Raw genomic sequence first — 104,286 nt, 5'->3', positions numbered from 1 at the left:
CGCTGCCGCCGCCGGCTTCGGCAGCGGGGCCGGCGGGGAGGTGGGCGCCGGTGCCGCCCGGCGCCCGCGTTGCCCTTGGGGAGGTGGAGGCAGGAGGGAGTTTTCCGAGTCCTTTCGGCAGGGCGGGGGAAAAGCGGCACAGTGGGAGGCAGGTCCCGTTATTCTGCGGCCCGGGCTCGCTTGGGTGAATCCCCCCGGCAGGGCGGGCAGAACCGGCCCCACGGACGCGCAGGGAGCCGAGCAAAGGGGAGCGGGAGCAGGGTTCGGCTTCTGCCGGCTGCCGGGCAGCCGAGCGAGCCCAGAGCTGCCCTCCCCAGCTCTTCGCGGGGGGACGACGGCGGCCTTAAAGTTTGTCTTGGCGTATTTACTTTACATGACATGGTGCAACCGTCCGGGTACACAAGCGATAGGGAGTCTCGCTGCACTGCGCTGCGCTGCGCTGACCGTACGTAAGGCGATCCAGAAGGCGAGGGAGATACGTGCGTGGAAACATGGAATCCGCGTGTTTTTAGAATGGCGGGGTTAAGTTTGGGAAGGAAGACTGAATCTTGATGTCCGTTTTAATTAAAGACACCCACCTTGGGAATCAAACTTATATTTTCACTCTCTTACTCCCACATTTACCTGTCTACAAGCTGGTGATTCATCCCCAGAATAAAGGACATTAATTTAAAACAAAACATATAATTAAAGGAAGTAGGAGTGTCCTTCGCCTCAGTAAAGAAGACCTAGCACTGCAGGGAAAATGACACTGCCTCTTAGAATAATGTGAAGCAATCCTGCGGTGTGGGAAATATTGTAACGTTAAGCCAGAGGAACAGGTATTGCATTATACCATTCAAACAGTCAACTGTTCATAATGTTCAAACCTCAGAACTTTGAAAAGAGGAAGAATTCAAGAATCGGTCAGTGGATCATAGGACGTTTTCGTTCTTTTCTTTTTTTTCGTTTGCTTTTTCTTTTCACGTTTTAAAAGGATTTTTTCGTTCCAGAACAAAGTACCCTAACAGGTTTTCAGGCTTCAGATATTTCCAGTTCCATCTTTATCTACCAAGTAAATCTTTGGTGAATGCACCAGAGATTAAATTGGAGCTGGGCCTGGCCAGAGCGCTGGGTCCGGAGGTTGCAGTTGGAGCCCATACCTTCATAAATACAAACATCTGTATTGGGTGCAAATACTGGCAAGTTGCAGTGAGCCAGGGCTTGTTCTTCTGGCTGTTTACTCCCTCGTTCCGCATCTTTATCCTGCATTCTGATCTGGCAGTTACATCCAGCGGCTGCCCTAACTGGCCCTTGCAGCCGAACTCTTAAAATCGGTCTCATGTGCTTCCTGCCTCCAAAATGTCTCAGGGACCCACAGGCAGGAGGTCTCCTGCCGTGGTGACCTGCTGAAATGCGTGGTTGGTCTTTCTTGGCATTACCCTGACGGGTCTCCAGCTTGCCACGGCCGTTGGCTAAAATTGAACGCTAAAGCTGCTTGGTAAATTTCCTGGGCAGTTTTTCAGGATATTTTGGGAGATCTAAATTTGCCCTCTTCAAATTTCTGCCCTATTCTCTGCCGCTCGGCAGCAGAAAGTTGTACTCCTGCCCGGGCTGATCTTCCCTAACAAAATAAAACGTCTGTGCAACTGTCATGTGAAACAGATTATATCAGGGATGGTGTGGCCCACACCTTCTTTCCAGGCCAGTGCTGAGTAATCCCATAGTCACCGAGATCACACGTCAGCCAGGGTGGTAATTGAGGTTGGATGCCCAGCTTGTCCCCTCCTTCCCTTCTCCCCCCCTCACCTCCCTGCTGTGCCTGCATCTCTTTAAACTTCCTCCAGCTCACCTCAAATCCCAACAGCCACTCTCAGGGAGCCGACATCCGTTCTCAGCTTCTCATGGGAACCTTGTTGGCGGGACTAACCACTTATCCAAAACCCTAGCATTCGGCAAGCAGGTTTTGAGCTAACTCTGGTCTCTTTTAAATTGTTTCTGCACTTGTCATAACAAATGCATGGCCAGAAATGGGGTTTTTGAAATGGGAACAGGTGCAGAGCGAGGCTCGCACCACAGAGGACTGGGTGGAGGTCTGGGCTCACCGAGCTCTGTCCCTGCAAAGGGCCATGGCTTGGCCGGGGCAGATATGGAGAGGCTGCTAATGATCGTCCTGGAAAACCTCTTCAGAGAGATGCTTTAGATAGGAAAAGAGATGCAGACATTCCTGGTGAAGTGATCCAGGCACTGGTCTCTCACTCTGTGAAGAACCCAAGGGCAGCAGCCCTTCCGCAGCATGTCTCCCAACAGAGGAATTTGCAGCAGAAAGGCAACACTTCTGTGAAAAGCACCTTTTTTCTAGTGATTTCATGATTTCTTTTTTTCAGAAGTAGTCAGCTGAGGAAGGAGACAGCACAACTCACAAATTACTTAGTAAGAACATCAACATTTTTGAGCAAGAAAAAAAAAAAATTCTGATGCAATAGAGTCCAGATTCCTCTACATTCATGTGTGAAACAATATAGGTACCGGGAGGGTAGCAGAAGGATACCAGAATGGTGAAAAGCTGGAGGGAGGAATCTCATTCTCGCTGCTCATTTCTGTCGTGAATTAAATTCTGCTCTCCAGTTTCCCTTTTGTACTGTAGAAGCCACAACTTTCCAGCTCCAGGCTCAGACCTACAATAAAGCATTGCAGAGGCATTTTCTTCCTGGAAATTGTCTTCTTTTCCAGGATTGCTTGCAAGCTCTCCAGTTCATGCGCTCCAGGTCTACAGCAGCTGTCCCTGGAAGGACACCAGCTTTGGGGAGATGCTGTTAGTTTAATGGTGACGGCTCAAACGCTGAAGTGTTTGTAAGAAGGTCTGTGGACTGAGGATCATAGTCTAGAACAAGGCTGTCTGTAATTTCTGATGCTTCTTGCTGCAGACCTGTCTCTTGTATTATCTCTCTTGCAGTAGCTCTTAGCAGATCAGTAAGATCAGAGCTGCATCACGCTAAACCCAGTGTGAACACAGCTGCTCACCCATCGACCTGCAGTCTTGAAACAGCATGGAGGGGCAGAAGAGGGGCAAAGAGGAAAGAAGTTAATGCCAGAAGCTGACAGTTGCATCAACGAACAAGATGCTGTAGGTAGGATGTTGGAGGTGAGCTAAAGAGGAGAATGTGAGGGGTTCTGGAGCGGAGTAGTATCCATGTAAGCAGGCAGGCCGGGAGAGAGCACAGAGGTAGTGTGGGAAGGTCTCGGGGGGGTAAGAGGGGACCTTGCCTGAAAGACTGCCTTAAGTAGAGCAATGTTGCAATAAAGGCTGAAAAATAGAGAAGTAAAATCGAAATTTATTTCTGAGCGTGTTGTGCGCTCTGTTTTTTCTTCTTCCTAGCCCCAGGTCCCTCTTTATACAGCCGCAGACCTTAGCCAACAACAACTCGTAAGTTGTACCTGGCAGAGGCCAGATTTCAATCTATTGCTTTCCACTTGCCGTTCTCCACTGTAAAAAAACAGCACTTACGAGATGTCAGACAGGGACAGTGTCTCAACTCAGAGAGAGGTTGGCTCTCCTTCCGTCTCCCCCAGCTCTTAGGCCAGGCTCGAGACTTTGCCTCATTTTAACATGAAAAACGATTGCCACATGCTTGCTTCTCTTCTGAAACTGCAGCTGCGATACTCTGCCTTGCAGTCCCCAGTGGCAGGCAGCTCCCCAGGCGGTTGCAGGCCATGTCTCCTGGCCTCCTTCAGTTCTTTTGTTACAGACCAGAGTCCTCCCCCTCCCTAAGTGCTCCCTCACCCCTTGTTCCCATGTGACATGGTGATGCTCAGGTATTTGTTGGTCTTCTGCTGATTTTCTGCTCACCTCTGACCTAGCATGCTTGGCCTTTGCAGTGCTGGGTTGCTCAATCCCCGCTTTATCTTCATGTTGCTCTTTGCCCTACCGAGTGCTGCAGAGATGACACCTGGGGATTGGCACCACTGCCTCCAGCCGGTGGGACAACATGAGCGAAATACCTTCCCCTACCAGACTGAAAATTTTCCAGAGCAAATTGGAGGTCAGAGCACCCCCTCTGTGGCTCTGCGAAAGAAAGGAAAGGAGGGAGAGCCAGAGTGCACACAAATGCCCGTGGAAGGGAGCAGTGACAAAGCAGAAGCTCCAGTCTCCAGTCCTGTGTTGCAGAGAAAGTCCGTGCTGAAGCCATTTGGCTGGCAAGACGTGGGCTGTCTTTCTGAGCAGGGACAGTAAGAGGGCACTTTGTATTTTATGAGTAGCCTGTTCCCTTGTATTCCCCCCAAAATGGCAGAGAAGTTGCTGTCCACTAACTCTCCAGAAGTTCTCCATAGTTGTCTGACATTTCCTAGGTAATTGTAGCATCTGACTTTGATGAATTTGTTACAGACCACGTATTAATGTTTTTTTCTAGCATATCCAAGCTTTCGAAAGACCCATCAAGGGAAAAGGAATCCTATCGTTCCAGGATACCCTGCCAAGAGTCGGAAGTTCCCAGTAACAGAACTTGGTAATTCATTTAGGAAATTTCTAAAAGAGGAGAACAATTCAGAGGTCCTGAGGCTACAGGCCAGGTAGCTAGAATGCCATGGTGTGTATTGCCAGGAGCAATATAAACCGAGGCAAGTCATAGAGAGGGTGACAGGAGAGCGGGCTTAAGCGAAGAACTGAAAGGTTTTTCTTCATTAAAAGCCTTAAAGGTTTGTGCCCTAGATTGTACAAACACTTTTTTTTTTTTTTTTTTTTTAATCTGTTCTCATCTTGTGTCGAGCACCACGGGGAAAGCGGGGCTGCCAGGGAATGAGTTAGGACTTGTTGGTTGTGAGTGCTGGCATCTAAGAACAGCCCCTGGGCTGGTCTGTGTCATCTGGCAGCTGGCCTCGGTGGACTTGGGTACCGGGGGGAATCGCCGCAGCGTGCCGTCCTCCGCGTACCTCGCTTCTCGGTCCCTGTCGCTATCTTCTCTTGGCGTTTATGGCTTTGGACGGGAGCCGTAGGAGTGGCTATTCCAGCTCTCCCACCCACTGCCGCTTTCCCATGCCAGAGAGAGTCCAGCAAGGGAGCTGCAGCCGGTTTCTGCTCCCTTCGTGCCTTGTGGCTCGGGGAAGAGACCAGAATTGCGTAAGCGAGGGCAGCAGGCGAGGGAACGGAGCCCGAGCGCGGCCCTGGGCGAGCCGACCTTGTGGGTGGGCAGCCCTCGGGTACAGAGGTGTAAGGGGGGGACGTGCAGAGAACTGGAGGTGACCCGGCTGCTCCGAATTCGCAGCGGGGGGGGGGGGACAGCGCCAGGTGAAACCACCGGCCGCCCTTCGGCCGCCGCTGGGGCTGCAGCCGGCGGTGGCGGGAGGCGGGCGGAGGACCAGGGGATGAGTTTCCACGAGGAACGTTACAAAACCTCGTTCTTCGGCTCACGCCTCTAACAACTCATCGGCAACCGGGCTGCGCAGCTCGAAGCGCGGAAGGTTTTCCCGCGGCTGCCGCCGCCGCCGCCCCGTGCCCCCCGTCCCCGGGATGGCTGGCCAGGGCGGGGCGGAGGCGAAGCACGGCGGTGTCGGCAGGGGACGGGCCTTCACACCCGCCACGCTCCCTCCAGGCCCGGCGGACCGACCGCCCTCCCCTCCCCGCTCCGCCCCGCTCCGCCCGCCGCCGGGCACGGCCCCGCCGCCGTCACCGGGCTTGGAGCGCCACCTAGCGGCGCGCGGCGGGGCCGGGCGGCGGCCGGGCGGGGCGGGGCGGGGGCGGGGCCAGGCGGGGCGGGGCCGGGCCGTTGGCGGGAACGGTCCCGTCCCCCTCCCGGAGCTCCCGCCGGGCCGTTCTTTTCACAGTTGTTTTTTTTCTTGAGGAGAGGTGAGCTGGCTGAGGTGCAGCTGCGGGTGATGTCGTCGCGGGAGGAGAGAGGACAGTCTGCCGCCGGTGCCCGGTAGGGATCCCTCCGTTCCCTCTGTCTACCGGGTGCCACCGGGGGCTGGCGGGTGGCCGATGCCTAGGGGACCGAGGGACAGCGGGGACCTTTCACAGGAAGGAGCCGAAAACGAATAGCACGGCAGGGGCTTGGCTATCTGCTGCCCCTAAATAAACCTGCCGGCCATTTAGCTCTTTGAAGGGCCCCTTACGGTAATACGGCCTGTCGTGTTCCCATATGGTCCTTATCTTCCCCAAACAGCATCCAGGTTTTCCTGCAGAATTAGTCTCTTAATACAGACTTCCCTTCACAGTCTCAGCAGCCTTGTCCTAGCCGCGCTGATACCTGTACCAGGTCACCAGTAGGTTGCCTAATCCATCACTTTTAAGGTGGTGTTTGTAAAAGCCGTCGCACTCACGCAATGCTAAACCCTCAGGGCTCCACCCTTTTGTGGGGTGTGGGGGTACAGTGGCTGTACCAGCTCTTGGAGGTTCACCAGAGTCTATGAACTAACTTACTGTTTCTCCCTCCTCCCCCAGATAATGATAAAAAAAGGAACATTCTTCAGATGTGTCCGGAGCGTCGGTTTGTCCCTAGGAAAGGAACAACCCCCCCTCGATGGTCTTCTGTCTTGTTGCATTGAGGTGAGATCAGAAGGGGCTTCAAAGCACCTTTTTCCTTTTGTACGGTTTGTCTTTAGGCAGCTACACTGATGTTATTACAGAAGGATGCAGCTTCATTCCAGCCGACACCAAGGCAAAACTAATAACCATTTTCCAAGAAAATTGGATAACCCATCCAAAGCCAAACCTGGCTGGCAATTTGCTGCCTTTTCTTCATAGTGGCGGCCCTTTTGCCTTGGCAAAACAAGGTGACTAACAGATGTTGAAGGTGTCGTGGGAAACACGCCCAAGAACCGCACCTCAACTAAAACTGTTTATGTCTTTCCCCTAACTCACACATTCATAATGGGGACAGATGGTCACATATCTCAAAACACATTTAAAGGTGCCATATCCTACTGAATTGACATTAATTCACTCACATTTACACCACTTCTGTACTAGCATTATCGAGGTCACTGTAACCCTAAGAGGATCTTAGCAAACTCCTTAGCGTCGGAGAAGCCTAACCTCACAAAAGTCTAATGAAACCGTCAGCATCCCTCGATGCCAGAACATTCTCATCCCTCAGTCTAAGCACAGCCCCCGTCCAACAAACTGAAGCACCCCACGCTAATGCCTTTTAATTGGCTTATGACCTAATTAACAGAAAACAGAAAAATCCCCTTCTCAGATAAATACCTTCTCTGTGTCAGCAGCAAATCATTGTCATTTATAGTTTCCAGAACTTTTGAGGTGTGTGTGTATATATATATAACTGTTGATGAGTCCAGGACTTAGTGAATTCCTGAGCCCTTTTTTTATTAAGAACCGCTAATTTGAGCACGTGATTCCAGCTAATTATTAATTAACTTGCGATCCTCCAAACGGCAGGGCAGACTCTGGGAGGCACAGAGCGTGCCTTTCAGCCTGCTTCAGAAACGCGGTGATTTCAGAGCACTGTGAAGTGACAGCGCGGAGCAGTCCTTGACTGTCGGCTCGGTCAAGTTTGGGGAAGCTCCTGGGTGGTTTGGTGCATTTCTCTCCCGGCTCTCTGGAGGGGCAGCCCCCGTGTCGTGTCCTGCAGGAACAGGATCAGCCTTTACCCCTCAGGTGGGTGTGATGTGCTGGTCCGCAGGTGCCTCGGGTGGGTACCGCCACTGGGCCCGGCCGACGTTGTGCTTTGCTGCCACTTTGGCCTTGCTGTCACGGCATAGAGAAGCATTTTATTCACTGTGGTGTATCATTTTCAAACCTTTGGGTTGAACAGATGTCTGGTTTAGTATTTCACTCTCTATAAAGGGATCTATTTTTAACGTTTAAGTGAAATCTATTTAATTACTTGAAACAGTTCTTATTTTAGTGCTATTCTATTTCATATTCCAATAAATCTGTTGCAGAAATTGTTTTTTACAGGCATGGTGTAGTACTTAGATATTGCTAGGGGCTTTTTTTTCTTTTCCTGGCTCTTTTTCCCGTGCTGGAACGTCTTTTTTTGGGACCCGTGAGTACACCGGTGGGTGCCTTTAACCACCTCCACGGAGGGGCACGGCCTGCAGTACCAACCGGAGGGACCGAGAATGATTTTCTTGGCACGATTACCTAAACGTCGGGGCTGCCAGGCCCCTCTCTAACGCCGCACGCCTACCAGCAGCCCCCCCCCCCCCGCGGTGAGGGCCCACGGGGCCGCCTCCGCGCCGCCGCGGGGAGCACACGGCAGCAGCGCCGCCATGGGGCGCGCGCGGGGCACCGGCCAGAGAAGGGCAGCGCGGGGGGGGGTGAGGGGCACGGCCGGGACCTCCACACCCAGCGCCCGCGGCCCCGGTAACGGCCCCGGCCCCGCCACGCCACGGCCCGATCCCGGCCCCGGCCGCGGCCGCCGCCCGCTCCCGCCGCCAGCTGCGGCCCGCGGGGCGGGACGCCTCCAGATGCGCCGGCGACGCTGCCGCCACCCCATTGGCTCCTCCGCGCCGGGCGGTGCTGCCCATTGGCCCGGCGGCTGCGCGGCGGCGCCGGCGATAGGCGGGAGGCGGTGCCGGGGGCGTGGCTAACCGCGCCCGCCCGACCCCCCCCCCGCCTGCCGCAGCGGCGCGGCGCGGCCCCATTTCCCGATGCTGCCGCGGGCCGCAGCGCTGGCGCCGGGCGCCTCGCCGGGGCTCGGGGGCCGCTCGCCGCCGCCGCCCGCCGGCCTCGACGACGAGGAGGAGGAGGAGCCGCCGCCGCCGCGGGGCCGGGCTATGGCGAGCGGCGGCTCTCCCCCCGCCGCCGCCGAGAGCGTCCCGCGCCGGGCGGAGGCGTCGGGGCCGCAGGCGGAGGCCGCGGAAGAGCCCGAGGGCGGCAGCCGGCGGTGGGGCGCGCAGCACGCCGGGGCCCGCGAGCTGGCCGAGCTCTACTCCCCAGGTGAGGGCGGCGGCGGCGGGCTGCGCCCCGCGGGGCGGCCGGGGAGGAGGGCGGGCGATTCCCCTCGGGGGGCTGCGGGTCGGCTCCCTCCCCTCAGGGGCCGGGTACCTCCCCTCAGGCCCGGCTCTCCTCGCCCCCGCCGCCAGGCCGCTCTGAGGCAGCGCGGCCCCTCCCGGGGAGCCCCGGAGGAGCGGGCCGGGCCGGGCCGGGCCCTGCTGGGCGAGGCGGCCCGGGGCTGTCGGCGGTGGGATGCCGCACGCTGGCGGCCCGGCGTCGGTGTGCCGCCCGCCCTCCTCTCGGCCTGGGCAGAGCTGGGGAGCGCGGGTCCTTAAAGCGGGTCTAAGAGACGGGCCGCGCTGCCGGGGTGGAGGTCGTCAAACTAGAAACGGCCCGGAAGGAATGCTTTCCCCTTCAAAAACGTACGGGCAGAAAGTTAACCTTTCCGTCCAAAAGCAGGCGCACAGGTTTGGTTGCTGAGCAAGGTAGCGACAAGCTTTCGCTTCAGAACTCTTACTCGGTGAGCTGCTCTGAGATGCTCAGTACTGGCGCCTCGGGAAGGGGCGGAGGGGTGCTTGAATCTTTGTTTTGGTCGTGTCTTCCTGAAGGTTGCTCTTTGTCAGAGCTCAACGAAGTGACAGCAGCTATTCGGTTATGCTATGGAAATAACTGGAAGCTCCTTACAATAAAATGCGTCACTTGTTTTTTGGCTCACAGTGTGAGCAATGCTAGGTATTCTTGCCGTTGAATTCTTTCACAGGTGAAGGATTAGGAAAGGGAAGACACATTTTTCAGCATCTCGCAGTGTCCAGCAGGTCAGCTGAACAGCTTAGCTTGCATATTCAAGGCAATTACTGGAAAAGTAGGTGTTCTTACTCGCACAGAGCCAAGTAATGATAGGAGAACAAAGGCATTAGTTGGTTTCAGTTTTCTAGACTGTTCAGGGCAAGTCTGCCCATTTCAGCTTGTATTGGTCATCACTTCCTTGCCTTGAGAGAAGGTGGTGTGTGACGTCTTTCAGCTGATCTAGATAAGCAGTCCTGATCCAGGCTGTGACTGATGCTTGCGCTTTACAGAAGAGCAGTCACTAACTGTACTATTGCATTGTGCTCTGGCTCATAAGGAAAAGATTTTCCTCCCCAAACAATTTGCCACCCTTACCTTTAGCTGTAGATGGAACTTTCAGGGAAGTCTGTGAAGTAGTATGTGCATAGTGATATCCATCAGCAGTGAGCTGTGATAATAGATGTGCAATTTTTTTGTGGCATTACATAAATAACTTACATAAACATTGTCAGAATATGTGTTACAGTGGAAGCACATGATGTGGAAATACTGAATTCTTATGAACGGGCATCACACGTAATTGTGCAGAGTCAATATGACTCTCTTGAAGCATGTACTTTGTGGCTTTGGCACCTTAGTCCTTCATGTGGGACGTACTTTTAAAGTTGAGTGCTCTTTAAACCCAAGTTATTGGTGCTGACTCTGCTCCTTTGACTGATTGACCTTCCCAGCCTCTGCATTTCTCGACTCAGATATCTCCAGACAGTCGTCTTGGCATCCCTATGTTCAGAGTACAGTGGTGTTTGCATAAACTGAACTCGTGGGACTTGCTAGTAAGGAGTCTAGTGTTTCCTGCAGTCAGCTAATTGTTCTGTGAGGATCTGCCCACTTAGCTCCTCTAATCAGGCTGTGGGTTTCTTATGCAGGAAGTGAGTGTTAATTAACTCTTACTTTCGTTACTCCAGGGATCTCTTTATAGAATCTCCCACATTGTGACCTGATGCTGTCTTGAAATATGCTTGTTCTTGTGTCTTAATTTAATTTTACAAATCTCTCCTCTGCTACCGCGGAGGATGTTAATTTATATACTCATGGTGTTTCTAGAACAAAACTCTGAACTGTAAAAGTCTTTGTTCACGCTTCTTTAAAATATTGCATTGTAGGCACATTAGGGATAATACTGATCCTCCTTTGATGTTCCTAGTTTCCTTTTCATTGCATGGTATAGTTGAGAAGAAGGACTTGATTTAGCATTTAGGAGGAGAAATTTGATCAGGCAGTAGGTCAACACAGAGGAGTAGTAGGAAGGAAGCTCCTGTCTTGAACACATGCCAGACATGTGAGTATGCCTCTGCTCCTGTGGGAGGACGTGCACCTCGCGTGTAGTCCTTCCTGATCGTTCCCCTGCATGTTGCTTTGCCTCAAACTCGAGCGGTGCAAAGTGTATAAGGCTGCAGGAGGGAGTGGGGGATGGACTGCAGGGTTAACTGCTCTGGCAAGCCCTGGGCAAGAGACAGCTGTGCTGACTGGCCCCCTAAAATAGGTGAAGACTGACCTGTCTGCTGCTGAGCGTGTTAAGAGCTAACTACAGCCAGGGCCCTTCTGGGCCAAGGTGGCAGCTCAGATCTCCTTCCTGGATTTAGGCATTAAAGGTCTGTTTCTGATGCCTTAATCCGTACGGGTCTTGCACTGAGCGTTCCCTTGCTCTCAGCATCAGTGCCTTGTGAAGATCTAGCAGTGCTTGACAGGCAGAAGCTTTCTGCTGCTGATCTGAATATTCAAAGTGTTACCATACTCTGATGTGTCTGTTCTCTTTTTATAGGCGATAAATGAGGTTTTTGTAGAGGTACGAAGTAGTACAGCAAGGTACAGCAAGAGAGAATTTGTGCCAGTTCTTTCTCTTTGCTTATTCTCTCTCTTGCTATCTCAGAATGGCTGAGAGGTCGCAGCCTTCTTCCTGGGAGCAGGAAGGCAAAGACAAGAGCAGGAGTTAAGTAAGCAAGCTTAAGAAGTGTACTTGCGATGTTAGGAAGGCAATTCTAGGGCCACCAAATACAGGACGATGCTTTTTCCTGTTAGTACAACAGCTTTATTTACAAGCTCTGAGATTTTAAATGTTACAGATCATAAGGTGATTTAACTACAGGGCATCTGAAACCAGAAATCGGCTCCCAGATTCAGCCATACCAACAACACTGAATATTGAATGAAATGCAAATACGAAAAAAGATGTGATGCAGAGGAACATTATGCCAGCAACCACAGGGGAAAGGAAACTAGGACAATGAGATGATGTCTAATTTGTCCCTGTTATTTGGGCAAGGGCAGAGGGAAGAGGTTAGTAGTGGCTTGGGGAAGAGGAATGTCATTTAACAAAATACGTACAGCTCCCATGGATAAATAAGTTTCTGTTTCAGTTCCCTGTCAGACAAATGGAGTGAGTCATCCAGGCAGTAGAATAGTCTGTCTGTATTATTTCAGACTTTAAAATGCCCCCTCAGATAAAAGTAAAACATGTTTTTTTCCTTTTTTTTTCCAACAGGAAAGAGACTACAAGAATGGATCTCTGTCGTCTTATGCTTCTCTCTTATCTGTTTCAATTTTTACAATCTTCTCTTCTACTTGCGACTGGAACACACACCCTCTGTTATTGTTGGGATATGTAAGTAGGAACTGTTCACTGCTGTGAACGAGGCAAGACTGTTGTAATGGTGGAAACAAATGTGTGATCTTTTAGGCTTGACTTATTATTGGAAAGGGAGAGGGTCGTTTGTCTGTGTGTGTGTGCAATTGTAGTGCCTTCGAAACTGAGACCACCTGCAAAAATTGTTACTGCTTTCTGTCTTTCATTTCAGTGGCTTTGCAGTATCTCAAAGGTGAAGTTTGTAAAGTAGCTACTTACATTTGGTGTTCTTACATAGTCGTTGCAAGTGTAAGGACTATTGAGAGGGAAAATAGCTGTCAAGACTGTCAGAGTTGGAAACAAAATACATTGATCAGCAAAAATGTTTACAAGGACTTTTCAGAAAGCAAAAGCCCAAGAGAAATCTTACAAAAGGTGTTTCAGGCATCAAACTAGCTTGATTTCTTGCGACTGGTAACTAAACCCAAGTATTTTAGAGTATTATGCTTTCATGTCAGGATGTAAAGTTTGGCCTTTATCCTGAATGATGATGTTTTTTCCAGCAATATAAGAAAAGTTGCAGCTTTTTCTTGTGGTAATAAAAGTGACTCTTGGTCTCTTAGGATTTTGTTTGATTGGAAGCATAGGCAAGCAAACTCAGTCTCATATATTTGCTTTAGTTGTGTAGAGGTATTTAAGTTGGCTGGATCTTGGCAGTACAGAGCTAGCTGGTCTAGATGCAGTGTGAGTTGGTGATTTCACCTTTTCGGTGAAGGAGAGGAAGAACTAGTAAAGGATTCTAGTTTGATGCTGTGCAGCTTTACTGATAGAATCAGGAATTGCATGTAATTAGCTGAAGGGAAAACTTGGCTCAGAATAAGCTGGGGGTGAAAAGGGACTCCACAGCATTCATTACATCATTCAAAGCCTAAACCTGTGTACAACTTGAACGTTGCTTAACACTCAGAGCAAAACATATCAGTGTTTACCTGAGTCTTGTGTTATTAGAATAGTATTGAAATGCTGTTGCACAGAAACTTTCTTGAGAACAGGCAGAAGAGAGGGCAGTGGAGCAGGCTGAGCTGAAGCAGGTGGTCATCTGTGGCTGATTCAGGCTGTTGGCATTATCTGGGCAGCAAATGTTACTGGTAGCTGTATAGTCGTGTATGTATGTGTGGGAGGGGACGTCAGAAAAGGAAAGAGGATTAAATTTAGAAATCGGAAGAGTCAGATCTGCAAGGCATACCTTTCATAACTTTCTGGTAAACTTCCAATATGGGATGAGAGAGGGAAGAGAATAGTAACTCAGCGTTTCACCAGTTGTCTGCTGTGCTTGCGATGCATATTGAATGCAATATTAACTTCTTGTGTTGGGTGTGTATAAATATTTACATATTTTTATATGAATTGCCTTTTTAACTGAAAGGAGAACAAATGGTGTCATTCATTAGGACACTGTATAAGCTACCTACAGGTGTTGAGCTTCCATGCTTTATAATAAAAGTAACTTTTCTATAAACTGTGTGAAGTCTTGTATGTTTTAGAAGAGAATGGTACTTGTTCATAATCACTGTTGTAAATTGCTAATGATTTAAAAAAAAAGAAGCAAAAGCACAACAGCAAATTCAAACAGTGATGTATGATAGATGCTATGAATTTTTGCCAAAGCTGAGAAGTGGCAATTCCTGATGGCTGTTTAAAGGTTACTGGCTTTGTATTGGGGCTAAGGGGGAGCAGTGTCCTCCCACTATGAATCATACCAGCTCAATTGGGCTAATTTAGTCTTGCCTACTCTCAGCTGATGAGGTGGAGGTGTTGGGAGGAATGGAGAAGAACATGGCATGAGAACCGCTCCATTATGATGAGGACAGATGTAGACAAGAGAATCAGTAATGATGGTTAACCTGTAGGGCAATCTGTCTGCAACTGGCTTTCATCTCAAAGTTAATATTGATAAAAGCTTGAGTCCTCTGATATCCTGGTTACCAGTTGAACTGATAAAGCAGCCAATTCACTGATAATATTATTTAAGTTGTAGTGAATGATTAAAGTAGCAGAATCTGGATTCTGTGTAAATAAAGTAGTGTGGAAATAACTGATAATATGTACAAAAATAAGTGCAATAAAATAATAAATGCTGCACGCTATCTTGTTTTGCTGTCTTCCTTCGATACATTATTTCTCCAGGTAAAGTGTGAATGATGTCTATAATTCCCAGTGATGATTAGGTTTTGTTAAGTTCTGTGAAACTCGTCTCCATAAATGTCCTGATTCATAAATACAGCATGCAGTACAATGGGTAAGAAAGGGAATATTGAGTCACAGACATTGTCAGATGTGTTCCTATGGAGAGCTTTCCTGAAGCTTAGATTGGAATATTGACCTTTGAGTTGAGATCACAAAATAAACATTCTGCTAATTAAATACATAGCTGTTGATCAAGTTCTCATCAGCTCTTTGGAAATCTGAAAGTGATCAGTGATCCCATGGGCTGGATCTGATCTGCTGCACAGACCTGTTAAGATGCATTGTTGGGACCCCTGTGTACTCTTATGTAAATATGTATTTTCTTTTAAGAAATAGGGAGTAGTTTGAATCTTCTGCATCATTTCACCTAACTTAAACCCTATATCTATAACTAAAGGCAGTGTTATATCTTCTTTTTGCATGCCTTTAAAGGGACATGTAATTGTAACATGGGTAATATTGTAAATACCTTAACCTAGAAATTCTTGGGACAAAAAAGATCTGATCCTCCTCTTGCTGGCAGTCTGAAAGCACTCACTTCCTTGTGTGATGTGAGCAGGCAGTCTGCTAAGAAATGAACTCATGTGGTATGCTGTCATTTGCTGTGCTGAATCACCTACGGGTACTCACACTGTGGAGTGAGGGGAGAACTTTATGGCGTTGTTTTAGAATACCTTTGGAACTGGGTGGTTTTCTGCTGACTAAAGATGATCTTGCTGGAAAGGAAAAGGCATGCTAGTCTCTCGTCTTCCAGGCTAGTTTAGCAGAGACGAGGCAATTCCTTTCTCCTCCTCACTAACAAAAAAAACCAAAACAAAACAACAGAGAGAGAGAGAGGGCAGAGGATGGATATATTTTGTTGTTTCTGTGTTAAATCCAGTCATGCCCTATTCTGAGTATCTTCTGCTGCTGAGGTGCTATGAAAATTTTCCTCTTCGTGCAAGCTAGCAATTATGCAGATTCAAATTTAGTATTTTATTTGCATGCACACGGTTAACTCCAGGGCAGCCTTGGTTAGGAAGGCTGGGTGTGATGGAGGTTTAATACCTGCATTTTTTTCAGCTGCAGCTGAACTGTCCTGCTGCAGTGGGACACCACCCTAGCAGTACTGCAGAACCAGAGTGGCCTCTGCCACTGTAATAGAAGCTCAGTAGTAGTGCTGGGGATAAGGCTTGCATAAGTATTACTTGTGTGATAAGCAGAAAAGCCTCACCAAAACATGTAGGATTAGGCTTGAAAGCTCTTATACCTTTAGGTGAGTTTGTGGTGTTCAGCATATTATTCAATATACATGAGTTGTATATATTTAGGTGGTATATTAATAGCATCTAGATAAAAAGTTTGGCAAGTTACACCATGGATTCTGGTTTTCATTTTTGCCTCCCTCATATCTTCGTATAGGGTTTTAAAGCCTTTTTTCCAAACTGGTTGACTTGTTTCTGACATTTGACTTCTATCTGCAGCCACGTTTGTTCTTAATAGATATGGTTTATTGCCGCCTAAAAAAAAAAATCAGTTAAGTTTGTGTTGTAACCTCTTCATATTCGTAAGAACTGCCCCACGTAAGGCAGATATCTTTAGAAACATCTCGTGACACAACACAAGATAAAATTAATCATTGCTGACTTGAGAGATGGGAAGGTAATTTTTTAAACCTGTTTGAGGTACACATTTTGTTATTGCAGATGTTGTGGGTTAGCCAGAGAGAGCGTGCAGAAAGAAATCGCTTAGTTCACTTTCAAAACAGAAACTTGTTCTGATCAAGGCCCAAAACCTTTTTGTTTCAAGCTTGAGTAGCTCTGCAGAGCTGCACTTGGTTAGCTGCTTTGCAGAGCCAATGATGAGTGTGTAATACATATGAAAGCTCTGGCACACCTTGGAGTAAAAGCACTCTAGAGACCATCAATGCTTTATGAAATGGACTGCTGTGCATGTGGATCAGCCGCTTCTAAGTCCTGCTGCCCTACAGCAAGAGACAGAACTGTGACGATGTCACTTTGCTTTGGATTTACTTTGTACATTAAAATTAATTTCCACTTGAATTTTGATTTAAAAGGTCCTCGAAATGACACCAGGGAAACCTCAGTTAACAAAGCAAAATTATCTTTTACTTCATTGTTGGTCCAAATAAGCCAAACCTTTGTTGCCTGCTGTCTTACCCCCCCTGAAGTAACTATCAGTTACTTCATAGCTGTAGGTAACTGTGTTATCCATCCTAAACTGTATCATCTCTTAAAGATGGAGACTCCACAAGCTGTGATTAAATAGGCCAAGCTTTGATTCTACATTTTGTTATACTTTGTGTTGCACAAATAAAATTGCATTGCACTGACACAATTTGTATTATATTGTCTTCTGTTGATCCATTTTGTAGTAGTTGCGTGTGTTAACTTAGGAGCTCTAGGCCTTTCTGGCACCAAAGGATGCTGGAGGCTGTTGGCCTTGAAAGCGGAATTACGGAGTGCAGTTGCTGGTTTGCACTCGGGCAGGTGGTGTTGGCACCGGTCGCCCGTTCTTCATGTAACGTGGATTAGGGGACGAACTTCTCGAGCGTGCCAGCAGCCGTTCTCGGGCAGGGTGGGTGAAGGCTGTACCCTGATGGGGTGGAGATGAGCCCTTCTCCCTGCCTGAGACCGCTGACCCTGGCAGCGGAGGGAAGCTGGTGGCCCGGCCCCGTCTGTGCTTTCCCACTGGTGTGGGCAGTGGACGTGCTATTGCTCTTTATGTCAGCAGCGGGGTCTGGGACAAAGAAAGCTCTGTGTGCCTGCTGAGTTGTCAGGGGCTCTCTTAAAGTTGCAGGGGACGTTGGCTCCAGGATTTAAGAACTGTGGGTCTCGGTGGCCCTGATTCGCTCAGAATAGTGCCTCTTGCACTCCAAAACACAAACACGTGTTGGAGTGTTGCCCTGATGGAGTGGGTTACGGCAAGTGGTGCGAGAGCGATCAGCTTCGGTGAGAGAGTGCCGGCCTTGAACAAAACCAGAATTATGACCGCTTATGTCCCCCGCCAGGCGAGTGTTCAGGTATTAGGCCTCCTCTGGGTGCCACCCTGCATGCACGAAACTGCCCCGTGCTCCCGAGAGCTGAGCTCACCCTGCTTCATTCCTGGGAGCACTTTAAATGGATGAAGCCAGAGGATTAGTTTGATTAGTCATACTGATGAAAGTATTGGCTTTTTTTTTTTAGTGAGGAAAAATTTGCTCTTTGTTATCATTTAGTATCCATTGTTCTCCATTCTTTTAAGCACTTTCTTCTGGGGTGGCTTAATTGCTTTTTCTAGTAATGCATTTTCGGGAAGAAGTACACACAATGGTACTTTTTGTTTAAGAACCTGAGGCCTAAGTAAATTTGTCAGGATTTTGTCATTTAAATGTGCCAGGTGCTTCGCAAGCACTCCCATCAGCTGGAGAAATAGTAGGAATAGCTTACTTTGTGCTAATAGACTAAGACTAAAGACATGAAAATAAAATTTGGCAGTTCCTATCATTAAGTTTATCAGGTAGTGATTCTTAGCCAAGTCATGCTTTTTGGTAGATGAATATTTGCTTTAGGATCTGCTGCTGTTCAGGGGAGACGATACCCTGATTCCCTGGGGATCTCCTTTTACTGGTAGCTTCTGGCAGTGTCACAAGCCCTGTGGCTTCTGCCCTGAGGCTGGTGTTCAGGTCTGTCCCAGTTAGAGGTGAGGTGAGAGATGTGGCCCGTTCTCTGGTGGTGTTGCTGGGAGGCAGTGGGTTATAGGGCTTTCCCATGGCAGGGAGTAACTGGAGCATACAGGGGAAGGAGAAGAGATGTCTGCTGTATCTTGCAAAATAAGCTTGTGTGACTTAGGATAGACTTTTCCCATCTCTGGAGTGCATGTATTATAGACATAGCTTATTTGAAAACCCAGTTATAATGTAATATAACTACTATATATAATAATACGTAAAATATCCAGGACCTTCTTTTATTTCATAGTTCAGCTGTGTTCTCTGCTTACTTGCACTGTTAGGTTCAGTTCTGACTGAATGTTTCTCAGCTTTAAATAGCCAAAATTATTAACTCTTCTTTTTTGCTTTTAAGCTGCCACACTTTTTATACTTGTTGAAATATTCAGGGATTATTTTCGTAGCCTCCGAACTTGCCACAGTACAAAACCCCTGCCTTCTCTGTACTGAAAGCTGCTAAATGTGGAATGCAGATGACTAAGGCATTTTATTTTTATTTTATTTTTATAAGCATATAAGTAACAAACCGCTGTCACTTTAGCATATTGATTTTTTAGAAACCAATTTTCCTGTTGTGGAATTAGCCACTCCTCTGAGTCTTTAGTGCTCGAACTAGTTTGTACAGTCACTGATTAAAAGTGGCTGTACTTCTCAACGATGTTGCACAATAGCATTACGTTATTTAATAACATCTTATGCTGGTTTGTTTTTCTTTTTTTCCTCCAGAGACTCTAACTGAATTTTTAGAGTAAATATGAAACTCTATATACTCTACTGTAAGGCTTCTGGGTTATAATTTGAGAACTCTATCCATGCAAAGCCAGGCTTATGCTTGGCTCTGTAAAATTTCAGTGAAGTACATGCAACTTTTTGTTGGAAACATGCAAAATAGTTTTCTCTCTTGAACACCTTGTACCTCAAATATCCCGCTCTGATTTGGCTTCCTTCCACTCGAGCCTGGGAGCAGCCGGGTCGCAGGAAGCGACGTGTGAGTCACTCACAAGGGAAGCCAGCCCTTCGTGAAGGTTGCAAGTTGTCATCTCTGAGTTTGGTACTTAAGCAAGGAAGAGGAGGCTTTTCTGTGACACAAACGCCTACATATTACCTGGTCTCTGAACAGAGCACAAGCGGGAGCAAAGCCACCTTGTGTTGGTTATATGTTTGGGCCAGTTGAGCCTCAAGCCCTGCGACCCACCGCCCGGCAGGTGACTTGTCTGTCTGGGTGCCAGCGGTCGTGCTGGGACACGTCCCCTGACTTACGCAAGGGGCACTTGCTTCCTCGGCCGTGTCCCGAGGGTGCTGCTGTGCCTGTAGGCATGCCCACGCAAAGGATCACAAGTACGGAGCAGCTGGAAAAGAGCAGCCATGCTAGCAAATGTGGATGTCAGTCATGTGTTCGCTTACTTGAAAACATCTGCTACTGGTTGAAGTTCGTTTGTACACCTTTGGTCCCCCTGTATGCTAGGCCTTTTCTCCTGATTCAGCAGTCCAAAACAAAGAAATGCTGGTGTTCTGAGCAAGTTCTACAGCTTCCTTAACTGCAACGCCTTCTTCCTTTCCGCCTGTGTTTTTTAAGTACTCGCCTCTTCTTCAGACATAAGCCATAGATGGGCTGATCCCACCACTCGGCAGGCTGGAGTAACACTAATGTGTTCAGAGCAGTATTTCTCCAATGCTTTGTTGATCTTGCTTCCAATGTGTGTGAATCTACCGTTTGCAGTTCATATATATCTATACTGTGGATATCCTGCTATTTCTGACTTTATGATTAACTCTTGATTCATGTTCAGGGCTGTCAATCTTATCTCACCCTCCCAACCCTGATGAAGGAGCATCAAGATCTTACACCACCTTAGAGAAGTGGCTGAACACCTGTGCCTTGGTTTTCCCATTTTAACTAAAGGCAGTGCTAGCTAGGTATATGAGAATATCGAGTTCAATTCACTGCTGTCTGATGTGCCTTCTGAGCCTGGAGACAGGTTGCAAACTAAGTGTTATGATGCTAGTCATGTCTAACCTTTGGTACAGTTTTTGCTCTTCTATTACAACTCATACACAACTGCTGAAGAGCGAGCCAGCCCTTCTGCAATACAGCTGAAACATGGTTTGTGGTAGTTAGGTTTTTTTCAGATTGCCTTAGTATAATGCACTGCTTCAGGCACCCTTCATTCTTTCCTCTTAGCTTTCTACCAGCAGACATCAAAGTAACATGCAAAATATCTATTGAACTGTCAGTATTTTGCCTCTATTTTTGTTGTTCTTCCCGCTGTTATTTCAAGCTCTGATAATGCAGAGTGCTGGAGGCGATGCGGGTTAATAGGGTGATTACCTCAGCAAGAATGGTATTTTAGTTGTTGTAAAGCGAAGTGTTGTTTGGCTATCTTCCCCCTGAATCAAGGCTGTTTGCTCTTTCAGCTGCTAGGTGCAGATCTAAAAAGCTATTGTGCTCCACCCTGTCTCACTGTAGCTTACATGTGTGGTCTGAAACAAAAACAAATATGCAGAATTTACTGCTTAAAAAATAAGCTGTCTTCAGTATCATAAGGTGATACATAAAGGATGAAGTGTGTCCTGCTGTATTTAAAGGTTTAGGCCAACTAGATGGTGGATTCAGCAGTGGGGAATGATTTATAATATGAAAAGAAAGCCTTTTGGTGTAGTAATGGTGCCACACTAATCCTGATTTTATTTCTTCTCCCTTTTTGAAAACAAAAGGCAAGGGGAAGGACTGCAGAGGTGAGGGATCAGCTAAGCAAAAGGTAACCACAAGGAGGGGTATATCTGAAATACGCTGTGCTGCATGCACTGTAGGTAATTGCTGTGCCCTGAAGATGAAAAGCATTTGATCAATAGTAACAAAACAACCTTGTCCTTTTTCATGTTCTAAAAATTACCTGCTCTTTAGCAATCCTGCTAATGTTACAAGAACTTCATTAAACTGGACTGTCAAGGCAGCTGACTTAAGTATCCTGACTGGAGTAGGAAAATCAGGCAAAGTCCAGATCATGACCAGGGTAAATAATAAAAGTTGTGTGATTTATGGGGAAAGATGCTCATTTCTTGTTTTATTTCCTGGCATATCTCGGATTGCTTTTGAGCTTCTGGGAGAAAGGGAGGAGTAACAAGATGTCTTGGAGTCAAAGCAAGGTGAACCAGTATACTAACAATTTCAACTTTTGGGTTGGGTTACAAATGAGTTGGAATTGTCTTGCCTAACAGCTTACCAGGCAGAGGGGTACCTGCGCATCACAAAAAGCCTCAATACTATAAATGAGAAGCTGTGCTTGAAGAAAGTCTTAAGACACATAGAGAAACAAATGCTGGCTAGCGGAGGAGAAAGCCAGGAATTCTAGCTTCACAGACATCTGAAGAAGAGTTGGTGAGGCAGGCAGAGCAAAAAATCAATTTCCCGCATTGCCTCTAGTTTTGCAACTGCCTGCTGTTTCTGGTGCAAAGACTATGTTACAATGGGTGACTTCTGTAAACAACCCCATTTTTCTAAGTATCAGTGGCGAAAACTAAAGAGCTATGTTGGAGCCACTGTGATCTGGGCCTGTGATTACTTCTGTGGTTTCCATGGACTCAGAGGCTTCTCTGAGAACTGCCAGACATGCCAATAGCAAGTGACTGTGCTTTATGCTCTGAGCACCAAATGAGAGTAGGGAATTGCTAACTGAGCTGCTTTGAAACATACATTTTGAACACATAATCTTTGTATTCCTGTTGCTGTGTGACTCATTGAACAATAGACTGCAAGATCAGTATATAGTGCTTTAATTGGCATGAACTTTGTATATGATTTTGAGGGATTTGCACTGAGATCAGATGCTATCAATTCCTAGGTATATCATATTTGCACAGTCCGCAGTAGCTATTTTGAAATCTGGGTCATGCTTCTACAGAATTCTTTTAACCAGACCTGCAGGTAAGAAGTATGTGCTGCTTTCCCCTTTCGGAGCCTGAATGCTGGCTCCACAATCACCAAGCATGCTTGTATACATATTCACTGGGTGGTCGATCTCAGAAAAAAGGAACAGAAAGATCTTTCTGATATTTTTATTAACCTGGAAGGATGGCACTGTGGTGAAAAAGGATCCCGATTCTTAGTCTGGTTCATTCTTCAGCAAATCTAGACTCCATCTAGACCTGGTTAATCCCTCTTGAAACGTGCTTAGAGCAAGATGTGCAGGCTTGAACTGGTACCTCCTGGTGTTTCTGTTCTTTGAAGGGCGAGATCTGACAGTCTTAAATCCCTCAAGCGTTGAGGTCCCAAGGCAGTATCTCGCTCTTTGTTGCATTGCTATAGCCACATTGCTATGCTGTGTGCCACGTTCCCCTGGCCTCCCCATTAAAACCAAGGGAACTTCTTCGGCAATCTTCTCTGAATTTTCTTCATCAAAAGCATGAAGAGCCTGGCAGTAGAGCTCATGCAGGAGGGTATCTCAGACTGTGTTGGAGACTTCATTACTGAAGGGGTTGGCAGCCTGGGAGTCGGACGACTTCTGCAGGTGAAGAGTTATAGGTGTCTGTTAAACACCATCTGACAGATCTATGACTAACTGGAAAATATACAGGTGTTCTGATCAAATAACATGTCTTATGTCCTTACTTTTAAGTGTCAGGATTGGCCAGAAACTTGGATAGGTAGATTATCCAGAACATGAAGGCAAAAGTGGGACATTACATGCGAGAACTGAAAATCGCCTTTATTTGACAACAGTTTTAAAGTTATTGTAGTTGGCAGCTAGAAAAATATTTATACTTGTTGCAACAAATTCTGTTTAATGATGTATCTAACTTAGTATGCAAATATTGCAAGTGTACAGTGTCTCTTACAGAGAATCATTAGCATGGGTTTGGGGGCCTTGCCTATAGCTTTGCAGATGCCACAGTTATGGAAGTTGTTTGATGTTCCAATATTATTTTGCAAATACTATTGCTGTACCCAGGAGTGGCTTCTTAATTAGTGCTTATCTGTAGTCATTGGAGTTCAGTGCTTCTTGTTTACAGACATAAAGGACCAAGGGAGAAGAGGAAGGGTCTGCAGATAGTATTATCTGTTGGAACGGCTTTAGCAGCTGTTTATTTTATAGCCAAGTAATCTGTTAAACACTACTGAAGAAGAAGGTAGGCAGATCTGAGTGATTCAGTTCTAACTTACTAGTATTTTCCATACCAGCAATTATGAAGAGTTGTCAAGCTCTTCTGAAGAAGATGGGTTAAACACAAAATCTTGCTATAGATTTAATGAAGTTTGTAACTGCCCAAATGGTGTCTTGTTAACCTCTTTTTCCTAGTTGCCTGGCCTTATGTTTATTCAGATTGGGTAGATCTCATGTGGTTGTAAATATCTAAGAGGTAGATAAACAAGTAAACTTGTAAAATGAGTATAAAATGTGAATACATCAGTAAAAATGCTTGTGTATATCTAACTATCTCTCTCCTCATTCAAGTTGCAGGAGTTATTACGGCTGACTTTCTATCAGGATTATTTCACTGGGGAGCAGATACCTGGGGATCTGTGGAGCTACCCATAGTTGGAAAGGTTTGAGATTTTTATCCTTAAGCTAGAAAAAGTTAAGAAATACTTTTCTGAAATGCTTCTGGAATTCCCAGCTGTGTCGGACAGTGTATATAAGCTGTCTCCTTCTTGCAGCCTTGCCATTGTAACCAGCTCCCCCACCTCCAGAACCCTCTGCTGCTAAATGGCACGGTATATTGCTGGTAAAGTGCCATGTTTACACTTGCCCTAGGTGACATGTGCAAGGTGACACTGTTCCATTTTTTCACCTTGTTTAAGGTTTGCACACAGTTTTGCAATAGCAGTGTTTGCAAACCTTCCCAAGGTACTGTGGGAATGGTCTGTGATACCACAAGCATAGAAACCTGGCTAGACTAGTCTAGATCTTCAAAAAGGCCAATAAACACAGAGATGTGGCAAATTGTTCCTGTGGCTAAACTCTAAAAGCTGTTTTGTAAAACATGAACATGCTTCAGTAAGGAATCTTTCCAGTTCTCTGTGCTACTGGCCCCTATTGTAAATGTAGTAGTATTAGAATGGTGATGACTGAAGATTTAGATTTGAGATGTATAATACATCTGCAGCTACTGTGGTGGGTTGACCCTGGCTGAACACCAGGTGCCCACCAAAGCCCCTCTGTCACTCCCCTCCTCAGCTGGACAGGAGAGAGAAAATACAACGAAAGGCTCATGGGTCGAGATAAGGACAGGGACATCGCTCAGAAATTACGGTCATGGGCAAAACAGACTAGACTTAGGGAAAAGTAATTTAATTTATTACCAGTCAAGTCAGAGTAGGGTAATAAGAAATAAAACCAAACAAATCTTAAAACACCTTCCCCCCACCCCTCCCTTCTTCCCAGGCTTAACTCCACTCCCCATTTTCTCTCCTTTCTCCCCCTGCAGCAGCACAGGAGGATGGGGAATGGGGGTTGCCCTCAGTTGCTGCTGCTCCTTCCTCCTCAGGGGCAGGACTCCTCACACTCTTCCCCTGCTCCAGCGTGGGGTCCCTCCCACGGGAGACAGTCTTCCACAAACCTCTCCAGCGTGGGTCCCTTCCCTGGGCTGCAGTCCTTCAGGCACAGACTGCTCCAGCGTGGGTCCCCCACAGGGTCACAAGTCCTGCCAGAAAACCTGCTCCAGGGTGGGCTCCTCTCTCCATGGGGCCACAGGTCCTGCCAGGAGCCTGCTGCAGCGCGGGCTTCCCGCGGGGTCACAGCCTCCTTTGGGCATCCCCCTGCTCCGGCGTGGGGTCCTCCCTGGACTGCAGGTGGAGATCTGCTCCGCCGTGGACCTCCCTGGGCTGCAGGGGGACAGCCTGCCTCACCACGGTCTTCATCATGGGCTGCAGGGGAATCTCTGCTCCGGCGCCTGGAGCATCTCCTCCCCTTCCTTCTTCCCTGGCCTTGGTGTCCGCAGGGTTGTTTCTGTCACGTGTTCTCACTCCTCTCTCTGGCTGCGGTTTCTGTGCTGCAGCAGCTTTGTTTTTCCCTTCTTAAATGTGTTCTCCTAGAGGCGCCACCGCTGTCGCCGATGGGCTCGGCCTTGGCCAGCGGCGGGTCCGTCTTGGAGCCGGCTGGCCTTGGCTCTGTCAGGCATGGGGGAAGCTTCTAGCAGCTGCTCACAGAAGCTGCCCCTGTAGCCTCCCTGCTACCAAAACCTTGCTACACAAACCCAATACACCTACAAATGCCAGAGGCTTAGTGGAGGATGCACTGACTTCTATAATAAGCAGTAATCTGTTTTTTAAAATGAACTTCTTCATGGCTACCATTAATTACTCCTCACAGTGCTCTATTAGGAGGATCTCTTTAAATAAAAAAAGTATATGGGATATTCCTTGTAATTATCCAGAAATACATGAACTAAACCAGCAGAATTAAGATTGTTGGTTTTAGGCTTATTTTTGTTCACCTTCAGTAGACTTAGTAGTCTTTGGATCCCTGTATCTGGACCATAGTTTAAAAAAAAAAAAAAAAAAAAGGCACTGCAGGAGCCTATGCACAGGACACCTTTGCATAGACTGTGCATGATGTATGTGTTTAAGGCAAACAAGTACATTTGTTTTACTGTCCCAGTCCTATCACCTTTGTTCTGTCTCCTCTGAGATTGTGTATTCAGATGTGATATCTACTCCTAGAGGAGACTTTTGTATAGTCTTTTTGACTTACATTGATTTGTCTAGTCATTTATCTTGCATTTAGTCTGCTAATGCTGTCATCTGTAGCCTATACAAAATGTTAGGCTGAATTTTCAATTTTTTTTAGTGTTTTCTTGGTTTATGCTGCTTAGCAAGTGACTGGTATTTGTGAATTTCACATGCTTATTTTGTCTGTGAAATTAAGATGCTGATGCTTTGTTTTTGAGATCTAGAGACTAAAGGTCCTAAGTGAAAATTAAGAAGAATAAAACTGAAAAGCAATGAAAAACTGGATTTGAGTCGGGGAACTGAATTGCTTTGCCAGTGTAAATTGAATTATCTGAAATGTTGTCATCTCAAAAGTTTGAATCCTGCTTATGTGCTTTGTACTATGGAACTCTCTTAAACTCTGTCATCAGATTTGAATGCATGTGAGGTTTTGGGGGGTTTTTTATATTTTTCTTTCCAAGATCATTATTGAGCCATGGTGTTGTGTTTATCAATTTGTTTTTTTCAGGCTTTCATCAGACCCTTTAGAGAACATCATATTGACCCTACAGCAATTACCAGACATGATTTTATAGAGACCAATGGAGACAACTGCTTTATGACACTAGTCCCATTGGCAAACATGGCGTACAAATTTGTTTCTTTTTCCCCAGGTAAGTTGTTACTTCTGACTTTTGCATCTTTAGCATTTTTGTTGATATTTAAATGAACATTTGTCTGTGTGAAGCTAGGAGAAATCAATGAATGCGAGATGACAAGTAATAGCTGTTGGAAGCATGATGCTCCTGGGAGGAGGGAAGGAAACTTTCTTCTTGAAGGTGGGGCAACTAGAAGGTGGGACAGCTAGATTCTCTAGCTCAGCAGAGAATCTGTGGCTGAAGAGTCTTGCAAAGAAGCATTAGAAGTTACAGTAAATACTCTTTTTGTAAGAGGGATCAAACTGTGTGCATATAGGGAAACTCATTGTTCTAAAGTGTATAAAAATGCTTCATCTCTGTGTAAAAGTACTTTATTTGCAAACTAGAAGTGCAAGAATTAAAGGACTAATTTAATTTTATAGATGGTAGACTCAGAGTTTGACTTCCTGTTTATGGCAAGTTGACAGACATTGGCACTTACCAGCCTGTCCTGTGACATTCTGGAATTGCTTATGGCTCACTGGCTCTTGTGACGCTTCTGCCAAAGCAGCTTTGTTGAGGCCTTTGTTAGTTCCTCCATCACCAGGCAGCTCTGTCTAGGCAAGACTTCATTTTCCTAGTAGCGATCTACCTTTTCATAAATGGTATTTAAAGATACATATCTTGTTTTGCAGAGGCATTATATGAAACATGTCCTTGGGAGTGTTATGTCTTTGCCCTTATCATCTTCATAACCATGACGAACCAGATTCACAAGTGGTCTCACACGTACTTTGGTCTTCCACGCTGGGTCATATTTCTACAGGACTGGCATGTTATCCTGCCACGGAAGCATCACAGGATCCATCATGTGTCTCCACACGAGACGTACTTCTGCATTACAACTGGTACTGCCATCTGGTTCATACTGCAAGCTCTCTTCAGTAGTCTAGTGCAATTCACCTGGCAAGAGGCAATTTAGTGACAGCCTCTAAAAGACCTAGAAAATGACATGGTGAAGTTAACTGTGCTCTTAGCCACACAAGCTCTTAGCAAAACTGTAGTTGGTTTTGTTGCATAAAAAATGTGGGGGGAAGATTTGTGATTTGCTAAAAGCTAACTTTCAGCCTAATAGGATAGTCAGTGGTACTGAGATCCGATCGCATGATACCTTGGTAATCCCATGCTAGTAATGGATTTTGTTCATTAAAGTCTTAAAGGTGCTGTTCCTTCAAAAGAGCCTATCATCTGCAAGTGCAACTTACCTTGAATGCTCATTTCTAAAGCAAGGCTTCTGGATTTTCAGCATTCATTCATTCTGATTTGGGGCAGAGGAGTGATCAGGCTTGCAGAAAACTGGCTTTAGGTTCCTCTTATGTCTATATTCAATTTTATGCCCACTGTACAGGCGGGGTATACTCAGTCACCAGTGTTGCACAATCCTGAATAAGTTATCAAATTAATGAAACAGCTGGAAATAAACCACTCTGGTTCTTCATTCTGTCATTGGCTTTGACCAACATTTTATGTCGGTTTTGAAATCTCTGCCAAGAAACAAATCTAGTTCTGATAACCAGAATGTCATGTAAAAACATGGTACAGTTAAGAAGCATAACTTGACAAAACGTGACTTGACAAAACTCTTGCCACCCTAAGAGCTTTTCTTCAGTCCTATTATGTCCTGAAAGTTTAAACCTGACCGTTATTAGCAGTCTTGGGCTAGTTGTGGTTTTTCTCATTAAAAAAAAAACAACAGCATGTGCTTCTGTTCACTCCATGCTTTTTATAAGTGTTCATACCGTACTAGCCTGGCATAACACAGCATGATAGATTGTATACTTGGATTTTCCAGTGGAGGAAAGTGTTTCTGCAGCCCTAATTCTCTTTCTTCTAGGGTAGAAGTGAGGAGGCAGACAGAAATACGCAATCAATACACTATTTAAAAGGGGGCTTTATAGAATAAAATAGGACTAGTTATTGTAATGCACTTGTTAGTGACTTAAGAGTAGACAGCCAAGTCCAAAGAATATACTTGGTTTCAGAGCTGACCTGTGTACCTAAATGTCTGCCACTGTATCGTTGCCAGGGAAGGTATCAGATAACGGAGCTTTCTGGCATTCCCAGTGTTAAAGCTTTCGGACTGACTGCCATTTTTAGACCCCAGGAAGGAGTCATCCATTCCTTGAGGGGTGATGGCTGTGTTAATGAGAATTGCATGGGCTGATTTCCTAAAGGGCACCAGTATACAGTGAGTTGAGTGGAGCTGCCGGATCGCAAGTGAGCTAGGGAAGGTCACGTCCAACTACTGAACGTGGTTGAAAACAGCGCCTGTTTCAGTAGGTTGTTGAAGCTGTAGTTGTGTCCGATTAGGAACAATCTAGCTCTCTAGAAATGTGGTATTTTTCAGCAGTGAATATCCCGAACGTTCTCTCGCTTTAGTATTTCTGTCCCGTAATAGCTATACACGTAGTCCAAGACATCACCAGCAAGAACAGTTGTTTTCCTTCTGCTGGCTGTGTCACTGCTGTAGGGATGGTACTCAAACCTGGCAGAGCTGGCTCTGCGGCAGCTTTCCCATGTTCCAGGCTTGCCTGTGCTATCCTGCGTTTTAGCTCTGTCCTCTAACACGAACCGCTGCTGCTAGCTCACAGTTTCCATTGTGGTAACAACTTCTTCATTCCTGCCTCTCCTTTGGTTTTGTTGTCTTCCGTTTTCCAGAAATGTACATGAGTGAAGTGTAACATGTGCTTATGGAACAGTTCTCCAAGTGTGGGATAACTAATATAACCCTGTGTACATCCATCTCTTTCTGGTTGTAGGAAAACTTCTACAGGGAAATAACATTTCCCAGTGCTGATTTCTTTTGGTTTTCCTAGTTTTATAGTTGTTGTGGTTTAACCCCAGCCAGCAACTAAGCTCCCCCTGTGGAGGAAAAAAAAAGAAGAAAATAATAATAATGGTAATAATAAATATAATAATAATAATAAAAGAATTGGAATATACAAAACAAGTGATGCACAATGCAATTGCTCACCACTCACCAACTGATGCCCAGTTAGTTCCCGAGCAGCAATCCCCCCTGGCCAAGTACCCCCCAGTTTATATACTGGGCATGACATCACACGGTATGGAATACCCCTTTGGCCAGTCTTGGTCAGCTGCCCTGGCTGTGTCCCCTCCCAAGTTCTTGTGCCCCTCCAGCCTTCTTGCTGGCTGGGCATCAGAAGCTGAAAAATCCTTGACTTTAGACTAAACATTATTTAACAACAACTAAAAACAGTCAGTGTGTTATCAACATTATTCTCATACTAAATCCAAAACATAACACTATACCAGCTATTAGGAAGAAAATTAAATCTATCCCAAGCGAAACCAGGACAACTATTTAATAAAACAGAGGCCTAAAATTACTATGCAATAAAACCCTGTGAAATTGCTTCTTTGTGCACTCTCCTATCAGTTACACGTAGTTAGGTTGGCATCAAAATACAGTATCAGAAAATCAAGTTAATGTGCTAATAAGTATCCTAAAAGTTGAGGCATAAAGCTCTTCTGAATTCAGGGTGAGACCTATTAAGCCGGTGTGAGTTCCAGCCTCACAGTCTGTACAGTGCAACGTTTCTACAAAGCATTCAAAATACCCTAAATCTGTAGGCTAGGAAAGATGCATTAAACTCCTGTTGCATGCGGATGGCCCTTACTGCCGTTTTTACATAAAATGGTAGAAGCCTGTCCCACATCACCCTGTTACAGCCTTTCTGGTTACTGGGAAGCAGAAGCGCCCTGATAGCAGAGTTGTACAGCTTTGGGAGCGTGCTGCTAGTGGTGCTGCTCTTTTAATTCGGAAAGTGTCCTATGTCAGCTGCTGTTAAAGGCAGCATGGTACTACAACAAGATTTCCCCATCAGAGGCTTTGTTAGTAATCAGTTATGAAAACTTTAATTTTGCCCAAGGTCACATTTAAGTACCTTAGAAATGAAAACTGATGTTGGAACTATCTAAACATGAGGCTTTGTTTAAGAAAAAACTTCGCTTTGTTTGCTGAGCCTTAGTGGTGTTTAGGTCCCAAACAGAAATCTTTTTTAAAATTTTTTTTATTATTTCTTTTTTTCTAGAAACTGTGGCATTAATAATGCATTTGAGATTTCAGAGCCATGTTGTGTGTACTTTCTTGCTGTACGCCTGAATGAGAAACACAGGGAAAAGCTGAGCTGGCTTTGTTGATGGGGAAACTAATTGGGGGGGAAAATAGCTGAAATTGTTGTGTTGGGGGTTTTGTTTGGTTCCTTAAATTTCAATACTCAAAGGTGCTACTAATACAAATGTCTTGCTTCTAGCACAAATCATTCAGCTTGATGGTCTGTTTTCTGATAGCTTTGCAATGGCCATAGAGTAGTCCACTTCTGAACTCCCCTTACATTTACCTTGTGTTTAATTAAAAGAATGTTATGAAATAAACATTGTGAGGCATTGAACTTTGGGTGCTATGACAAACTAATCCTTTTCTTCCTTTGCAATCACTTAGGTTGGCTGAACTATCCATTAGAGAAGATAAGATTCTGGAGGTGTTTGGAGAACATTATCCAAGGAGTTACTGGGGAGAAGCCAAGAGCAGATGATATGAAATGGGCTCAGAAAATTAAATAACTTTTGCCAGCCTTCTGCAATCCTTAACTTGTTGCCAATGTTGTTTTTTAAAAAAAAATAAAAAATAAAGCCATCAGCCAAATTCAAGACCTGCAAAGAAATAACAGACTCTAAAGCACAAACTAAAAAGTGCTAACACAGACTGTAATGAAAAGAACTAATTCTTAAAACAATACTTGAAATGAAGATGATTACTCTTACTGAGCACCTTTTTGTTTAGCCATGTCTGCGTACATCTTAGAAAATGCTTCATCACTGTATCTCATAAGGCTATCAGGCAAGCCAGAAGGCAGGACAGTCACTCCATTGGTACATGGTGGCATAGTAAACATGTGTTGTATCAACATTTAACACTTCAAAAATAGCTTGTTGCCTATGACCTATAGGGGGAATGGTGACAACAGTTTGTCACTTCATGTTTGAGTCCAAATACGTTGCATGAAAACAGTGTGTCAGAGTAATGGAAGCCTATAAAATCATCACTGTTCAATGCACTTAGTAATTGATAAAGTTAGAGCTCTGTCTTCGCTATCATGTTAAATCTAATTGATGTGATGTGGAACAGACTTTGAGAATCCCACTCCACCAGTGGGCCACGAATCCTCAAGTGTCTTCAGCTTCCCTTAAAATAAAATTGTTCTACTATCTACGTGGAATTGAGCAAACCGTTTCTGCATAAGCCTTCAACTTAACAAGCCTCTGAGGAGAGGGAGGGCACCCAGTACAACACATGCTCTCATTTGTTCATGTGGAGTGCTCGCTGATGAGTCTTCTATTAAGTGTTTCCTACCCTGACAATAAATGTTTAAAATAGTTCTAGCATTGGGCACATTGCAAATAGCTGTATTAAAGAGCTCAAGGTATCAAACTTGTAATGTTAGAAGGGAAATGTCAATGACTGGTATTTTGTTCTTTTTTTTTTTTTTTTTTTTAAGGTGCTTGCTTGTTTCTGTAAATAATATAAAGCCTTAATCTCTTCTGGTGTAATGGAATAATATTTTAATGTGATGTTTGAATGTATATAATATATTTATAACAAAGCGGTTGGATAATACTAATCATGTTTGTTAAGTCTTGTTGCTGTTCTTCATTCATGCATTGTGAGCACTTAGTCCAAGAACCTGATCACTGGTTACAAAATGCTTCATGCTGTTCCAGCTACCTGAAACACTTCGCAGCCTGTTAAGTCTTGTTTAGGTTGAAGTGATCAATTGTTTGTCAGCATTGTAGGAGCTTGACACTATATTATGCCAGACTTCAACAATTTTCAAGAAGTCCAAGTAATTCTGCTTTGGATGCTAAGGAGTAACTCAGCTGGATTGCAGGTGGAGAAGTTCCCCTAAGAACATCCAACAGGAACTTGATCAAGTTAATGTGATTTGCATCTTGTTTAATTCTTTCCTAAATGGAAGGTTACTGATGGTCAAATCTAAGACTATTTTCCCTTCCCTGGCTGTAAATTGTGTTGAATTCAAACTGTCTTTCCCTGAAGAGCATGGTAAGGTGTTTTTAAGTCACAGGTTTAGACTGACCTTGATCTCAACTTCTTGAGATACGAAGGACCACAACTTCTGAAAGGGTTGGGACTTGGCAACTCTCCTTCAGTGGAAACTGCTGAATGCAGATGTGTCTGAGCTGAGTTCTGCAGATTAAAATCGCAGTTGGTACCTTGGATACAAAATACTTAATGTGTTTAAATGATTCAGACCCTTGGAGAACTTTATAGCATTCCATGAAACTATTGTCTATTCCAGTTGTCACAGTCAATACCAGGTCTCTATGTAGCTTTGACAGTAAAGAATACTTCCACTTTAGTGGGAGTCTCAAAATGCATTTAGTTGAAATTGGAGGAGGAGGAAGGAATACTCCTTTAACGCTGTTATTGTGGAAGATGGGTGTGTGATTTCATACTATGTTTGGTGAAAAGAGCAGGTTTTCCCCTTTTTCTCCCACCCATGCTATCAAAAGCCTTGGCAAAGAAGGCTGTGTGTAAGAACACACCATGTATAAGAATACAGAGCACCCAGGGGAGCAACCAGGAGGTTGCAGACTTGGTTAGGGAAGATTGTTGCAAGCTGGCAGGTTCTTAGTTAATTATTGCTTACTTCTTCCAGATCTAGGTGTTTATGAGGTGTGATTCTGTGCCAAACCTGTTGGCTCAAAGTTGTTCCTAGAAGTATTTTTGTCTCTACTTGTTTTAATTTCCCAGCACTGGCTGTTTAGCTTTATATTAAAAAAAATGAGATGTGAATATTAAATTTGGGTGGGAAGAAAGGTAACTTCCGCTATCATGGAAGTCAGCGTGGTGGTCACTACTCTGAATCAGTGAAGTTAGATCTGTTAATATTTGTGGCTGAAACTTACTTTAAATTTCTTTGGCGTAACAGGTGTGACAGGTGTTGAACAGAATATATGCTGAATGCTGGTGAGGTGGGGATGCAAACTACCATGCGTCCCGAGCAAAGAGTGCTTCTTCCTCTTCTCACCTTCCAGTGTGAGTGTCCTTCGGTTTTAGAGGTGTAGCAATGCTTAGGAAACAACATCTATTGCTGTGAGTACAAAGAACTGCAGTAGTTACTTCTGCCATCTTGACAGAAGTTTAAACTCGTGCCTGCTTCTACTTTGAGACTCCCATAATCCATATTCTAACAGATCGGTAGTCCTGCCCTCACACTTTTCTTCTCCTCTCCCTCACCCTCGACCCCAGTTTGAGTTACGTAAACCAGTGTCAAAGCCCAGTACAGAACTGGGTAGATGCTCAGGACTCTAGTGTAAAATAGCCTTAAGCACTAAATCCTTTGAGAGCTCATCTCTTCCTGCAAATTTAAATGCCAAGTGAACAGCAGTGGTGCAGCGTATGTAACAAATGGATCTGAAGCACATAAATTATTGGAATTTGTACTTCAAGAGTGCTGTTAAAGGCAATTGCTGTTGCCTAAACCTCTCTCAGCCACTTGATCTATAGTCTTACTGGAAACAAATCTGAGCTACTAATACTGGTGGCTGCTGGGACTATCTGTTAATCTTGCTTAATTATGAGGAAGTGGGACAGCAGTTAATAGCTGGATGGTGTTTTACATGCTGATGCGGTGCTCAACTCCTGAGGCAGCTCTTGTTCAGAGTGACTCAACACACCCGACATGGCTGGCATCTCCCAGGGTCCCATCTTCATGTCGCTGTTCATAGAGGCAGTGGTGAGGGGCACGGCTTGTGGCAAGTTCTGGTATTGTAATCCTTGATCTTCCCCTCCCTGCTGTGAGTTGAGGTGTATCTTAAAGCTTCCCACTCCTTGGAGGAAGGTTAATGGATACCTGCATAATACTGGCTTGTTCTTTGGTCTTCAGTTGGTTTCTGGAAACTGTTTCAGCCATTTAAAATAGTGGATGCATCCGTAAAATCAGTACTGCAGTTCTGGAGCAAAAGGCTGCGTGGATCCTTCTTAACAGATGTAAATCTGGCTTAAGATAAATTTGTCTTAAGTTGATTACGAACAGATTAGAGCTAAAGCAGAATAAGGCACTCCTTTTAAACTCCACAGAGATGGCCTGCATTTCACTTTAACCAGATGCTTTTAAAAGCTATTTGATTTCAGTCTCTCACCTCCACGGAAAGATGTGGAGTATCCTGCTCCCTGGACCTTCAGGAGAAGATCTTTCAGGCCTTCGACTTCTGCCAAGTCTGTAGTTGTCCTCTAGCTGGCCGGCTGCTCATGGTGATGCAAGGGCCTGCAGATGTATTTCTTTATGCTGTTTGGGGACTCATCTGCAAGGGGAAGCATTGCACTCTGGTAAACTGAGGAAGATTACTGCAAAGTGCCTTAAAATCCCGCTCTGCCTTTTCTTAAGCCAGTCTTCAGGATGGCCTGATGGGCTTGGGTTTGGTGTTTGAAGTTTCCATGGATGCGTTGCAAAGTGCTCAGCTTTCTGATGTCTTTTGACTTCTCCAATTTTGTTTCATTTTGCTGCTGGACCAAGTTATCTGTGTTCTCTCCGCTCGTCTGCAGCCTTGACCTGTCTGCTGCCTCTGTGAAATACTGGGGACAAACAAGGAGAAACCCAGCTCAGAGCTAGCGTTTGCTGGAATAAACGTGAGGCAGTCGCACCGGTGGCTCGAGTGAAGGGGGTACTCTTTAAGGCAGCCTATGGACCACAAGTGCATTGGCAGAAGTGTGTCTTTCTGGCATGTTTTTGTTCTGCGCTATTTAAAAAAGAAAAAAAAAAGCTCCAGGACTGGTTTGGCCCACAGCTGTTTGCACAAGACAGCATGGCCAGCATCAGCAGACCTGCCTTGATGAGACAGGACCAAACTGGGAGGTTTTGGCTCAGGTGCAGCATCTGTCTGTCTGTCTGTAGTCCTCCTGGAACTTGACCAGCAGCAGGCCTAAGAAGTGGAAGGGGAGGGGTGGTTGGTAGGGGTTTAAACTAGTCGCCCACCTCGCCCCCCCAAAGCTGGAGCGAGAGGGGCTCCAGCAGTTTGATACCAACCATGGCTCTCCTGGTGGGCTCAGCAGCAGCAGGGACTCTCCTGCAGCCTGCTGCCCATCTCCGGGCCGGGTTCACGGAGCTCCTGTGCCACCTAGCTGCTTTGCTCTTGTCTTCAGCTATTGCACCTCTCGGCCATGTGTGTCCAAAATGCGGCATTAGAATTAAATGAAATAAAATCCAACCGCTAAGACCGGCATTGCTATTTTAAAGTAGCTTCAAGGAATCACTGATAGAACCAGTACCTTGGCTCTGTTTGCTGTTAAATGCTGAGTACCTTAAGGTTGACTTAACCGGGTAAATGGCTTAAAATGCAATGAGTCTCCAAAACATTTTGTTTTGTAATTATCTCTGCAAGTTTTCGTACGATGTCTTGGGGTACAGGTTTTGGAATATGTGTTGCAAGACAAAGCGGAATTCATTTCCTTTTTTTAAATTTTTTTTTTCTTTTTACTGTACTAACTGGAGACGGATAAGGGAAGTTGCACTGTTGATTAAAACACAGCCTTGTAGATCTTCCTGATGTTCCTCATGTCTCTTCTGGCTACAGCTCTTCTCCGTTCACATCAGCTAGTTTAGGCCTGAAAATATCTTTCATTCCCACGTATCGGACAACAGCAACCTCCCGAAACACAAAAAGCTCCACGTGGATGTGCTTCACGTCCCCTGTTCTGCAGCGAGGGCGGCCTAGCCCCTGCCCTCCGTCCCTGTACCTCTCCCATCCCGCACCGTCACCCCACCGGGATGAAGGCCCTTACCCCCGTTCGCGTGTTCCCACAGCCCCGTGTTGGGCTGCGTGCCGCTGGAGTGGAGATTTCTGGTCGGCTGTAAATCTTGGAGGGCCACAAGCGAGAGGCAGCAAATTAAATTACCCCGCTCAGCTCGCCCTCGCCTCAGCCGCCACGGGAAGAACTTGGGGATGCAAATGCGTGAACAGCATCAGATTATTACAAAGTGACTGTGAATATTTGTAAAGCAGTAGGAGAGCTAATGCTGCTCGTGTTCTGGCCGTAATGAACACAGTTGGCCAATTATTCCTATTAATTGCATTTGAGCGTTATGGGCTGCTAATGCTCAAGAGCATGCTGGTGTTTCAGAGCTCCCCGGGGGGCTCGCTGGGGTTGCTTTCCCCAGGGTTGCCTGCCGGAGCGGGGCGGAGGGAGCCCCGCGGCTGCCCCGGCCGTGGGGGGGGGGTCTCATCCCCTTCGCCGGCGACCCCCGTCCGACCCCCGGGGCTCTGCCCCTCCCGGGGAGCCCGCCCGCGCGACGGAGCTCTGGAGGCGCCCTGCCCGCACCACAGAGTTCTCCTCACGCCGCGCCCCGCCCCGCCCCGCCGCGGCCTCCCCTTAGCGCGCCCGCCCGCGCCGCGCCCTCGAAGCCGCACTTCCCGCGTTGCGTTGACGTGTGGGAGGGGGCGGGGCTCCAGCGGCAGCGGCACAAGATGGCGGCCACCACGGGTGCGGGTGAGCGGGCGCCGGGGCTGTGGGGCCGCGGGCCGGGGGGGGTCGGGCGGGGCCGCTCCTCGCCGCGGGGCAGCCGCGGCCCCCGAGGGCGAGCGGTGCGGCGGGCTGCCGGCGGCCGGGGGGCCCGGCTGGGCGTGTCGGGGCTGGAGGGGCGGCGGCGGGCGCTAGGCCGGGAGGCGCCCGGCGGAGGGGCGAGGGCGGCGGCGGCGGGGCCGAGGGGTTGCGGCTCGGAGGGGGGGGCCCGGTGCCCGGCCGGGGGCGGCGGTGGGGCCGGTCCCCGCTCCTTCGCCGCCGCCGCCGCCGCTCCCGGGCGGGCTCGTCCGGCGCCTCCCCGGGGGCTGCCGAGGCCTCGCGGTGGGAGCGGCCCCGGCGGGGCGAGTCCGGTCCGGGGCCGGGAGGGGTGAGCGGAGCCAGCCCGGGCCCTGCGGGAAGCCTGCCCCGGCCTCTCTGCGAGCCGGCGCCGGGAAGCGGCGCTGGCTGGGGCGGCGCGTTGGGCCGGGCTGCCGGAGCCGGGACCCCCTGCCCGGGTCCGGCCGGGCCCGCGGCCCTCGCCCCGGTGCTGAGGTGGGGACCTGGGGCGAGGAGGCCCCGGCCGCGGGCAGCCGCCTGAGCGCAGCCAGTGAGGCGGCTTGTGCCTGTCCTCGCAGAGCCGCCGTCCAGGCGTTTTTCGGAGCGTAGTCCTCTTCTGGGCAGCTCTGTGTGGTCAGAGCTCGCCCTGGGTTCTCTGGTCTTAGTAGTCACTGAGCCATGACTAGAGTTACCTGGGTGAAACGAGCTGCTTTAGAAATCTTTCTTGCTAATAATATCTTTCTCTTACATCAGAAGGATGTAACTTCCTTGTCAGGACACGTATGCTTCAAGAAGTCGGTATATTTTTTTCCCCTTTAAAATTGCTCCTCGCCCACGTTGAGTAGTTAAACAAACCCCATCTTTGCGTTTATCATTGCACATTAAACAAAAATACTGCGGCTATCTTTTGAATGTTTTTTTTTCTGCTGACATCCTCTAATGAACTTCAACAGATCGAATAAATTAGTTTCACTTCTGTTTAGCCAGTTTCATTTTCCTGTTTTCTGAAGTCCATATAGGGTTTCAACTGCACCCCTGTAATGTTTGTTTTCAAATTGCTTCCTTTGAAGTTTAAATATGGGATCACCAGAAGACTGCTCTTGAAGGTATAACAAAAATATTTTGGAATTCTTTTTTTTTACAGATAGGTCTCTGTCAATGACCACTTTCAGCTTTTAAGAATAACCGTCACAATGCAGATAATTTGTAGTAATCAAGTTTATAATAACACTTTTAAGATGCAGTGGATGTTGTTCTGAGAATTGTGTTTTAGAGATCTGTGTTTGAATGTATGTGATTCCAAGGTGTTGGAACACTTGATTAAAATACACAAAAAATGTAGTGGAGCTTTCTTCCCCCTCTTATGTCACATTATTCTGGCTACCATACTTTCTCAATAATCCCTTCAAGCTGCTGACTTTTCATTTTGTATTTGGCTGGAAGAACAAGGCAAATATTTTTCTTTTTAAGCCAGTGCAGCTTCATGAATCAATTGTCTGGGTGGTCACAGAGGGGTATGTGTGGAAAGGGACTTGGACTGCAGTGATAAAGTCCAAAGCTAGTCCTACTGCACAGCTTTCCTTTTGCAACAAACAGTCTTTCTGATAAGCTGTCGTTAACCATCATCTGCTAGCCACATTGTGCCTTATGGATTGCTTCCTAATATGTCAGGGATTTCTGAAAGCTGTCTTGTTTCTTCAGTGCTGGAGGCATGAAGCAATACACAGCCAGGTAAATATGAGTAGGGGCATCAGTTTCTTGTGTCAACAACGTGGGCATTTCAGAAGCGCTGCATTTCAGCTACTCATGATATCCTGTGTGTTTAACCGCTTCTGGGAGGGGGAATGAAAAAAAAAAAATCAGTGTGTGACTTAAAAACAGGTGTTGCAGTAACACTGAACTTTTGCAGTAAACCCTAAATTCAGTATGGGAGAACCTTCAGATACAGGCCAGCAGCTTACATTGATGGGACCCTTAGAGCTTTGTCTGGCTCTAAATCATAGGCTGTCCTACCAGCAGCGATCTGCATTCTCTTGTGGTGTTAGTAAAGGATGGAGAGTCTCCTGATAAAGAGAACAACATAGTGTCCAGTTACTGATAGTGGTGGTGGCACTGCAATGCAGTTTATATGGTTCCTTCTTGACACTGCACTGAAGGCATTGCCTAGCACACACAAATAGAGCCTGGAAGTGACACCTCCTTGTCCTCCACTGCTGATTGATTTGCTGTGGGGCTTTGGGCAAGAAGCTTAGTAGTATCTTTACTCATAGGTAAAACAGATTTTGCCAATACCTGTTTCATGGAATCTTAATGTATTCATATTTGTTTATAAAACACTCAAATATGTTTGATATCCTGAGTTTATAGTAGTTCAGCAAAGGAACTTAAACAGAGGTTGAGGATGAAAAATACTCAGTCTTTCTTTAAAAGCAGCTACTGACCCAGAGGAAGAAATGGTACCAAATGCCCCTGTAACTTAAAAAAGTCATAGTGCTGCTGGTCCTGGGAATTAGACTGGTAAGCCTTATATTTGTATCTAATAAACAGGTAAAATAATTAACAGGGCGAAAAACAACCCTCACCTGGAAGAAATGTTATGATGCAAGGTCCACCAGTATCACTTACATAGAGGAGAATTCTGTGTTGCTGATGATGTGGGTTTCCCACACACACAATTAATATATGAATAAAAAGACAAGGGTTGACTTTAATCATTCTAATAAGGCTCTTCATAGAAGACTACAAACACCCAAACTGTAAGTGTATGTCTGTCCATCCTTCAGACTGAAATGTCATGCAGGAACGGTCAGCTGGCTCAGGTACCAGAGGTGATCTAGCCAAGAAATCAAGGGGTCAGAGGCTCACGTACTCCGTCCCCCCACAGGGAAGTTGAGCTTCGTGGAGTATGTTGCAGTTAGGCTGCAGGAGCCTGCTCCACGTCACTGTAGAGTTGGTATTGTAATGAGTCAACACCTGACCATGTTGGCCTGTGGAATCTTGTTTCTTTAACTTTTATCCTGGGAAAAGTTTAATGACTTCATTTAACCCACTTTTCTCTCATAGGTCCTTTTAGGGGGTCTGTTGCAGGGCTGTGATAGACACTGTGTTTACCAACAGCCTGGAAGATCTGAGTAGTAAAATGATTTGCCCAGATTTAAGTTACTCAAAGTCAGAGGAATGTGAAGAACTCCAGAAGGACAATTCATTAGGTGTACGGTCATGGTAGTGCTGATACGTGGCTTAACGCTCGTAACAGAGAGAAGAGCACAGATAGGTTTTAGTACAGTATATTAAAAGTATATATTTGTAATTGTTGGGGAACCCATAACATCACTGTAAACTCAAAGTGACACTTGTGAAGAGCAAATGAGACATTACAGTGAAGAAGAAACTGTGTATTGAAGGATATAGAAGGTGTGCCCTGCCTCTGCAAATGGACCGTGATATCTCCTTTGGAGTGCACTGCATACAATAGTCATTGTTATCTCAAAACAAATATTGCCAGCCACCAAGTACTTTCTAAGTCTGTAAGTAAAACACTCAAGGGAAAAAAATAATTGAAGAGAAAATGGGAAGATAAATTATGCCTTCTTAAATAAGATGGACTATAAAAGCACGTGAAATAGCGGGTGCTAAAGGAGTTGATTGCAGAGCTTCTTTGTGTATTATAATGGCAGGAGGCAGTAGATTAAATAAAAAGGTAAATAGTTCAAAACTCTTGCAAGAAGATACTCAGTTGAATCTCTTAATGTATAATGATATAAATTACATAATATATTTGAAAAATGCTGTTCTGGCTGAGAATTTAAAATTATTCATTAGTGTACTAAATATGTAAGTAGGTAAGGATCATAGAAGATATAATACTGACAAATTTTGTAAGGTGTATGAAGGTTGGGATTTTCACATTGTAAGGGTGTTTTTTTAACTATTGCAAGTCAAGATGAAATTACTCTGTTTCCACCTACTGATTAGTTTGTGCACTTCCCTCCCAAGTCTGACCTGGGCCTGGCCCAGAAGCAAAGCCCGGATCGGCATGCATCCTGCCTCTGCCGCTCCCCACGTGCGCTTGTCAGCTCTGGTGTTAAAACTGGAGTCCCGTACTGAACAGGTAACTTTGCTTTAGTCTCAGTGTGGTGTCTTGCTCTTCAAAGCTTATCTTAAAATCAGTGAACCTGCTTGTGCATTCACTTTTTGTTGGGTGGTGTGAATTTTAGAAAACCTAGCGATACTTTGTGGGTAGAAGAGGCAGCTGGAGGAGAGCGCTCAGCTCTCGGTCAGTAACAACCGTTTCTTTTCACAACGCAAAGAGGAAATGGTGGGTTTTCTACTGGTGAGATTTAGTGTAAAGATTTTTGTCCAGGATGCTAGTTCAGGGTGACTTATTTTCTAGAGTAACTTCTAGCTGAGCTGGTAATGTTTTGCTTTTCAGCTGTGATACAAGCCACAGAATGCATCTGATTCTAACTCTTCTGCTGCTGGAAAGCTTTATTTGGCTTCAGACCTCAATGATACTGCCACTCTACCTCAGACAAATGTTTTAAAGTGATCTCTTTCCAAGTAATGTGCTTAAAGTATTGAAAGACAGAACCTAGCTTACACAGAGAAAACACTTCAGATTGTTTCAAGTGCTCAGGGTGTTATGTTGGATCTGCAAAACCTCTCAGTATCAGTCTGCATTATCGGAGTGGAAATCATGACTATAAAGATGATGCAAGAAATCTAAAGCTCCTGTCTCCTGAAAGTTTTTGTGACAGTTGCTGAAAGCCTTTTTTCAGTTTTAAATATTCCATCACTTCAGAAACTTTATATACCATTGTGACAAGGAATGATTTACTTATTTTTTACAATTGCAGTGCTCCAGGGGTAAGCTATCAAATTTTCAGTAGTTGAAATCTCTGCAAAGAGATGAGAAATATATTGGAAAAGATGTAATTAAGGCTGAGTATCAAATACACAAAAACAAGCAACAGAAGGGGCTTTAACATATTAAGCAACAGAGGTGTTTAAAGCTATTTTATTTCAGTTCACTTGAGCTACTGTAAATCAGGAACTAGTCCAGAAAGCAGAGTTAAAATTGGCCTGAAAGGCCAATTTGATAAGTTGGCTGTTATTGGTGAAGATGTCAAGAAACCTTCAGCAAAAAGACAGTTCCTCTTTTTAGAGCCCCTAACGAGTGAAGTGCATTTTCTGTGTGCTTTGCTGAGGTGTTCTGTGCAGTATATTTGTGCTTTAATCCTGAAGAGAAGTGCTTGTAATTTGATTTCACTTTAGAAAGGAGAGAGGAATGTATTCTTAAAGTTTTTGTGAGAGGTGTATATTTTGTTCTACTGACACTGTTGAAAAAGATTGAAGAAGAGGATCTACTCTCAAAGGCATATTGTCCACTTTGTTTCTCTGGTTTCACTGTGCTGTTTTCAGCTTGATAAAGTTTCTGAATTTGGAATTGCTTCCACTATATTACTGGGGAAAATTAAAAGATTAAAAAGCATAGTCTGTCAGAAAGTGTTGTTTTTAACTTGTTAAAAACATACTGTGTACTTCACGTGAATGTCAATTTGAGAAAAATCTCCGACTGGTAAGATCACTCTTAAAACTATCGTAAGACATGTTTAGTTGTGTATCTGTGTATCTTTATTAACGCTGCGATATAAAGTAAATCTGAGTGCTTTAAGGTCTTTAAAAGTCCAAGTTGGCATTTAACTGTCTTCTGGGAATAATTCTGTTCTTCCCTAGTGCAGAACTTAACTTAGTGAGATTCTGACCAGATCTTACCTTGTCAGTACAGTTATTAATTTAGCTTTCATAAGTTTGCTGTTGCGATTAATAGTAAATACCTCCTTTTGCTCTGAAATGTTTTTTCAGTTCCACTTCTGGGAGTATTTCTGTGCAGTCAGGCAAGCTGCAAGTGAAGCAATTCTATAGATATGATTGTATTTTCGTATCAAATGGAGCTGCTATTTGAGAGTCTTCTTGAACCATAGCAAAGGCTAAATTAAAATGCATAACTGAAAGTACTTCCAACAACCTGATTACTTTTTAATTGCCTCTTGCTTTATTTAGGTTTTCTTGCGTTAAATGAAGGACTCTTAGAAAAACAGGTTTGTTTGGTTACTGCCTTGAAAGTCTCCATTGCTACACTGAAAAGATTATGCAAGGTATTTATTGGGGGGTGGGAGGACGACACGCAGTTGACTCATGGTTGTGTCAGCTGGCGCAGGACATCTCCTAACTCTGAGTCTGCCATGGTTTAGCCATGGAAGTTATTTGGCAAATAACCGTGTATGCCTAGAACAGATCAGATCGCTCTCTAGGAATCTTGGTGGACAGCAAACATGATGATGGTATGTTTGTGTACGACCACAAGTGATAAAGCTTGCGTGGTTTCTGAGGTTTGGGTCCCAGCAGGATGTGGTGGCTGACCATGAGTGCTCCAGGCCATTGCAGATGAAGAGGAGATGGGGTTGGCTTAATGGCTTTGTGCATCTTTCCAGGCTGACCAGAAGGGTGAATCTGGTCTTTTATTCTGCCTTACTTAAGGGCAGGTTATTTAGAAATTATTTAAAGCATTTATGATCATATGGCCGTAGTCTTTATATGTATATGTGTGTTTTTGTTACTGTTGAATCTCCTGAGAATGTCAGGGAGGGAACTGAATTACCGTCTTTGATGTGACTCTGAACTTGCCTTCTGTAGTGGCTGAGGTGCTGGTCTTCCTCTGAGCTTTAGCATAGGGATAAAACATTTTTAGAAGGGAATGATGCTGTTGGACAGTGCGGTTCATTGTAAAGTGATCAATCATCTCTCATAATTATTTTATTTACTGTGAAGCGCATAGAACTCAACTATACATACTTCGCTTTTCGCACCTCCTTTTGCCACTGATGCTCTGGTAGTGCTCACAAGTGAGCAGTTGCTGTGGAATTAATAATAAATTATGTTAATGTTTTCCGTGTGATAGGAGCCAGTGCACGATATGACTAGCTAGCTCTCTGTAGACCTTAGACTTATCAGAGAACTCTAAAATCCTGTGTGACTCCTTTATGGCTCTGATTCATGGTGAATCAGAGCAGCTGTATCTGGGGAGAGCTCGGGAATAAAGTTACCTTCTCTTCCCGTAAGGTTGTAATGCCAAACCTAGCTCTGGTTAGCAAATGTCAGAATTAAGGCTGCCTTTCAGCCTTGGTTGTGGCCTCCTCGAATATATATGTGATGATGTAATTTTTAATTACATGATCGCTTAATTTTCTTCGCACAGGATTCCTGCCTCACTCGGTGAACAGGGTGCGTGATGCTCAGAGGAGGGGTAGACAGGCAATATTTTTTGTTTCCTTCTTTGGTGTCTGACCTGTGTCTGCTTGCCATAAAGCTGATTCCTCCTCGGTTATTTGTTTTGGTCTAATCAAATATCAGTAAATTGTCTTTGCACCACTGGTAAATATGAAGTGGTATTATCAAGTACTGAAGTACGGAGACTGAGATGAAGCATTGTGGTGTTGTGGTCCAGAAGAGAGAGTATTTTTTGGCAACACGACACATTCGAGGCAGGTATTCTGCTGGCTTCAGCTTATCGCTTCTGTGAGCCGGGAGAGGCTCAGGTTGGGTTTCTAATAATAGCCACGGATGGCTTCCTTTGCGGCATCACCCGCGTTGTTGAAGAGCTGCTGTGTCAGACCGAAGGGTGGAGTTCACCCTCCAGAAGGACCTTTTGTTTGTCATTCTTCCCTGGCTGCTTCTTTTCCGGGGTGCCCGCAGGCAGGGCTGACGCCCAGACAGCAGCTTTAGGCATCGCGCAGCTGTGAGTCATTCCCCATCTCCAGCTCTCCCATGCATCCACTGCAGCAAAAATAGCGAAATAGGTAGTGTATGTGTAAGTAAAGGTGCCACCTTGTCCTTCAACTTGTACTCCATCTGTTTCTCTTGTCCCCCAGCTCTCTTATCCCCTGCGTTGGAGCTAGACTGCTCTCTTCTCTGCCTCTCCTAACTACAGCTGGAGAGCATTGGGAATATAATTAAAAATGGGATGGCTAATCTGTCATGATTCAGGTATGAACTGCATACTTGAACCTTCATATGCCCGAGGTACGCAAGAAACATACTTTGTACTTTTAAGACTTGCTGGGAGGGGAAACACTGGAGGTTTTCATGCAGGGGAGGTGATAGTGGTCCCCAAGAGGTCCTGTTGCCACCAAGGGTTTGGGGCTCAGTTAATCTTAGGGCGATGGCTTCACCGGCCCCAACTGACTCATTTTCTTTCGCAGCCAAAGATTTGTATTACTCAGCAGCCATGGTAACAGCACAGTCTCGCTGGGAGTTGAAGATGTAGATTTGGCATGGAGTTGTATTTGAGTCGTGCTCAACAGCCCCCATACGTGTGGTTTGGTATAGCCAGTGCAGGTCTGGTGTCTTCTGACGCTGCTTTTTTGATTCCAAGGTTTCTCCTCATACTGTTGCTACAGCTGTGTTACTGAATCATGTTTCCCCAGAATATTCTTGAACATGATTATGTTAGATGTGTATGAAACTGGCCAACAAACTAATTCCTTTAGTAATTTGCTTTTTTGGTTTCTTTTATGTTTGCTTTGTAGTGAATGAAATTTGGGCAGCTCTGATTCTGCAGCAAAATCATCACTGACATTTAGCTTCTTTCAGTCATTAATATGTTTAAAAGGGATTTTAAAGCTACCAGAGTTACTCGATTTTAAGCACTGCTACATTTCACAATACCTTAAATCTCCTGCATTTTCCACACTGCCAAGCAGCTACAGAGATGGTTTTCAAAGCCCTTGGTCCTTTTCTGATGTTCTTAGAGTTCAGTGCCACGGCTTCTGATGGAGAAGTTTGCTGGGTTCACTTTATACACTGAAAGGCTGATTTCCCATTCTCTTTCTGCTGTACTAAATAAGTGACAGTGAAGAAAGGGATTAATTATGATTTTCTGTTTTTAATTGCTTGTTAATAGTTAACTTCATACTATTCGGGGGGGGAAGCTCCAAACCCCAGATCCAACCTTTTTGTATGTCAGGTGAAAATAACTTTATTAAATATACGCTGGCAATAATTTCGTTGTTGTTAGAGATAGATATGCTTCACACGGGTACCTGGAAGGATGTGGTGGGTTGACCCTGGCTGAACACCAGGTGCCCACCAAAGCCCCTCTGTCACTCCCCTCCTCAGCTGGACAGGAGAGAGAAAATACAACGAAAGGCTCATGGGTCGAGATAAGGACAGGGACATCGCTCAGAAATTACAGTCATGGGCAAAACAGACTAGACTTAGGGAAAAGTAATTTAATTTATTACCAGTCAAGTCAGAGTAGGGTAATAAGAAATAAAACCAAACAAATCTTAAAACACCTTCCCCCCACCCCTCCCTTCTTCCCAGGCTTAACTCCACTCCCCATTTTCTCTCCTTTCTCCCCCTGCAGCAGCACAGGAGGATGGGGAATGGGGGTTGCCCCCAGTTGCTGTTGCTCCTTCCTCCTCAGGGGCAGGACTCCTCACACTCTTCCCCTGCTCCAGCGTGGGGTCCCTCCCACGGGAGACAGTCTTCCACAAACCTCTCCAGCGTGGGTCCCTTCCCCAGGCTGCAGTCCTTCAGGCACAGACTGCTCCAGCGTGGGTCCCCCACAGGGTCACAAGTCCTGCCAGAAAACCTGCTCCAGGGTGGGCTCCTCTCTCCACAGATCCGCAGGTCCTGCCAGGAGCCTGCTGCAGCGCGGGCTTCCCGCGGGGTCACAGCCTCCTTTGGGCATCCCCCTGCTCCGGCGTGGGGTCCTCCCTGGACTGCAGGTGGAGATCTGCTCCGCCGTGGACCTCCCTGGGCTGCAGGGGGACAGCCTGCCTCACCGTGGTCTTCATCATGGGCTGCAGGGGAATCTCTGCTCCGGCGCCTGGAGCATCTCCTCCCCTTCCTTCTTCACTGGCCTTGGTGTCCGCAGGGTTGTTTCTGTCACGTGTTCTCACTCCTCTCTCTGGCTGCGGTTTCTGTGCTGCAGCAGCTTTGTTTTTCCCTTCTTAAATGTGTTCTCCTAGAGGCGCCACCGCTGTCGCCGATGGGCTCGGCCTTGGCCAGCGGCGGGTCCGTCTTGGAGCCGGCTGGCCTTGGCTCTGTCAGGCATGGGGGAAGCTTCTAGCAGCTGCTCACAGAAGCTGCCCCTGTAGCCTCCCTGCTACCAAAACCTTGCTACGCAAACCCAATACAAAGGAGAAGTGGTGGCCTAGAGTGCATTTATGTTTTGCGATGACTGAGGTACAGATACCTTGTAGAATATGAGTAATTAAGTCCCCTGTGGCCTGGATTCAAGATCCTCCTTCACCACGGACTTAGTGTGTGACCTTGCATGTGTCACCTAAGCTCTCTATGCCATTGTTTTCCATTAATGTAATGGGGTGTTGTGGTTTAACCCCAGCTGGCAACCAACCCCCACACAGCCGCTCGCTCACTCCCCTGCCCCGATGGGATAGGGGAGAGAATTGCAAGAGTAAAAGTGAGAAGACTTGTGGATTGAGATAAAGACAGTTTAATAGGGAAAGCAAAAGCCGCGCACGCAAGCAAAGCAAACAAGGAATTCATTCCCCACTTCCCATCGGCAGGCAGGTGTTCAGCCATCTGTAGGAAAGCAGGGCTCATCGTGTGTGACAGTGACTTGGGAAGACAAAACACCATCGCTCCGAATGTCCCCCCCTTCCTTCTTCTTCCCCCAGCTTTATATGCCGAGCATGACGTCCTATGGTCTGGAATATCCCTTGGGTCAGTTGGGGTCAGCTGTCCCGGCTGGTCCCCTCCCGACTCCTTGTGCCCCCCCAGCCTCCTCACTGGTGGGGGGGTGAGAGAAGCAGAACAGCCCTTGACTCTGTGCAAGCACTGCTCAGCAGTAACAAAAACATCCCTGTGTTATCAACGCTGTTTTCAGCACAAATCCAAAACATAGCCCCATACTAGCTCCTGTGAAGAAAATTAACTCTATCCCAGCCAAAACTAGCACATGGGGATAAGAAAATTTCCCTATTTTGAGGATAAATGTGCCAGCAATTAAGAAGTGCCGAACTTCCTCGGTGGTGGAGGTCATAAGTACAAAGGATGCTATTGCTGCTGACAAAGCCCACTTAAATTAACTTCAGATTAACCTACTAATGTTATGAAAGATTTTCATTTGTTTTGAATGGTATTTTTAAAGGCTCTGAGTTGAGTGATGTCAAGCCTCTCATGGTGTCATTTTGTAGAATCTTCTAAATTTTTATACTATAAATCATATAGACAAGCACTAATTAGAGCTCCATAATACTGTGTGTATCTCTGAATGGACAGAGATTTCCTTCCATTTTACTGCCTGCCCTAATATCTGGCCTGTTAGCCGTATAGCATGTTCAGTTGTGGATACCTTGATTTTGCTTGTAAAATCTAGGCTAAATATGGGGATATCTTTTTCATAGTGTTGAAAGATTGTCATTCAAAAAATACTGATATTTTTATGTTTTTTACCCAAAGTATTTTCAGTAGAATTACCAAAAGTATCAGTGAAATTACACGAGCTTTATTTCTTTACTAGATTTCTCAACTCAAAATATTTTTATGATTGTTTTCAGGAGTAAAAGTTCCTCGTAATTTTCGTCTGTTGGAAGAACTTGAAGAAGGTCAGAAGGGAGTAGGTGATGGAACAGTTAGCTGGGGCCTTGAAGATGATGAAGATATGACACTTACAAGATGGACAGGAATGATTATTGGGCCTCCAAGAGTAAGTATCCACTTAAATATTAAAATAGTACTGTTTTTTTTTTTCTTCTCCCTTTTCCTCTCTTAATCTAACCACTGAAGTAGAAAACAAACAAAACACAAATGGGTGAAAAAACCCTTTAGCGTTGAAGGTTCAAGTTCTGTTATTAATGGGTTTCATGTGTCTATATGTCTTTTTGCTTATAATTTGGAATATTTTTAGTGCCTTTCTCTGGTTAGTTTTGTTACATGTCTGCTTTATATTTACAGATTCATTAAGACATAACTTTTGAGATTCCAGGATTCTAGTATCCTGTACTCTTGAATACAGCAAGGTTTAAAATCCTTCGGCTAGTGAGATTACATATGGAGCTAATGTAGGTAAAACGTGGATGTTTTGTTCAGTACTGCTAGTCTTTCTGCTGTTTCTTGTTGAGTTTATGGGTTGGTTTTTATTGCAGCAGTACTGACTTGCTCTTGTAGAGTTTCAGCTAACTCAGGAAACTCAAATTTTAATGAATTCAGTTTCTTCTCTGAATGTTCTCTCCCGAAGTAGCTTCTTATAATGCTACTGGTCTCTTGGGTAGTATTGTTGCGTTCTCTCTCTCTTCTCCCCTCCAAGCCCTACTAAACTGTGGGTCTCCACTCTGGTAGTGAACTTAAGGTCTTAATTGTGCACTGTATGTATGTATTGTGTATTGTATGTATTCTGAACCCAAAACTTGTCTGTTGTCTCCAGTTTCACTGTGTATCTCTGTTCTGTTTCCTTAATATCCTTACCATGAAGTGTGAGCAGTTGATTCTCCTTCCTGCAATAGTAGATGTTGTCTTCTATATCTGGCCTCAGTACCACTTCTCAGTAATTCCAGTGTTCTCAGTCTATTGTATGGAAACCTTTACAGACCTTTAATCATGCTACTGCCCTATGTGTTTCCATTCTGTCAGTTGCCTTTTCTGACATACGGTGAGGTAGTACAAGAATTTATATTATAATGGCGTTACACGTGCAGTATTTTCTATCTCATCCAGAAGTGGTGTTTACTTTTTGTCTGCCATTGTTAATATCTCCCCATTCCTGATCATTTCATTTATGATATGCCCAAATCATTTTCTAGAAGGGCATTTGATTTTAGAACGTAAGGAGAGTGTTAATGAGCCTGCATTAAAACTGTGAAGAAAGCTCATTGTGTGCATACACTTTATGGAAAATTTAAACAACCTTGAAATCTAATTTAGAAAATTAAATAGAAACTGAAATGTGCAAACAGGCACGTGCTGACTTGTCAGCAGTGATAGCAATTTTTAGTTCATGTCATACTGCTAACCAGGGCTAGAGGACTATCACAGAAGATGATTCAGCTGTGCCTCTTTTGTGTTTCTGACACACTTATGAATGTAGATTTTTTCCCAAAAGTGTCTTGACTTCTTTTTAGCTTATTGCTTGAAAGCAACAGGCTGTATTGAGAGAGATTCTGGGAACTTTCAGTCATTCTTGTTTGCTAAGTGGTTGTCCTGCTTTTAGCACTGTTCATACTCAGTTATATTATTACCATTTTTTTTCTTAATAGGATGTGGCAATACTGGCTCTGGAAAAAAAATTTTCAATCCTATTTCCTTCTGGGTAGAAAGCAGTCACACTTGTAGCAGGTGGAAGAATCTTACACTGGGCATCCCAGAGGGAAAATGAACTGTGGTGCAGAGTTAGATATGTGCTGCTGCTTTGAGTGTCCCTGCTACCATACATGGAAGCATGCTTCTCCTTTCCAGACTTTGTGTGGATGATTTTGCAGCCAGTGATTCATCTTGTTTATACAAGCTATTTAAAAACAGTGGCACTGTCAAAACTTCAGCTTTATGTGCACATATTTTATATCGGCTCTAGACATGTGCACAGTCAAGGCTTTCCATTCACTAGTCTTAATGTGGTGTGGCTATTTGCAAAGACCCTAAAAAACTGCACAAACCTCTGGGCTGTTAATTCCTCTGTGTGCAAGGCATGCTCAGGGGCTCGATCAGGAGACCTGGGCAGGCCAAGCAGAGCTGACAGATGACTTTTTTCCCCCAAAAACTTTGTGACAGCATTCAGTTTGTCATCGCCCTGGCTGGGCATCTGAAAGGCTGTCTGGCTGAGGTGCTGGAGGAGTAACCGAGAGGTACCACTGCCAGCCAGCACTGGCCAGGGGCTGGTCCCACCGCGGGCGGCTGCAGGCTGGTTTAAAGCCACTTCATTTGCCCAGATGAGAACAGCAGCTGAATCAGGAAGTCAGTTCTTATATTTTTGGTAGTGGTTTGCATCAAAATGCTCATTAATATTAAGGAAAATATTAAGATATTCAGGGGCATAACAGGCCCTTGAAAGGGATTGGCTGGAGTTTTATAGTGAGAAGTTTTTGTACGTTGGGCAACCATTCTTAAGATCCTGATGGAGCCGTGGTGCTCTGCTGCCGCAAGTGAGCAAGAGCTGCTGGCTGCTTCTGGGCATCTGCGCTCGCATGTTCACCTGGATCTTTGCTCATGGTCGCTGCCTTGTGAATTTAATGTTCATTGCAATGTTAAGGGTGCAGGAAATTGTGTTAGAAGCTCTAAATCGGGAGAGCTTGACTGCCTGAACTTCTCCATTATGATCCTGTTCCTGTTGTATATTTCTGCCAGCTGCCTATATTGCCCAGCTTAGCTGGAGCTCTGTGCCAGGCTGCACCAGATCAGTACATCAAAAGTAGTTATTCTCAGACCGCAAAATAACATTGTTGTTGTTGTTTCTTTTAATTAATTTTAAATACTGAAGAAGCAGTGTAGCCTTGTTAACGTTTGTCTCTCTTCTGTACCCATTGATTGGTTAGTTAAAAACTCATGATCCATGATTTCTATTAGCTGTTAAGTGTAACAGAGTGTTACTGCGGTGGAGACAAAGTGATAATGCTGTTTGGGATCAGGATGTACTTTGCAATGTGTTGAATCTTGGAGTGTTCCCCTTTCTGAGAACTGGCACATTGGTTTATGACCAAAGAATATTTTTCAAGTGCAGTTCTAGGACAGGCTGACTTCAGATAGTTGCCTAAGCTAAAGCTGTGGCTTCAATTTCAAGGTAGTGTGTGTGATCAGTAAACTGATAAAACAAAGCTGCTTTGTAAAGATTGGTTGAAAAGTAGGTATCTGAGCTGTATGATGATTAAAAATATCATTTCAGTTGGTGAATGGGAAGCAGTACCGGTTTCATTCCTTATATGAAGATTTGATGCTTAAAAGACCAGTAGAATTTATTACCCTGAAGAGGTAACATTTGATACTCTGAATATTATAAAATGAACCCGAAACAGAGGTAGCCAGCATAGTGTATAAGTGGGTGCCCTTATGTTTAGTAGTTTACATGTCCCTAAAGTAACCACTGTTTTAACCAAATGCTTATTGAACTGCCTGATTTAATTGTTCCCCCCTTTCTTTTCCCCTCAGACAATTTATGAAAACAGAATATACAGCCTTAAAATAGAATGTGGGCCTAAGTATCCAGAAGCACCTCCATTTGTAAGATTTGTAACAAAAATTAATATGAATGGAGTAAATAGTTCTAATGGAGTGGTAAGTCTTTGGTTTTTACTAATTTTAACATGGTTTTCATGTGCAGCTTCCAATTAATGCTTTGTTTATACTTGCAACTCGCTTAACTATTTATTGCTTGCTGATGCCATTTTCTTTGAGTAGAAGGAAAGGGGGTAGGAGGAAAGCATACGAGCCAAGTGTGTTCTGAAATCAAAACGTAGAATTGACTTTTCCTGCCCTTTTGCAACTCACAGATAGTTGCATCATGCGGGGTTTTATTACACCTCTAGGAAACCACTTGCTTCTTTTGCATTCTTTGGTTTCTCTTGCTCAGATTTCTTATAGGATCTTTAGTTGGAGGGTGTGTGGGGGGAGTTAATTATATCAAATGTATCGATTCTGACAGGAATGGTCTTTTTGTCTATTTTAGGTGGACCCCAGAGCCATATCAGTCCTAGCAAAATGGCAGAATTCTTATAGTATCAAAGTTGTTCTGCAAGAGCTTCGGCGTCTAATGATGTCTAAAGAAAATATGAAACTTCCTCAGCCACCTGAAGGACAATGTTACAGCAATTAATTAAAAAAAAAAAACCACAAACATGCCCCCCTTATTCAATTTAAGCTGTCTTCATTTTCCACAGTAGTAAATTTTCTAGATGCATCTTGTAGACCTCAAAATACTGGAAAGGAAGTTCCCATTCAAAGGAAGTTTTTCTTGAGATACTGTAAATGATACTAATTTTTTTCATTTGAAATATAAGTTGTGCTATAACAAATAATCCTGTCGTGTAACCACTGTCCACGTAGCTGAACTTCTGGTATCAGGAAAAGTCTATTTAAATTTATTACTGTCAAGACCAGTGTGGCACATCTAACGTAACTGTGAAAGCATACATCCCACAATCACCTTGCTGTGTGTCTGGCCTGGGTTTTTTTTTCTTTTTCTGTCTTTTGCAATAGAGTCGAAGCTCAGGGCTATTTATTAGAGTAGACACAAAGGTTTTTGCTTCCAGTACTACACTGGGCTTTATGGACTACTAGTGGGGATGTGTGCTAACCTCAGTCATCCCTCCCTTTGTGCTATCTCTAGTAAAGGCTGAATGTGACTGTGGTTGTTTTTGGTTGTTTTTGGGGTTTTTTAAATGCCCTGATAATCTAGGGCAAGCTTTCCTTCTTCCCTTTGGCCAAGGCATAGATTGTATTTCTCTTCCTGGTCCCCCTCACCAGTGATGTGGGCTTTGGGTGAGGGATTCAGGGTTCTTTTAATCTCTTCCCTCTTCCCCTCTTTTAGTGGGGGTGCTGCTTTCTTTTTGCCCCTCTTTGTGACTCTTCTCACCCCTGGCCAGCAGGGGTAAGTGTTGGGGCAATAACTTGACCTGTTCCCTCTTGCTTATCATTTTGGTTTTGCAACAAATTTAGTCTTCACCAGCCTGGGAAACAAGAGTATCTATTCTGCTCGCAAACTTGGATTTTCCCTGTCCCTCCAGCACTGCTGCCACACCGCCAAGCTGGCCACGGCTGATGTTATTAGATAGGCTTTTGACATGGTGAAAAGAGCAGTAATTTACCAGGATTGCCGAAATCTTCTGCTGCCAAACTTTAATGGGGAAACTCTGCACATAGAGACTTTGAACACACGCTCCAGCTCAGATAGTTCTATTTTGGTGCTTTGGATTGACCCAAGAATGTTAATTAACAAAATGTTGCACTTAAGTTTGGCCATTCTAAAGATGTAATGACTCCAGACAAATCAAATCAGTGTCGTAGTTTTTATTAGGATTCTGTAAGTCTTAGAAGAGAAATCTCTTCAGTGAAGATTTTGGGGAAGCAGTGCATACAGCAGATTGAGGACCTTTATTGGCTTTGCATCCTGGCAAATCACTGCCTTTTCTGGTTTACTGTTTCGGACCACTAACTGCTGAAATGTGGATGCAAGCTTACATACAACCAACCTAGTGTGTCCTAAGTTTTATGAAAAATTCAGTGTTTGTGTAAAAAAAAAGAAAAAAAAAGAAAAAAAGAAAAATTAAAAATAAACACATTTTAAAGCAGCAGCTATCAAGTCAATGAACAATTGATGTTTCCATTAACTCTTTTGAGGAAAATATTAGTTGTAAGGATTTAACATCCTCTGTAATTAAAGTTTAACATAACAGTATTCCATAAGCAGCCTTTTTATTGTATCAGACCATTGCCTGATTTTAATATAATAAAAAGTGTGCATTAATATTAGAAGGCTTTAATTGTATTTATGTTTAGAATTTTGATCCCTTATGGAATTCTTGATTTGTTGGAAGTATCTTCCTACAGATCACATTTAGCTAACAGTATGTAAACTGGTGGCGAAAGGCAATTGTCTTTATCCAGCTGCTGCTGCTGTGCCAAGGAGAATCTTTAGTTTTAGTTTAAACCTCAGACTCCCATAGACTTGGCAATTGGTAACATTAGTGATGTTAAGGAACTGCTGAAATGAATTTCTAGATACATGTGCTGTCTGAAGGTACTCTGTCATTGCAATGACCTTTATGCGCTGTAGTCCTGAGGAAATCAAATCCCCATACAGTTGCATGTTACGCTGTCTGTCAAGTTCAAGGACAGCTTCACAACCTGAAATTTTACCTGTTTTCCCTCAACTAGTGAAGTGTAAAAAGCTGACCACCTCTCCAAATCTGGATAAAAATGGGGCTGTGAAATTTTGGCCTTTTCCAAGCATAAAGCACCTCCACTTCAGAGGATTGCCAGAAGGTACTCGTGCATTCACTTCAGCGTTGTGGTGAAACAAGGTTGTTCCTGGGTTAGGAATGAAAAAGGGAATGACCTTTTGTGAAACTTTGTGAAACTTGCTGCTGGCTTCTAGCCTGGAATACTACTCAATCCTTTGGTAGCTCGGAGGGTATGAAGACAATGAGACTAATACTTTGTCAGCATCGTGTGTGTGTGTTTATTTAAAATAGCTTGGTATCTAAAGATGTTAAATGGGAATCAGAACAATGCTTGATAATTATAGCGTGCTGCTTGATTATCTCTGTTTTTCAGAGCTCTTGTAAGAGTGCCCTTGCCCTGTTCAGGAGGATATCCTGGTTGGTGCATGTTTGGGGCCTCCCCCAACCTTCGTACTTCAAGTAACAGCACCTTGAAACTGTCTGGTTTGCTTTGCAGGTTGTACAGGTTAGAGCATTCCACCCCGACCTGGGCCATGCTCTGCCGGGAGCTGTACTGGCAAGAGCCATGTGTTAACATTTACCATACGAAGTTGGGTGGTGCTTTAAAAAAAGGGGTGTTCGCTGTAAATTTTCTCACCTAGGAGTTACGCTCTTTGAACACGTCGGTGCTGCAAGGCACTGCTGTTCCACTCTCAACCAGGTAGGAGTGGCGTGGAAAAATAACGCGCTAAGAGTCAGCTGCCATTGAATCTACGTGTTGTAGCTTTGTCAATGTATGCGACCTACAAACTATGTAGTGGAAGAGACGAGTTGTCCCGCAGCCTGGTTGCTTGTTTATGTTTCAGAAATGAGGTGGGGAAACGGAACTGTGTCTTACCTGTATTTATCCTAACTCTGGCAGTATAAAGGCAAAGTGTTTAGTTCATCCCTGCTGACCCTCAGTTTATGTCCTGAACCAGTGTCTCTTAAGAGAAAGATACGAGGGGATAATAAATAAGCGGATTGGCTGTAAAATAAATGCTGTTCCTCGGAGCAGGTGCTGCTGGAGGTGGCTGAAGCGGCGCTCAGGGAGGAGATGGGTTTGAGCAGGAGATCGCCGTGTGGCCGCCGCTCACTGCTTCCTGCAGAGGGTCCATGAGCCATCCTTGTACCAAATGTGCTGGACACTTCCCATAAAAACCCCTCACCTGCCCGTGCTTTCCGTGGGTCTGGAACAAGGTTTTGACTCAGCTCAGAGTATGAAGACAGTAGAGGGAGCTAGCAAGCTTTACAAGGCTTGGGTCTGAGTAAGGTGCAAACGCTGCTCAATTTAAATGTTAAGTCCTCTTGTGGAAATCACTTTTCATATTTATCCTGAATCAATTTCAATTTTAAAAGCCTATTTATCGTTACTTTCTCACTGTACAGGCATTAACTCGCTAGGGGGAAAACCAGCACTGCAGTGAGATTTTAATTGTTAATAAAGACTAATTGTTGTTTGCTTCTTGCTTTGTTGTAATTAAGCTCTGTGTGTTTATGTAGGGAGTATATGCTTAAATATGCCTTTCCTGTGCTCTTGCAACTTCCTGCAGTGCTTTGGATTTCAAATTTAAATTTCTTCCACTATCATTAGAGTAATAATTTTTAAGCCAGAAAGTGTCGTCAGCTGCTCTGTGAGACGTCGGTGCTGTCTGTGGCTCACCCTAGACTTGTACAAGGACGCAGAGCAGGAAAAGCAGCCGGTGAGCGCGGCTGTGCCCATCGGTCTGGGCAAACAGCCTGACCGAGGGACGGGCTGCTCTGAATGCTTTATCTTAGCGCTGCCTCGGAGCCCTGATACCGCAGCCCCCTGTGGCACTACCAGGCAGATGTGATGTAGAGGAACAGTGTTAAGTTATGCCAGTTTTAACGAGGGAAACAAACCCAGCAGAGATATGCGGTGGGACATGCTCTTACTCCTTTGCCAAATACCAGTCTTTGTAGTGTCTTGCCAGAATTGTAGGAGCTATTTGTGGCTTACCTTGCTGTTTGTGGGAATTGACCGTTAGGCATTTGAGGTCGGTGCTTTGCCTACAGGATAGTGTTTCCTACATCAAGACACAGCACAGTGAATTCAACATTTTTTTCAAGCTGGCACCAGCTTACACTGAAACAAGGGAGTTCCAGTTCTGCACATACCTGTAAATATGTGTCTGCTTCAAGCTCTATCTACCTTGAGCTGAAAGAAGGTGAAGAGAAATTGATAGTGATATTCTTAATACCTAAATATTTTTACATATTATTTTATATTTAAGAAGCTTTTTCTGATGGCTTACAGTTTTCCTAAGTCAGTGGAAATTGCCGTATTGCATTAATCTTTGGCTAGGGTGCTTTCCAAAAGCATGCTAACCTTGCTGTTGACTACGATTCAGGTCCCTTAATAGCTTCTCATTTTCTCTGGTCTTGCTGTAGCAGATTGCTGGGGAATGTGCTTAACTTTTAAGCCTGTGAAGAACCCAAGGGAAGTCACATTTAAGTTAGGCGCACGCTCAAGTGCTTCATTGGACCAGAGCGAGCACGCTCAGCCTCTGCTAGGAAAGAGACTTTTTTAGCCTTTATTGAGCATCTTCTTCCTAGTCCTCCCTTCTTGGTGCTACGTCCTTGGTGCTTGTGCCTTTACATTTCCCCTGATGTCTCCCACATTTGTTGTAACAAAAAAGCAAAGAACAGAAGACAACATGGAAGGAGATAAGCTAGATTCTCATAATTTTATATCTGTCAAGCATCTTGTCACCTTTTTCATCCTTATCTCCTTTTTAATAAAGCCTGCAAAGGGTTTTCAGAAATGTGGGTCCTGTCCTAATTTTCTGCCTCTCAAGCCAGGTTGTTGGTGGCTTTGCCCTGACATGTCTAGAAAGCCTTGTGATACCTTGATGGGTAATAGGAGGGGAGAACAAATGTCAAATGGTCGGTCTAGAAGTCCCTTCCCCCTCTCTATTGCTCAACATCTATTCTTTTATATTGTCTTATTTCATTAGCTCTCCACTCACCAAAGAATGTTTCAGGATAGCCAAAGCTGAAGTTCCTTCTGGAAAAAAAACCAAACCAACAAGCAGGAGTTTTGGAAAGAAAAGGGAAGCAAACTTTTGAGCCATCTTCATCAGAAATGATGAGTCCATTTTCCCTTCTACTTGCTCCTTTTATAGAGCTGCTTTAAAACCACATGTTCATAATTGGCCTGATAGTGGTCTCCAGATCTACAGAAAACAGGATTTTTTGTTTGCTCTGTGGTGGAGGCTTTCTGGGGCAGATACGTGCTTATTTGTTGGTAGTAAGGGTGGGCAGAGGGAAGATAGAGCAGAGGGGAGGCTGGAGGGCTGGCGGCACCGATCCTGCGCACACGCAGACTAGGGCAGGGTAACGGAGAGAGGTGTGTTTTTGTGAGCTGGCAAACAGCTGCTTTCTCTCCTCTCAAGGTGGGGGGAGCACACATACAGTCACACACCTTCAGGAGTATTCCTGGAAATTGGGAGTAATATCTAATTACAGCTTTTTGCAGTCACAGAGACTGGGATGCTGTGTAAATGGGATTGGGATGTACACTGGCTGTATGTGTCGTCCCAGAGCAGTGAGCAGGACTTGAGAAACAACCGTAGCAGAGCAGAGCACTCAGTAAGGTATCTGCCAAACTTCTGTCCCTCCGAAGAGACCTCTTAAATCCCTGGGCTACCAGATTAGATGTTGTCCAAGGTTAGCGGCCAGATGTTTCTCAGCTGTTTGGACTGGTTTCCAGCTGAGACCAAATGAGTGGCTATCCAACATGTAAGTATTAATATAAACATTTTAGAGGCCTTGCCTTGAGTGAGCCATTAAAAACTTCCCACGATACTGCGAGCGATGCTGGCTTCCTTAGAGAGCATCAGTATTTTGTATATCGCACTTGAATATCCTGAGCGGGTCAGACGCGGGCTGCCACCTGCTCATGCAGTGCTGGGGCCAGGCCTCCCCCTTGTTTTAGTGGCGCCAGAGCAGTGTGGTCCCTGGAATTTGATTATTTGTGTTAGCAGATAATTTAGGCCAGAAGGCTGAGAGTGTTCCCTTCCTTCCCTGGATGTCGTCATGCTTCCCAGCAAAACACAGTCCCGGGTCCTGCGTCCCTTCCCCTCCCCTCGCCCTGCCAGTACAACAAAAATGCTTTCAACGTCCCTTCTTCTGGAGGGTCACTGTCCACTCGTTTTAAGCTTGGTTTTGGCTTGTGCAGTCCTGCCGGAAGGGGAGGATTTCATTAAATCCAGCATGTAGAACCATGTTTTCAATTATTACACATATTAAAAAACCAGAATGAGTTTCTGATGTGTGGTTCTTCTGAAATATTCCTAATGCCACCCATTAGCTTTGGTGTTTGAACTTGAGTGGTGAGAAGTGACCCTCTCTGCTCTCCAACCGGTGTGAAACAAGACCCTTCTAGTGCTCTCCATCATTTTCGACGGGTTTTAATGCTTCGGTTCTCCAAGACTTGGCCTGCTCCAGCCCTAAACCAAACAGCATTGTACGCCAAATCTAGGTCCTGCCGGAGGTGCGGGATACTTATTTGCGGAGGCAGATGCTGTTCCGCAGACGAGAACGTACCGGGGCCGGGTCCCAGGGGATGAGTTTGCGCCTCGGGGCTGGTGCCGGCGGCTCGTGCAGCAGTCGACCTCGGTCTCCTTCCTTTTAAGTTGCTGTATCACAACCTGAGAAGACGTCACGGGTCTGCCTGGGTTACTCGTCGGCGTGAGCCGCTGCCACAGCAGCACGGGGAGGGTGTGCGTGGGGAGGGCGACACGCTCGCCTGTCTAGGGGTGGCTCCGCTTCCCCCAGTTAGACCCTGCTACGAATTCCCTGTTACCCGGGACGGCTGCCAGAGCTGCTCGGGGCGAGGTGCCGTGGAGGAGTTCACCTTATGGAGGTGTTTTTTCTTATGAGAGGTTTGAAAGCTACAGGTGTGAAGGGCATGGGCAAAAAGGGAGGCTTTAACAAAAATAATTCAGGTATTTAGGGTGGATTTAATAAAAAATAATTCTGGCGTTTAGGCTGGAAGGGTTGGTGTAAGGTGGTGTCTTCATCCAGCACCTGGCAGCTTCACTGGGGATAGTCAACCCGGCCAAACGCTCACGGAAATAACGAACCCCAAAACACATAGCTTATTTATAGCTCTGGTTGAAAACCCCCAAAATATCACCGTGGGAGATGTTTGCTGCGTTGGGTGCTGAACAGGAGCTCCTGAAATTGGGGGGCCATAATTTCATTTACTGACAGCCAGAAAATCCAAACCTGAGAAGGCCGGGGCAGCCTTTGGTTCTTGCTTGTCAAAATCTTCCCTGTCACTGTGGAGCAGTGGGGTAAAAGGGCTCTTAATTAACGAATCGTGTTCCCCTTGAGAAGGCAGCGCTCCCCTCGGCTGCGCCATTCAGTGCCCTCTGCTCCTGCCCGGGGAGTCACGGTCCTGCCTCTCCCTGCCAGCTTTCGGGTTTGCGCAGCCTGTGCGTGATCTGCAGGTTGAATCCATCCGTCTGATAGCCTCGTGGCATTCCTACCTGGGGTGTATTATTACCTGTAGTAATAATAAAACAGTTTGGGAAATAAGACTTTTAAACCAGCTTCTCGGAGTAAGGTGGTGTCCCATCAGTTTGCATGCTGTGGTTTAGATCAGTTATCTCTGTTTACAAGCTATGAAATTTTGTAAGGCAGAAATGTGCTGTTATAACCTATAATTTTTCAGGGTTTGGGCTGGAGTGACTCTGATAATCCCCACGTGTGGCTTTTATTGTACGAGCCAGAATCATGCTGCTCCTAAGTGAGAAGCTAAACCCAGAGATTGCTGTTTCTACCCTGGGCTTTTTGTGCTGGCTTTCCCCCTCTCCGTTCCCACGTTATTCACAACCTGCCTACGAGCCAGCTCCTTCTGTGCCTCGCGTTAAAGCCTGACACACGTACAGCCCCGAGCCGGGCAGCATCGTGGGGTCGGAGGCACGAAGACCGTGCTGGCACACAGCTGAGGAATGGGTGGATGGGGAGGGATTTGTGCCCCGGCAGGTTGTCTCGCCTGGCCAAGAAGCGTGTGGCCGTGTGCCTGCGTCCTTTGGTCTGTCTGCTGGCAGCGCATCCGAGCCGGGGACACCCTTTATCTCTTCTCGTGCAGGAGTTCACCTCAACCGGGGGTTGCCGAAGTAAGCAGAACCCAGCGGTGGCCTGCCTAAGGGCAAAACGCGTGAGTGAGTTCAGCATTCGTGATGCGACGCTGGTCTGAGCTGTGGTGCACCGGTGGGTGTGGGGGCTCTGCCCGCCTGGGGCAGTGGGTGCTGCCTGGGTGCTGCTCACCGCTGCCGGCTGTGGTCCCCCCCCTCGCAGCATGGTTTGCAGGATTGCGTTGCTGCACGTCTCCACTGGCTTGATGCAATGCAGCTATGACGGTTGCATATGCTAGTTAGAAGGGAAATGAAACCAGAGGGACTGTGGAGTCATAAATCGGGTGAAACCTGCAAAATAATGAAATCAACCCTGACAAAGCAAAGATTCCTGTTGTTGCCTTGGTGAAAGCATGTGTCTCTCCTGTATCCTGAGAAGCAGCAGTGCAGGAATGGGTTTTCAGCACCCTCTTTCTTATTAACAAGTATTCAGCTAACATCAAGGTGTGGATTTGTTACTCCTTGCGAAGACTATCTGTTTTCTTCGTGGAGACCACCAGAAGGACACACAATCCAGACAAACTGACCTGCTGCTTCTAAAAACATCCTTGACTCACTTTACGGCAGTGACGTTCAGCAGGGCAGAGAGCTCCTGCACCAGCCGCTCTGTTCCTGCTGCCGTATGTGCCCCATTGCTGGATCATTTCTCTTTGGCATCAGTAAAAGTCAAATGCTTGAGTACAACCATGTTTGAGGTGGGCTCCGCAGCATGGAGTAGTGCGATTCTGGTGTCGGTCTGGAGACAGGAGAGTGGCTATGGGAAATGGTTAAAAGAGGATGAGGGTGGCTGTTGCGGTGGGCGTGAACTGCCCTGGGTTTATTGAAGGGAGAAATCATCAGGTGATGTTTTTAATGAGATTATGGGATCAGCTGGTAGAAGCAGCAGTGCTGAGATAATGTGCCCCAGCTCATGCCGTTTCTTGCCGGAGAGTCTTGGCCATCCCACCATCGGCAAGGCGCTGGACCGAAACCTGGCTTGTCAGCCCCCGCCGTTACTAATGGGGGGACTCTGCTTTGAGGTGTCCCTCCCCTGCTGAGTGGTGCCTCTGCCCTCCAGACCGTTAATGCTCTCACCAGTCACTTGCAGAGAAAGGCGGAAAATGCTGGGCGGTGGGTTGACTGACTGCTGCTTAGCCACTGTGGAGCTCTTGCTCCGAGAAAGGTGATGTGAAGGAGGGGGTGGGAGCCCACCTCCAGCCCCGCAGACAGGCTCTGCTGCAGGGATGCTGTCGCGGTTTAACCCCAGGCAGCAACTAAGCACCGCGCAGCCGCTCATTCGCCCACCCGCACCCAGTGGGATGGGGGAGAGGATTGGAAAAAAAAAAGTAAAACTCGTGGGTTAAGAACAGTTTAATAGAACAGAAAGGAAGAAACTATTAATTATAATAATAACAATAATAAAATGACAAATAATAAAAGAATTGGAATATACAAAACAAGTGATGCACAATGCAATTGCTCACCACTCACCAACTGATGCCCAGTTAGTTCCCGAGCAGTAATCCCCCCTGGCCAAGTACCCCCCAGTTTATATACTGGGCATGACATCCCATGGTGTGGAACACCCCTTTGGCCAGTTTGGGTCAGCTGCCCTGGCTGTGTCCCCTCCCAACTTCTTGTGCCCCTCCAGCCTCCTTGCTGGCTGGGCATCAGAAGCTGAAAAATCCTTGACTTTAGACTAAACATTATTTAGCAACAACTGAAAACATCAGCGTGTTATCAACATTCTTCTCATACTGAACCCAAAACATAGCACTGTACCAGCTACTAGGAAGACAACTAACTCTATCCCAGCCAAAACCAGGACAGATGCTGGGGGGGGGGGGGTGGCAGGGAGGGGGATGAGGGACGGCACGGGCTGCCAGAGCAAAGGGGTGCTCTGGGCCCCCCCCCCCCCCCATTTGGCAGCAGGTGGAAAATTGCCCAGGCCTGTGTGCAGGTGAGCCTGAACTTAACCAGATGCTTCGCTGTAACTTGCACTTTGTGTCTTCCCATGTCGGAGCCAAAAGGTCTCGCTTTGGGGAACAATTTAAACTTTTAATTCCACAAGCAGTTTTTTAGCATTTCTGTACAATAACACCTGTATTTTTGACATGTCCCGGTGTGAACGAGAGCAGAATGCACCTTCTCTGTTGGTTTTTTAAAGATTTTTAAGAATGTCAAGTAACTGAGATGCTCTGAACAGAGTGGTGTAATGAAGCTGCCCGCTCCCAACCGTTTAACCCCTGGCTGTGCCTGCTGCCCCCCCGGTTGGACCCCTCTCTGTGTCTGCAGCTCCCACAGTTCAGTCGTAACCACAGATTTGGGGGCTTTTGTTCTTTAACGCTGTTTCCCGTGCATCCCCTGTCATCCTGCACCCCAGTGCCGATCTGGGACCTGCTCCCAGGGCTGCTCTGCTGGGGGGGGTCAGATGTGCTGCCCCAAGAACCTTTTGAAAGGTGACAGCAGGTTTCTGGTGGTGGCTTCACCCATCATTTCTTGCTCGGCCAAACCCCCACCACAGAGCTTCGCTGCAGAAACCGCTCGCCTGGCTCTGACGAGCTGGTGGGGTTTTCAAACGCGCTTGTGGGCACATGAAACGTGCTGGCTTTTGCTTGGTGGCCAATTTGCAGCGGGTGAGATGCCTGTGAGACGCCGCACTTGCATCCCTCGGTGGGAGCGAACGTGTGCCGGCAGTAATCCCGGTCGGAGTCCAGGAGCGGTTGGATCCATTCCTCTTTCCATTCCCTGCAGCTCAGCATCCCCGGCTGGGGAAAGGATGCAGTTTGGTGGAAAAGAAAAATGAGAAGTTATTTTCCCTCTCTCTAGCACAGAAGGCATTCCTGTGAGTGGGAATTGTCAGCCCTGGATGCTGGGATGGGTGTTTTCAATCATTCTGTTTCCTTGTATTTCTTACTCATTTTTTACCCGCTTTGATTTATTTTTAATGGCCCTGACACCCTTGTTTATAATAATAAATAGCAAACGTGTGGACACAATGAGACTGTTTCAGGTTCAAGTGTTTTTAATAACCTTGCAGCGAGAAATAGACCTGAGCCGAAATCTGGAGAAACCTGATGAAGAGTCTCTGCTGCTGCAGTGAAATACGATTTCGGAGTCGCTGCTGTGCAAACAGCCCCGGACAGCGATCGCTTCACCGCTTTGACTCCCGGCCAGTCTTTTTAGACAAGACTCCCCTTTGTATCACTCCAAACCCTGACTTCCAAGCAGTGTTTTTGTCTTCCAGACATGACCTGATTTAAGCAAAGGAAAGACAAGGGGGTAGGTGAAGATATTTTATTATTATTATTATTTATCCATGCCTCCGCAGCCCTCCTCAGCTCACTCCCCATCCTGAGCAGAGGCCGCGTAATTCCCATCTGGGATGTTGCAGCGGTGCAAGGCGAAGGGAAAAAGTGACGATCGGCATTGTGAGGCCTCGCGCCGTTTAATTAAGTAAAACCTTATTAGCTATTTTCAATGGTTTAACAACTTCGAGGGAGTCGTCATTTGCCAAGAAAAATAATCAAGCGGGTCTGCCGGCAGCCGAGGCAGGCTCTTTGTGCCTGCAGTTCGAGGCAGAAATCCGGGGCCAGCTGCTGGAAAAATGCTGCCCTGAGTCGGAGGCCAGTATTTGCCTTTCGGGAAAACAAGGATTTGTTTTTGGAGAACCGCAGGATGGTAACGCAGGCTCTGGGGAGGGGGTCAGCCCCCCCCACAGCCAGTGGGACCCCCGGCAGGGCTTTGGGGGGGGTGGCAGAGGGCAGCAGGGCAGCGGAGGGGCTGAGCACGGGTGGTACCCGGGTCCCAGGGTGGAGGGTCATGCCAGGAGCCCTGGTGGGGGGGATTCGGACAGGAACGTCCCGCGTGGCCCCAGCCCCAGCGGCTTGTCGTCTCCCTCCTGTGTCTGTAGGGTACGTGCCGTGGTTTCCATGCACATTCAGGAGCAAGTTTGGGCTTCCCTGCTCGCTCATGATGCTGCAGCATCCCCATACCCGTGGGGCAGCGGCCTGCCCAGATCTTCTCCTCCCACTGACCCCCCAGCATCAAAGAAACCTCCTTGGCTGTGCCCTTGCAGGGCTCCCCAAACCTTCCCTTGCAGGAAAGATCCCCTTTCCCTGAACCTGGCAGCTCTCCTGTAGGGGTTTCCCCTGCTTCTGCCCTCCCACCTCCCTGGCATCTCTCCGGGGACACCTGTAAAGGGTACCCGTAGTCACACCGCACTGTCCTCTGCCTTGGCATCGAGCTGTGCTTTTCTGGCTGGTTCGGGGAGGGGGGGTCGTGTCTTGCGCCTGGCAGGACTTCGGGGGGAGAGGGTGGTGATGGCGAGTAGTGGCTCCAGCGCCGTGGCTGGCAAAGAGGCACCAGATCCCAGTGGGGAGGGAAGCGTGGGACACCTTGCACCCTCCGCAGCTCCCTCCTGCTGCCCCGTCCCAGCACAGCGGCAGGAAGGAAAGGGGGGGGGGGTGTGTGGAGCCGGAGCCCTGCTGTGCCAGGGGATCGCCCCTATAAATTATCATCATCCTCATTAGCAGGGATGGAGCCCATCCAAGTACCCCTGCGCTGGAGCGGTTCCTGCCTGCGCCGGCACTGGGGTGGCCCAGGCGACGGCGTGGGAGCAGCCCCTGGGTACATGCACCGAGCTTTGCCTGGCCTCAGCTAGAGCTGGGGGCCGGGAAATCCTCTACTTGCTCCGTCTGCAGAGAACGGCCGTGTCCCAAGGCCGAGCAGGGCCACGCTCAGGCCTTTGTCTTTACAGCATCTTCTGCCCTATTTATCTTCCCCAAATGACATCTCCCCTCCCCACTCCGTGCAACACCCCCTGAAAAATAATAAACGGCGGCAGGCTCTGTAAACAGAGCCTATCTCCAAAGCTGTTTGAAATGTAGACAGGCTCAAGTGAATTAGTTCAGCGAGGACTTAATTGCCGTCCTGTCTGTCAGCGTGCAGCGCTGAGGGTTAGCAGGGGGAGTGCTCTGGCAGGGAGATGGATGGGGTCCTGTGCCGGGGTGGCAGCCGGGGTCACTGCTCCAGAAACCACGTCCCGGCGTGACCCCCGCCAAGATAAGCCGTCTCTGCGCCGTCCCCATCGCCGGCTCGTCCTGCTGCTCTGACCCTCCCTGGCCTCCCCCGAAATCCAGCCCAGAATGAAACCGCTGGGAGAAGAGCCCGGGTTTGCAAAAAATGATCCGTCATCCCTTTCCCTGCGCTAGCTGGGGCAGGGGTTGGCCTTGCTGGGGCTCAGGGCGGCCGGTCCCCACGGGCTGCAGAGGGAAACGGGTGCAGTGGCTGTCCCCGAAACACGAGGCACGGCAGAGCGGCTGGCCAGGAGCTTTCTCCATCGGGCAGGGAGATATCCCGGGCAGGAGAAATTCCTTCAATCATATATAAGAGGAGCAAAACATTAACCCCCCTGTCCCTTCCCGAGCAGAAGCAGGGCTGTATCGCTTGTGCGTTGCAGAACAACCCCAGGCCCCGCCAGAGCCGGCTGCATCCCTTTCGCACGCTGCTCGAGTCAGCACGAGCGCAGCTGGTGGGCAAAGGCGCTGGGAAAAAAAAAAAAAAAAAATCAAGAATAACCATCCCCCTGCTTAGGCCTGTCACAGAGCGAGGGTTTTCAGAGGGGGAAGGCAGGAGACTTCCAGGGAGGGCGGATGGGGGGGCCCAGCACCCTCGGGGTACGGTGCAAATGGGGTGTCAGTGCGGGGAGCTGCCGCCTCGCCGCGGGGGGACCGGGCTTCGGTGAAGGCAGCCGTCAGCAGGGCGTCTGGCTGGGCTCTTCCCCACCTCCCCGTTAATTAAACGGCAGCCTCTTATGCATGTGGAAAAGGAAGGAGAAAAAGAAAAAAAGATCAGCAAGCCCGAGCCCTTAGATTACTGTTTACCCCCTCGAGGAGCACAGAAGTATATTGTCCATTTAATAGAAGCCTATAAATCACTGAAAAACATTTATAAAATAATTGAAGGTAATGGGAACCATTTGTTTAAATAACATCACGTTCATGCCCCAGAGGTGCAATAAAAGTTAGATTAATTGATAGGATTTTATATCTCACTGTGAAAAACCGAGTCACATTCTAGACACCGACAGTTTGGGAAAGTTGCAAATTCATCAGGCACCCAGCTACTATCAAAATAGTCTCTTCCATGCGAAGAGGCACATTTATATGACCCTGAAGGGTTTTGGGATGAGAACTATTTACTTAAACTGTGAAGTGAACTAGCCAGTGTGAGATTCTGACCCAGATTGGGGTTTTTTTCCTTCCTCTTCTATCTGCTGTTTCATTTTTTTTTCCCATTATGATAAAAAGCAAATAAATATCTCTAAACCAAAGGCTCACTCTTAATCTGGGGCTAAAGTGTCCCACGTCCATCTGTGCCCATGAGAACGGCACCTCGGAGGCACCGGGCGAGGAGGCTGGGGCTGGAGCAGGGATGCGGGGCTGGAGCAGGGATGCGGGGCTGGGGGACCCCTGGCGTGCCGCGGCAAGCCACCCTGTCCTGGGCTGCTCACCCCAAACTTTACCGGGTGTCTGCCAGCTGCCATACTGGTCTTCTAGCCACGGCCCTGGCCCCTTGACAGGGTTTGGTCTCCTCGGGCTCCTCTCCGCTGCCCGCCAGGGCCAGCAGCAAGCTGCTTTCAGGTTGTGAACTGTCCCTTGTTCCCCTTTTCCCCTGTAACTGTGTTTTGTGGTTTATTCGGTTAAAGGGCAGAAAAATGAAACAAAGCATGGGTTTTAGCAAAAGGGCAGCTGGAGGGGCGATGGGAGCCGCAGGCGGGCAGGGACTCCCCGGCCCTGCCGCCTCTGTGCCTCCCCTGGGGCTCCCTCGCTGCCCACGCTCCGCTCCAGTTTTGCCCTGGTTTTCCCCAAACTCCATTTTTCACTTCTTTCCCCTCCTTTCGTGTGCTGGAGAGGGAGGCCAGCAGCGAGCCTGGGTTCTGCCAGGCGAGATGGTGGCCCGTGGGACTGTCACCCCCAGGCCACCTCGTCATCCTGCAGCCCCGTGGCTCCCCGGTACCGGCCACGGGGACATCGCTTTTCTTAAAACACCCTTCAGGGCTCATCTCTACGCCAGCTCAATCGACCCCACTGCGGAGGTGCACCCGCAGCATGGGTGTACCCCAATGCAGCCCTTTGGGGTGGGTGGCACAGTGGGGACCCACCTCGCCGGGAGCCCCACGCCGAAACTTTTCCAGAAAGCCCGTCCCTGGGGAAGGACGGGCTCCCAGCCGCCCCTCGCCAGCCAGCCACACCGAGCCGGAGCGCGCGGTGCAGCCGGGCTTCGCATCAGCTTTTGATAAAGGCGCCCTGTCAAACAAGGGCTGAATAAATCATGATGTGTTACCAAGACGCATTACAGCTTTTAAAACAACCACCATGGCATTCTACCCCACGGACTGATGAGTCTGGGGATGCCAGATCCCTGGCGCTCCGCAGCCTTGCTGGAGCCAGCTCACATCTGGAGTGCAGTAAACGTACCCAGAAGCAAGAAAGCAGCTCTGTAAGGGTCAGGAGTACAGAGAGCGGCTGCTGACTCCAGGCGCCACCCCAAAACCCACATGCATTTCCTTGTGTAAACACATGTGGCCAAAAGGCAGCCATGGTCACCTTTCTCCAACGTGAGCCCTATAAAACCGCCAGCAAAGTGAGGAACAATGTCACTATTATTGTTTTAGAGGAATTCCTCCGAAGCAGAAAAGCATAGCCGGGCTGCCGACAAGGGTGTCTTTAAAAGCAGGGCTGACAATTGACTCCAGAGCCGAGGGGAGGAAAAAAATCCCCCTGGGGTTGATCATTTGCAGTTGTTGGGGGCTTCCAGAGCCGCCCATTAACCTGCTGGGTCCCGCTGCCGCAGAGGCGCAGCTGGGCGCGCAGAGAACTCACGCGCTCATCAACCCAGTGGGGTGGCTGCCAGGGCCGAGGCAGCCCGCCCTGGGGATGGGGGGGTGCTCTGGGGCCAGCCCCAGGGTGTTGGTTTTGGATGGTGGTGGGAAGCATCCCTGAAGCTCCTTCTGTCTTAGCAGTGCCCAGAGAATCGAGAGCCAAGCACGCCCAGAAACCGCTCCCAAACCTGTCCCGGGTTTATTGCCCGTGAAAGAGGATTTCTTTCCCCGCCACCCGGTATCAGCAGCATCTGCAACCCTGTTGATGCAATCAAAGCTCCCAGGGCTGGCATCGTTCGGGGAGAGAGCTTAGCATAACCTGGAAAAGAACCACTGGTGCCTTCTCAAGGGGGCTGACCAGAGCAAATATTTGGGGTCTGGAGCTGCTTTCTCTTGGAGGTCCATGATCAGTTGGATCAAGACCTTATAGCTGCTTCTCTTTGGGGATTTATTGCCTGGCAGCAAAGCCAGACGTGGGCTGCCAGAAGCAGCAGGAGCGATAACCTGGGGCCAGATCCTGCCTGTAAATTGGGAATCGCAGTCTGGAGCTGCTCTGGCTGCAGCCCACGGCCGGCCGAGGGGCACAGACGCCCTCGGCACTGCCTGGGGAGGGCTGGGAGCTGGCAGTGGGTGCAGGGCTTCTGCTGGGGGGGGGGGGGTTACCCTCCACCCGGAGCCCGAGCTGAACAGGGCTCCAGCACCAGTGGTCCTGGGAGAGTCCCCACAGGAGGCCTGGGCAGGAGGGTTTTGGGGACAGGACTGAGAAAAGGCTGTGAATATGTATCGAGGCTGGAGGCGTGCAGATAGGGCGAGTCTCCATGCTTAACACCTGATGGGGATGTCCTTGCTCCTGGATAAGGGGTTGTCCTCCAGTGAACATAGACGAACATTTGAATTTCAGTGATAAGCCCATCAAATAGTTAAGTGTGTTAGAGGCTGTACAAATGCCCCGCAGAAAAAGTTTCTCCAGTGAGTCAGGGTCCCAAAACCTTTCTTTGGGGAGCTTATCTTATCAGGCAGGGGATGCAGCTCTGGGTGAGGAAACAGGGCCAGCTCAGCCTGAGTAATGGGGCTCTGAGCAAAAGCATTGCAAAACTAAAGGTGCTTCTTAAAAAGTCCTGACAGCGCAGACAGAGGGGTGAGGAGAGAGGAAGAGGAGGCTTAGTCACGTTGGCCGTCACCCAACGCCGTGGTGCTTCTCCAGGGCAAGGTCTTTAATGTCCTTCCTAGGGCAAAGCTTTACATCTGCCTTCCCCCCTTTCCCTGTGAGAGCAATCTGGGGGCTGTTCCCAGCCAAATCCGCTCCTTAATTCCCTCCATCGGAGGCTGGGGCCAGCGAGAGGGATGCTGCCGGCATCATCCCGAGGAGCCAGGAAGCCCCGTTCCCCTGCGGGGCCACCGAATGAGGGGTGCCGGTGGGGCTGGGGGGGTCCCTCAGCTGCCGGCCACAGTGACGCTGGTTTTCCCGGGGACGCCTCCAGCAAAGGCACGGCCTGTGCCCTCCCGGAGGAGGCAGCGGCCGTGGGAGGATGAGCTGTCGGGAGCCACCGAGACAAGCAGTGAGTTTGATCTTGAGTGAAAACAAACCAGCTGGCCAGTGAGCTCCCTCCCACCCCGGAGCTGAGCCCGAGCCTGAGCGGAGCCCAAAAAGCCCCTGCGGTCCTTCGGGTCCCCTTACCAACAGGAGGCAGGCAGCATGGGAACCCAAAAGCTGGGGTAAATAACATGCAAATACTGGCCAAATTTTTAAAACAGCTACAATTCCCGGGAAAGAGGAATATCAGTGTCCGGGGAATACACACCCAAAACCGTTCCCCAAAGGAGGAATATTAGCCTGGAAGGGCGATGCCTTCCCCTCTCCTCCTTTCTCCCCGTGTTGATGGAGATTGTGAATTTCCACCTACTTGGGAAATTCTTCCCAGGGTAAGTGCCAGCATTAAATTAAAAACTCCTTGGAGCCTTCCCCTAAAAGCCAGCGTGTCCCAGCCAACATCCGAGCGTGCCCATGTGCGTCTGAGGGTGCCCTTCGGGAATGCCTAGCGTATGGTCCCTATAAGCGCGCGTTGGACAGGATTCCTGGGGGCTGGTGGGATGGGAAGCCTCCAAGCTGCGGGAAGCTTTTGGTTTCTGCCCGCCGCTTGCGTAAATCCCCGGACACCCACACACTGGGTGAGTTTCTCATGCTGGTCTCTTCTGGGAGGGGGGAAAAGAGGAGGAAACTGGTGATTTACTGCATGTAGATGGTATGAAATTGAAGGAATGGCTCTGCCGCTTCCAGAGCAGCGTGGCCACACTCTTATCTCGGGGGAGGTGACCAGGACAGACTAGTCATGGTGTGTCCCCAGTGCTGAGTGGAGCTGGAGGTGGGCTGGTGCAGGGACCCCATGCTTGCTGTGGGCATGCAAGGGTTAAGGCACTTGTACCTCTGGAGGCTTTGCAGGCAGCAGCTACAGGACACGTGTGATTATTATTGTAATTCCCTTCATTTTTGCACTTCGGAAAAGTAGCTCCCCTTAGGATGGGGATTTAAAGGAGGCTTTGGAGGAGCCGGCGGCATTTGCTGCTGGGCTTCTGTGAAGGTGGAAGAAAAGGAACTTTTTAATGTAGATGTTTCAACAAGAAGATGGGACTCTTCAGCTGTAGAGGAAGGAAGTGTCACAAATGATTGATGACATTTTGAGCTCCTCGTTGAAATATGGGCAAAGCCATTGGGTGGGAAATGTTTGGGGCCAGTTCTGCCACCTGCCCGCTGTTTGCTGGGGACCCAGGGCTGGCACAGGGCTGCTGGGGGGGGTCAGAGCCTCATCCCCAGATGTCCTCCGAGATTCCTCCTGCTTTGCACGGGGAGCATTTGGCAGTCTCCTGTGATGCCCACATACCTCTAACCAGCCGTGCGCTATGGGGACCTGCACATCAGGTGCTTTCCCAGGGCTGGAAGAGCTTGCGCTCGGTGCTGAGACCCACTTCATGGTCTGCCCTACGTGGCTGCAATTTTGGGGAGGGGGCAAGAGCAGGTCACAGGCGAGCCTTGCCGAGGGCAGCACCTTGTGCAACGGCCCGTCTATTCTTCAGCACCCAGGGGAGACCCAGGCAGCCCCAGATCCTCACCGCGGTGGAAGACAAGAGCAGAGGCTCTGAAAACCAGCTCTGGGGGACACGCTTCGGCTCTGCGGGGGCCTGGCCTGGCCCCAGCACCGGCCTGGGGCACGGCCCTGCTGCGTCACCCCCCTCCGATCACGGCCAGGATCCCAGCCCGCCTGTCTTTGTAGTGCTATTTTTAAAACACCAAAGGAGAACTCCCACCTCTGTCTGCTGGAAACGTGGCGTGTCCCCCCCGCTATCTGCAGCAGCCAAGAGCCCTGCTCATTTTCAAACCCGCCGGAGTTAGCTTTAGATATAAAACCAAACAAGCAAACTGAAAGGGGCTTGTTGTGTAAAAAAGTTCCTCCGAATTAGTTATATCTGGCTTGTGATCCCTTTTTGATTGAATACTTAATAGCAGCCAGGTGCAAGCAATAAGGGACGCTCGCCCGCGCCTCTGGAAGCAGCCTGGGAACGCGGGGCGGTGGGGCAGTCCACGGGCGGCTCGGTGTGTGGGCTGCTCCTGCCCTTCCTCTGCCTCCCCTTTCATCCGCGGGGATCCCAGCCTTTGTTTCCTTCCCTCGGCGCTGAACGAGCGCGGGAGATGCACACATATGCCTCTATACGTTTGCGAGCGCGTATATACGCAAACACTGAGCTCTTTGTGGTGAGGTGCGTGCGAAAGCACGGGCGCGTGCGTGCGTTGTTAACGCGATCGGGCGGGTAACGTGCGCGTTATACACTTGTGTGTATGTGCATTAATGCATGTGCGTGTATATAAACATGTTCTCTTCAGCAGCTGAAATAATACGGCCTCCTGACTCGGCCGAGGGTGCAGGAGCACTCCCAGCGCTCCCGCAGCAAGACAGTCACGTGGCGCTTGGAGACATTTTTCCATCCTGGCACTTCCAAATGCGTCTGCTGGTGTTTAAGCCCATTTCCATCCCCGAGTACGTATGTGTGCAGTTTTACTGCATTAATTTTAGAAACATACTGCCTTCGTAGACAATAATAAAAAGTGGATGCCAGGGAGAGAGAGACTGTCCAGAAACTACCAAGTTAAAGACATTGCTCTTCTGGAACATGACATGTCCCTCAAAGCATGGGGCCCAGGCGTGAGTGCTCCTGGAGGCATTAAAATTAACCTCATGTGCCTGATTCTGGGTCAGGACACAGCAGTGCTGTGGTGCTTGGTGGTCCTCAGTCCCAATTCCCATGCCAGACCATGGGAGCAGCACTGCCGGGCAGCAAAACTGCTGTGGCTGCAGATGCCAGAGCTGCTCCTAGCTTGGCATGGCCTCAGGGCCCTTTTCTATCCAATGTCCCTATTAAAAATGCACTTTTTTTGTCTTTTTTTTTTTTTTTTTGTCTTTTTTTTCTTCCTGTCCATTTCTTTTTCCCAAGTGATGCAATTTCCACCCGACACTGTTCTGGAGAAAGATCTACAGCGTGTCACTTCCAATTATAACTCCTGTAGTGTTGTTGGCTGTAGCCTGCCTGGTTACTTGATTTATTGAACTCCCAAATCCTCCAAAGAAACTCGATGATTTTATACGAACAATTCCCTTACGCCTGAAAGTACAGCATTCGCCAGAGCACTTTCTGGGTGTCAGCATCCAGAAAGTCGTTAGTGCCAATAGGAGAAGAAATCGTTATGGGCTCCCGAAATCTGGGGCAAACACTTTGCACGCTGCAGAGGTATGGATCAAACATACACATAGCCTATAGCTCATGCTTTCTTGGGCTGCAGAGATCAGTACAGGGCTGGTCCCACTGCAGCTGCAGGGAGTTTTGTCGCCTTCTGCGGGCAGCGGAGGCCAGGCGAGAGCTGATCTGGCGTGCAGCTGGCGTGGCACAGACGGATGAGATGTCAGCTGGCAAAAAGCCAGCCCGACGAAAGTAACCTGTCAAAACATTTTGAATATATACACTCGGGCAGAATGCGTTTGCACTGGATCAGCACTTTGCATCGTGCGGTGGCAGGGCTTTGGAAGCGCTGAAACCAGATTTCCTCCGTTGCTGAAACATAACTCCGGTTTTCCACCTGCAAACGGGGCTGATAACACTTTGAAGCTATGGAGAGGGTGATAAGATTCAAGGGGAAAAGGCGCCGTACCAGAGCCAAGTCATTCCTTATTATCCCAAGGCTTCAGGTGCGTGCAAAGGGCTGCAGAGAAAAATCAGTGAAAGGCCTGTTCCTTCTCCTGGAGGGGAAGTGTTTGTAGGATTAGGGCATATTTAGACACGGCAGAAACGGGATTCCTAAACAAAGGGCCACGGGAAGGCGAGCCACCGCTTCCCACACCACAGAGAGTTTCCAGATTCGCTGCCTACCTGCCTGTGGGAGTAAAGCTGTCCAGACCCGCCGCCCAGTGCTCGCGACTTCCATTTTAGGAGGTGATAGAAACAGGGTTAGGCATTTCTAACCCCCCGCTCTCTTACCAGAGCAGACAAGGTGGGCTGGGGAGAGGCTGGGAGCGTGCGGCTACCGTGCTGCCTGCTCCCAGCGGGCAGGACTCAGCCCCGTCTCCCACCACTTCTGGGTGCACATCCATTGCCACGTAGGCTAACAAACCCGGCTGCTGGTTTGTGCACCAGGATCCCCCCACTTCGAGCACCATCGTGACGGCCACGCTGGCTGAAAAATCCAGCACGTGCACAAGCTACATCCCCCCACCCGGCTGGGTTTGGTGCCAAAGCTCTTCGCTTGCCAGTGCTTTGTACTGGTCATGGGATGAAGCCTCTTCTCCATTAATGGCCACAAAACAAATTGGACTTAAATGCCAAATTGCAACACAGCGAGCAATTTATACAGATTTATTTTGGGATTGTGTAATTAGCAGTGGGAGACGTGCAATTCTCTGAGAGTCGGTGTGCGGGAGTAAGAGCAGGCTGTTTCCTATGGAAGAAATTGGGGCAGGCTGAAGAAAGGTGTCAGTGTTAGCTGTGCGAACAGTGACGGGTCTGGGCTAATTAAGCTTTGGCCCAAGTCTAGGAAATAAAGATGCGTGATGCCAGGTTGCTGCTACGGAGCGAGGAGGGGATGCTGCCGAGGATTTTGGATGTTGGAGGCGGAGAGAGGGGGGCTACACCGCAGGGACAGGGGGGACGGTGGGCCACCTCCCCTTGGTCGTTGGAAACCTCCCTCTGAGCAGGATCCTCGGAAACCTCCCTCCTTTATCCCCCTCGTTCTGTTTGTCCTCAGCTCAGTCCCTGTGCACATGCACGGACGCAGGCATGCGTGGGGCGAGTCGCTCACAGCAAGCACGAGCAGATGCAGGGAGGCACATGTGCTGGGCTTGGCTTGCAGCAGTACTACATATGCAATTTTTTTATTTACACCCACAATCAGTTTATAATCTCTGGCCAAAACTACATCTCCTGTATGGGAAGATTTGGCCCGCGGAGAGACGTTAACTCGAAGGCGAGTGGGAAATATGAAAGGGCCCTCTATGTGGACAGCAATTCGGTTCGTCTCCAGCACACAACTGTGGTTTTTCCATCCCTCCGGGTGTCAGCTCGGAGACGTCTCCGCGCCGCAAGCTCTGCCTGGGCTGCAGCGAGAGCTGCTTGCGGTTGAGCAGCCACGGCCGGGGCGAGCCGACGGTGCTGCACCGACGCCAGCACCACCCAGCCATGGGTTTACGATGCGAGAGGGACGGGGTGCATGGGAGCCACGGCTGTGCCCTTGGGCGAAGGCAAAGATGGGATCTGTGCTGGTTGGCTTTTCAGCCCCAGGGCGCTGAGCATCCATTTGGGAACGCTGCCATGTTCTGGGGCTGGAGGGGCTGGAGCTGCCGGGATCTGAGCGGTCCTGGTGGACTGGCTCCGTGTCGGGAAAGGACCAGATCCAGCAGCCCCGGCTGGACCCCGGTCACCCAGGGAGCACCCTGGGATGCTGGGCTCCCTCTTGGCCCTGGTAATGTGGGGTGCAGGCTGCATGCCGCCACCCTGCCCGTTTGGCACTAAATTTCTTTGGGAGTTAATGTAAAAGATAAAATAACGCATCTCGCTGTAAAACTCAGAAGGATAAACGAGAGGGATGAAAGAGGCTGCTGGTGTGCAATTGATCTCCTGACTCAGCCGCCCCGCCGGAGGATGGAGGAAAATTCTCCGGCTACAGAGCTGCCGAGCGCTTGGGAACCTGGCGGTGGCCCTGCCGGCAGCAAGCGGGGGACCAGCCCGGCGCTGGCCCTGGCCTGGCTCGGTGTGCTCAGGCAGATGCTGCTCTCACACACGTAGCGAAGGCGTGGGGCCTCAGCTCGCAGCCCGGCAGCTGCACCCACCCTTGCCCCGGCAAAACTTAATTGTTTTCTGAAAAAAAAAAAAAGAAAAAAAAAAAGAAAAAAAAATCATTTGGGGAATAGATGGAAAAAGGAGATAGCGTCAGGCAGTCATGGCCTGTTCTCCACCTGTTGTTATTTTGGTCTGGCCCAATCAACCTGCTAGCCAGGCTGGAGCCAGAGACCATCTGGAAAAACTGCCGTGTTTATAAAACTGACATGGAGCAGCACCCCAGGGCCCTGACCTCCCACACAAATCTGGAAATGATTAAAATGGCCCTGGCTGCCTTCGCGGTGGAGAGCTGCCTGCGGAGAGCAGCCCACCGACCGCATTTGGAGTTCTCATCAGCGGGGCTGGGAACGCGCGTCCTCCTCCCGGGCGCCCTGCCCGTCCTGCCCACCCTGCCCGGAGCCCCCCGCGGGCTGAGGGGCTCGGGGGGATGCTCTGGGGAGCGGGAGGGCTGCTGCAGCAAGATGTGCTAATCCAGCTGGTCCTGCGGCACCTTTGCCCACTCTGAGCTGCCTCGCTCAGCGCTGCTGGGTCGGCTCGGCCGGGAGCCCGCGTCCTGGTCTGGGTGATGGGCACCCACCCCCAGGCTGGGGCAGCCCACCCATCCCTCCCTGCCCCGGCTCCGGCAGCCGTAGGCGGCAGTCCCTCTGTCTGCAGCCGTCCTCTCTTTTTATAGCTAGCTGGAATTAAAAAGTGAAATAGTATCAGTGAGTCTGATTTCAGCGGGAATTAGAAAGCAAGCCTCAGCGCCAAAGGCAGCGAGTGCGAACCCCGACAAGCTGGCTGCGAGCTTCGGTGAGCTCCTTCTGCGGGTGTACAGTTAGATGAATGCACTGCGCGGCTCCACGTCGCTGCTGCAGGACCGGAGCCGCATCCAGACCTTCTCCAGGAGCAGAAAGGCTCTGGTGGGGCTCTGGGTTCGGCCCCAGGTTTGGAAAAACCCTCCTCAAAGGGCTGCCCTCCCCTCCGCGCTGCCTTCAAACCTCCCACCTCCGGGACATCGCTTATCAAAGCAGCTCTGTGTCCTCCATGTAGCAAAGAGTAAGCGACACCACGGCCAAAATTCAAGCCACATTGGACCTTGCTGACCTGCACTGGCCAGGGGACATTTGGCTGGTTTCAACCTTACCTCGCCTGCTGGGCAGTGGTTTAATTAGAGAAGTGTGAATAATGAATTATCCGTGACTCCGAGCCATCCACGGAAAATTCAAATCAACCTGCTTTTAGTTTACAAGACGTCAGCGAACTATCTGCCAAGAGAAAGCAGGGGGAGAAAGAAAAGCCAGACTGTGTCTTGGTGGGGGCTGAAGAGCGGGCTGGAGGTGATGCTGCGTGGCGCAGCCCCGAGCCCGGTTGGTGCTGGTTGCTGGTGTGTGGCGAAAAGGGATGCTGGTCCCCTCAGCGTGCGAGCCAGAGGGGCCAGCATGTTGGATGCTCCCTGCTCCCACCTCGCTCCCCTCCGGCAGGCAAGCGGCTGGGTGGGCAAGGGTGCTGAGCGCAGCCACGTCCAGCAGCTGGTGGGGACGGCAGGTCCTTCTGCATGGGGTCCCGCTCCCTGGGTTCCCTCCAGCTCCCATGGGAGCAGATGAAGCACTGGTGGCAGCGCAGGGGTAAAGCTGGCTCTTGTCACCCCCAGGGGTCCTGGGGTGGGGGCAGCTGGTGCTGCTGGCACCTCGGTACAGATGGGGAGCAGGGGTAGGGAGATGCCCCGTCCGCAGCCCCACAGCACGCGTGGGGTGGATCCAAACCCTTCTTGCCAATGGGGTTGCCGGGATTTATAGCAACGGCTTTGGTAAATGGTTGCTTCACCCTAGCACAAGGGGACTTAATCCCTGAAAGGGCCCTGGCCTTGGGCCTGGAGGAGCCCTTTCTGCTGTGTTTGTCTTTGTCCCTCCTCTGGTTTACCTGCTCAGCCACGCTAAGCTCTGGCCCTGAGTTTGCTGCCCCCGCTATTGTTCCCTGCGTTATCAGGGGAGGATGATGGGGACAGGGACGGGAGCAGGGGGGGCCAGCTGGGCTGCAGAGCCTGGCTGGGGACAGCCAGGAGCTTGAACTTGGCACAGCTGCTGCCGGGCACAGCTGGGCAGGATGCTCCGGGCAAAGCTTCCCAGCACCGTACTTCTCCTTCCATCAGGTCCAGCCCTGACCTGGCTGTGAGGGTGGCAGCTCCCTTCCCTCCTCCCCTAACCTGCCCCGCAGTGATGCTCGTCCTGTTCCTGCGTGTCCGGGCAGGGACGCTGGGAAAGGCGCAGCTCCCGTGCCCCCTCCCAATGCAGTCAGGGTTTTTGATGGAAAAGCGTGCAAAAATTTTCAGCCTGAATTTCAGATGCTTTAACTGGCTGCTGATAACAAGGGGGAGCCCTGCGCTGCTGCCGGTGCTGAAGGCTTTGAAATGGGCAGAAAATAGACCTGTCACGTCTTTTGTCTGGGGCCAGCTCTGCTCATTGATCTCTCTATCAGATGAGTAAGCCGATACATATTAACCCAGAGCCAAAGCAAACATATTCTGAGTGTTGAAGAAGTTCAGATAAATCCCTTTCTCCCGCCCGGGAAGCTGGAGCTGAAGCCCTGGGTGGGGGGAGCCAAGTGGTCCTAGACCAGTTTCTGGCACGGGCTTGCCTGGGGCGTGTGGCTGTGTGTGCCTCAGTTTCCCCTGCCTTGGGAAGGTGCTGGGACCCTCCGCCATGGGTTCATCCCAGGGGACTTCAGCTCCCACCCTGGAGCCTGCCGGCTGCCATCGCGCGTCTGCCCCAGGGGACGTGTGCCGTGGGAGCACGCCAGCCCTCCTGTCATCAGCCCCCTCCACTTGTCGAGATTATTAAATTAACCCCCCCCTCCAGTTTGTAAAAGGAAGGGCCACTGGCTGATAAACCCATGTGAAAGGACAGACGATAACAGCAGGTAGCGCCGCAGATAAACCCTCCTGCCAACCCCAGCCGCAGCGTGGGGCTCCCTCGGCAGCCCCGGCACGCACTCACCTGCGGCTGCCGACTCCCTCTGCGGACTGCGGGTCCTGCAAGGGATTATCAACCCCCTACTAGACTATAAACTCTTGTACAATTATGATTAAAACCTATTAATGACACAAAGAGATTGTGGAAGTACACTGCACTTCAGGGAAGTCAAATACTAGAAAACATAGAAAAGACCTGTGGCTGATTCAATTACTGGCTGTGGACAATAAAGCACCTTGGCCACAGCACTGGGACTGACCGGGGTTTCTTCTCCCTTGGTACTAAGAGAGCATCACCTGGGTTTGGGGGGCATTTCTGGGGTGCTGGGACCCGCCTGCCTGGGCAGTCAGAAGCGAAATTCTTCACCGGGACATGAACATTTTGGTGCTTCTTCCCTGGAAGACACTCGAAATGACTCATGCCGATGGGGGTTTTTGGCATGATGATGTTTGTGCCTGATTTTTTAAATAAGTTTCAAAGTTTCATTTCCACATGATCATCTTGGTTAATTTTGCTTCAATTTTTATATTAAGACCTATGTACATACTTCTGCTTCAAATTTTCTATTAAATCATGTGCTAAATACATTGTGAATGCAATATATTACACAGACATGGTCATTTGGATGGTACAAAATTCAATTTTATATAAATTGCAGTCTAGGAATGAGAAGGAGGATGCATCCCTGCGGTGCCACATGGAGACCTTGTCCCCTCCACTGTCCCCACCACCATCCCCTCCACCATCCCCATCGCTGCCCGGCCCTGGCCCTGCTCCCCTCTACCCTGGGAGCTGGAGGCATATGAAGATGGTGGTTGTGGTGCTTCATTAAAGACAGAGGGGGGGGGAAGGAGAAGGGAAGTGACTCGTCTCTGTCACCACCGGCCTGTGTGTCAGCGGGGAAGCTGGGAAGCCATCCACCTCCGGCAAGGCGAGTGGCCAAGCCTTGCTCACCCTGTCCGGCCGTGCCCGACCCATCACCATTTTTCTGCCAAGCAAATAAAACTAAGACCCCCCAAGAGCCAAATAAATAAGAGACCACTGTGCTACGGGCGGGTGGGAAGCTCTCGGCCGAGGGGAGCCGGTGAGCAGCACCCCCGTTGATGCCAAGGCTTGGGTTGCACCTTGCGAAGGCTGGGCAGGAACCGGAGGAAACCGCAGCAGCTGCTGACCGTGCCCGGGAGCGGGGAGAGGAAACCGGGGCAGCCCCAGCGCCGTGACCTTTCCTCCCTCCGGGAATGCGCTGCCTCAGCAGGAAAGGCTTGGGGCTCTCCCGGCCGATGGGCTGCTGCTCCCCGCGACTGCTGCCGGCTGCGGGAGCCTGGGGGGGGGGTCCAGGGAAGAGGTTTGGAGAACGCTCCAGCCAAGGGCATCCTCCGCAGGGGCTTCGGAGAAGAGGGGTGGCTTTGCCGCGCAGCGACTCGCCCGCGGCAGCTGCAGCAACCGCACGCCGAGTCATTTGATTTCTCACATGGGTAAAAGAAAAGGGATCTGAAGCGAGCCTCGGTGCAGAACAACCCACCCTGTGGGTCAGGCTAGCTCTCACATCCCACAGCGGGGTTTTTTGGCTTCCGAGTCCCGGTAACTAACATTTAGGCTTTTTCAAGCGGTGAGGAAGTTATCTGGGAAATTGGGGCAAAGGATGGGAAAAGCTGACATCGACTTCTGGTTTCTGTTCTCCATCCACACCATGATGTGTTTCTGGGGAAAAGATCCAGGTTTCCGCTGAGCGTGGCTGGAGGTAGCCAGAAATTCAAGCCGGGCTGGGGTTCAGGTTTGCGATGAAACCCTCGGGTCTGGGGGCTGCTCACAGCGACCGAGCGCAGGGACTCCACCGCCACCGCCTCCGCTTGCCGGCAGCTAAGGATAAACTTGGAAAGGGTTTTGGTCAGCACGGCCCCGCTGCCGTCGGCAGCAACAGGAGGGGGAGGCGGTTCGACGGCAGCAGGATCGGTGGGTGAAATACCACGAGAAGCACCGGTGCACACGCAGCAGAAGACACCCTGCGTAGGAAACGGGAGCCCATTCCGGTGAGGAAACGGCGCGAATGCTATTTACTTGCAGAGTTTTGTTTTCATTAACTCCAGCGTGAGTCAAACCCTTCCTGCCAGCGTTTCGCCCGGCGCGGTGCCTCCGGCTGGCACGGCCGCTTTGCAAACGCTTCTTTTCTTGGCGGGTGGAAGCTGCGCGACGGGGCAGGCGCAGGAAGGCAGAACAATGTGGCCGGCGGCCCCCGGCGCAGGTGCTGGCTGGCCCGGCGTGCCGCTGGCAATCGTGCCGCCCGCACAGATGTGTCTGGGAGCCGTGCCTCCTTGGGGGCTTTCCGGGGAGGCCCTGATGAGCTGTGTGCATGAATCATGGGCTGGCTAGGAAGAGGGGAGAAACGCAGCCGTGACGAGGGGGGAGGCTGCAGCAGCCCCCCAGAGGGAGCTGGGGCCGTGCCGGTGGTGGGAACGGCTGCCTGCGGGACGGTTAGGGCTAATTTTAGGAGCGGGCTTGGGAGGACAACCCGGGGGCCAAGCTCTTCGCGCCTTGGCCGCCGCGGGTAGCGCGGTGCGCTGAGTCGGAGCCACCCGGCCCGTATCCTGTCTCCCGCGGCCAGCCGGAGAGGGGCGAGGGTAAGAATAGCACGGCCGTCCTTCCCGGCGCCCCGGCCCCACGGGCCAGGGATTTCCTGAGCAGGGCGGTGGCCCTGCGGCTGACGGTGGCCGCGGCGCCGTGGCCGTGGCTGGCCGCGCACCGGCCGGCGCCTGGCGCCCGCGCCATCCCGTGCAGCTCGGTGCCAGGGAATTGCTTCGCCTTCTGTCCCATCCAAAAGCAAGAGCCGGTGGTGAGCAGCTGCAGGTGTTTCAGGTGGCGATGCCGGTAATTAATTCATGGGGTAGCCAGGGAGCGCGACGGGGAAGAGGATCCAGCCTGAGCTGCCGTGGGACCGTTCTGGCTCTGAGCCGTTTCAGCTTGGAGAAGGGCCCCTGAGGGGTGAAGAAACGGGGACATTTAAAACCAGGCTGGTGACAGCCATCAGAAACACCCTGGCAGGAACGTGTGCCGGTTTCCTAGCCGGTTCGCTTCCCCCTCAGAGATGCTCCAGCGTGGGTGAAAGCAAACCAAAGACAAGTCGTAAATGGCTTTTACTTCTCCAGCCGAGAGACGCGGCCTCCCGTGCCCTCGCCCACACCGTGCCCTTCCCCTACAAACACTGGGACGCTGCACCAGATATTACATCCCTAGCCAGCCGCTCATGAAAACGCGTCAGAGAGAAACACGGCCGCCGCAAACCGCACAGCCCTGCAGACCAAAGGTCTTTGTGTGAGAAGAAGTCGGTTCCCCGCTGCTTCCTCTGCCCTGCTGCCTGTGACCCACCGCGTCCTCCGGGCCCAGAGCCGGCCCAGGCAGGAAACAGGTGGGATAAATATTTGTGCAAACCAGAGTGAAATTTCCCTTGAAGGCTGTGCAATGTGTTTCCCTCGTGGTGGTTATGAATGGGAAGGTAACGGCCGGCGCAGCGGCAGGTGCTGCCAGGGTGGTGTGGGACCGGTGCTGCCGCCTTCCCCGGGAAAGTGAACCCGTTACTCTTACTTCATCAAGAAGGCAGGCTCGGAAAGCTGCTGGGGGCTGCAGGAAAAGCAATCCTGGAAATATCTAGGCATTTAATTGCTGTGGTTCAAACCCGAGGCCCACGGGAGCCCTGCAGGGTAGGGGCCAACACACCCCACCCCAGGAGAGCTGGGGGGCCGCAGGACCAGCACATCGTACCCCGTGCTGCTGGGACAGAGCAAAACGTGTTACAATCCCAGCACAAAATTTCTAAAGAACCATGCCTCCCCTTTGCAAGGGCGGTTGAGAAAAAGCACTGAGGACCACAGCCCCCCCGCAGCGTTGCAGGCACAGCCCCGGCACGGCCGGTGCCCACCGCACCGCGTGAGCGGGTGGATGCGGTGGCAGCACACCGAGGCTGGGCAGCAGCGGGCTGTGCCCGCGGAAGCAGATGCGATCGATTTGGGGCCAGATGTTACCTACTTCATGGCGTGGGCTGTTCCCCTGTGGATGCTGGGAGGGGGCCAGGGTATGAGAGCACAAGTGTCCGTGTGGGTCTGGTGCCATCTGCAACCAAGGTGTCACTGGAAAGGGTGCGCTGGTGGGGTGGGGGCAGATCCAGAAGCTCTTGTTCTCCCCTTGGAGAGGGGATTTGGATCCTCGGTCAGGATTTGACCCTCTGAGCCCACCAGCATCAATACAAGGAAGGAGGGGGAAAATGCAATGCTGCTCCTTCTCACCAAGAATACGCTACAGTGCGAGCCTACAGCTGTGGCACTTGTTTCCAGCAGTGTATGGGTAGATTCAGAGGGCTGTCTTTGGCTAGAATTAAAATTGAACAAGCTTGCAACTCAAACAGCTTCATCTGGCTCATTTCAGAGCCAGGCAGTGGGAAAGGAGTGGGAATTTTCTGCCTAAATAAGTGGGCGAGGGGAGCCCAGGCAGCACAGGATACAGGCGTCTCTGAGCTAACACGCACTCATTACAACCCCAACATCTGCTCTCTGACCTCTTGAGCTCTGATTGCCGACTAACCTGCTGCGGCTGCCTTCCCCCTCTTGGATTTCCTCCTCCTCCTCCTGCCTGCGGAGACCACGAGCTCCCCGGCCAAGGGGCAGGTGGGAGCCGTGGGTGCCTGCTTCTCCCCCACAGTGCTCCAGTAGCTGAGCCCCGTGATTTGGGGGCTGGAGGGTGGGGACCGGCTCTGCAAACCAACAAAAATTGCACAATAGTTTGCTTAAGGGCTTGTGACTTACAGGCTCATACTCAGGTGCTCCAGGCAGGCAGGGAGCAGCCCTGTCCCAGCTGCCTGCAGGAGCCCAGCTCATGCTGCCCTGGGGGGGGACGGGGGCCCTGCATCCCCCTCGGGGCACAGCTGCACCCGCGATCCTGCCGGAGGGCTCGGGGACCCACCACTGTCCCCCTCGGCGCCGGCTGCTTGCGCACACTGGACCTGCCAGATGCAACCACAGCAAAGAGCTGCTCAGAACCCCTAGGGGAGCTGCCCGCATCGCCCGGGAACGTGTGATCCACCCAGCAGAAATCGGCGCGGCCGATGCCATCCTTTCCCCTCCTCTAGCTCTCCCCCTTTTTTCCTCCCTCTCCTTCCCCCCTTCCCCCAAAAGCTCTTTGTCTCCAGGCTCTGCGGAGGAAGCAGACCTTCTGAAAATAAACTCTTTCTGCTTTGATCTGGTTTATGGGCACGCACTGTTTATAGCTCCGTGCGTACGACTTGACACCTTCCCACCTGCGGCCCCAACAACTGCTTCTTATCACAGCCACTTTGGATATTAACAGGCTGGCGGGGAGGGTGATCTGGAGGTCCCCAAGGCCTCCGGCCCTCCCCGCACCCCACCACCCTCCCCAGCCAGGAGGGAGACAGGCTGGTGTCCCCCTGCATGTGCTAATTGCATCAGCCCATGTTTATTGGGATGTTTATCTAGACTAGCAATGATGGGAGGGTCCTCAGAGGCCAGATCCATCCCTTCCCCACAGGAATTAGCTCATTTTCAGCACAGCCCAGGACAGCGTTAAGTTCCCGTGCCTGCCTTCTGACCTGGTGGATATACGCATGCGGGAAGCGGGTGCAGGAAAGGCCTGGAAAGCCCCAAATTTCAATCACAGAATCATAGAATCCCATGTTGGAAGGGACCTCAAGGATGATCTGGTCCAACCTTTCCTGGCAAAAGCACGGTCTAGACAAGGTGGCACAGCACTCTGTCCAGCTGAATCTTTAAAGTGTCCAATGCTGGCAAATCCACCACTTCCCTGGGGAAATTATTCCCGTGACTGATTGTTCTCATTGTGAAAGTTTTCCTCTTGTGTCCAATCGGAATCTCCCCAGGATTAATTTGTACCCATTACCCCTTGTCTTTTCCATGTGACTCCTTGTAAAAAGGGAGTCTCCATCTTCTTTGTCACCACCCTTTAAATACTGGAACGTGGTGATAAGGTCTCCCCCTAAGCCTTCTTTTCTCAAGTTCTCTCAGCCTTTCCTCCTATGGCAGGCTTCCCAGTCCCTTGATCATCTTTGTGGCCCTTCTCTGGACCCTCTCCCAGCCTGTCCACATCTTTTTTGCATAGCAGGGACCAAAACCGAACACACTATTCTAGGTGTGGCCTGACAAGCGCTGAGTAGAGTGGGATAGTGACATCTTTATCTCTGCTGGTGATGCCTTGGTTGATGCAACGCAGCATCCTGTTGGCTTTCTTTGCCACAGCAGCACACTGCTCACTCATATTGACCTTGTTGTCCACCAGGACCCCCAGGTCCCTTTCCACAGAGCTGCTTCCCTGCCGGGTAGATCCCAACCTGGGCTGCGCTCCTGGATTATGTTTTCCCAGGTGCCAGACCTTACACTTGTCCTTGTTGAACTTCATAAGGTTCTTGTTAGCCCACTCTTCCAGCTTATCCAGGTCTTCCTGCAGAGTGGTTCTCCCTCCCAAAGTGTCTGAATTTGCTTTCTTTTGACCTGCTGAAGTGTATATTGAAGCAGGTGTCGCCCACCTGGTCTAGGGACTGGAGCCCGTGCAGGCACTGCAGCCTGGCTGGGGTCAGCACCAGAGCACCCATCTTCCTGATGGGGCTGTCACCACATGAATGGGGTGCTGGGGGGGACTTTGGTTCAGCTCTTTTGGAAAGGAGCTTTGCCATGCAGTGTCGGTCCCGCTGTCGCGCTGTGGCACGGCGATGACACCAGGAACAGCCGGGTCAGCCCCGTCCCTGGGTGCCGCACACCACATCTCCCCACCGCAGAGGAGCTGCCAAGCAGCTCAGCTTCTCCAGGGCCAGGGTGATGGCTTTTCCAGTGCCGGAGGGAGGGCAGGTACCGCTGCTTTCTCTGGAGCCTGTTTCATGGAGATTTCTGCTGTACTACAGCATCCTGGAAAGGGCCAGAGATGTTGCAATAAAATGAGTCTGTTAATAAACAACGTCAAGTCTGGGCTGTGCTTACAGTCATCTTTTATCCAGACTTGCCTTCAAAACATCCGCCAACGGGGCACCTCTGCTGGTAACACATGACTCAGCGGCGCGTACCCAACAGCGGGTCCAGGCATGTCCCCTGCGAGGCCTGGGTCCGCGCCGCTCGGCTGGGCTCGCTCACCTGCACCCCCCAAAACCAGGGGGTTTGCACCGGCGCTGCCTGAACACCCCCACTGCCCCATGGGACCCCAATATCCCCCTGCCTCCCACCCCCAACTCCTCCACTACCCCCAGGCAGCCGCTGCCCCGACCCCAGGGCTGCGGAGGTGGCCCCAGGTGCCACGTTTCGGCACTGACCCCACACCGGTCCCTGTCCCCCCACCACTGCGTCCCATGGGGCTCTGGCTGCGTCCCCTCTGCACTGCCCGGCACCTCCGGAGCAGAACAGGTGACAGCAAGCTCCCACCACGGTGCCCAGGTCAGTTGACAACACAGAAAAGCAGTTGAGGTTTTGGAAATCTCCCCTCCAAAAGGGGGGGGGGGGGGGGGAAAAAAAAAAAAAAGACATTTCAAGGCTCGTTCCCAACAGAAAGTCTTGAATTAGATCAGCCTCCGTCAGTTCTTCCATCCTCATTCAGACACTTCTGAAATACTTAGTTTTCACTTTGAACGTACAGAATGTTTTCAAGTGCATTTAATTAGCTTATATTTCATGGGGAAAAAGAAGTCATTTGGGCTTGGAAAAAATGAGATTTTTGACAGAGCTGCAACGGCGGGAGTGTATTTTCAAGTAGAAATATTAAACAAAATCAACCTTTTTCCACCATATTGATTGCAGCTCACTGATAGTTTTCAGTTAACAGCATTTCTTTAAAATATTCCCAGTTGGCTCCAGTAGCAACACTTACTTCGTACCTCTTGCTGCACAAAAGGAGACAGTCAGTAACACTTGAAACTCCCATTTAAAGCCGATACACAGGCATAACGGGGGGACTCCTTGCCACGAGATAGAGCAGCAGAGAGCGAGCACAGCCCCACTGCTCGCTGTCAGAGGCAGGTGATGCTTATCAGCCGCTCCCCCCCCCCCCGGGCTGGGACCCCCTGGGGGATGCTGTGCTCAGGGGAAGGGGCTGAGCAACTAAGCACCACGCAGCCCCTTGCTCACTCCTCCCCTATGCTGGTGGGATGGGGAGGAGAATCGGGGAAAAAAGTAAAACTCGTGGGTTGAGATAAGAACAGGTTAAGAACTGAAGTAAAATAAAATATTATTAAAATATTAATAACAATAGTAATGAGAAGGAAGATAACAAAAATGAGAGAGAAATAAAACCCAAGAAAAACAAGTGATGCACAATGCGACTGCTCACCACCCACTGACCGATGCCCAGCCAGTCCCTGAGCAGTGATCCACCCCTCCCAGCCAATTCCCCCCAGTTTATATACTGGGCATGACATTCTATGGTATGGAATCTCTCTTTGTCTAGTTCGGGTCAGCTGTCCTGGCCGTGCTCCCTCCCAGCTTCTTGTGCACCTGCTGCTGGCAGAGCATGGGAAACTGAAAAATCCTTAACTTAGGATAAGCGCTACTTAGCAACAATTAAAACATCAGTGCGTTATCAACACGATTCTCACACTAAATCCAAAATACAGCACTGTACAGCTACTAGTAAGAAAATTAATTCTGTCCCAGCCAAAACCAGGACAGAGCTCAAAGTCACAACCCTGGGCTGGCGTGCCTGGGGGGAGCAGGGAGTCCTGCCCGTGGGGCACGGGCTCAGCCAGAGCACCTGCTTCAAGGTCTCGGGACAGGGTTACCTAATCTCCAGGCAGGCTAATACAAGCGGCGTCTTGCACAAGTGGCTGTTATCGGCATATTTTGGGGCTTAGTGGTGGCGCGCAGCGAGGGATGGGGATGGGGATTGCTCTTGGCTGTCGAGCACTCCGGGCTGCAGCCAGGCGCCGAGGCTGGGGGAACAGCCTGTGCTGTCGTGCTACAAGCCAACAGCTCCAGCATTCAGAGACACATGGAAAACAGCCCAGAAATCCCAAGGCTTGGCCCGGCACGGGGAATGACTCGCCCTTGGCATTCTCAGCCTTCCCAGCAGCCTGCAAGGGCAGGGGATCCCGCCACCCTGCAAACCATGATCCCCCCAGTGTCGCAGGACCCGCACCTGGAGCAGCCGGCTAGATGTGGGAATCACTCTGTAAAATGCCCAGCGGAAGGTCTGACCCTGCTGCGCACCAAATCTCACACGGGCTCTGCACCGTGCATTTCTCGCCCTTTGCTTTCTGCCCCACCTGGCTCCGATCCAAGCCCCAGGTGAGGGTCTGCAGCCGGCTGGGCTGAGCAGGGGTCCCTGCCACCTCCCTGGGGACGATGTTAACCACAACATCCCTGTCCAACCCAAACCCTCACCCTCACAGGGAAACCTGGCCATCCTTTCGGGCAGGCACTTGCTGAGGCAGCAAAGCATAGGAAGGGTCCAGTTGTGCTTCTTGTATTAAATATTTGGGGGGAGCCCTCAGGGAGCAGCTGAACCAGTGCCATGGGGACCCACAAAGCCACGTGCATCCATCCAGAGGACAAGTTCTGGCCTGACCAAGGGGCTGCGAAGCGGCTGGCGCGCTTTCCTCACTCTGCTATTTATCAGGGTAAATCACGATTGTTTGCTGCGGTTGCAGGATGACACTGTGGGAAGGCTCTTGTGCTCTGCTACGGCACGTGTCCACCTCCCACAGGGCGTGCAGTCAGCCATGAGTCCCCGTCAACCACAGTCCGGTGCAGAGGCACCTCTCCCTTCTCCTCCCCTGCCCCGCGTCTGGGTGGTGAGGGCCAGAGGAGCATTTCAGCGGCCTCATGCCCAGCCACGTGCATGGGGGTAAGCAGGGCTTGGCCATGCCCCCCCAGAACCTCCATCCCCCCACGCTGCCAGAATCGGGGTCTTCACGGCCAGGAGTGGCGATGCCCAGCCACGAGCTAGTCGCACGCTATCAATCACCGTTGAGCCACGCGGTACCTCCCACCCTGAGAGCTTCTTGAAAGAAACTCCCAATTTTCAACACCTACTTAAGGCTCTTCAGGCTGCGGCGCTGCCAGCAGACGTGAGCTCATGCTGATGCATGCAGACATGTGCTGCCCCGCTCCAAGGCTTACACCCGCAGCAAAACATCTCTCCCAGCTTCCCACTGCACCAGCGGGCAATGAGGCAAGCACCATCTGAAAAGCAAACAGTGGGGGTCACAGATGAACCCCCTCACTGCCCGTGTGGATCCGAAGGCCTCCTGGTTTTAAATAGGAAAGCCTTAAATGGAGCTGGCTCCTCCTTTGTGCTCACTCAAGTGTATCTTCATAGTTGACTTGAAGATGCGGGTATTAATGGGTGTCCCTTAACGAGGGGGGGCACAGGAGAGACCCTGTATTTGCATCCCATGCTGACACGGGGACAGCCCTACACCTTGCAACAGCACCATGTTTGTGGCTCACCAGCACAGGGGTTGGAAGTGGTTTTCATGAAGCATCTCCCTGGAGACACCTTGCTGCCCATGCTGCAGAGCTGAAGCATGGTCCTTGGGGTAGTGCTCCTGCCCTTGGGACAGCCAAGACCTTCCCTCCCCAGGTGATGCCCAACAGGGGCAGAGCCAGAGGAAGGTCTTATTTCAGTGGGAAGCTCAAAGGCAGATGGCTTTCAGCTGCTCCTGTGCCAGGGTATGAGCAATCAAGCTCTAGAACACCTGCTAAAGGGTCACTGTGCTTAAATGTGTCCCCCCCTGCCAGAGGCACTGTCAATGACAGGGAGCATGGCACCCTGGGGTGCCCGTGCCACCGAGGGGGGCTCCTCTGGGCATGCAGAAATGGGGTGGGTGGCACCCAAGGGGAGGCTCGTCCCTCTCCCTGATGCTCAGCCCAGTCTGTAGGCTGGACGTGGGCGTAAGGCAGGAGAAATCCAGCCCTGCTCCGCTCCTGGCACCCACCACGGCCAGGCGGTCCCTTACCTCGGCGCCCTGGGCTGGATGAGTGCGGCCAGGAGGAGTGGACAGCTCTCTTGGTTTCTCACCAGCCCTTGGCTACCACAAATGTTTTCTTCTGGCTAACCACAGCCCCAGCCACATGTGAAGGTCCCAGGCCTGGGGGAGGAAAGCCTGTGGTGATTTCCTCCAGCTTCATGCAAGCCAGGCTCCTGTGAACACCACATGAAAGAGCTGGGAGGGGGAGAGGGCACAGGAAAAGTCCCAAGAAGAAAAAACTTTGCGCCCTGGAAATGGCACACGTTGCCAAGCCAAAATAATGCTGCCCAGCCAGAGATGCCAGGTTGTCCTAAACTGCCTGGGCAAGAGACGCCCTGTGTGCAGGGCCACTGAGCAGCCTTGGTGCATGAGTTTCCAAGACATTTATGGTGTGTGAAACTGAAGAGGTGTCTGATACCACACACACGTCCGGGGTGAAGTCCCTCATGGGGCTGCACCCTATGGAGTCACCGCGTGCCCCGGAGGAAAGGCAGGAGATGGGGGGGCTGCTCAGCATCACAGGACAGACGGAGGCTAGGCGGGGATAAAGGGGTTAAAAATCCAGGAAAAAGCTGCAAATGGATTTCACAGATGGCCCTTTAGTCACAACTGCAAACCTTCACAGGTTGCAAGTTCCAGTTGCGCGGGTCCCTGGACACCAGTCCTACCCGGTGGGTGCTGGGGCAAGGGGGGATGGCCGGCTCTCGGCGACCCCCGTCCCCTCCAGCACCCCCAGGAGACGGTGGGGGGCAGAGGCTGGGACACAGCAGCGGGGCCTTGGTTTCAGCAGGAGGCATGGAAAAAAAGAAAGATGAGGTCACCGCAAAGCGGTTGTGTAGGATGTGATACGGGAGAGGAGTGGGGCGTACAGAGGAACAAGGAGCTATTGTAACCCTGCAAAGCAGGGGAAAAACCAGCTGTGGGGATGGCAGGTCACCTCCTGCTCACGCCAGACACTTGGGGGGTAACTCGTCTGAGGTCACATAAAAAGGGTCTAGAAGAGGAGCGGGTAGAAGGAGGTGGCGGAGGCAGGGTGGGATGCTGCGGCAGAGGCACAGGCACGGCTTTTCTCTCCATCGCACCAGCCCTGCTCAGGTACAGCGAAACAGCTGGAAAACACCTGGGAGAGCCCTGAGAATGCCCCATGTGCAGATCTGCCCTGTTCATCCTGCCTCATCTTACGTGCCCCTGGGGTGTTTGCTGGGGACGGGCTGTGGGACGAGGCTGCTTGGAGCCCATGGGGCAGGGGCTGGAGAGGGCTGGTGGGGACAAAACCCAGAGCCTTCCCCTCCTCCCACCACCCTTTAAACCTCCCAGTTTTATAGCCGTGGCACGCTGTGCCCGGTTGGCAGAAGGTGGCTCGGTACCGTGGAGTTGGGCGTGCCTGCCCGGTGGCACGGAGAACCCAAACGGGCTGTTATCCCGGGATGCATGGGAGTTGCCCATTGCTCCGGCTGGGGCCACGCGCTGACCTGAGGTTCCAGCCCTATCCCTCCCTCTACCCCATCAGGGCTGCAGCCCCCCCAAAACCCTCCCATCGTCGTCGCCCTGGCCCCGGCCCCGCGGTGGCACGGGGCGGCCGCCACGGCCGTGCTGCAGACTTTCTGTCTGCACGGGGACTTCCCGTCCCCGCACGGCGCTGCCGGCGAGAAACCAAAGACCGGCTTGTTCGGCTGCCTAAGCCGCCTCCGCGCTGACTGCCCTTCTCTGTTCCCGCTAGGAATAATATACCCAGAGCTCTGAGCATAAATTGAGTTTCCCAGAGCCAGGCTGGTGGGGAGACTTTAATGGGAAGGAAAATAAACTGTGTACTCGGCGTGCGGGGAGAGGTGTGGTACTGGCGGAGGGGCGCCGGGAAAAAGCTCCTCTTGGTTTCTTTTTTTTTTTTTTTCCCATCTTGTTTGCTGAGGGAGCACACGTATGCATGCCCTCCTGTGCAATTTGTTTGCTTCCCAGGATGCCAAGGAAAAGAGAGGTGTTTTAAAGTAGCTGCTTGAGAGCTCTGGGGCCTCCGATCTGCCAAAGCATATCAGCGGCTCAGCACCAAGCCCAGCCCTCGGAGGAGGCATTTGCTCCAGGAGAAGCTACTTCTTTTCTCCCCAGATCGCTTCTCTCGGGCCTGAGCTGCAGGGCTCCGAGGGACGTTGCCGTGATGGGAGGGTGACGGTGCGTTTCTGATTTCTCAGCACAATGCCGTGATTCAGGGACTTGGGAAAGCGCATGAGTCATGCTGTGAACTTCCCTGGCCAGTCACCGCTGGGAAACATGCTCGCATCTGCTCAGCCACCCTCAAAATGCCTCCTGCTCAGGAATAATCCCCACCGCTTCTCCCTTCCCATCCGCTCCCGGTGCCGGCTGGGGCTGCTCCCAGGAATATCAGCAGCCGAGGGATGAGGGTGCAGGGGGAGCGGTGAGAGTGTCCAACGGGGCGAAATAGCACAGGATTTGGATGCGGGAGAAAAGAGCCTCTGTCTAACCTCTTGGTCTTGCACGGTGGACACCGGCAACCCTGGGTGCTTTTGAGGCGGCTGGGACCTGCACCCCCCACGTCCCCCCGGCAGAGGAGGCTCTATTGACTTAACTCTGGGGCTGCACCTATTTATGTTTGCCAAGTCTTTGAAGTCCTCAGGGAGAAGAGCAGGGCCTTCGGATGTGCCTGTGACTCAGGAAAATCCACCCCCTCTATGACCAATAATTATCCGGAGCGGGAGCCAGGAGGCCGGGGGGGGTGGTGGGCGTCCCCCCACCCACGGGCAGCCCTGGGTGGCAAAAGGGACGTGGATGGGCTTCCCCGGAGCCATGGGGGGGTGGGAAAAATCCACAAGTTTGGGAGCGTTTCTCTGAAAATGTTCGCTGTCAGCTTTCACCAAACGTCAGAAATACAAATGGGAAGTGAAATCCCACTTTTTTATAAAAATATTTGCTTTGAGCTGTAAGGAGGCTTATTAAGGGAAAAGGCGGGTTTGAGTTTCTTTTCAGTGTGATGCTCCGCTCCTTCTGCCCCCCGGGAAGGCAGCCTCCCTGTGCCCTGACACGTCCCCAGGGCCACGTGCTGGTGGCCGTGTCCCACCTGTGTCCCCCCACTTCTACAAAACCTGACTGAGCCGGGGCGGGTGGCCGTGGGGGTCCCGGGGAGTGACCCGGCACAGCTCGGGGCAAGCCGTCGCTCGCAGGGGGGGTGAACGGTGCTTTTCTGCCCTGCAAAGCCCAGCTGGCTGCTCAGGGGTGCAGGGAGGTGCCCCCCGTCCCGCGTCCAGCTTCCTCCGAGGAGAACCATCCCGCCGCGCCGGTGCCTCTGTCTGTGCCATATCCTGCTGAGTAACGCCGGTCCACATCCATACATGGGGAAGAGCTGGGCGAGAGGCTTTCTCCTCTCTCAGACCTCTCCCTCGCTCAGTAAATAACATTCCTGCTAACACTGGTATGTAGAAAAGTTTCCAGCTCTCCGGCTAATGTCAGCGTTGCGGCTCCATCGCCTGCCCCCTCCCCAGCAGGGTCTGTGCTCCCCGCGGGGCGAGGGCTGTGCCCCGGCCGGATCGTGGGGTACAGAGGGGGTCCCCGCTCACCCGCTGCTCCCAGCTCCTCCTACATGGGTGGCATTTTATTTTGGGGGAAATGCGAATCTCTCAGGAGACTTGTGGTTCCCTGTGTCCCGTCGGGGATTGATGAGGGGGATGCCTGTGAAGCGATGAGTTCTCCAAGGAACTAATGTACCAGCAAAAAGCCTCGGCTTGCGTTAGCTGCCCCAGCCCAGGCTGCGCAGCCACCTCCCACCGAACCCCAGCTCCTTCACTCCTGCTGCAGCAGCTCCCGGGGTTATTCACAGGGTGAGAAAGAGCCAGGGCGAAGAGGCAGCGGGTGCAGGCGGGGACCCGAGCGCCGGCACAGGGCGACCCACATGTCCCTGCCCGGCCCCACTTTGGGCAGCCCATGGGTGACTCCGGAATGATTCCCTCCCTCCTGCCTAACCTGAGCTCAGGCTCATTCACAAATTGTCACCCTTCATGCCTGGGCAGAGGGATGCGTTGGGGAAGGCTGCGGGGGCTTCGCCGCATGCCCCCCCTACCTCTGCCTGCCACAAGTTGCAACCCGCAGCTGCGCTGCTGCCCCGTCCTGGCGTAAAGCATTGGTGTGGGCACCGGCAGGGCTCTGCTGGAGCCGTTGCTGCCGCTGTCACTGTGGGTGGCACTTGCCTTTGCTGGTCTGTGCTTCGACGGCTGCAGCAGACAGCATCCATCTGACATGGGGCTGGTGCAGCACCGTCCTGGGTTACCCCATGATGCTCTTCGCACAGAGCTGCAACACTGAGCTGGTCCTGAGGTGTGATTTGGATTGCTAATTAAGGCAGCAATCTCTACACTTTCACAAAAAGAGGGTTTAGATTTGTCCAAGAATTACCTGGGACAATTTAACGGTGTTAATTCAAAGAGTGATCCATTCTCCAAGGCTGTCTTGAGGACCTGACAGGAGCTAGCTCAGGTTTTGCAGGGCTGCTTGGGGTCACTCATGCTGTGTATCAACTAACCAGTGGGGGGGAAGGTAAAAACTGACCCCAGGCTATGGTGGTTCTTGAGATGGTCTTGGCAGGTGGAGTTGGGCTATAAAGTCCACCGAGGATTCATCCACAAGCATCCTCAAAGCTTTTGGGTTTTGGTTCCAAGCTGACCTCTGCCCGGGCTACAAACACGCACAAAAGCAAAGCTTTGGGCTGTCTCCAAATGCCCAGCACTGAGCATCTGGGCCGGGCTGATCCCCGGGAGTGGGTGCCAGGGCTTCCCTCCCTGCCGCTGGCAAGCGTGGCACCAGCCTCCCCCGGCACCTCCCCGACCTGCTGCCGTGCACCAGGGTCACCTCCCCACAGCCACACCTGGGCTCTGGAGCCAGCCCCCTCGGCAATTTGGGAAAGTCCCAGCCACAGGCAGGGTGCCTTGTGCGGCTCTGTCCCACCCCGTGTGCGCCCATGGTGCTCCTTCCCAGTCCCGCTTACCGCAGTGCCCTCCTGCCAGGAGCCAGGAGGGGAATTTTAGCTCTTGTTCCTCAGCAGCCACGCGTTCCCCTGCGAGGGCACGGCATGCCAGCTGCCTCCCTGCTCGCTGGGCTGCTGGTACATGCCACCTGGGGAAACCACACCTTCTTCCCAAACCCATGCGATGCAACTCCTGGCTCATTTTGTGGCCTCAGAGGGAACTCCAGTCTGCAAAGGGCAGGGGGATGAGCCTGTGAGCAGTTGTATCACAGCCCGGTGTCCTTGGAAGAGGGGCCTGCATGGTTATCTGCAGATCCAGGCAGAGACGGTAAAAGGGGTGCTGGTAGCCCTGGGGAGCCGATGTGCTTCATGCATCACCGTGTGCCAAGGTGTGGTCTCCCTGCTAGAAAACAGGACCAGGAGCTGGAGCTCCAGGACTTGGCATGGAGACAGCCCTTCCATCCACCCGAGCCCTTCCCGGCTGCTCGGCAGAGGAAACGTGTGCTGAGGGCTGCTGGGGATGGGCTGTTTCCTCCCCTGGGTTCTTCCTTCTCTTTCTTTGCCCTATTTAGGTATGTAAAACCAGTGGAGGAAAGCTTGGCCGGCGTGGGGCAGGGGTTGTGTGGAGCCACGGGTCCTGGCGTGGGTCTGGCAGGGCTGTCCTCCACGGCATGGGGCCAGCCTGCCCGTCTCCTTGTCTCTCCCTTCGGCCAGAGATGCCGCGACGCATCCTCACAGCAGGTCCGACCCCACAGCAGGTCCGACCCCACACCAGCCCCGGGGCCATGGAGCATCCCTGGCTCCGCACTTTGAGCTCGCTTTGCTCTTCCCGCGGCAGGAAGAGGCCGGATCCTGGCACAGTGGTTGGGCTGCACTCCCTCCTGATACGCCTGTGCGAAGTCAGCAGTGCTTTAACAGCAGGGATCTGGCCCTCTCCGCACGCCTCCCTGCCAGCTTCTCCATGAGTAATGACACAAACGTGCTTCTCGCCCTGTCCCCGGCGCTGGGCTGCTCACCGGGGTGTTCGCAGGCTCCGCTCTCGCTTCCCTGTCTCTGTTTTACATCAGAGCAGCTCCCGTCCGTCTGTCTGTCTCCTTTTTCCCCCCCAACGCAGCTTCCAGACGGTGTTAAATGCCCAAAAGGAGAAGCGAACCAGGCAGGCAGGCTGTAGGCAGACCTGGGGTCAGGCAGCCCCCCCCCAGCACCACACCCCAAGTGCCAGCCTGGCCCCGCGTCCCCACCGAGGTGACAATAAGGACATTTGCTAGTTGGCAAGCGCTGAGACCTAATCCTGCCCCCAAGTGCCAGGAAGCTACCTAGGGACTTGCCGAGAGGGTGAAAAGTATCGACGAGCTCCCCTGAACATGGGGGGTCCCACGAGGGACCAGAGCAGCCTCTGACTCAGTGGCACCCACTGTCACCTCCACCGCTGTCGGGGAATCAGCCGTGCTGGCGTCCTGCCCTGGCTGTGCCGGAGAAGGGCTGGCTCCACTCGCAGCGATCCCGACAGCGCAGCCCCAACGGGGCAGCTGGTGGGTAACACTCGGCCTGAAATTGGATGGAGGAAGGATAGACCGGGAGGACAAAAAAAGGGCTTCTCCCAGAAGGATGGGACTGCAGGTGAGAGCCCCACGCTGCTCTGCGTGCTCCCACCCTGCTGCCGGGCGTTAGAGGACAGATGTTACAGCTGTGGGCACGACAGATCGACACACGGACGGTGGGATCCTGGAAACTTTGCACTGGCAGCCTAATTGCTCGTTTGCCGTGGGTCTCCACAGTGAAATAGTTGTCTTGAAAGCAGCCCTGGGAGTTGTAGGGTTGTTCTGAGACACACTTGGCTGTTCACGCTTGAGAGGTGAGAGAAGCACTGGGTTTCCATTGCCCCCAGCAATGGAATAATTCAGACAGAGCAATGCAGCTGGTGAGGGATGGCCGTGGGTGCTGCCGGACCCCGCTGTGGTGCTGACCACACAGGGAGGCTTCGCAGCTGGGCATCGGGTTCCTGCTGAGCTGTAGTTACGACAAAGGGAAATGCAAATAAAAGCATGGTATTTCCACCCATCTCCTAACATGCCCGAAAATGTGGTGGGATGGCTGTCTCCGTTAGCACACCTATGGAGCCTGCCCCACTCCCCGAGCCCAGTCTGGAAAGGGAGGAAAATGGAGCGTTATTGGGAGGGAGGTATTGGAAAAGGTGAGGGGAGATGGTGGAAAACGCCCTGCTTGTTTGAAAACCCTGGACCTGCACAGCCTCACGTTAGTGGTCGGTGCAACATGATGAGCCTGCGGTGCCGAAAAACAGCTCAGAGTTGAGTTTATGGGGGTGGAGGGGGCAAAGAGGGACCCCAGAGCCTGGGCAGCCACATAACCCAGAGCCATCCCTCTTCCCCAGGATGACTGGCACATTTTGGGGTCTCAGGAGACACTGGCCACTGGGACAGATGCTGAAGACAAGCTGCCACAGCCCTGAAGCCTGGATGTCCCCCCGCCCTGAATGCCCCTGTGGGATGAGCTTGGTGGGAGCTGAGCTTTGGACCCACAGCCACTGCCTGGGGACCCTGTCCCAGCTCCTCTACCCTTTTCCCAGGGGCACCACGGGGTCTGTGCGAGGGTCGCCCTGCCTGGGAGGGGCATGTCATGGCTTATCCAAACCCTGTGGGGACAATCCAGGCAATGGGGTCAGTTCAGTGATGTTTTCACCTGCTTCTGTAGTCCTGGGTCCCCCCTTGAGCTGGGGGCGAACGAGAGGGCACCCTGAGAAAGCATTTGTGCATTCACATCTTCAGCTGCCTGGGCAAGACCCCCCACACACACACATCCCCGGGAGCCACACGGGTCCTCTCCCCAAGCCCCTCTTGCAGAAGGAGATGCTCAGTATCCCTGAGGAGCGGTGGCAGGGATCAGCCGGCCGAGGGGAGGCGAGGGCCGGACGGGTCGGCCAGGAGGGCAAGGAATGTGCGGTTAGCTGGAGACGGCTCCTCTGCTGCGGTGGCAGTGGGGGGATGGTCCCCCCCCAGCACAGCAGTGCCGGTGGTCCCCGGCACAAGCAGCCCTTTAAGGGCCGGCAGGTTGCACGGCTCAATCCTCCCTTGTTCTGACCCGCCGGCAGAGCGGGGCGGCAGGCACCCGCGCTGGACCCAGGGTCATTTCCAAAGGTGGTATTTCTCTCCAGGCCTCCCTCTTAGAAAAATCAAACCCTTCCCCGCAGAAAGGGAGGTGCTGGGCAAAAGCCTGCAAGGGGGACGGCCAGCAGCACCCGCTGGGGCAGGGACACGGGATGTGGGATGTGGGACACGGGACATAAGGACCCTTCTTTCCAACAGACCCTTTGGGATGCTGGAATGGCTCATGATGCTTATTAGGCTTAATAAGTATTAATTATTAATAATGATAGTACTTTGACCACCTGTGTATAAGATGCTTTTTTTTTTTTCAGCCTTAAACTTCAAACCTCTTTAGAAAAAAATAGTCAGGTTCACTAAGGCTGTACTACCGATGGGGAAACTGAGGCAAGGAGGGGACTGAGGCCAACATCAAGTCTGCCTGGCCAGCCGGCACCACCGGGAGAGGGCTGGCCCCGGGGACAGGGCACGGGGGCTCTCCTAGTGGCAGGAGAAGACCTGGGGCTCTTGCCCTGCAGCGGGACCAGCGCTGAGCTCAGCTCATAGCCTCTCCTCCTAAGCCCTGGATCAGGCTGCATTTCAAAAATGCTCTTAAGTGCTGCTGCAGCCCAGCTAGCGGGATGAGGACTGGGGGGGGAAGATGTGGCTGGGGCCTGGCTGCAATCCCTGCAGGAGCCCGGGGATGCCAGCGAGATAATGAGAGGGGATGTTAAACATTACTGCAGTCACAGGGCTATTTATCTGACACGAACAGAGGCAGCCAGGAATCCTCCAGGGTGCACAGCTCAACTTAGACCCCATTAAAGTTCCTTTTATTCCCTGTGTTTTGGCTGACGTTAAAACAGCGCCTGAATTGCTCCTGCGGGAGCCGGCTTCCACGCCTGGCGTCAGGTCTGCTGCTCGCTCCGGCCAGCGGCCGTGGGGCCGGGCTGCCTCTGCTTCACCCATCTGCCTTGCACCCCCCGGCACCCCCAGCACCCAGCCCCGAGTGGGTGCCAGGGGGACTGAGCGGGGCAGGGACGGGCAGCTCCAAAGGGCAGGGGACCGCAGGTGCGGGCAGAGCACGGAGGAGAGGAGCTGATGTTCCCCTCTGCCGCCAGCCATCCCAGGACACGGAGGGCTCCCGGCTCTGCCAGGGCTCTGCGGGATGGGGAGAAGAGCCCAAGCCAGGAGGGAGAAGCCGAAGAAGCCATTTTCACAGAGCCAGGCTTGGGCTGCCTGCGTGCAGCCATCTTCCCAGCGCCGGTGCTGCCAGGAAATGATCTTCCTGAGCTCTGAGATTTTCTGGGGGATTTTTCTTTTTTCTATTCTGAAATAGGGAAAAACCTGAAAAACCTCACAGAGATTGCGCTGTACCTGGTCAGGAGCACAGCAGGCTGAACAAAGCCTCCCACTAAAGAGCTTACATTTCCAAGCGAAGCCTGTTGTGAACTAGAAACGTGTTTAGTTTTGGGGAGGAACACACCAAAATGAGACAATTTGGAAACTTCCCAAACATTTTTTGGACCCCTGAGCTCCTGCCCCGCACCTCCCCACCGGCCGCTCCTGGACGTGGCTTTGGGGCTACAAAATGACCATGGTCAGGGACAGCGGTGACATGGAGCTGCTTTATACGGCCACACTTTATATGGCCAAGCCGGGTGCCCACAGCGGTGCCGAGGTGATGTCCAGCTAGTGCAAGGTGCCACCGCACCACCATCACCCGCTCCTGCCTGCTGCCCGCTGCCTGCACTGGTGAGCAGGAGCCAGGAGCCGTTCCCCAAGACGGGGCAATGAGGCAGGCAGAGGCTGGGGAATTCAGATCCAGAAGTGGAACAGACAATTTCCAAGCCGTCGTGTCGGTGCGCGGTGATGAGCCGGGGCCGCTTCAAAAGGAACCAGCTTTAAATGGATCAAGCCCCGAGCCAAAAGCGTAAACACTAGGAGGAAGTTTGGCTAAAGTTAAATCATGTTTTATTTAAAAATCTCCCTCTCCCTGTTGTAAGATGGAAACTCTCCATCTGAAAAGTGAAACTAAGATTGGAAACAGTCCGCAGTCATTAAGTTTATGCTGCTTTTTTTTTTCTCTCCAGCTTCTCAAGTAAAATATCAACTGGCTCCACTGTCAGGGACAGGAAACATTAGTAATAAGTTCATAGATTTACATTTTCCCCAGGGAAATACAGGAATATCAGAGATCAAAAGTTGGAGAAAGGAGTTATTTTTATACAGAGTGATTTGCAACCAGCATTCATTGGGGGGAGTAAATAAATTACAGGCCCTTCACTTTGGGGTTGTTTAAGTTCTTTTTCTTTAATGCCATCCCTTTTAACTACTGTAGAGAGTCTGTCAGGACTTACACAGAGCAGAGAGACTTCCCTGCCTGCGAAAAGGGCTGTTTCCCAGCAAAAAAAATTTAGTCACTGCAATTAGTTGTCGTACGCGTACGTCACGTAAAGGCCTGTGGGCGGGTGGGCGTCGGGGTGGCTCGGGGCAGGACAGGGGACGGGCCAGCCCAGCGTGCGGGGACAATGAGGGGAGATGGCTCTGCTGGTGCATTTTGGGATGTACCTATGGGAGCTGACACTGATGCTGGAGCTGGGCGCAGTGGGATGTGCGGCGCTGGGGCTGTTTGGACCTCACCTCTGCCTCTGCCTGCGATAAGAGGTCCCGGTCAGGGCTGATTCAATTAGGGCAAGGCGATGGCCATGGGTGCCCTGCTCTCCAGGCGGGCAGGGATGGCCCCACAGGCTTTGCTGCCACCCAGGCTTGTCCTTGTCGTAGCCCGGTGGGTGGCTTGCAGCATCCCTGGCACCTCGGGGTGTCTGCTCTCTCCTAAGGGTTTCTGCACCAAGCTGGTGCCCCAGCCCAGGTACAACCACTGCTCCGTGCAGGGTCCGCTGCAGCGGCCCCTGCTCCCCCGGGAGCCGCACCGTGGGGGACCGGAGCTCCCGGTGGCCATGTCCCCCTCGCCCTCCAGGTCACCCGCTGGGGCTGAACCGTGCTGGCAGGGTCTGGGGTGGCAAGGAGCCCGTCCCTGTTGTGGTGGAGACACTGGAAACTTTGACCAGGCGTTTTGTCTGGTGTCATCAATTAAAGGTGAGGCACTCGCTGGCTGGGCAGGATAATGAATGATGGTTTTAAGTACAACTGGAAAAACAATAAAATACTCTATTAGGGTGACACAGCTGCGAACAATGAACATTAAACAACTTCACGGCTAGCAGAGCTGCCGCAGCAACACTTAGCCCTGGCGTTTGATGGATTCCTGTTTGGAGTGCGCCTCGCAAAGTGACTCTCTGTCCACCCCAGGCACGGAGGGCTGGGAACCACTCTCTCCTTCTCCTGCTTAAAAATACATCCACATAAAACGTGCTTTAAGAATCCCTTAAGGTTCATTAATGTCACAAGCAGGGGAGGAGAAAAGAGTTGGAAGGCCTTGAAGTACATGTCGGAAACACTCCAGAGAAAACTGTAAATGCTGCTGGGATGAACTGCAGGCTCTGGAGGATCAGTCGCGCTGGAAGACTATTTATTTTCCAGTCTATTTTAAACACTGGACTGTTTCAGATAAGAGTTGCCTGTGGTGGCAGACAGGATCGTGGGACTGGTGTGCAGGAACTCATGCCAGATTCATTTCTGGGGAGTATTTCCTCCCTGCCTTGATAAATCTGCCTTGTCTGCTGTACCAGGTTACTTCCTTTGGAGTTCTCTCTCCTTATTATTACTTATTAAAATTGCCTGCAAATAGCACTTGGGCTTCATGCAACATCCTGTAGGAACAATTCATCCTTCTTGTTATCTCGAAGCTGACAATTCCCACCAGGGCCAGAGAGGGTGGGTGGAAAAATGCCTTGAGAAGAAACAGAAATGGCCATCCCTTATTGCGAGGCTGGAGAAACCACACTGGGGAGACTGGAGAAAGCAGGAGATAAGTGGGGACTTCCCCCCTTCAGAGACAAAACCATGAAAGGGAAGAAAACAAGAAGAAACGAAGCCGGCAACACCGGTGAGCATCCTCGCTCGCCCACTGGTGCTGGGGTCCTGGGCTGGTGTTCAGAGGGGTCAGCGAGCCCCCTGCGACCTGACCTTACAAACTCCCCCCCCCTCCTTTGCCTAGATCTTATCAAGAAAATCGCTCTCAGGTTACATGGCTTGTTCCTGCCGGGCTTTTGACTGCAGGCGGCAAACCCGCATCTTCCCTCTGCGCCATGCAGAAGAGGCCCGGCCGGGGTCACCGGCCCCTGGACTTTGAAACTCCGCTGCATCCCTTTCTGCGGAGAAGAGATTCGGCGTTTCGGTGACCCGTGGAGGGGGAAGGTTTGGGGAGTCGAGCTGCTGGCTGGAGCCGGACACTTGTTCCTCCAAGCGGGCTGCAAATGGCATTAGTGCTGGGGGTGCTGTGCTGGAGTTGCGCTGGGGAGGGCTCTCCTCACCCTCCTGGCCTCCAGGGCTTCATCCCTGGCAGTGCACGCCATCGGGACGCAGCTCCCCGGCCCAAACCTCGTCTCACACAGTCCTCTTGGCCTGATGGAGCCAAAAAGTTGAGCTGGGCTCCTGCAAGCGTGGGGCATTGCCATCAGGGGAGCTGCACTTGTTCCTAAGACCATTTCCACCCTGAACATCACTTATGGAGGACACAGAAGCAGCTCCCCTGGCTCCATCCTGCTAGCCCTCCCCAGTCCTGGCTGGCAGAAGCCAGGCTGCATCCAGCCCCTCCGCCAGCTCGCAGCCCGATCCATCCCTGCCCAAACCTTTGCTCCAACGTGTGCCCTCCGTCCCCCGGCCCGGGCACCGCAGCCCTGCTCGGAGGACGGTGCTGCCCTGCGCATGTGGGCTTAATCATAGAGCATCTGCTTTCCATTGCGGCCGCCCAGGGCAGGTTTCCCCTCGCAGCCTCCTGCGAGGGTGCTAATTTTATGTACGCAGGCTGCCTTCAGCGCGGCCGTCGGGAGAGCTGCGGGGCTGGGCGGCAGCGGGGGGACGGGGGGCTCTGCCCCAGGCAGGGGCAAGCGGGGCAGAAGGGGGCCAGTGCAGCGTGGAGGGAGAGAGGCTCCTCTTCCCACTGGGGTTATGGGGAAGCTGGAAGCCAGTCTCAGAGATGCTTGGCCTGGCCCGGCAGCGTGGAGGCGTGCCAGGGACTATTTTCAGAAACCTCGCTCGTGGTAACATCCCAAGCCTGGGGTAATGCTAGCCCGGTATTGCTGGCACAGGCTGACCCATCCGACCGCCGGAGGGTTTTGCGAGAGGACTCCTCACCGCTTCGTGATGGGCAGCCCCAGTGCCAGGCAGGCAGGCATCTTAACTAGTAGTTCCCAGCCACAGCTTTCAGAAATGGTAAATGCTGCTGGTGCCAAACAACGGATAGCTCCTCCAGACGTTTTGGAGAAGCCTCTGGAAAACAGCCTCTTCAAGGGAGCTCAATTTTGGCTTTCTAAATTAAGGCTCCCCAAATTACTTTTGGAAGCATTAGCCATTATTATTTTCCTTCTTTCTGTCTAATCACAGTCTTTTCCCCGACACTCAGTGATAACAGGCGTCCAAGCGCTTTATGCCCCCCAGGAGGGCCGCGTACCGTCGCCCCCCCCAGCTCCCACACTGTGGCAGTCCCCACTACTGTGCCAAGCGCTGTCACTCTCCATCCACAGACAAACGCGGGCAATGCTGAGCAAGAGGAGACCCGGCCGGTGCCTTAGCAAGGGGCAGGGGAGCACTGCAAACCCAGGCACCGCGGTGGGCAGCCGGTGCAGGAGCTCAGTGCCAAGAGATGCT

At 50.3% G+C, this 104,286-nt stretch overlaps 2 protein-coding genes across 4 annotated transcripts; both read left to right on the top strand.

The window, feature by feature from the left end:
* The first annotated feature begins 8,560 nt into the window (after nucleotides 1–8,560).
* Nucleotides 8,561–36,176, top strand: PEDS1 (plasmanylethanolamine desaturase 1). Its single transcript, XM_075019134.1, has 6 exons — nucleotides 8,561–8,881; nucleotides 12,207–12,326; nucleotides 23,697–23,788; nucleotides 26,421–26,565; nucleotides 27,225–27,437; nucleotides 31,055–36,176. The coding sequence occupies exons 1-6, from the start codon at nucleotides 8,593–8,595 to the stop codon at nucleotides 31,174–31,176; spliced, it is 981 nt and encodes a 326-aa protein (XP_074875235.1). The 5' UTR covers nucleotides 8,561–8,592; the 3' UTR covers nucleotides 31,177–36,176.
* Nucleotides 36,177–37,034: 858 nt separating this feature from the next.
* On the top strand, nucleotides 37,035–56,590 carry UBE2V1 (ubiquitin conjugating enzyme E2 V1). Of its 3 annotated transcripts, none has more exons than XM_075019170.1 (4): nucleotides 37,035–37,120; nucleotides 48,778–48,926; nucleotides 52,355–52,480; nucleotides 52,872–56,590. In XM_075019170.1, exons 1-4 carry the CDS (start codon nucleotides 37,099–37,101, stop codon nucleotides 53,016–53,018), a joined length of 444 nt encoding a protein of 147 aa, XP_074875271.1. In that variant the 5' UTR covers nucleotides 37,035–37,098; the 3' UTR covers nucleotides 53,019–56,590. The 3 variants fall into 3 exon arrangements, with proteins under 3 accessions (XP_074875271.1, XP_074875278.1, XP_074875261.1); XM_075019177.1 differs by having other exon boundaries at nucleotides 37,050–37,114; XM_075019160.1 differs by lacking the exon at nucleotides 37,035–37,120 and adding an exon at nucleotides 45,193–45,235.
* Nucleotides 56,591–104,286: the final 47,696 nt, after the last annotated feature.

The sequence above is a fragment of the Buteo buteo genome, chromosome 2, assembly GCF_964188355.1.
Source record: "Buteo buteo chromosome 2, bButBut1.hap1.1, whole genome shotgun sequence".
In the NCBI taxonomy this organism is placed as follows: domain Eukaryota; kingdom Metazoa; phylum Chordata; class Aves; order Accipitriformes; family Accipitridae; genus Buteo; species Buteo buteo.
This window is presented reverse-complemented; position numbering and strand designations above follow the sequence as displayed.

Bases quoted from the DNA above. Each gene is read 5' to 3' on its own strand.
- PEDS1 (XM_075019134.1), top strand. From the start codon at position 8,593: ATGCTGCCGCGGGCCGCAGCGCTGGCGCCGGGCGCCTCGCCGGGGCTC. The intron at 12,327-23,696 runs GTAAGTAGGAAC...TCCTCATTCAAG, and splicing joins CTCTGTTATTGTTGGGATAT to TTGCAGGAGTTATTACGGCT. The intron at 26,566-27,224 runs GTAAGTTGTTAC...CTTGTTTTGCAG, and splicing joins ATTTGTTTCTTTTTCCCCAG to AGGCATTATATGAAACATGT.
- UBE2V1 (XM_075019160.1), top strand. From the start codon at position 45,208: ATGGGATGGCTAATCTGTCATGATTCAG. The intron at 48,927-52,354 runs GTAAGTATCCAC...TTTTCCCCTCAG, and splicing joins TGATTATTGGGCCTCCAAGA to ACAATTTATGAAAACAGAAT. The intron at 52,481-52,871 runs GTAAGTCTTTGG...TGTCTATTTTAG, and splicing joins TAAATAGTTCTAATGGAGTG to GTGGACCCCAGAGCCATATC.